Raw genomic sequence first — 143,279 nt, forward strand, 5'->3', positions numbered from 1 at the left:
AGTATGGATATTCCTTAAAGAACTAAAAGTAGAACTACCATTCAATTTAGCAATCCTGCCTCTAGGTATCTACTACCCCCCCAAAAACTAAGTCATTATATGAAAAAGGCACATGAACATGCATGTTTAGAGCAGCACAATTCACAATTACAAAGATATGTAACTAACCTAAGTGCCCATCATCCAAGGAGCAGATAAAGAAAATGTGATATATATGTACCATGAAACACTACTCCCCCATAAAAAGAAGCAAAATAATGTCCTTTGCAGGAACTTAAATGGAGTTAGAGGAAATTATTCTAAGTGAAGTAACTCAAGAATAAAAAAACAAATATTGTAGGTTTTCACTTAGAAGGGGGAGCTAAGCTATGAGGATGCAAATGCCTAAAAATAAAATAATAGACTCATATTATTCTAATATCTGGAATCTACAAGGAACTCAAATCAGCAAGAAAAAAGTCAATAATTGCATCAAAAGGTATGCAAAGTACACGAATAGACAATTATCAAAAGAAGATACTAAAGGAGTCAAAAACATATGGAAAAATGCTAAACATCACTAATCCTAACCCAAGACAGAAGGTTGGGAGGCAGATAAGAAATAAAAAACATATTGGGTACAGTGTACACTGCTCAGGTGATGGGTGCACTAAAATCTAAGAAATCAACACTAGAAAGCTTATTCATGTGATCAAAAACCACCTGTACTTCAAAAACCATTGAAATAAAAATAAAAATATTTAAATAAATACATAAAAATAAAAGGTTTGAAAATATACCAATATATGAAAAATATTTGTGGATAATTTTCCATGTATTTCAAACTTTTAATAATGAGTATACATCATTTTATAGATCATGGCCAGGGAAGCAATATATGAGTACAATTTTTCATCTTCATGTAAATGTAGAGATACATAAAAATTAGTTAATATTAGCCTAAGGAGGTTTATAAACACCTATATTCTATTGAGACGATTTAGTCTCAAGAAACTTAAATTTTATTTTGCTCTTTCTTAGTAATGAATGCATTCATTGTATGGAAATGTATCACCCGGTCTTGAAAGAAAAAGCCAATGATAAAGAAGGTTGGAATCTTGAGTTTATTCATTAGTTGTCACAGAGAATGGGGCATTAAAGCAAATTAACAATATAAAAATTTTTGTTATGGGATATTATATTCTGTTTATTTTAAAGTTGCTTAGATTTGAACATTATATTTTTTGTTTTTCTTTTATTGACGCATAATGTTTTACATATTTATGGGATACATATGAGTATTTGTTACATGCATAGAATGTGTAATGGTCAAGTCAAGGTATATAGGATATCTATAATTTTGAATATATATAATTTCCATGTGATGAGAACATTTCAAGATCTCTCCTTTAGCTACTTTAAAATATACAATATATTGTCAACACAAGTTGCCCTAGCCTTCTCCTGTACATTAAAACTTACTTCTTTTCCATGTAAGTGTATGTTTTTGCCCATTCACCAGCCTCTCTTTATTTCCCCCTCCCACTCTTCCATACTTCCCAGCCTCTGATATCTATCATTCTATTCTCTATCTCCATGAGATCAAGTTTTTAGCTCTTATGTATGAGTTGAGAACATGTGGTATTTGTCTTCCTGTGCCTGGCTTATTTCACTCAACATAGTCACCTCCAGTTGCACCCATGTTGCTGCAAATGACATAATTTCATTCTTTGTTATGGCTGAATAGTATTCCATTGTGTGCGTGTACCACATTTTCTGTATCCATTGGTTCGTTGAATAAATAGTGGTTGATTTTATGTCTTTGCTATTGTGAATAATGCTGTGATACACATGTGAGTGCATGTATCCATTTGATATACTGATTTAGTTTCCTTTGTGTAATACCCAGTAGTGGGTTTCCTGAATCATCTGGAAGTTCTATTTTTACTTTTGGGAGAAATATCTATACTGTTTTCTATAGTGGTTGTACTAACTTACATTCCCACCAAGAGCATATAAGCATTATTTTTCTTAATATTCTCAACAGCACCTATTATTTTTTGTTTTTTAATCTTAGCCATTCTAACAGGGTAAGATGATGTCTCATTGTGCTTTTGATTAGAATTTCCCAGAGCATATGAAACATTTTTTCACGGGCCTGTTTTCCATTAGCGTGTCATCATTTGAGAAACATCCATTCATGTCCTTTGACCACTTTTTAATTAGATCTTTTTTTAATTGTTGAGTTGAGTTCCTTATATATTCTAAATATTGGTTGTCAGTTGAATACTTTGCAATATATTCTCCTATGCAACATTTTGTCTCTTAACTGTTTTGATTATTTCCTTTGCTGTGCAGAAGCCTTTCAGTTTATTATAGTTTCATTTTGTCAATTTTGCTTTCAGTTGGTTGTGGTTTTGAGGTCTTAACTATAAAATCTTTACCTAGACCAATGTTCTGATTTTTTAAATGTTTTCTTCTGGTAGTTTTATACTTTTAGGTTTTATGTTTAAGTCATTCATCCATCTTGGGTTGGCTTTGTGTATGGTCAGAGATATAGTTTCATTATTTGCATATGGATATTCAATTTTTCCTAGCACCATTTATTGAAGAGGGTATTCCTTCCCCAGAGTACATTCTAGCTGCCTTTGTTGAAAACTAATTGGCTATAAAAACATAGGTGTAATACTGGGTTCTCTATTTTGTTTCATTTGTTTTGGATCACTTTGGCTATTATGGTTCTTTTTTGGTTTCATACAAATGTTAGCTTTCTGGGATTTTTTATTTCTATAAAAATAGTGTTATTTTGACAGCAATTGCATTGACTCTAGATTTCTTTGGGCGGTGTAGTCGTTTTAATGATAAGAATTCTTTCTATCCATGAGCATGAGATTTCTTTGAATTTGTTTATGACCTCTTCAATTTCTTTCATGAGTGTTCTGTAGTTTTCTTTGTAAAGATTTTTCACGTCTTTGGTTGAATTTACACCTGGGCAATTTATACAGCTATTGTAAACAGGATTGCCTTCTTGCTTCATTCTTTTGACTATTTTATTATCAATGTATAGAAACAGTACTGATTTTTGTGTGTTGATTTTGTATTCTCCAAATTTACTGAATTTGTTTATGAGTTCTTTTTTTTGTTTTTTGATGGAGTCTTTCTCTTTAGCCCAGGTTGGAGTGCAATGGCATAATCTCAGCTCATTGTAACCTCTGCCTCCTGGGCTTAAGTAATTCTCCTGCCTCAGCCTCCCGACTAGCTGGGACTATGAGACTGTGCCACCACGCCTGGCTAATTTTTGCATTTTTGGTAGATACAGGGTCTCACCATGTTGGCCAGGCTGGTCTCGAACTCCCAGCCTCAGGTGATCCACCCACCTTGGCCCCTCAAAGTGCCGAAATTAAAGGCATGAGCCACAGTACCTGGCCTTGTTTAGGAGTCTTTTGTTGCAGTCTTTTTAGGTTTTTCTATAGATAAAGTTATGTCATCTTCAAAGTGAACAATTTGACTTCCTTTTGCAAGTCAATTTGGATGTTTGTTATTTTTTTCTCTTGGAAGATTACTGATTAGGACTTTCACATTCAATAAGATTTGTGAAGTAAATACTCTTGTTTTGTTCTAGATCTTAGAGAAAAAGCTTTCAGCTTTTGTCTGTTCAGTATATTGTAAGCTTTGGGTTTGTCACGTATGACCTTTATAATTTTGCAGAATGATCTTTCTATGCCTAGTTTGTTGAGAGTTTTTAATAAAAACAGAAGTTGAATTTTATCAATTGCTTCTTCTACATTTATTGACCTAGTTATATGGGTTTTGTCCATCATTCTACTGAGGCAATGTATTTAGTGTATGGATATGTGTATGTGACCATCCTTTCATTTTTGGTACAAATTTCACTTGATTATGGTGTATTACCTTTTGATGTGCTTTTGTATTTGGTTTGCTAGCATTTTATTAAGGATTGTTGCATCTACGTTTATTACAGATATTGGCCTGTAGTTTTTGTTGTTGTTTTGGATCCTTGTCTGGTTTGGTATTGGGGCCTCTCAGAATGAATAAAGCATTCCTTTCTCTTAGTGTTTTTGAAATACTTTGAGGGGAATTGGTGTTCAATTTTTTTTTTTTTTTTTTTTTTTTTTTTACATAAATTTGGAAGAGTTCAGCAGTTAATTGATCTGATCTTGTCTCTTTTTTGTTAGGAGACATTTTATTACTGACTCAATCTCATTACTCATTGATTAGTTCAGTTTTTTATTTCTGATTCAATTTGGATAGGTTATGTATTTATAGAAATTCAATCATTTCCTCTAGATTTTTCTGTTTGCTAGCATTTATAATATTCTCTGATTATCTTTGGTATTTCTGTGATATCAGTTGTAATGCCTATTTTTTAATTATGCTGATTTGGTTCTTATCTCTTTTCTTGATCAGTCAAGCTAACACTTTAGCAATATTGGATATATTATTGAATAACATATTTATCATTTCATTGATTCTTTGTATTTCTTTCTTTACTCCCTCTTTAGTTCTTCTCCAATCTTTATTATTTCTTTCACTGTGCAAATTTTGGGTTTAGTTTATTCTTGCTTTTTCATTTCCTGAGCTGCATTGTTAGATTGTTTATTTGATATCTTTCTGCTTTCTGATGTAGATGTTTATTGCTATAGCCTATCTGTTCCCAATGCTTTTGCTGTATACTACAGATTTTGATTTAACACTTTAAAAAATGACCATTTTAACTATTAATTGACCTAGTGGTCATTCAAGATTAGGTTATTTAATTTTCATGTATTCATATAGTTTCCAAAGATTTTCTTGGTGTTGATTTTTAGTTGTATTTTATGGTGGTTTGACATATTTGCTATAATTTTTTAAATTTGTTGTCATTTGTAGCCTTTTTTTTAAATGTTGACATTTGTAGTCTGTTATGGAGAATGTGCTAACAAAAACAATGCTTATTCTGCTGTTGTTGGATAAAATGTTTTGTAAATATCCATTGAAATCATTTGGCCTAAATTCAAGTTTAAATCCAGTGTTTGTTTTTTGATTTATTGTTTCAGTAATCTTTTTCATGCTGAGGTGAAGTGTTGAAGACTCCCACAATTATTGTGTTGCAGTCAATTTCTCTCTTTAGATGTAGTATTATCTACTTTATGAATCTGGGTACTTCAGTGTTTGGTGAATATATATATTTAGAATTGTTATATTCTGTTGTTGGAATAATTAATGAGTTTCTTTTCTTTTTCTAACTTAAATTCTTGTTTGTGTGACATAAGTATAGCTACTTCTGCTTACTTTTGGTTTCTCGTTGCATTAAATATCTTTTTTCGTGCTTTTACTTTCTCGTCTATATTTGTCTTAATAGATGAAGTGCATTTCTTGTAGGCAGCATAGTCAGATCATGTTCTTTAAATTTATTCACACAGTTTATTATTTTAAGTGAATAATTTAATCCATTTACAGTCAATGTTGTTATTGATGTCTAAGGTATTGTTTCTGTTATATTGTAAATACCTTTCATATTCTTTGTTTCTCACTTTTTCTCTTATTTTGTCATTGCTCTTTGTTAGTTTTTTGTTGTGGCACTATGAGTCCTTTCTCTTCCTCATTTGCATCTTTGCTTTACCAATGGTTTTTTACTTTTATGTGTTTTCATAAATGTTATCCTTTTGGTTCCAAGTTTATAATTCATTTTATAAATAATTTTCATCTTAATTTATTTGTTGACTCCATGGTCATTAATGTTGTTTAAATTTCATGTATTTGTATAGTTTCCAGACTTTCCCTTGGTATTGATTTCTAGTTTTACTCTACTGTGGTCTGAGAAGATACTTAATCTGATTTCAGTATTTTAAAATTTGTTGAGACTTATTTTGTGGCCTAAAATATGGTCTATCTTGAACAATAATCCATGTGCTGATTAGAAGGATGTATATTCTGCAGTTGTTGAATAGAATGTTCTGTAAATATCTCTTAAGTCACTTGGAATAAAGTCCAATTTAAGTCCAATGTTTATTTATTGATGTTCTGTTAGATAATTTGTCTAATACTCTGAATGGAGTATTGAGTTTCCCAGGTATTATTGTATTGCTGCCTATCTCTCTGTTTGTGACTAAATATTGGTTTTGTAAATCTGGGTGATCCAGTGTTTTATAAATATATATTTATAATTATAGCTTCTTGATGAATTGACCCCCTTATCATTATATAATAACCCTTTTGCTTTTTTTTTTTTTTTAACTCTTTTTGACTTAAAGTCTCATTTACTTGATATAAGTGTAGCTTCTCCTTTTTCCTTTTAGTTTCCATTTGCATGGAATATCTTTTTCCACTCCCTTACAGGTAACATGAGTTTCTTATAAGCAGCATATAGCTGGAAAATGTTTTTAAATTTATTAAGCCAGTCTATTTATTTTAAATGAACATTTAATCTATCTACAATAAAGGTTTACATTGATATGTAAGGTTTTGTTCCTGTTATGTTATTGTTTTCTATTTTATGAATTCTTTGAATTTTTTGTTTTTTTGACAGTCATTGTGGTTTGGTGGAATTCTATAGTAGAATCCTTTTATTCATTATTCTTCCTCCTTCATGTAATTGCTTTACCAGTGAGTTTTACACTTTCATGTGTTTTCCTGGTTTTAAATGTTGTCCTTTTGCTTCCATGTTTAGGACTCAGTTGAGCATTTCTTGTAGGGCCAGTCTGGTGGTGACAAATTTCTTCAGAATTTACTTGTCTGGAAATACTTTATTTCTACTTTATTTATGAAATTTAGTCTTGCTGAATGTAGAATTCTTCACTGACTTTTTTTTTTTCTTTCAGCGTTTTGAAAATGCCATCCCATTCTTTTCTGGCCTTTAAGGTTTCTGCTGAGAAGCCCACTTTTAGTCTGATGGGGTCTCCTTCCTAGGTGACTAGATGCACTTTTCTTCCTGATTTTAGAATCTTTGCTTTCATATTGATTTTAGACAGTCAGATTATAATGTGCTGTGGTGAAGTCCTTTTTGCATTGCATTTGTTAGGGATCACTGTGCCTTCCATATCTGAATGTCTAAACCTCTTGCTAAATGTGGAAAGATTTTATCTATTATTTCATTAAATGGATTCTTTGGGCCTTCTCTTAACCCTTAAGAACACTGATAATTTATAAATTAGTTTGCCTTATGTAGTCCCAAATGTCTTAAAGAGTTTCACTTATTTTTAAAAATTTATTTTGCAAAATTTTGTCTGGATTATTTCAAAAGACCTATGTTCAAGTCATAGAACTTTTTTCTTTGGTATAGCCTATTTTTGAAGGTTTTTAATGTGCTTTGTATTTCCTCCTCAACACCACCCATAGGTACCCAAAGTTCGGTGGCAACAAAGGAACGAGAAGAGACAAGTTGAGAGCGAAAGGTGGGGAGCCAGGGGGCCAGTGAAAAATGTGGAGGCTGTAAAGGCTCAGAGCTTTGGTCTTCACGCTATTAATTGAGTATAATCACTCAGATCTGAGAAGCAGATGTTCAGGGGTGAAAGGGGAAAAGGGAGACAATAAGCCATACATGTAATCTATAGCAGTGGTGGTTTAAGTGAATCTCCTTTGTGCTCAAACAGCATATCTTTAGTTAGCTGGTGGGAGCAGGCTTAACTAGGAACCCGCACATCTAGCCACATTCCAATGCTTCAGAGGAGTGTCTTTCTCCTTGAGCACAATGTTTATAGATAAGAGAGCAGGTTGTACTCAGAGCATGGGAACATAATGGCGATAAGAAGGCTTTCTTCCTCAGAGGCCTCTTATGGCTTTCCATAACTTACTGTCCCATATTTTTTATTTTTTATTTTTTTTTTGAGACGGAGTCTCACGCTGTTGCCCAGGCTGGAGTGCAGTGGCGCGATCTCGGCTCACTGCAAGCTCCGCCTCCTGGGTTCACGCCATTCTCCTGCCTCAGCCTCCTGAGTAGCTAGGACTACAGGTGCCCGCCACCGCGCCCGGCTAATTTTTTGTATTTTTAGTAGAGATGGGGTTTCACTGTGGTCTCGATCTCCTGACCTTGTGATCCGCCCGCCTCGGCCTCCCAAAGTGCTGGGATTACAGGCTTGAGCCACCGCGCCCGGCTTACTGTCCCATATTTTTATGGCCAGTTTATGTAGGCACCCCACAAGCCTTTTCCCCAACATGCCCCCCTTTTTTCTTTTTTAAAACCACCATTGCTATTAAGGCTTGTTTGCCCTGCCTGGTCTTTCTCCAGAAGCGTCTTCTGCATCTGCAGACTAAAAGCAAACAGCATAAACAGATACACATTAAAGCAAAATTTGCAATAGTTGATTCTCCAATGGTCTTAATCCACTTAAAAGGATTTACATTTGAAAGTTCATCAGCAGCTCCAGTGAGAACGTCAGTCCCAGGCGAGACAGTTACATGAGCCTGAGATGTTTCAAAAACCTGCTCCTTTATTTTGGCTATATCTAATGTTAAATTTCCATTCCTTCCAGATGACATCTAACTTTTTCCCATGATGTTCAGTAGCATTATATAAATGGGGAGTTATGCAGAAATCAGGAGCATTCCAATCACATTGCATTTGCAATCGATGCTCTAAGCTCATTATACCATCCCCCATCCAAATAACAGTCTATCTAAGATCATTTCTTTGATTTGCCAGTTGTTGGTCTATTTGGGTTTGAGAATTCCACAATTTTGAGGATTTCTTTTTACCAATAATCTACATATTCTGCAGTTTGAACAGAGGAGTGTAAAGCAATTCCAGTAGTCACAGCAGTAGCTGTGACTGCAATAAGGCCCATAATAACTGCTAGAAGGGTAAAAATAAATCTTTATATTCTGGTAAAAACTCCCCTTAACATTTCTGTGATGATATGAATTGAAGGAGAGGTTTCCCAAGGTTTATTGAGAGAAACCGGTATCCAAACTCCTTCTCTGGACCTTACCAGCAACACAGATGTTTTCACACCAAACATGGAATCAATACAGGTGAAAATGTGACAGTTTTGACAAGTAATAGTTTGAGAATTAGGTTGAATATCAATATTTCCAACAATCAACATAAAAGGAGGTTTGACACAGCTTTGAATGGGTACTGTTTGGTTGGAAGAAAACCAATACACAAATTGAAGTCTCTCACCTTCTCCATTAAGATAATATTTTCCTTCCCAAACCTGAATATGAGATTGGGCCATCAATAATTTCTATAATTTGGGATGTTTAGGGCCTATTACTGGATTAATCATTTTTGGATGTAGGCTGGCCATACCAAAATTGATCCAAATTATGGGAAAACAAGCACAATTTTCAGTGTAAGTAGTGTTATCTCTTTGATAGTATAGAATCTGTTCTAGTTTTGTTTTGCATCTGTTATTCTGATTGGTACAATTAACTGTAAAGGTGCCCTTAGGGGACCAATCAATGATGCTGCCATAGGAATTATTTTGCAGTACCACAGCATGATCAGTAATGTAATCCTCTCAAATTAATATTTCTAAATTCTCTGACCATTGTTGAGATTGTTGGCACCTCTCTTTTTTTGGGCTTAAACTGTTCCAATTGAACCAAACTCTGCCTCTCTCTTCTCCTCTGACTCAGCCTCATCATCTGTCTGAAAAGGCTCCAGTGCTGCATGCACCAATGACCAAACTGACCAAATAGGCAAAGGAATTTCCTCTCCCTCTCTATGTGCTTTTTAAAAGTCCTTTCCAACTTTTTCCCAATCTTTTAATTTCAAAGTTCCCTGTTCAGGGAACCAAGGGCAAAATTGTTCCACAGCATGAAACAAATCTGTAAGATTTTCTGTATCAACTGAACCACCACACTTCAAGAGCTGCCACAGAAAGCTCAAATACATGGCATACTTACTTTCAGTTTGTCTCATTTGTGTCCCTGACTTTGTCTGAGTGCCCCACTTACCTGCAGAGCTTAAAACTTTTTCATCCTTGGAAGTCCTTGGTCTGTCAGTCCTCCATTTCACATGCTTGACCATTCCTTCACTGGTACTTCAAGCCCCATTTTGGGGGCCAGAGTGTTGGGGTCCAGCCTCAACACCATGTATGGGTACCCAAGGTTTGGTGGTGACAAAGGAATGAAAAAAGACAAGTTAAGAGTGAAAGGTGGGGAGCCAGGGGGCCATTGCCAAATGTGGAGGCTGCAAAGGCTCAGAACTCTAGTCTTCACACTATGTTGAATACAATCATTTAGATCTGAGAAGCAGATGTTCAAGGGTGAAACGGGAAAAGGGAGACAGCACGTCATACACGTAATCTGTAGCAGTGGCAGTTTAAGTGAACCTCCTTTGTGCTCAAACAGCATATCTTTAGTTAGCTGGTGGGAGCAGGCTTAACTAGGAGCCTGCATATCCAGCCACATTCCAATGCTTCAGAGGAGTGTCTTTCTCCTTGAGCACAGGGTTTAAAAGAGAGCAGGTTGTACTCAGAGCATGGGAACATAATGGCGATAAGAAGGCTTTCCTCCTCAGAGGCCTCTTGTGGCTTTCCACAACTTATTGTCCATATTTTTAAGGTCAGTTTATGCAGGCACCCCATAAGCCTTTTTCCCAACACCTCCAATAAATTTTTTTCTTTCAGAATTTCTGGTTTTTCTTTTCTTTTCAAGATATCTCTTTCCTTTCTCATTTGTAACCTGAATTGATTTTCTGAGTTTCTTTTATTGGTTTTCAGATATCTCTTGCATCTAAGCTTCTTTACAATTAATGTTTTGTATTTTTTAGGGGATGATGAATATGTTTATCATCATGATAGTGGTGATGGTTTTGTGGGTATACATGTGTCAAATCTTAACCAAATTTTATATTACAAACATGTACAATTTATTGTATGGCAATTATACATCAATCAGGATGTTAAAATAGCGCCACAAACTCTTTTCTGTTTCAGTAAGAGATGGATTTTAATTCTCTTCTCGCTGATTCTGGTTTGGCCTCAGTGCATCATTTGACCATTAGAATATAGCAGATACTGGGACTTCTGAACATAGGTCTTAAGAGGTCTTGCATCTTTGGCACAGCTGTCTGGGAACACTCTCTGAAAGCTCTGAGCTGCCACTTAAGAAGTCTGGCTACCTTGAGACTGTGATGCTAGAGAGGCCATGTGTAAATATTCCAGGTGAAGCTGCCAGATGAGCTCAGCCTTCTCCATCAAAGTGCCAGATATGTGAGTGACCAGCTCAGACCAGCCCAAATGTCATCTGAATACCACGGGGTAACCTTTGTTATGTGGCAAAAAATATATTATCACGTGGAAAAAATATATTACCCCAATTGAGCCCTGTTTGATTTCCTGACCTCTGAAATTGTGGGATATATTATAATGCAACATCTGTTATTTAAAACCATTGGACAGTTTTGGGGCGGTTTATTATGCAGCAGTAGATAACAAGAAATGAAATTGGCACATGGAAGTCAGGAGTGCTTTTCTAACAAAAACATGTGGCCTTGACATTGGTACTGGGCAGTGGGCAGAAGCTGGAAGAGCCACGAAGAGACCGATAGTGAAAGGCTGAAGGACAATGATGAAAATGTTATTAGAGCTGGAGAACATATGACACATTATGTGGTGGTAAGAAGTTTTGTGAACCTGTTGACTTTAAATCAATCTTTTGGATATTTTCTCTGATATTTTGAGGATTTATTTTTGGTTAAGATCTTTTGTTAAAGAATTATTATGTTCCTTTAGGGATGTCATATTTCCTTGCTTTCTTACATTTCTTGTGTCTGTACATTGATTTCTGTGCATCTGATATAAGTCACTTTTTATTTTTGAATTTACTTTCCTTGAGGGTGAGGATTTTTTTCCTGAAGATGTGACTCTAATGTTGGTTGGGTAGGGTTTTTTTGGCTTTGCATTCAATCGTGATATCTCTGTGTGATTTCTTTGGCTGTAAATATCATATCATTAGTGGTATCTGTGATTTCCTCAGTGTGTTACAGTGTGGTTATTGCTAGAGGCTACAGTGGAGTTGTGATGGCTACACTGAAATGCTGTGTGGGCTCATCTCTAGGTTTCAGTGGTAGCACTGGTGGACTAAGCTTATCTATCCTTTTGCCATAGGGTGACATATGCTGTCACCTGTGTTAGTGACTCCAGGCAGGCCACCAGCAGCATAGCTTACTCAGATGCCAGTTGTAATTGTAGTGTACTGGGAAGGCAAATGGACTCTCAAAACTTCTGGACAGCCAAAGTGGCATGGACAATGGAGGTAGCAGTGGTGGTGAAATGCTTTTCCAAGTCTCAAGTGCTCTTCTGAGTCCCAACTGTGTTGGCAATGGTTGCAATGGGCTGTGTAGGCCAGCCTCTAGGCTAGTTGGTGGCACTTGTAGGTAAAGGCCAGCAGAAGTGGTACTAGTAGAGTGTTTCTGCCCACCCTCAGTGCCCCCTAAAGACACAATTGGTTGTCCTAGGTGGTGGATTACGTTGAGGAACCTCCCCAGGACCCTGGATCCTCCACTTTGTATCAAGGAAGGGCTGATGCTGGGTGGAGCTGAATCGCACTCAGGTTTCCCCACTGATGAGTACCTGCACAGATATAATAGGTAGGAGTGAGACAATCTCGGGGGACTGGTGAAATGCTTGGGTAAGGGGCAACTGTCACTGCTATGAGGTCCTGCCACAGGGAGGGTGGTGGTGGTCTCAGCAGCCACAGCTTTGACTGGTGTGTGGGGAACTTTTATCCCTCTCATACCTAGTCCTACTGGGGCTTGCTCCCTCCTCCCATCTGTCACAGAAAACCTAGCTATTCTGTCAGAACAGAGAAATTTATGCTGTTCTTTAGTTCAACCCTGGGTCACAGGAGCCCCTCCCCAGCTCAAGACCAAGCCACTGTGACAACTGTCACACTGCTCAAATCCTGGGGGTAATGCCCACTTTCAGTGCTGTTGGCTGCAGTCCATGCCATGCTTGCTTCTCAGTCTTGGTTGTGTTAGCCCCCTCCCTGCTCATGCCCCAGTTCCGTGAGCAGCAGCTTGAGTTTCCTTAATGCCTAGGACCCTGGTAGCTAGGACCGTGAACACTGTTAAGATCGAGGATTAAGAATGGCATCTTGCTATAGCTGCTTAGCCTTCAGGAAGGGAGTGGAACCAATGGCATGTTCCCTCCCTTCAGTAGTTCCTTTTCTCAGTCGCCTGACTGCTCCCTGTGCTAGATTCAGTGATTGGGAGGGTCAAAGTGCTCTCCTGTGATCTAGATTGTATGATTCCCCAGTGAGAAAATGGACCACAGAAAAGCTGTTGCTTACTTTCTCCTGTATTATAGAGTCATTTCTGATTTCCAGTCAGTCTTGGGCACACAGGCTGCCTTTTTTCCCCCTTTCTAGTTTCTGAAGTTTCCTGTCACTTTTCTGTTGAACTCTTGTGTTCTCTCTTTGATAATGTTACTCAGTGTGTGATTGTCTATATGCTATTATGGTACTACATGGATGAGACTGGCTTGAAATACTCCTAGTCAGTCATCTTTAAAAAATTGTATGATTTTGAATCATGCCACCTTGCTGAGCTCATGTATTAGTTCTGGTGGGTTTTTAAAAATTCCTTCGAATTTTTTTTTTTTTTTTTTTTTTTTTTTTTTTTTTGAGATGGAGTCTCACTCTGTCACCCAGGCTGGAGTGCAGTGGTGGGATCCCAGCTCACTGCAAGCTCTGCCTCCCAGGTTCACGCCATTCTCTTGCCTCAGCTTCCTGAGTAGCTGGGACTACAGGTGCCCACCACCGTGTCTGGCTAATTTTTTGTATTTTTCGTAGAGACGGGGAGAAATTCTTATTTGCATGATAATGTCATCTGTAAAGTTTCCAATCCCCATGTGGAGGCCATTAATTTATTTTTGTTACATGCTATCTTTGGCTAAGACCTCAAGTATAATGTTGAATAGAAGTGGCAGAAACAGACATTCTTGTTTTTTCTGAAGTAATGTTCCCAAACCCAGGCTTTAACCATTACATGTGACATTAGCTGCACATTTTATAGATGTCGTATAGCAGGCCTAGAAAGTTTTCTTGTATTTCTAGACTGCTTTGGGGTTTTATTACAAATAAATGTTGGTTTTGTTAAATGTTCTTGTGTATATCAAATAATTTTTTTTTGTATTTTGTTGTATTTCTGTGTTACACTGAGTAATTTTTGGATGTTTAGCCTAATTTGTATTTTTGAGATAACTCCTTTTGGTAATGGTTAAACTACTAAATAATTAGAGAAATCAACTGTTCTGACATAAAACAAACAACTATAAAGAGTGTGGAATAGCTTTATTAGAAAGTTTGACTAGATACACAAATGAACAGCAATTATGAGCACTAAACAAGGTTTAAAGCTTGGAAAAAGTATCAATAACTTGATAAAACCTTAAGTGTTACAGGTAATATCTAACTATTATGAAATGACAGACGAAAGTATCAAAGTATACCCAATAAGCAATATCTAATCACATGCGAATTTCCTCTAAGATTATTTTAAGTAACTATTGGAGTAAATAGAAAATTTAAACTGTGATTACCTTTATAGAGCCTGAGATTTGCTAAGAAAGCATTTTGACTGGAGGCAAAGAATCAAAAATTATTTAATTAATTCTACCAGTACTGTCTTAAGTTCACAGAAAAATCATGATTTTTGGCTATACACATATATTTTTAATTAAAGAGGAGGATTATTACTCAAGAAATTTGTACAAAATATAAACATACTTTTAAGTTTTAAAAAAAATGTATATTCTACTAATATTACCATGTAGCATATGAAGGTTATGGTATTCTAACTATAGAATCTTAAGATTTTTTTATGAGATACTGTTTTGCCAGACAATATCTATGTGCAGTGTGGCTATATGATGTAGAACAAAAAAATTATATATATATACACATTATATATATACACACATTATATATATATATATATTCCCAAGTATTATTTAATGCAGAGAACTGAAAATCTTCAAAAGTTTAAAAAATCCTCAACATGTCCGATGCAACTGATAGAAAAAATATTTCCGCAGGACCAGAAATAAACTAGAAAACTAGAAGCGTTTACAGGAGTAGTAACACTGAAAAGCCGCTGCTCCCTTCAGGCCTTGGTTGATTGCAAGGACCTCAAACTAGTGTGGATTGCCCAATTTACCCCCTTGAAATAAACAAAGAAAAAGTACTGACTGAATTTATCCCAAATGTGAGAAGCAAATCATAAAATATAAAACACACAAGAAAATAAGCTACCAGTATAAATAATGTGAAAAAAATTATTTGTATAAATTTTAGTTATTTTAAATATACTTAAAATATTTAACTAAAGACAATGGGTAAAATGGAAAATTTTTAAAAATGATTTGAAAAGACTAAGAAATTGTAAACTAAACAAGCATATTTGGAAAGGAGCCAAAGAGAAATTTAAAAAATGAATAAGTTTAATACACAATATTTGGGTTAAATATTAAGTTAGAGTCACATGATAAAAAGATTAGTAAACTGAAATATTGAGCAGAATGAATATCATCAAATAGAGACAAAGTATAAAAATAAAAATATAATTATAGATATAGGAAGAATGAGAAGTAAAAATACATTTATATAATCCAATAGAATATATAAAACTATAGAATATAGAAATAGAATATATAAACATTTCCACCAGCAATAAATGACAGCTTTTGTTACTCTACATCCTCACTAGCAGTTAGTGTAGTCAGTGTTTTAGATTTTAGCTGTTCTAATATGGGTGTAGCAGTATGTCATTGTTACTTTAAATTTCAGTTTCCTAAGGACACATGATGCTGAGCATCTTTCCATATGCCTATTTGTCATGCTTTTAAGCTCTTTAGTGAGACCTCACAACTTTTACATTCATATTTGTTTGAATCCTTTGCCATTTTATAATTGGGTTGTTTTTTATTCTTGAGTTTTAAATGTTTTTAATTAATTTATTTTTTTGCATATTGTGGCTACCAGTCTCTTATCAGTTAAGTGTTTTGCAATTATTTTCTCCCATTCTGTGCCTTTTCCTTCTATTCTTTTAACAGTGTCTTTTGCAGTTCAGAAATGTTATTTTTAATATAGTTCATTTCAGCAGTTTTTGCTTTCATGGACCATGTTTTTGGTTGTTGGTGTATCAAATGAGCCAAACCCAAGGTAATTGAGATTCTGCTTTATGTTATCTTCTAAGAGTTTTGTAGTTTTCCCCTTTACATATGTCTATAATCCATTTTTAGTAATTTTTGTAAAAATTGCAAGGTCTGGGCTTAGGGGTTTTTTAAATTTTTTTAATTTTTCCTATTGCATGTGGATGTCCAGTTGTTCCAGTACCATTTGTTGAAAAATTACCTTTTCTCAATTGAATTGCATTTCCTCTATTCTCAAAGATAAGCTGACTTATTTGTGTGGGTCAATTTCCGAGCTTTCTCTTTTGTTCCATTGATCTGTCTCTCTGTTCTTTTACCAGTACCACATTGCTTGATTACTATAGCTTTATAGGAGTTCTTGAAGCTGGGTAGTGTCACTTCTATAGCATTTCTTTTTAAATATTTTCTTTGCTATTCTGAGTCTTTCGTCTTTCAATATAAATTTTAGAATCAGTTTGTCAAAATTCACAAATTAACTTGCTGGAATTTTGAGTGGGGCTGCATTGAATATGTAGATAAAGTGGAGAACATTTTAACAATGCTGAATCTTTCTATTCTTAAACGTGGATTATCTCTTCCCTTACTTAGATCTTCTTTGATGTTTTTAATCACAGTTTTTTAGATTTCTTCGTATATATCTTCTATTTATTTTATTAGATTTGTACCTAAATATTTCATTGCTATTTCACCTGAAATCCTCACAATCATTTTCTGTTGTCAGTGACTAGTCATAGGTCTTAAAATGCTACTCAATGAATATGATAAAATGTATACTGAAGTGACATTTTGATTAATTCAGTAATAAGACAAAACACAGAATAATGTTCTCATATAGATTACACTCAACTGAAAAGATTACTGTATATTTGTTTATACACTAACATCATTCTTATAAATAACACTAAAATGATACATTATGATAAAGATTTTAAAAAGATATTTAAACAAACTTTTTTTTCAAATAATGTATTAGTTTCATGCAAAGTAGCTCCTAAATTTTTATAAATGGTTTGTTTCTTTTAGCATATTCCTTTTTTCTTCAGAGGTCTCTTTTAAGCCCATAGACTTTATAATCAGTCTTTTGTTTTGGGTTTATTTAATAGTAATATTTTCCCCACATTATTTGTGATTACACAGACACATTAGGCTTACAATATTTTGAATAGTCTAAGGTGAAAGCCAATGTAATCAGGATAAACTTGATCTGTGTTATCTGTCTCCTGAGGTGCCCAAGAACTTGATTGTCATTCCCAGCAGCTTCTGGTTGACATTTCTCAGAGTGAGAACTGACGTGTACATTCAGATTCATGAGCTTTTAATGTAGCAGGTAGAATGCAGTTCTCTTGTGCATTCTGACCCACCCATAGATGAGCTGTTTTTTTTATTTTAGACTATTACTTTCATGTCTGTACCATATTATTGCAAGTTTTATGATTTGTCATAGTGGACAGATTCATCAAATAAAAATATAGGACATAAAATTAACTCTAAAATTTAAATAAACAACAAATAACTTTGGGGTGCACATGTATTCTGTTGGCAATTATCAGTTGTTAGATTCTGTAGATAAATTTTCCAAAGAAATAATGAGAATATTTATACTTTAGTTATCAATTCTAATCTATGATATCATGCTGTTTTCTTGTCCTGCCTCAGCACCAATGCCCTGAAGAGCATTGTTGAAGACTCCATCTGATGATTCAGAGCAAGTATTTTTTAGTGTGTTATTATTAGCAGAAAGAGGGACATAAAATACATGGGGTGAGCTGAATATATCTTAGGTAAGAGAGAAAAATATTCAAATTCTTATGTTATCTGATTTTTTAAATCTTTTTTGGTGTGTGGCTTATAATGTATTATATTAATAAAAGTATATAAACATGTAATTTACAAATAGTTGCCAATATTATTAATGTATGTTTAAGTATTGTATTACTGGTTTTGTCAAAAGAAAATGGGGATACATAGGGAAAAGAAAGAGAGATCAGACTGTTACTGTGCCTATGTAGAAAAGGAAGACATAAGAAACTCCATTTTGTTTACCTGGCTAGTTGATGATACTCGATTGAGGTGTCTCCATCTTCATGGAGGTGCTTTTCTTTCCATCTCCAGTGGGTTCATTGTAGAACTTTAAATGTCTAGTGAGTATCCAAACAGGAAGCTGATTTTCTCCTGGTGAAACACAAGCAAAACCTCTCCCCCATGTTATCACCTTCCCTATTTCCCATGTTTTATTTTTATTATCTTTCTACCAAATCAGTTTTCCTTCATTCCTTCATGTGGGCTGTTCCTTTTATCAGTAAGATGTTGTTCTGCAGAGGTAGAGGTCTGATTTCCATAAATGTTAAAAAATTTTAAAATATAGAGTGCTAGATTAAGTTGCATCTGGGGAGTGTTACACTCCTTACTGTCTCTTCTTCTTTCTTCTTTCTTCTTTCTTTTCTTCTTCTTCTTCTTCTTCTTTTTTTTTTTTTTGTTTAACCAATTGAGTTTTGAGGTTCTATTAGTTCTTTCAATTATGGCCTGTCCTTGGGAATTATAGGGAATTCCTGATGTATGTGTAATTTTCCACTGATTTAAGAATTTTGAACCGTCAACATATAGAGACTATTAAGTTCTTAAGTTAAGAGTATCCTGATGCTTTTCTTGATTCCATCATGACAGCAGAGCAAAATTTTGCTGAGGGTGCAGACAAATGCTGAAGAACTATCAGTTATTGGTTCTGGAAGTAACATAAATGTGTTTCTTTACTAACTTAAGCTTTTGGACAAAGATAAACAATAATTTTAACTACAAAATGTGTTTCTTCTAAACTCATAGATATCAGTAGGTTGTAGAGCAATGTTATACAGTATAGTGATAATTGACAATGAAATATAACTGGACCCACTTTTATCTCAGAAGAAGCTGAGTCATTGTGGTAGTTTTTCATTTTTTTCTGTGTTGTAAAGCGACATCATTTGAGTCACTGGATTAAATAAATTTGATAACACAATGATGCCTACATCCTGGCAAATAACATTAGTAGCTGCAAAATTGTTCAGTGAAATCATGCAAGGTGTTCTGATGTTGTGGATTTCCTGAGACAATTTGAGGAAAAGTATATTTTAAATTGGAGACCAAAGTATTTTTCAAGGCATAAGAGGGTATTCCTCTTATGTAGGATCTTAAATAGGATCTCCAAAAAAAGGATCATGATGTGATCATTTTGATGTAACTTTATGGTTTTCATAAAGTTATTGCAAGTAGTGTTTAGTGTTTATCCTCTTGAAAAGTCAATGATAGACATCAGAAATATGCTGATGTGTTGAAAATAATTTACATAAAGAATCTCTTATATGGAAACGAAACTGGGAAAGACCCAGGTCATTTTTAGGTGGTACAGCTAAGAGGGTTTTGGTAAGTACAATAATGCCCTCCAAAGGTGTTTATGTTCTACTTCTCAGATACTGGGATTATATTATAACTCATGGCAATAGGCATATAAAGTTGTACATAAGATCAAGATTGCTAATCTTCTTATGAAAAATGGGGATATTATCATGAATTAGAATGGTGAGTTCAGTGTAATAACAAGGGTCCAGAAATATGAAAGCAATGGAGAATAAAAAGTGTCAAAATGATGGCACCTTAGAAAGACAAACAGATATTTTTTCAACTGTTTGCTCTGGTAATTTTCTCCATATTATCAAAAAATTCAACCCAGTTGCATAAACTGTACATATAATTGAATAATTTTATATGTTAATAGTATCAACGTGCTAAATATAAAATGAGAGAATATAAAACAAAATCTAAAAGGGGAGGTCCAGGTACAATGAGAGTATAGATAGTGTGCATCCTATAAGGTCATCATCGTGGATGACTTGGTGAGACAAATATTAATACATATGTTTTATTAATATTATTGCATACACAATTTAATGCAGAAAATAATGTAGAGACTGAATTATCAAGAAGTCATATGAGATAGTCTGGATTTATTTAGAATAAGAGGATAATGTAAAAATGAAGATGATTTGTGATAAAGATATTGACTACCAAATAATAAACACTAATGAGATGAAGTCTTTCTTTTCCAGATATACAAAACGTTTCCTCTTTGCCATTTAGAAGAACATACTTTCCACTTATGTTATCATTAAAAGATGCCTTTTATTTCCAAGCTGGCATTGGAGTAAGCCAGCACTTACTTTCCCCCCCCACTCCACATTTTCACATTCTCTCTCAATAACAAGCCTAAGCCTCATGGCCTGATCACCTGTCACTTGGCCTTTATTCACATAGTGATGCTTCTCATAGTAATGTGTTTGTTGTGTCTGGATGTATTTGAGTCACTGCATTTTTGGAATGACTTCAAATATAAAATGTAATTCTACCTGAGCAGAGTGACAAGGGGCCTCTCCTTCTGTACCACCTGCCTCCTGAGTACTCTCCAGGCCATCACCATCAATCCTAGCACCTCCTGCTTGGCAAGAGTTAAACATAAATCCACAAATTACATTATCCATGTTTTCTTCTTTTTTTGGTTCCTCATTTTCCAGAAGTAACATAATCATGTACACAGTAGCTTTTTTCAAGTGACACAGACCAATCAACTCACAAATACTGACAAGTAAATACTGCTCATTTTCCTAGATAATCTCTATAATCAGGGGACTAATTTTTATTCTGGCATTTTCCCTGAATGCTTTCTTTGTAGAAATTATGTTGCTCTCAAGTGTGTGCATGGTGACACTCTAGTTTAAGCACCAGAGGTGATCCCAGCACCTTCACAGTCCCAGCCTCTGCTCCAGTTCCTCTCCAGAGAAAAGGGCCAACTATACATCCTGCTGCTGGTGAGTTGCTTTGTTGTCACGGGTTCAGTGGACATCATTATTTTATCCTCCTTAACCAGGTGGTGGGCTTTTAACTCAGTTATCCTGGATATCTAGAGGTTTGTAGTCCATCTTTATGCTTTCATTTGTTCTTTGGTACAAATAAATTTGTCTTTTGGTACAAATCAATTGATAAAATAATAATCAATATTCTGCAAAACATAAACTAAGAGGCATCAATTTTTAATAAGAATATAACAGAAAAATAATCCTCTGAAAAAATAGATTTTTCCTCCCTCAGTTAAATTATTGAAGTAGCATGGGATTTTCATCTGACTTAAGTAAAATGTGTAAAATTGTAATTTCATATCTAAATATTTTGAATTTGATGTTACCAAGAATTATTTGGTTTATTTAGTTTAAAGTTCACCAGGTTTTGATATTCCCAAATCAAGTCTCTTACTCTTTAATTTTTACACACAAAAAGCATTTCTTTCTTCTTGAAGTGTACTCTTAAGAAGCTGCCATTCATAACCAAATCACTTAGTGTTTTTTCTTTTGAAAATATTTTATTCCTTTTTTGACTAAGGTATTTTAGCTAAGTATCTAATTATTGGTTTAATGATAACTTTACTCACCTCTATTAGTATTCATTTCTCTGGCTGTGGCTCTACAAAGCTGTGTCCTCTCATCTTTGCAAGTTACGTATTTTTCTTTTGCTGATTTTTAGTGTTTTCCTCATTTTTGGTATTATGCAGATTAACTGTTTTTTATGTATTATTTTTCTCTTTGTTGACGCACTGAATTTCTGAATTCATGTTTTCAATTGTAGACACTTATAAATTACCAACTCTTTGACTATAGCTATTTATTTTAAAATATATTTTAAGGAAACAGTTAATTTCTCATTCTTCTACCTCTACTCTTCAAATATGTATAATTATACTTGTGTTTTCCATTATGTTTTCTCTTTTTACTGTATTGGACTATAATAATTGTGCTAATTTCTGTTCACTAATCTCATCAGCTTAGATAAAACTTTAATTTTTAACCTATATGTTAATTATTACATTAATTGTATTTTTAAATATCTATCTTCTACACAGCTGTTTTCCAAATATAACTTCTTAAGCTTATAGCTTCTTGTTCTTTCCATGTTATTTTTTTCTTTTTTTATTGTATTGAATTTCTTCTGACACTCATTCTAGTAACTTATTTCTCTGTGTGCAATGTAAGTTATAATTTGGTTCTCAGATTTGAGGTATCTGCAGTCAGTTTTTTTCATTTGCTTTATGGCAAGTCGGACAATCTGCATGGATTTGGCATCATTGTGTTCACCCATATCTAAGAGCAGCACTTGCTTCTTAGCTTGATGAGTTGTTTCTGGATTCTTTATTTTACTTATATACCTGGGAGATGTTCATATTTTCCCTTCAACTCTATTCAGCATTTTAAGAATTCTTATGACTTTCTGAGAATTTTAGCTCTCTTTATTAAATGTTTTTAATATGTATAATATTTTCCTAAAAAGCCCAAATATCAACAGTGTACACATGAGGAAAACTATATAAATCTATATAAAATAATATAATATATAATCTATATAAAATAATATATTAATATTATATTATATATATATTATATATATAAATATATATTTTGGTTGCAGACAATAGCATCTCATAAAAAATCCCAAGTTACTTCATTTAAAAGATAACTCTCCTCCAATATACTATGAGGTAACAAAAATTTGTAGTGTGTAACTTTTTAATACAAGAAAACTGATTTTACATTTTGCACAAATTTTTGAAATGAGTACTTGCCTGTTTTTCTATAGAATTAATATTGTCAAAATTGCTTATTTGAATTTAGGTTTTTGGCTTTCATCACATGCTTCCTCATTAACATTTCCCTCAATCCATAAATGCAATCTCAGTATGAATCTTCCATTTAACCCAGAAGTTAATTTTTAAAACCTTAATAAAATTTGAATGTAGCTAGATATTATTGGTTGGCTACATATTAGTGAATAATTTCTATTACTTAAGAATGCTCAGAAAATATGATATGCTGAATTTCCACTGTCATAAATTCAATAACATATTTTAGGCCTAAACATTTCCATTTCAAATCCTTGGGTCTGGTATTTAAAAATAATAGCTATCCTTTGTTTTATGGCCAAAAATGCTGCCATTTTTATTCCTAATTAGTCAGACTTTCTAACAAGTTTATTTAACATTATGTTTATTTGCTTGTTGTATACCAAAACCATTAATTTCTAGAATTTGAATGTCACTTAATATGAGCAAAAAAATGTGTCAGACACTAGGGAAGAAGGTGGATGGAGAAAGGGAAGATGTTGATCAGAAACTACCCAAATTTCATTTACAGAGGAGGAATAAGATTGAATGATCTAGTGCAAAAAATAATGAGTATGATTAATAATGTACTGTATATGTCAAAATTGCTAAAAGTAGATTTAAAAATTGATTTACACAATATTTTACATATTTATAAGGCACATGCAATATGTTTTTACATGTATAGAATTTGTAATGATCAAGTCAGGGTATCTGTGGTATCCATCACTTTGAGCATTTATCAATTCTATATGTCAGGAACATTTCAAGTTATCTCTTCTAGCAATGAAATATAAAATACCTTATAGTTAACCAAGGCCAACCTACAGTGCAACTAAACACTAGATTTTATTCCTTTCCAACTGTGGGTTTGTACTCATCTACGACCCTCTTTTCATCCCCTTTCTCACCTACACACTGTGCCAGGCCTCAGGAATATACTATTCTACTCTCTGTCTCTATAAAAATCATCTTTTTAGTTTCCACATATGAATGAGTGTGTGCAAAGTTTTTCTTTCTGTTTCTTATTTCACTTAACATAATGACCTCTGGTTCCACTCATATTCTTTATATGGCCCAACAGTATTCCACTGTACATATATATGTGTGTGTGTGTGTGTGTGTATATATACATGCACATACATATACATTTGTCCAATTATTCATTGGTGGAAACTTTGATTTTATATAAATGTTATTGTGAATAGTGCTGCAATAAACACACAAGTAGGGATAACCTTTAATATAGTGATTCCTCTTTCTTTAAAGAAATACCCAGTAGTGGGACTCCTAGATCATACATTGTATAATTTGAAGATTTGTTGATACTCCATACAAATTTTAAGATTGTTTTGTCTATTTCTGTGAAAAATGGCATTAATATTTTCATAGGGATTGCATTTAATCTGTAGCTTGCTTTGGGTAGTATGGTCATTTTGATGGTGTTAATTTTTTCAATCTATGAAGATGAGATGTCTTTCCATTCGTTTGTGTCCTTTAAAATTTCTTTCATCAGAGTTTCACAGTATTTTTGTAGATGTAATTCACCTTCTAGATTAAATGTATTCCCTAAATATTTTATTTTTTTAGCTATTGTAGATGAAATTACTTGATTTTTCACTTAATTCATTATTAGTATATGGAAATGTTATGGATTTTTATGTGTTGGTTTTATATCTAAAACTGTACTGAACTTAGAGGTTTTCTTTGTTGAGTCTTTACGTTTTTCTAGATATAAGATGGTGACATCTACCAAAAAAAAGAGACAATTTGACAATTTTCTTATGGACGAATATTATTTCTTTCTCTTACCTGATTGCTCTGGCTAGGACTTCCAGTACTATGATAAATAGTAGTGAAAATGGGTGTCCTTGTCTTGTTCCCATGCTTAGAGGAAAGGCTGTGAGCTCTTCACGATTCAGCATACTATTAGTGGTGACTTTGTTATATATGACCTTTATCATGTTGAGTTGTTTCTTCTATGATATGCCTAGTTTGCTGAGAGTTTTTATTGTGAAGACCTGTTGAATTTTATCAAATGCTTTTTCTGCACTTTTGGAAATAATTATATAATTTTTGCCCTTCATTTTGTTGATGTAAAGTAAAACATGTATTGATTTGCATATGTTGAACCATCATTGCATCCCAGAGATAGATCCCACTTCATCATACTGTATTATTTTTTGATGTGCTATTGAATTTGGTTTTCTAGTTTTTTTTGAGTATTTTTGTATCTATGTATATCAGGAATATTGGCCTATAGTTCCTTTCTATTGGGAGAACCCACTCCCGATGTTTAACATGGGTTCTTTTCTATTTCCTAAGTGTCTTGGCTGGTTTGAGAAATAAAGGGAAAAGGCACAAGAGAGAGAAATTTAAAGCTGGGTGTCTGGGGGAGACATCACATGTCGGCAGGATCCGTGATGTTCCCCGAGTCAAAAAACCAGCAAGTTTTTATTAGAGATTTTCAAAAGGGGAGGGAGGGCACAAACAGGGTGTGGGTCACAGAGATCACATACTTCACAAGGTAATAAAATATCACAAAGCAAATGGAAGCAGGGCGAGATCACAGGACCACTGCATGGGGCAAAATTAAAATTGCTAATGAAGTTTCGGGCACGCATTGTCATTGATAACATCTTTTATTTTTATTTTATTATTATTATACTTTAAGTTCTAGGGTACATGTGCTTAATGTGCAGGTTTGTTACATATGTATACTTGTGCCATGTTGGTGTGCTGCACCCATCAACTTGTCATTTACATCAGGTATAACTCCCAATGCAATCCCTCCCCCCTACCCCCTCCCCATGATAGGCCCCGGTGTGTGATGTTCCCCTTCCCGAGTCCAAGTGATCTCATTGTTCAGTTCCCACCTATGAGAACATGCGGTGTTTGGTTTTCTGTTCTTGCGATAGTTTGCTGAGAATGATGCTTTCCAGCTGCATCCATGTCCCTACAAAGGACACAAACTCATCCATTTTATGGCTGCATAGTATTCCATGGTGTATATGTGCCACATTTTCTTAATCCAGTCTGTCACTGATGGACATTTGGGTTGATTCTAAGTCTTTGCTATTGTGAATAGTGCCGCAATAAACATATGTGTGCATGTGTCTTTATAGCAGCATGATTTATAATCCTTTGGGTATATACCCAGTAATGGGATGGCTGGGTCATATGGTACTTCTAGTTCTAGATCCTTGAGGAATCGCCATACTGTTTTCCATAATGGTTGAACTAGTTTACAATCCCACCAGCAGTGTAACAGTGTTCCTATTTCTCCACATCCTCTCCAGCACCTGTTGTTTCCTGACTTTTTAATGATTGCCATTCTAACTGGTGTGAGATGGTATCTCATTGTGGTTTTGATTTGCATTTCTGATGGCCAGTGATAATGAGCATTTTTTCATGTGTCTGTAGGCTGTATGAATGTCTTCTTTTGAGAAATGTCTGTTCATATCCTTTTCCCACTTTTTGATGGGGTTGTTTTTTTCTTGTAAATTTGTTTGAGTTCTTTGTAGGTTCTGGATATCAGCCCTTTATCAGATGAGTAGATTGCAAAAATTTTCTCCCATTCTGTAGGTTGCCTGTTCACTCTGATGGTAGTTTCTTCTGCTGTGCAGAAGCTCTTTAGTTTAATTAGATCCCATTTGTCAATTTTGGCTTTTGTTGCTGTTGCTTTTGGTGTTTTAGACATGAAGTCCTTGCCCATGCCTATGTCCTGAATGGTATTACCTAGGTTATCTTTTAGGGTTTTTATGGTATTAGGTCTAACATTTAAGTCTCTAATCCATCTTGAATTAATTTTCATATAAGGAGTAAGGAAAGGATCCAGTTTCAGCTTTCTACTTATGGCTAGCCAATTTTCCCAGCGAATAAATGGTGCATTGATAACATCTTATCAGGAAACAGGGTTCAAGAGCAGACAACCTGTCTGACCAAAATTTATTAGGCAGGAATTTTCCTCCTCCTAATAAGCCTGGGAGCGCTACAGGAGACAAGGGTATATTTCATCCCTTTGGCTTCAACCGTTAAAGGTGGCACTCCTTAAAGGGGCCATCTAGAAGCCTACCTTCAGGGCACATTCTCTTTCTCGGGGATGTTCCTTGCTGAGAAAAAGAATTCAGCGATATTTCTCCCATTTGCTTTTGAAAGAGGAGAAATATGGTTCTGTTCTGTCCGGCTCACTAGCGGCCAGAAGTCTTATCTCTTTTGTTTCCTGAACATTGCTGTTATCCTGTTCTTTTTTCAAGATGCCCAGATTTCATATTTTTCAAACACACATGCTCTACAAACAATTTGTGCAGTTTACACAGTCATCACAGGGTCCTGAGGTGACATTCATCCTCCTCAGCTTACGAAGAAGATGATGGGATTAAGAGATTAAAGACAGGCATAGGAAATCACAAGGGTATTGATTAGGGAAGTGATAAGTGTCCATGAAATCTTCACAATTTATGTTTAGAGACTGCAGCAAAGACAGGCATAAGAAATTATAAAAGTATTAATTTGGGGAACTAATAAATGTCCATGAAATCTTCACAATTTATGTTCTTCTGCCGCGGCTTCAGCTGGTCCCTCCGTTCAGGGTCCCTGACTTCCTGCAACACTTTCAGTCTTCTGTTCTTGTCTGATTTTGATATCAAGGTAATGCTGACCTAATAAAATGAGTTAGAGAGAATTTCTTCCCCTTCATTGTTTTGATATGGTTTGAGAACTGGTGTTAACTTTTCTTTGACAGTTTTGTAGAATTTGACAGTGAAGTCATCCAGGCCTGGACTTTTCTTTGTTGGGAGACTTTTTATTACTGACTCAATCTCATTACACATTATTTATCTACTCAGGTTTTCTATTTTTTTGTTGATTCAATTTTGGTAGGTTTGTCCAGGAATTTATTCATTTCCTCTAGGTTTTCTAGTTTGTTAGTATAGTTGTGCACTGTTTCTGCAGTATTCCATCAGTTTTGGTGCAATTGTGTTTTGATTTTTGTTTCAACAACTCTAAAAAATGTCTTTTTAAAATTTTTATCTTGACCCAAACGTCATTCCAGAGCATGTTGTTTAATTTCCATGTATTTGTACAGTTTCAAAAGTTTCTCATGTTATTGAAATCTCATTTTCATTGTGGCCTGAAAACATATTTGATATAGTTTTGATTAAAAATTTGTTGAGACTTGTGTCCTGACATATGATCTATCTTAGAGAATGTTTCATGTGCTTTTAAGAAAAATATGCATTCTGTCATTGTTGGATGAAGGGTTCTGTAAATGTCTGTTAGATCCATTTTGTCTAATTTTCAGTTTAAATCTAATGTTACTTAATATTCTGTCAAGATGATATGTATAATGATGAAAGTGTGGTACTGAAGTTTTCAACTATTATGTATTGAAGTCTATCTCTTTAGATCTAATAATATTTCCTTTATATATTTGGATGGTCTGGTGTTGGGTGCCCATATATTTAAAATTGTTAAATTCTCTTGCTGAATTCATTCCTTTATCATTGCATACTGTCCTTCTTCTTTTACTGGTTTTGAATTAAAGTCTATCTTATGTTATATAAGTATAATTACTTCTACATGCTTTTGGTTTCTGTTCATAAGAAATTTTTTTCAAATCCTGCTTTAGGGATGTCAGATATTTTTAGTTATTCTTGTACTTTTCTGAAAATTGTAGCTGCCTGCTTAGACTTTTAAAAATATATATTTTTCCAAAAAGCACAAACATCAATTCATTACTACTTATGAAAACATTTCCCATGTATTGTTTTGTGGCACATCAGCATCTCATGAGAATTCTCAAGTGGAACACACTCCCATTCCCCAGTATATCACAAGATAAAAATAATTTATAGAGTGTATTATTATTTTATGTTTTACACAAATTGCTGAGTTAATAATACTCTGTTACAAAGAATAATACCTACAGAGGGCCAGAAATTATCATTTTTTCCATAGCATTAAGCTATATTGGTAGAATTATTTATTTGTATTAAGGTTTTTGGCTGCAATCACAATGTTTCCTCCTTAGACTTTTCCTGAATCCATAAAAATAATACATTTGAATTTCTCACTGAATCTAGAAGTTAATGAAGAAGAGCTTAATGAAATGACTATGTGGCTAAATATTATTTGTTGCTTACCTTTAATGGTTTCTATTATCATTTTCAGTGGCCAAAATGTACGACCTGCTGGGTTTCTGCCATTATGAAGTAAAAGACATTTTTTAAACCTTAAGTTTTTCCATTTAATATACTTTGATATTTGAAAGTAATGTACAGTCTCTCTTTATTGGTCAAAGAGGCTGCCTATTTATATGCTTTACTCAAGCTTTCTAATAAAGTTATATAACATTATTCATGTATATTTTTTGTTGTATGCCAAAGCAGTTGCTTTTTATGAAAATTTTAATATAAATATATAAATAAAAATGTGTGAACTTTATTCTTTCCAAGGAATCTTTGGGTTATTAAATTTAAATTCTAAGGTATTAACCTTATAAATAATACCTTAGAATTATACCTAGCATATTGTATATGCTAAGTGCTGGCAACTCTTGTTCACAAAATTGTCTTTTATTCAAACAATTATTCAAATACAGTATTATTTTGTATTTTTATTAAAATTTATTATTTGACCTTCCTCAATTTTGCTAAAAAATTGGAGGTAGGCATATTCCGCCTTTATAAATTCCAAAGTGAAATGGCAGTTTCACTAATTTCCTTTAGATACAGTAACTCATTTTTATCAAACAGTAAATACATGTTTTAAACAGTAGTTATATTCTCTGTCCTGTAACACAGAAAATTTTAAGTCATTCATTAACTGGGCTAAAGCCTTATTCTGTATTATTACTCCAGAGTTTTTTTGTTTTTCACTTGAGATGGAGTTTTACTCTTGTCACCCAGGCTGGAGTACAGTTGCATGATCTTGGCTCACTGCAACCTGCGCCTTCTGGGCTCAATTGATTCTCCTTCCTCAGCCTCCTGAGTAGCTGGAATTACAGGTGTCTATCACCATGCCTGGCTATTTTTTTTTTTTTTTTAGTAGAGACTGGGTTTCACCATGTTGGGCAGGCTGCTCTAACTCCTGACCTTAGGTGATCCACTCACCTCAGTCTCCCAAAGTGCTGGGATTACAGGCATTAGCCACTAAGCCTGGCCACTCCAGAGTTTTTCATGTCAACTGCTGAGAAAATTCATTTTTACGGGGCCAGGTGTGGTGGTTCACACCTGTAATCCCAGCACTTTGGGAGACCAAGGTGGGTGAATCACCTGAGGTTGGGAGTTGGAGATCAGCCTGACCAATATAGAGAAACCCCGTCTCTACTAAAAATACAAAATTAGCTGGGCTTGGTGGTACATGCATGTAATCCCAGCTACTCGGGAGGCTGAGGCAGGAGAATCACTTGAACCCAGGAGGTGGAGGCTGTGGTGAGCCGAGATTGTGCCACTGCACTCCAGCCTAGGCAACAAGAGCGAAATTCTGCCTCAAAAAAAAACAACCAAAAAACAAAAAACAAAATTTTTATGGAATACTACAAAATAGAAACAAATGTTTCGATAGGTACAAACTATAAAAGTTAACTAAAAATAGATTATATAGACATATATGAAGAAACAAAATTTATAATTACATGTTAAGAGAATATTAATTAAAATGTTTTGACATAAAGCTCAGTGACAAATTGCTTAAATGGTAAATTACATCAGCTTTTAATGAAGAATTAATGCAAATTATATACAAAAACTCCCAGCAATATAAGAAAAGGTAACATTTCCCAATCCATCTATTAGTTAGTATTAGCATGATTAAAAAAAATACAAAAAAATCACAAGTAAAAAAACCATGAACCAATATGTTATATGAATATAGACACATAAATTATCAAAACTACTAACAAACTGAATCCAACAACATATAAAAAGGATTATATACTATGACAAAGTAAGATATTTTCAAAAATGCAATGTTGGCAAAATATTCAAAATTTAAAGTATTGCATAATATTACTTTAATAAAGGGGAAATGATTATTTTAACAGACATAGAAAAAGACTTAAGAAATCCAATATCAATTTGGAATAAGACTCACAGCTAACTACTAATATAGACATCTCAGTCCTGCTTAAAATCATCTATTAAAACCTAGAGCTAACATACATAATAGTAAAAGAATGAGAGCATTATTTATAAGCTTGGAAACAAGACAAGAATTTCGTATTAAACCAATTTAATCAACATTGTACTAGAGGTATTATCCAAGAAAATTATACTAGAAAAATAAGCAAAATTATCCAGATTAGACAAAAAAAAAATTGTATTACACAATACATGCTCTTCTACATAAAAATGTGACAAATTCACTAAAAACTTAATAATTAACACCAGAAGTACAAGACAAACATAAGTTCTTTACACTAAAATATTTTAAATGATGAAATAAAATATTTTAAATAATGAAATAAATTGAAGAAAAATTGAATAGATTGAGAGCCAGTCAATGTTTTGGGATAACAATATTTCGTATTTAGATAAAAATAACAAAACATTTACAGATTCAATTCAAATTCCCAACTACCTTTTAAAATAGAAACCGACAAGCTCTTTATAAAATATTAATGTCCAAAGAAAATCAAATATACACAACAAAATTTGAAAAATAATTCAATGGCTTATACTAAAAATATCCATTCTTATTACAATGTTACAGTAAATAAACAGTATAGTGCTATTATGAAGATAAATCTGGCCAGGCACAGTGGTTCATGCTTGTAATCCCAGCACTTTGGGAGGCTGAGGCGGGTTAATCATCTGAGTTCAGGAGTTCAAGACCAGCCTGGCCAACATGGTGAAACCTCTTCTCTACTAAAATGACAAAAAATTAGCTGGGCATGGTGGCGAACACCTATAATCCCAGTTACTCAGGAGGCTGAGGCAGGAGAATTGTTTGAACCTGGGAGGCAGAGGTTGGAGTGAGCTGAGATCATGCCACTGCACTCCAGCCTAGGCGACACAGCAAACTCCATCTCATAAAAAAAATAAAAAATAAAAAAAAGAGATTAAGTACATGAGTAGAATAAAACTGAAGGTCCATTAATAATCATATTAATTTGGTAAGCTTATTTTGTCAAAGATGCCAAGACATTTCAATAGGAAATAGACATTTTTGGTGACTGGCAAGATGGCCGAATAGGAAAAGCTCCAGTCTGCAGTTCCCAGTAAGAGCAATGCAGAAGGCAGCTGCTTTCTGCATTTTTAACTGAGTTATCCGGCTCATCTCGTTGGGACTGGTTAGACAGTGGATACAGCCCACAGAGTGTGAGTCAAAGCAGGGTGGGGCATCACCTCACCCAGGAAGTGCAAGGGGTTGGGGAACTCCCTCCCCTAGCCAAGGGAAGCCCTGAGGAACAGTGCTGTGAGGAACGGTGCACTCCAGCCCAGATAGCACACTTTTCCCACAGTCTTCACAACCCTCAGACCAGGAGAATCCCTCCAGTGCCTATACCACCAGGGCCCTAGGTTTCAAGAACAAAACTGGGTGGCTGTTTGGGAAGACACTGAGCTAGCTGCAGGAGTATTTTTTCATCCCCCAGTGGCACCTGGAACACCAGCAAGACAGCACTGTTTATTCCCCTGGAAAGGGGGCTGAAGCCAGGAAGCTAAGTGATCTTTCTTAGCGGATCCCACCCCCACAAAGTCCAGGAAGCTAAGATCCACTGGCTTGAAATTCTCTCTGCCAGCACAGCAGTCTGAAGTCAACCTGGGATGCTCAAGCTTGGTGGGGAGAGGGGTATCTGTCATTACTGAGACTTGAGTAGGCGATTTTCTCCTCACAGTATAAGCTGCCAGTAAGTTCGAACTGGGTGGAGGCCACTACAGCTTAGCCTCTCTAGATTCCTCCTTTCTGGGCAGGGCATCTCTGAAAAAAAGGCAGCAGCCCCAGTCAGGGGCTTATAGGTCAACCTCCCATCTCCCTGGGACAGAGCACCTAGGGGACGGGAGGCTGTAGGAGCAACTTTAGCAGACTTAAACGTGCCTGTTTGCTGGCTCTGAAGAGAGTAGCTTATCTCCCAGCACAGCACTCGAGCTCTCCTTAAGGGATTCTCTGACTCCCATTCCTCCTGACTGGGAGACACCTCCCAGTAAAGGTCAACGGACACCTCACATAGGAGATCTCTGGCTGGCATCTGGCAGGTGCCCCTCTGGGAAGCAGTGAAGGAACAGGCAGCAATTTTTGCTGTTCTGCAGCCTGTGCTGGTGACACAGGCAAACAGGGCCTAAAGTGGACCTCCAGTAAACTCCCGCAGACCTGCTGCAGAGGGGCCTGTTAGAAGGAAAACAAACAGAAAGGAATAGTATCAACATCAACCAAAAGAACATCCACACAGAAACTCCATGCAAAGCTCACCAACGTCAAAGACCAAAGAAAGCTAAATCCACGAAGATGAGGAAAAACAGCGCAAAAAGGCTGCAAATTCCAAAAGCCAGAACGACTCTTCTCCTCCAAAAAAAACACAGCTCCTCACCAGCAAGGGAACAAAACTGGATGAAGAATGAGCTTGACAGACTGGCAGAAGGCTTCAGAAGGTGTGTAATAACAAACTCCTCTGAACTAAAGGAGGATGTTCTAACCCAATGCAAGGAAGCTTAGAACTTTGAAAAAAAAGGTTAGAATAATTGCTAACTAGAATAAACAGTTTAGAGACAAACATAAATGACTCCATCTTGCTCGGAGCTCCAATCACTCCGAGCTCTATCTTACGCCAAGCACCTTTTTCTCTGAGCTCCATATGCTCCAACCTAAACCTTGATAAGGACTCCACCTTGATCAGAGCTCTAACTGCTGTGAGGTCCATCTGCTCTGAGCTCCTTCTTGCTCATAGCTCCATCTGATCTGAGCTTCATGTTGCTCGGAGCTCCATGTGATCCGCCCCATCTTGCTCCAAGCACCATCTGCTCCGAGCATCATCTACTCCAAATTAAATCTTGACCGGAGCGCCACATTGCTTGGAGCTCCATCTGCTCTGAGTTCCATCTCAGTCGAAGTGCCATCACACTCAGAGCTCCATCTGCTCCAAACTGCATTTCGCTCAGAGCTCCATCTGCTCCGAGTTCCATCTCACTCAGAGCTCTATCTTGCTCAAAGTTTTATCTGCTTATGAGCTCCATCTGGCTTGTAGCTCCATCTGCTCAGAGCTCCAACTGCTCCGAGCTCCCTCATACTCCAGGCAACATCTGCTTCAACCTCTCTCTTGCTTTGAGCTCCATCTGCTCTGAGCTCCATTTCACTCGGAGCTCAAATAACTGCAAGCTCCACATGCTCCAAGCTCCATCTTGCTCAGAGCACCATCTTCTTAGAGCTCCAACTGCTCCAAGTTCCATCTTGCTCAGAGCTTTATCTACTCCAAGTGCTATATCTTGCTAAGAGGCCCAATCACTTCGAGCTCTGTCTTGCCTTTAACACCATCTTCAAGGTTCTCCATCTTGCTTGGAGCTCCATCTGCTCTGAGCTCCCTCTTGCTAAGCAGCATCTGCTCGGAGCTCTGTCTTGCTCTGAGCGACATCTGCTCCGAGCTCTATCTTGCTCAGACCTCCATCTGCTCTGAGCTCCATCTTGCTTGGAGGTCTAATCCCTTTGAGCTGCATCTTGCTCAGAGTACCATCTTCTCAGAGCACTGTCTGCTCGGAGCTCTGTCTACTCAGAGCTCCATTTGATCCAAGCTCCATCTTTCTCAGAACTCCTATCATTCCAACCTCCATCCTGCTCTGAGCACCATCTACTCCCAGCTCCATCTTGCTTCAAGCTCCAATCACTCTGAGCTCCATCTTGCCCTGAGCACCATCTGCTCAGAGATCCATCTTCTTTGGAGCTCCATTCACCTTGAGCTCCATCTTGCTCTGAGCTCCATGTTACTGTGAGCAACATCTTCTCCAAGCTTCATCTTGTTCAGAGGTCCATCTGCTCTGAGCTCCAGCTTGCTCAGAGCTCCAATCACTCTGAGCTCCATCTTGCCCTGGGCACCATCTGCTCAGAGATCCATCTTCTTTGGAGCTCCAATAACTTTGAGCTCCATTTTGCCCTGAGCACCAGCTGCATGGAGGTATACCTTGCTCTGAGGACCACCTGGTCAGAAAACCATCCTCTTTGGAGCTCCAATCACTTTGAGCTCCATTTTGCCCTGAGCGGCAGCTGCACAAAGCTCCATCTTGGTCTGAGGACCAACTGCTCAGAGGTCCATTTCACTGTGAGCAACATCTCTGAGTTCCATCTTGCTTGGAGATCCATCTGCTCTGAGTTCCAGCTTGCTAAGAGCTCCAATCACTCTGAGCTCCGTCTTGCTCTGAGCACCATCTGCTTGGAGCTCCGTTTTATTCTAAGCAACATATTTTCTGAGTTCCATCTGCTCGGAGCTCCAGCTTGCTCAGAGCTCTAATCACTCTGAGCTCCATCTTACTGTGAGCATCATCTGCTTGGAGCTCCATCTTACTCTCTAAGCAACATCTTTTCTAAGCTCCATCTGCCCTGAGCTCCAGCTTGCTTGGAGCTCCAATCACTCTCAGCTCCATCTTGCTCGGATCACCATCTGCTTGGAGCTTCATCTTACTCTCTAAGCAACATCTTTTCCAAGCTCCATCTGCTCTGAGGTTCAGCTTGCTTGGAGTTCCAATTACTCTGGGCTCCATCTTGCTCTGAGTACCAACTGCTCGGAGCTCCATCTTACTCTAAGAAATATCTTTTCTGAGCTCCATCTGCTCCAAGCTCCAGCTTGCTCTGAGCCCCAGTCACACTGAGCTCCATCTTGCTCTGAGCACCATCTGCTTGGAGCTCCATCTTTAAGCAGTATCTTTTCCGAGCTCCAGTTTGCTCAGAGCTCCAATCACTCTGAGCTCCATCTTCCTCTGATCACCATCTGCTTGGAGTTCCATCTTACTCTCTAAGCAACATCTTTTTCGAGCTCCATCTGTTCTGAGCTCCAGCTTGCTTGGAGCTCCAATCACTCTGAGCTCCATCTTGCTCTGAGCATCATCTGCTCGGAGCTCCATCTTACTCTTTAAGCAACATCTTTTCGAAGCTCCATCTTCTCGGAGCTCCAATCACTCTGAGCTCCATTTTGCTTGGATCACCATCTGCTTGGAACTCCATCTTACTCTAAGCAACATCTTTTCTGAGCTCTAGCTTGCTAGAGTTCTAATCACTCTGAGCTCCATCTTGCTCTGAGCACCATTGGCTCAGAGCTCCATCTTATTCTAAGCAACATCTTTTTTGGGCACCAGATTGTTCAGAGCTCCAATCACTCTGAGCACCATCTTGCTCTGAGCACAATTTGCTCCAAGCTCCATCTTGCTCAGACCTCCAATGGCTCAGAACAATGTTGGGAGTGCCAATCACTCTGAGCTCAAGCTTGCTCTGAGCATCATCTTCTCTGAGCTCCATCTCACACTGAAAAACACCTGCTGCAAGCTCCATCTTGCTTGGAGCTCCTTCTTGCTCCAAGCTCTATCTACTCCAAGCTCCATCTTGCCCAGAGCTCCATCTGCTCCAAGCTCCATCTTGCTGGGAGCTCCAATCACTCCAAGCACCATCTTGATGTGAGCACCATCTGCATAGACATTCATCTTACTTGGAGCTCCATCTAGTCAGAGGTTCATCTACTCTGAGCTCTGTCTTGCTGGGAGTTCCAATCACTCCAACCTCCATCTTTTTGGGAGCTCCAATCACTTCCTGCTCCATTGTGCTCTGAGCACTATCTGGTCAGAGCTCATCTTTCTTTGAACAACATGAGCTCTGAGCTCCACCTTGCTTGGAGCTGTAATCACTATGGGCTCCATTTGCTCTGAGCTCCAACTAACACCGAGCAACATCTCCTCCAAACTCCATCTTGCTTAGAGCTCCTTTTCTGCTCTACCTGCTCTGAGCTGCATCTTGCTCACAGCTCCCATCACTCAGAGCAATGTTTAGAGTGCCAATCACTCCGAGCTCCCTCTCGCTCTTCTGAACACCATTTGCTCTGAGCTCCATCTTATACCAGCAACATCTGCTCCAAGTTCTATTTTGCTTGGAGCTCCTTCTTGCTCAGAGGTCTGTCTGATCTGAACTCCATCTTGTTCTGAGCTCCAATCACTCTAAGCTCCATCTTGCTCTGAGCGCCATCTGTTTGAGGCTGCATCTGCTCCAAGCTCCATCTTGCTTAGAGCGCCCATCACTCTGACCTCCATTTTGCGCTGAGTACCATCTGCTCAGAGCTCCATCTACTCAGAATTCCATTTGCTCCAAGTTCCATCTTTCTCAGAGCTCCAATCACTCCAAACTCCATCTTTCTCTGAGCATCCTCTGCTCAGAGCTCCATTTGCTCAGAGCTCCAATCACTCTGAGCTCCATCTTGCTCTGAGCACCATCTGCTCTGAGCTCCATCTGAAATCAAGCAACATTTGCTCCAAGCTCCATCTTGCTTAGAGCTCCTTCTTGCTCAGAACTTCATCTGCTCCAAGCTCCATCTTGCTCAGAGATCCATCTGCTCCAAGCTCCATCTTGCTGAGAGCTCCAATCACTTCTAGCTTCGTTTTGCTCTGAGCACCACCTGCTCAAGCTCCATCTTACTATGAGCAACATGTTTTCTGAGCTACATCTTGCTCAGAGCTGCATCTGCCCCATTGTGCTCGAAGCTCCAATCACTGCGAGCTCAATCTTGCTCCAAGTACCAACTGCTCAGAGCTCCAATCCTTTAGAGCAATGTTTTTAAGTTCCAATCACTCCAAGCGCCATGTTGCTCTGAGCTCCCGTCTTACACCAAGTAACATCTGCTCCAAGTTTCATCTTGCTTGGAACTTATTTTTGTTCAGAGCGCTATCTGCTCTGAGCTCCATCTTCCCTAAGCTCCATCTTGCTTGGAGCTCTAATCACGCTGAGCTCCATCTTGCTCTGAGCACCATCTGCTCTGAGCTGCATCTAAAACCGAGCAACATCTGCTCCAAGCTCCATCTTGCTTAGAGCTCCTTCTTGCTCAGAGATTCATCTTGCTCAGAGTCCCAATTGCTCAGAGCAATGTTCACAGTTCCAATCACTCCAAGCTCCATCTTGCTCTGAGCTCCATCTTACACCAAGCAACATCTGCTCCAAGCTCCATCTTGCTTGGAGGTACTTCCTGCTCAAAGCTCTATCTCCTCCTAGCTCCATCTTGCTCAGAGCTCCAATCACTCCAAGCTCTATCGTGCTCTCAGCACCATCTGCACAGAGCTTCATCTTTCTTGGAATTCTAATCATTCTATGCTCCATCTTGCTGTGAGCACCATCTGCTTGGAGCTCCATCTTGGTCTGAGTACCATCTGCTTGGATCTCCATCTTACTGTGAGCAACATCTTCTGTGACCTCCATCTGTTCCGACCTCCAATCACTCTGACAGGCTCCATCTTGCTAGGAGCACCATATGCTCAGAGCTCATCTTACTTTGAGCACCATCTACTCCGAGCTTCATCCTGCTCAGAGCTCCATCTATTCTGAGCTCCATCTCGCTCTGGGCACAATCTGCTCAGAGCTCCATCTGTTCTGAGCTCCATCTTGCTCATAGTTCTAATCACTCTGAGCTCCAGTTTGCTCTGAGCACCATCTGCTCTAAGCCCCATCTGCTCGGACGGAGTTCCATTTGCTCCAAGCTCCGTCTTGCTCAGCGCTTCAAGTACTCTGACCTCCATCTTGCTCTGAGCACCATCTGCTCAAACCTACTTCTTGGAGCTCCAGTCACTGAGCTCCATCTTGCTCTGAGCACCATCTGCTTTGAGCTCAATCTTCTCTGAGCTCCATCTTGCTAAGAGCTCCAATCACTTTGAGCTCCATTTTGCTCTGAGCGCCATCTACTCGGTGTTACATCTTGTTCTAGGCACCATATGCTTGGAGCTCCATCTTACTGTGAGCAACATCTTCTCTGAGCTCCACCTTACTGAGAGCTCCATCTGCTCTGAGCTCTAGCTTGCTTGGAGTTCCAATCATTCTGAGCTCTCTCTTGCTCTGAGTACCATCTGCTTGGAACTCCGTCTTTTCCTGAGCAACATCTGCTACGAGTTCCATGTTGCTCAAAGCTCCATCTTCTCCAAGATCCATCTTGCTCAGAGCTGTATCTAAAATCAAGCAATATTTGCACCAAAGTCCCATCTTGCTTAGAGCTCCTTATTGCTCAGCCTTCCATCTGCTCTGAGGACTATCTTGTTCAGAGATCCATCTTGCTCAGAGCTCCAACTGCTCAAAGCAATGTTCGGAGTTCCAGTGAGTCCAAGCTTTATCTTGCTCTGAGCTCCATCTTACACAGAGAAACATCGGCTCCAAGCTCCACCTTGCTTGGAGCTCCTTCTTGTCTGAACTCTGTCTTCTCTGAGTTCCAATCACCCCATGCTCCATCTTGCTTTGAACTCCATCTGCTCAGAGCTCCATCTGCACCAAGCTCCATTTTGCTCGGACCTCCAATCACTCTAACCTCCATCTCGCTCTGAGCACCATCTGCTCTGAGTTCCACCTTGCTCAGAGCTCGAATCACTCCGAGCTCCATCTTGCTCTGAGCACCATCTGCTCTGAGCTCCATCTTGCTCTGAGACCATATGCTTGGAGCTCCATCTTACTCTGACAACATCTGCTCCTAGCTTCATATTGCTCAGAGCTCCATCTCTCCTCTGGAGCTCCATCTGCTCTGAGCTCAACATGCTTGGAGCTCATCTTGCTCAGAGGTCCATCTTGCTGTGAGCACCATCTGCTCCATGTGTTTACTGCAGCACTATTCACAATAGGAAAGACATGGAACCAATCTATATGTCCATCAGTGATAGACTGGAAAAAGAAAATGTGCTACATATACACCATGGAATACTATGCAGCCATAAAAAGGTATAAGATCAAGTCCTCTGCAGAGACATGGATGAAGCTGGAAGCCATGACCCTCAGCAAACTAACACAGGAACAGAAAAACAAACACTGCATATTCTCACTCATAAGTGGGAGCTGAACAATAAGAACACATTTTACTACTATTACATCCTCTGAAGATGGTCTGTTTCTCTTAACAAAGGATATCTATACTTTGTAATTTTTTTCTCTCTCTAAAGGATTGTGGCTTCTCCTGTCTGTGCCATTTTAGGGTACAGGCTGACTAACTCACCTTGAAATGACCCACTCCATGTCCACACATGGTTGGTCCCTCCTATAAACTGTTTGTTACCACCCGTGGGTCCACTTGAGGGGAGGTGACCTCACAGAGTACTGCACCAGGAAAATCACCAACTGAAAGAATTGCTGAAACAATGTGTGTGTCTGGTTATTTCAAAGAATAAATATAAGTCAGTTGAAGGTGATAAGGTCGGTAACATCTTGAGGTGATAAAATGTCAGTAACATCTTAGATGACCAAGACTAATCCTGTGGAGCCCAAGAACATATTACAATATGGATTATCCCAGCAAAAGTATCACCCATAAGACAACAGCAAAAGACACTCAGGCTCAAATGTTAAATGTCCTCTCTTGATGTGTGAAAGCACACGACCAACAGGAGGCAAAAACATCAGGGAGACAAAGGTTTTGCTGCATATCTGTGGGCTTCAGTCTCCAGTGAGATACTCAGAGCCTACATCTCCTCTGTTACCACTGCTGCTTTTATTGTACAGCACATTTCCATATATGTTTAATTCTATTTTTTGAATTCTATACTTCATTGTTCTCTCAGTCATGAATCAACATTTCACTTTCAATTTCCAAGTATTTACAATACATGAAAATAAAAGTTATTTTATTTTTTATTTTTTGAGATGGAGTCTCCCTCTGTCACCCAGGCTGGAGCGCAGTGGCACAACGTCAGCTCACTGCAAGCTAGGCCTCCCAGGTTCATGCCATTCTCCTGCCTCAGCATCCCAAGTAGCTGAGACTACAGGCACCAGCCACCATGCCTGGCTAATTTTTTGTATTTTTAGTAGAGATGGGGTTTCACCGTGTTAGCCAGGATGGTCTCGATCTGACCTCGTGATCTAGGCTTGCCTTGGCCTCCCAAAGTGCTGGGATTACAAGCGTGAGCCACCGTGCCTGGTCTGAAAAGTTATTTTTTATATTCAGACTTTCATGCATATTTTTATTTATTCTTCTTTACAACGAATTTTCTAATCTCCAGAGCACAATCAGATAGTAGCTATATTGCAGTAAAGCTCAATTTATCAACTGATTAAACAATCATTGACCTCTTCATACTGTTAAATATACTTTTCTAAAATTGTGGGGGTTTTTTATTTGTACAAATCCATTTAATATTTTATACATTTTTACAGCAATTCTAATTTGGTTAAATTTTTAAAATATACTGTGCTGTAGAATCCTGACAACGTCTTTTTACATCCATGATGATGAACACATGGCATTCTCATCAACTCTATTAATGTGCTTAATAGTATTAGTGGATTCCCTAATGCTGAACCTCACTTGCGCTCCTGCCACAAAGGATGTCTGGTCATGCTACAATATCCTAATGTGTTGATACAATGGCTTCTAATATTTGTAAATTGTACTTTTACATCCATATGTCCTATTTGTCTGTGGTATTCTGCGTGTCTCAATCCAGTTAATGATCTTATATCACCCCAAAATTTTTGGGGTAATGTTTAACTACTTTATAACTCTTACACAGTTTAAGTGACATTTGTTTACCTTTCTTTTTTCTTTTTTATTTTTTTTGAGATGGCATCTCGCTCTGTCCCCGAGACTGGAGTGCAATGGCATGATCTCGGCTCACTGCAACCTCCGCCTCTGGGATTGAAGCTATTCTCCTGCCTCAGTCTCCCGAGTAGCTGGGATTACAGGCGCACACCACCACGCCTGGCTAATTTTTGTATTTTTAGTAAAGACAGGGTTTCACCATGTGGACCAGGCTGGTCTCAAGCTCTGGACCTCAGGTGATCTGCCTGCCTCGGCCTCCCGAAGTGCCAGGATTACAGGCATGAGCCACCGTGCCTGGCCTACTGAAACTTTTTATACTGGAACTTACTTGTGTATTAGAGCGCTCTTTTGATAAATATCTCTCTGATTTCTATTATTTCATTAACGTTTACCCCTGTTGATTCTAAATTGATGAACCACCTGACTGGTACTGTGTTCGTAATATCGTTAATCACAGTAAAAGTAGGTATTCTTTTAGAAAATCAAGGTTGAAAGCTTAAACACACACACACACACACACACACATACAAAGGGAACAAAATAAAACTTAACACCGATCCTCTCCATCCATTAATGGCATAAACACAGAAAGATAACCAAACAGACTAAATGAGAGAGCCAGATAATCAGACCAAAATTATATAGAGTAAACACATTTTTTAGAAACACACCAAAGGCACCCAGGTTGAGAAACTTGGATAGTCACATGCAAAGGACTAAAGAAAGACCCTTATGTTGCACGAGACACAAACATCAACACAAAATAAACTGAACACCTAAGTCTAATCCTGAAACCAAAAAAAACTCCTAGGAAAAAACATAGGGTGACTGTCTATTTTGGGGAAACCTGAATCTGTGCACACCAGTTGCAAAAAGAAAAAATTAAGGAGAATATAACGATAAATAATACGATAGCTTCGCCATCTCTCTTATTTCCCAATGGGACACAGAAATCACTGCTAACAAAAGCAAATATAAACATGTTAGACAAAGGACAACTTTAAAATTTCTAAACAAGGAGAAAACAACCCAAAGAAAAGGCATCCTGCAGATTGGGATAAAATTACGGAAAATCATGTATCTGAAAGGAACTGTTATCTAACATATACAAGAGACTAAAGGTACTAAGTGGGCAAAAAGACAAAACAACTAAAAACTATATTTATCCAAACAATCTGCTACTGGAATAAAAATATAAAGGCTACCCAATGGACGGAATGAGGGAGTCCCATATGCCACCCAAATGTATATACAGGGAACACATTTTTCAAAATAACAAAAAAAGGCACAATGGCAAAAGGAAAGTCTGTTCAATAAACAATTTTGAGCAAACTGGATAACCACATGAAAAACAGTGAAATAGGACAAAAGTCAAGGTAAATTACACTGAAGTCCTAAACTAAACCTTGAAACCACTTACTTCTCTCAGGAAAACACAGAGTGAGAGTATACTTTAGAAGACTAATCTACACACACAAGTTGCAAAATGTAAAATACAAAAAGAAAAATTAGAAGAAAAAAACCCATAGACAATGCCATGGTTTGGCAATCTTTTTCACTGTTTTTAATTGCACACAAAAGTCACCACTAATATATAAACATGTGGGACTATGGAAAACATTGGCTCTTATGTAGTGAAAAGGAAACAATGAACCAGAAGAGAAAGCATCTCACAGATTGAAAGAAAACTAGGGAAAATCCTGTCTTTGAAAGGGGTCATTATAAAACATGTGTAAGAAACTAACAGTACTATGTGAGGGAAAAACAAAAAGAAACAAAAATACCCAAGTTAAGTCTGGGCAAATGACCTGAATAGATATGTCTGAAAAGTAGATGTGAAATTGACTCACAGGTAAAAGAAAAGCTTCTCCAAAGCTCTAATCCTCACAAGAATGTCAAGGAAAACCACACTGAGATACCACTTCCATCCACATAGAATGAATGTTACCGAAAACAAAAAAAAATAAATAAATGAATAAAAGTTTGAAAAGGAAACCACCAGTATAGACTTGCAGAAACTCTTCTCATACACTATTGGTGGGAATGTCTATTTGTACACAGACTAGGAAAAACAGCTGGAAGCTCCTCAAACAAAGTAAAAACACCATTTCATCTAGCCACCCACCACTGGCTGTACATTTACAGCCAATGAAATTCCTATGTGGAAGAGCTACCCGCCTTGCCCTGTATACTGTAGTACTCATAATAGCCAAGATAGGAAATACACCTAACTTTTCATCCATTGATGAAGGGATGAGGAAACTGCAATGTTCATCCAGAATGGAATATTCTTCAACCATAGAAATGGGTGAAATCTAGTCATTTGCAGCCATGTGGAAAAACCTGGGGGACATTATGTTAAATGAAATGAGCCAGGCAGAGAAAGGCATATACTGCATAATCTCACGCATATGGAATCTAAAACACACGCATGTGGAATCTAAAATACTTGACCTCATAGAAGTACAAAGTTCAACAGTGGTTACCAGAGTCTGGGGAGAAGAGGGGGCCTGGGCAGGGATTGGTGATGGGTACAAAGTTACACTTAGAAAACTGAGATCAATCCGGCCCTTCTCTTCTATAGCAGGGTGACTAGGGTTAATATTGTAGCGAATTTTTCAAATAGCTGGAAAGGATGCTGAATATCCTCTCCATAGTCAAGTAACACTTAGAGGACTTCATAGACGCTAAATACTGTGATTTGATCAATATGCTAGGTGTACCTATATCAAAATGGCCCCTGCACCCTCTAGTTATATACATACACTCTAGGGCGATTTCTTTAAAAAAAAAAAAAAAAGATGCCAATGATGCTAAAATTCACATGGAACCATGAAACATCCTGAATTTCTAAAACAATCCTGGAAATACAAAGCACATGGGATGCATCACTGTCCTCCATTTCAAAATATATTGAAAAGCTAGTTATCTAAACAATAGATGACTGGCATTAAGTAAGAAACCCAAACCAACAGACAGAATAAGGAAGCTCAATCACAAACCCAAATTCCTAGGTAGTGTACACATTTTGTAAAAGAACACCAAAAAACACAATGAAGAAAGGGGAATCTGTTTAATAAATTGTTTTGAAAATTGGATATTCCTATGTAAAATAATAAAATAGGACCCCTGTTGTATAAAAGCCACAACAATCAACTCAAATGAATTAGAAACTCATACACAAAACTTGAAAGCATCAAGCTCCTCCAATGAGAAGACATACGGTGTGGGTATATTTAGGTCAGCGTGGATCTGTGTTCACAGTATGCCAAAACAAAACAAAAAATACAGGGGGAAAACTCATGGGTGATGGATTAGTTTGGTTATAATTTGATTTTCTTCATCAGTCACCTACATCACAGGGAACCAAGAAAACAGACACATGTGGGACTCATCACACTCTAGAGTTTGTGCCCAAGCAGATTAAAAAAAAAATGAAAAAAAATTAAAAATTATCCTGAAGTTTACAAGAAAGGTTTCAGCAAACACACATCTGAAAAAAGATTGTCTTCAAAATGTCTAAGCAACTAACATTACTTACTAGCAAAAACACAAAAGAGAAACTAATAACCAAACAAAATGGGGCAAAATAACCTGAATAGACATTTCTGCAAAGAAGACATAACATTGAAAACAAGTTTTTAAAACTTGGATAACATCACAAATGATGAGAAAGATGTAAATCAAAACAGCACACATATCATCTCACTATAATTCAAATGGATGTTACCAAAGCGATAAAATATATTAAAAGAGACAAAAATGCTGGTGTAAATTTCCAGAAAGGAACTCATTTGATAAGAATGTTAATTAGTGTACATACTACAGAAACCAGTGGGAGGTTCCTCCAAAAATTAAACCTACAACTACCACTGCAGTGGTAGTTCTAACAATTCAACTACTAGAATTCGCTAATAATTCTACTACTAAGTACACTTTCAGTGCAAAAGAAATGAGTCCATGCAAGAGATATCTGCCATCCTATGTGGACTGCAGCACTATTCACAATTGCCAAGATAAAGGATAAACTTACCTGTCCATCCACAGATGAAGGGATAAAGTAACTGTGGTGGGTGTACACGAATAGAATATTCTTCAGCCAGAAAAACAGAATGAAATTTCATCATTTGGAGCCACACTGTTGAACCTGGAGGACATCATGGTAAATGACCTAAGCCAGGCAGAGAAAGAAAAACTTTGCCACATCTCACTCACGTAGAATCCAAAATAAAAGTCTTTATTGCATAGATCTAGAGAACACAATAGTGGCTACTAGATATTGGGGGGAAGAGGGGGCATGGGCAGGGATCAGAAATAGGTGCAAAGTTACACTTAGATGAATGAGATGTTCCTCTCTGTTCCACAGTACAGTGACTAGAGGTTAACACAACATTATACCTTTTTCACAAAATCTGGAAAAAAAGATTCCAAATGTTTTCACCACAAAGAAATTAACAACTGTTTGTGATAATACAGACTCTTGAAAATGCAAGATTCCAAATTGTTTTCACCACAAAGAAATGAACAACTGTTTGTGACAACAGAGACTCTAAATATCCTGATTTTACCATTCCTCTGTGTCTGCATTAACCAAAACGCCCCATTCTAACTTCCCCCATTGTATAACTTTACTATGTGGCCAACCTTTTGAAAAATATGTAAATACGCAAGGCTAAAATTCATATGGACCACAAAACACCCTGAATTTCCAAAGCAATCCTGAGAAATCCAAACTACATCAGTTGTGTCACACTTCCCGAATTTAAATTTCATTGAAAAGCTAAGGACCCCATTACACACAGAGCAGTGGAACAGATTAGAGAACCCCGACGTAAACCTGCACCCCAAACAGCATCTGATCTTCAACAAAATCCACACAACTAAGCTTTGGAGAAAGGACTCCCTCCTCTCAATAGATGGCGCTGGGATAAATGTCTAGCCAGTTGCAGAAGAAAAACTGGCGGGCCCCTGTGTCTCATCATGTGCAGAAATTAACTCAAGATGAATGAAATATGTAAATGCAAGACCTCAAACTATGAAAAGCCTGCAAGAGAACCTAGGAAATACCCTTCTTCACAGAGGATTTGGCAGAGCATGGATATGCCTAAGTCCCCAAAAGCAAGTGCAACTAAAACAATTATTGACAAGTAGGACCTAATATACAAAAGAGCTGCTGCACAGCAGAATAAATTACCAACAGAGTAAACAGACAGCCTACACAACGGGAGAAAATGTTCCCACATATGCACCTGATGAAGTCTAATATCGAGAATGTACCTCAAATATGTTAAGTAAATAAATCAGCAAAACAAAAACTCAATGAAGAAAAAGGGCAAGGGGCATGAAAACACGCCATCTCAAAGGTTTACAGCTACCAACGGACAGGACAACATTTCTCTACCTCAGTAATCATCAGAAAAATGCAAAGCAAAAGGTCCATGAGACAGCATTTTACATTTGTCAGAATGAAAATTATGACACAGTCCACAAGAATGAATGCCGGTGAGGCAGGGGAGGAGAGGGATGCTGGTCGGCTGTTGGTGGAAATGCAAACCAGTTCAGACACCATGGAAAGCAATGTGGGGATTTCTCAAATAATTTTCTCCACATCACTAATCCTCACAAAAATGTCCATGAAAACCACACCAAGATTCCATCTCATTCCTCTCAGAATGAATACTATCAAAAACAAACAAAACAAAATGTTTGAAGGTGATAGCCAGTATAAATTTACAGAAGGGTAACCTCTTACACGCTATTGGTGGGTTTGTAAATTAGTATATACACTATGAAAAAACAGCTAGAGGTTCCTGAAAAAATTCACAGTAGAACTACCATGTCAGCTTGCAGCCCCCACCACTGGTTCCACATTTGAAGCAGTTGAAATCTAGGTTGAAGAGAACTATCTGCCTTCCCATGGGTACTAAAGCACTTGTAGCTGTGACCAAGGTACAGAACCAACCTACCTGTCCGTACACAGCTGCAGGGATGAAGAAACTGCTGTACAGATGCACCATGAAATATGTTTCAGCCACAAAGCTTTGGGAAATCCTGCCATCTGCAGCCACATAAAGAAATCTGGAGAACATCAGGTCTAAAAAATGAGCCTGGTAGAGAAAGTCCCATGCCATGTGATCGCAGGCATGTAGACTGAAAAAAGTTTTGTCTCCTAGAAGTAGAAAGTTCAATAGGGGTTACCAGAGGCTGCCGGGGAGGTGGAGGGGGTCTGGGAAGGAATCAGTAATGGGTACAAACTTACTCTCAGAAAACAGTAATCAATTCTGGTCTTCCATTCCACAGCAGGGTGACTAGCCTTAACACTAATGTATCATATGTTTCAAAGTAGCTAGAAGGAAAGATTCTGAATATTGTTACCACTCAAAAAATATTAACTATATGAGGTATAGAGATGTTAAATAACCCGACTTTATCATTACTCAACATATACATGTATCAAAATCTTCCTTGTACCCTCTAATTATATACATTTAGTATATAGCAAATAGTGTTTTAAGAAATATAAAGAAACAATGCCAAAATTTATGCAGAAATGTGAAACACCCTGAATTTCCAAAGCTATCCTGAGAAATACAAACCATACAGGATGCATCACATTCCCTGAGTTCTAATTAAATGAAAATCCCTAGTTAACCAACCCATATGTTACTGGCATACACAGAGAAACACAGACCAATAAGCAAAATGAGGACACTCGATAATAAATTTATATAGAGTGAACAAATAACAAATGTATATAGAGTGAACACATTTTTCAAAACACCACCAAAATGACACAATGGAAAAGGTTTCAAAAACTAGATATCCATATGCAAAAGAAAAATACAAGACTTTTATGGTACTAAATACACAATAATCAACTCAAAAGGATTAATGATTATACACAAAACTTGCAACCATAAAGTTACTATAAAGACAACCTCAGGTGTGCATATACTTAGGGATGTGCATATACTCGGATGTATGCTCACTTTTTGCTCATGTATGCAAAAAGTAACAAAAATACAAGGGAAAAAAATAATTGACAATGAACTCCTTTGCTGATTTTGTTTTTCCTTGATTAGTAAACAACAGCACAGCTAACCAAGAAATTATACACATTTGGGACCACGTCAAACCAAAGAGTTTGGGCCCAGCAAAGGAAACAATGAACACAATGAAAAAGTATACTAAAAATTATAAGAAAAGTTTGGGCAGACAGAAGACAGGTGATTTCTGCATTTTCAACTGAGGTACTGGGTTCATCTCACTAGGGAGTGCGGGACAATCAGTGCTGGTCAGCTGCTGCAGCCAGAGCAGCGAGAGCTGAAGCAGGGCGAGGCATCGCCTCACCTGGGAAGCTCAAGGGGGAAGGGAATCCCTTTTCCTAGCCAGGGGAACTGAGACACACAACACCTGGAAAATCGGGTAACTCCCACCCCAATACTGCACTCTACCAAGGATCTTAGCAAACAGGCACACCAGGAGATTATATCCCACACCTGGCTGGGAGGGTCCCACGCCCACGGAGCCTCCCTCATTGCTAGCACAGCAGTCTGCAATCTCGCGGCAAGGCAGCAGCAAGGCTGGGGGAGGGTCGCCCGCCATTGCTGAGGCTTAAGTAGATAAAGCCACTGGGAAGCTCGAACTCGATGGAGCTCACAGCAGCTCAAGGAGTCCTGCTTGTCTCTGTAGACTCCACCTCTGGGGACAGGGCACAGCTAAACAACAACAACAACAACAACAGCAGCTGAAACCTCTGCAGATGCAAACGACTCTGTCTGACAGCTTTGAAGAGAGCAGTGGATCTCCCAACACGGAAGATGAGATCTGAGAACGGACAGACTGCCTGCTCAAGTGGGTTCCTGACCCCTGAGTAGCCTAACTGGGAGACATCCCCCACTAGGGACAGACCGACACCCCACACCTCACATGGTGGAGTACACCCCTGAGAGGAAGCTTCCAAAGCAAGAATCAGACACGTACACTCGCTGTTCAGCAATATTCTATCTTCTGCAGCCTCTGCTGCTGACACCCAGGCAAACAGGGTCTGGAGTGGACTTCAAGCAATCTCCAACAGACCTACAGCTGAGGGTCCTGACTGTTAGAAGGAAAACTAACAAAAAGGAAGGACACCCACACCAAAACCCCATCAGTACGTCACCATCATCAAAGATCAGAGGCAGATAAAACCACAAAGATGGGGAAAAAGCAGGGCAGAAAAGCTGGAAATTCAAAAAATAAGAGCGCATTGCCCCCTGCAAAGGAACGCAGCTCACCGCCAGCAACGGATCAAAGCTGGACGGAGAATGACTTTGATGAGATGAGAGAAGGCGGCTCCAGTCCATCAAACTTCTCAGAACTAAAGAAGGAATTACATACCCAGCGCAAAGAAACTAAAAATCTTGAAAAAAGAGTGGAAGAATTGATAACTAGAATAATTAATACAGAGAAGGCCATAAACGAATTGACAGAGATGAAAACCATGACACAAGAAATACGTGACAAATGCACAAGCTTCAGTAACCGACTCGATCAACTGGAAGAAAGAGTATCAGCGATTGAGGATCAAATGAATGAAATGAAGCAAGAAGAGAAACCTAAAGAAAAAAGAAGAAAAAGAAATGAACAAAGCCTGCAAGAAGTATGGGACTATGTAAAAAGACCAAATCTACGTCTGATTGGGGTGCCTGAAAGTGAGGGGGAAAACAGAACCAAGTTGGAAAACACTCTGCAGGATATCATCCAGGAGAACTTCCCCAATCCAGTAGGGCAAGCCAACATTCAAATTCAGGAAATACAGAGAACGCCACAAAGATACTCCTCGAGAAGAGCAACTCCAAGACACATAATTGCCAGATTCACCAAACTTGAAATGAAGAGAGAAAGGTCGGGTTACCCACAAAGGGAAGCCCATCAGACTAACAGCAGATCTCTCAGCAGAAACTCTACAAGCCAGAAGAGAGTGGGGGCCAATATTCAGCATTCTTAAAGAAAAGAATTTTAAACACAGAATTTCATATCCAGCCAAACTAAGTTTCATAAGTGAAGGAGAAATAAAATCCTTTACAGATAAGCAAATGCTTAGAGATTCTGTCACCACCAGGCCTACCTTACAAGAGACCCTGAAGGAAGCACTAAATATGGAAAGGAACAACCGGTACCAGCCATTGCAAAAACATGCCAAAATGTAAAGACCATCGAAGCTAGGAAGAAACTGCATCAACTAACGAGCAAAATAACCAGTTAATATCATAATGGCAGGATTAAGTTCACACATAACAATATTAACCTTAAATGTAAATAGACTAAATGTTCCAATGAAAAGACAAAGACTGGCAAACTGGATAAAGAGTCAAGACCCATCAGTCTGCTGTATTCAGGAGACCCATCTCACATGCAGAGACATACATAGACTCAAAATAAAGGGATGGAGGAAGATCTACCAAGCAAATGGAGAACAAAAAAAAGCAGGGGTTGCAATACTAGTCTCTGATAAAACAGACTTTAAACCATCAAAGATCAAAAGAGACAAAGAAGGCCATTACATAATGGTAAAGGGATCAATTCAACAGGAGGAGCTAAGTACCCTAAATATATATGCACCCAATACAGGAGCACCCAGATTCATAAAGCAAGTCCTTAGAGACTTACAAAGAGACTTAGACTCCCATACAATAATAATGGGAGACTTCAACACCCCACTGTCAACATTAGACAGATCAACGAGACAGAAATTAACAAGGATATCCAGGAATTGAACTCATCTCTGCAGCAAGCAGACCTAATAGACATCTACAGAACTCTCCACCCCAAATCAACAGAATATACATTCTACTCAGCACCACATCACACTTATTCCAAAATTGACCACATAATTGGAAGTAAAGCACTCCTCAGCAAATGTACAAGAACAGAAATTATAACAAACTGGCTCTCAGACTACAGTGCAATCAAACTATAACTCAGGACTAAGAAACTCAATCAAAACTGCTCAACTACATGGAAACTGAATAACCTACTCCTGAATGACTACTGGGTACATAACGAAATGAAGGCAGAAATAAAGATGTTCTTTGAAACCAACGAGAACAAAGATACAACATACCAGAATCTCTGGGACACATTTAAAGCAGTGTGTAGAGGGAAATTTAGAGCACTAAATGCCCACAAGAGAAAGCAGGAAAGATCTAAAATTGACACTCTAACATCGCAATTAAAAGAACTAGAGAAGCAAGAGCAAACACATTCAAAAGCTAGCAGAACGCAAGAAATAACTAAGATCAGAGCAGAACTGAAGGAGATAGAGACACAAAAAACCCTTCAAAAAATCAATGAATCCAGGAGTTGGTTTTTTGAAAAGATCAACAAAATTGATAGACCGCTAGCAAGACTAATAAAGAAGAAAAGAGAGAAGAATCAAATAGACGCAATAAAAAATGATAAAGGGGATATCACCACTGACCTCACAGAAATTACAAACTACCATCAGAGAATACTATAAACACCTCTATACAAATAAACTAGAAAATCTAGAAGAATTGGATAACTTCTTGGACACTTACACTCTCCCAAGAATAAACCAGGAAGAAGCTGAATTCCTGAAGTAGCAGGCTCTGAAATTGAGGCAATAATTAATAGCCTACCAACCAAAAAAAGTCCAGGACCAGATGGATTCACAGCTGAATTCTACCAGAGGTACAAGGAGGAGCTGGTACCATTCCTTCTGAAACTATTCCAATCAATAGAAAAAGAGGGAATCCTCCCTAACTCATTTTATGAGGCCAACATCATCCTGATACCAAAGCCTGGCAGAGACACAACAAAAAAAGAGAACTTTAGACCAATATCCCTGATGAACATCGATGCAAAAATCCTCAATAAAATACTGGCAAACCGGATCCAGCAGCACATCAAAAAGCTTATCCACCATGATCAAGTGGGCTTCATCCCTGGGATGCAAGGCTGGTTCAACATACGCAAATCAATAAACGTAATCCAGCATAAAAACAGAACCAAAGACAAAAACCACATGATTATCTCAATAGATGCAGAAAAGGCCTTTGACAAAATTCCACAGCCCTTCATGCTAAAAACGCTCAATAAATTCGGTATTGATGGAATGCATCTCAAAATAATAAGAGCTATTTATGACAAACCCACAGCCAATATCATAGTGAATGGGCAAAAACTGGAAAAATTCCCTTTGAAAACTGGCACAAGACAAGGATGCCCTCTCTCACCACTCCTATTCAACATAGTGTTGGAAGTTCTGCTTAGGGCAATCAGGCAAAAGAAAGAAATAAAGGGTATTCAGTTAGGAAAAGAAGAAGTCAAATTGTCCCTGTTTGCAGATGACATGATTGTATATTTAGAAAACCCCATTGTCTCAGCCCCAAATCTCCTTAAGCTGATAAGAAACTTCAGCAAAGTCTCAGGATACAAAATCAATGTGCAAAAATCACAAGCATTCTTATACACCAGTAACAGACAAACAGAGAGCCAAATCTTGAATGAACTTCCATTGACAATTGCTTCAAAGAGAATGAAATACCTAGGAATCCAACTTACAAGGGATGTAAAGGACCTCTTCAAGGAGAACTACAAACCACTGCTCAGTGAAATAAAAGAGGACACAAACAAATGGAAGAACATACCATGCTCATGGATAGGAAGAATCAATTTCGTGAAAATGGCCATACTGCCCAAAGTAATTTATAGATTCATGCCATCCCCATCAAGCTACCAATGAGTTTCTTCACAGAATTGGAAAAAACTGCTTTAAGTTCATATGGAACCAAAAAAGAGCCCGCATTGCCAAGACAATCCTAAGTCAAAAGAACAAAGCTGGAGGCATCACGCTACCTAACTTCAAACTATACTACAAGGCTACAGTAACCAAAACAGCATGGTACTGGTACCAAAACAGAGATATAGACCAATGGAACAGAACAGAATCCTCAGAAATAATACCACACATCTACAGCCATCTGATCTTTGACAAACCTCAGAAAAACAAGAAATGGGGAAAGGATTCCCTATTTAATAAATGGTGCTGAGAAAATTGGTTAGCCATAAGTAGAAAGCTGAAACTGGATCCTTTCCTTACTCCTTATATGAAAATTAACTCAAGATGGATTAGAGACTTAAATGTTAGACCTAATACCATAAAAACCCTAAAAGATAACCTAGGTAATACCATTCAGGACATAGGCATGGGCAAGGAGTTCATATCTAAAACACCAAAAGCAATGGCAACAAAAGCCAAAATTGACAAATGGGATCTAATTAAACTAAAGAGCTTCTGCACAGCAAAAGAAACTACCATCAGAGTGAACAGGCAACCTACAGAATGGGAGAAAATTTTTGCAATCTACTCATCTGACAAAGGGCTAATATCCAGAACCTACAAAGAACTCAAACAAATGTACAAGAAAAAAAGAAACAACCCCATCAAAAAGTGGGCAAAGGATATGAACAGACATTTCTCAAAAGAAGACATTCATACAGCCAACAGACACATGAAAAAATGCTCATCATCACTGGCCATCCGAGAAATGCGAATCAAAACCACAATGAGATACCATCTCACACCAGTTAGAATGGCAATCATTAAAAAGTCAGGAAACAACAAGTGCTGGAGAGGATGTGGAGAAATAGGAACACTGTTACACTGCTGGTGGGATTGTAAACTAGTTCAACCATTATGGAAAACAGTATGGCGATTCCTCAAGGATCTAGAACTAGAAGTACCATATGACCCAGCCATCCCATTACTGGGTATATACCCAAAGGATTATAAATCATGCTGCTATAAAGACACATGCACACGTATGTTTATTGCGGCACTATTCACAACAGCAAAGACTTGGAATCAACCCAAATGTCCATCAGTGACAGACTGGATTAAGAAAATGTGGCACATATACACCACGGAATACTATGCAGCCATAAAAAAGAATGAGTTTGTGTCCTTTGTAGGGACATGGATGCAGCTGGAAACCATCATTCTCAGCAAACTATCGCAAGAACAGAAAACCAAACACCGCATGTTCTCACTCATAGGTGGGAACTGAACAATGAGATCACTTGGACTCGGGAAGGGGAACATCACACACCGGGGCCTATCATGGGGAGGGGGTAGGGGGGAGGGATTGCATTGGGTTTTTTACCTGATGTAAATGACGAGTTGATGGGTGCTGATGAGTTGATGGGTGCTGACGAGTTGATGGGTGCAGCATGCCAACATGGCACAAGTATACATATGTAACAAACCTGCACGTTATGCACATGTACCCCAGAACTTACAGTATAATAATAAAAAAAAAAAAAAAGAAAAGTTTGGGCAAACATACAGTGAATAAGTGGTTATTTTTGAAAAGGTACAAGCCAGTAATACTACCAGCTAGCAGAAAAGCAAACAAACAAACAAACAAACAAACAGAAACATAACCAGTCCAAAATGGGGCAAATAACCTGAGGAGCTATTTGTGCAAAGAAGACAGGAAACTGACCCAACGTTTACAAAAACGTGGTTAACACTACTACTCATGGAAAAAAGGTAGATCAAAACCACACTCTGATCTCATCTCACTCCAACTAGAATGAATATTACAAAAAGATAAAAATATTTAAAAGATAATTCCTGGTATAAATTTCTAGAAAGTGGAACTGTTTGTGGAAATGTAAATTAGTATTAACACTACAAAAAACAGTTGGGGGTCCTGCAAATAATAGAAAAACAAGAAATAACATACCATCTAGCACTACTGAATATGCATTCAACCTACCTGTTCATTCACAGATAAAGGGATCAAGAAATTCTCATATACATATACTAGGGAATATTATTTGGCCATCAAAATAATGAAACAGTGTCATTTAGAGCAACCCAGAAGAACCTGGAAAACATTATGTTAAATGTAATGAGTTATGCCTAGAAAGACAAACACTGCAGGATACTACTCATGTGAAATCTTAAGATGTTTATCTTAAAGAAGTAGGAAGCACAATATTGGTTACCAGGGTCTGGGAGATAGAGGGGGAATGGGGAACGATTGGTTAAGGAAACAAAGTTACCTTAACTTTATAGGAATAAATCTAAGTGTTCTCCTCCTCAGCCTGGTGACTGGAGTTAACAAGATTACATTTTTTTAAAGAGCAAGAAGGTAGAATTTTGAATGTTCTCTACACACACAGAAAAAATACCTAGATGAGAGAATAGACATCCTGAAGTACCCTAATTTGATCATTACCCAATCTACATGTATGAAAATGTACCCCTAATTATGGACCTTTATGTTGTGAAAAAATGTTAAAAGAAATAAATACATATTGCTAAAAATCACAGGAAACCACAAAAGTAATGAATATCTAAAGGAATCCTGAGAAATACAATCAAAGCGAGGACCCACAATGCTTGATATCAAATTACACTGCCAGGTTGTAGTTATGCAGCAGATATATGGTACTTGCATAAAAACAAATACCTAGAACTATGGACAAAAACAAGGAGGACAAAAACATGGCCAACACAAATATGGACATAGTCAACCGACTTTGATAAAGAACATCACAATGTGGAAGAAATACCCTGGAAGAAAAACCTCATTGACAATTAAGTGCTTTGTCACTGATATATATTTTCTTATATGGGTGACCAAAATTACATGCATGAAACGCAAAAATAAACATATGGGACTACATTAACCTGAAAAGTTTCTACACAGCAAAGAAAACTACTTTCCAAATTAAAAAAAAGTATCCTATAGATTAGGCAAAAACTTCAGGCAATCAGGTAATTCATGAAGAGTTGTCATCTAATGTGTACACACACAAAAAAAACACTACAAAGTAGCAAAATAATCCAATCTAATATGTCGCAAAGAACCTGAACAATTCTGCGCAGACATAAAATCTAACAACAGATAAGGGATAAGGTCCTCAAAATTAACTATTCATTAGAAAACTGTAATTCAAAACCACACGCAGATAATCTCACACTTATTGAATACTCCTAGAAATTTTTTTCAAAATAGGAGGGGCCGGGAGCGGTGGCTCGCACCCGTAATCCTAGCACTTTGGGAGGCTAAGGCGGGAGGATCACCCGAGGTCAGGAGTTTGAGACCAGCCTGACTAATATAGTGAAACCTGTCTTTACTACAAATACAAAAATTAGCCAGGCATGGTGGTGGGCGCCTGTAGTTCCAACTACTTCAGAGGCTAAGACAGGAGAATTGCTTGAAACTGAGAGGCAGAGGTTGCAGTGAGCCGAGATGGCGCCACTGCACTCTACCTGGGAGACAGAGCGAGACTCTATCTCAAAAAAAAAAAAAAAAAAAAAAAGGAATGTGGGTGTGCTTTTCGAAAAAGGGGAACTCATACATACACTGTAGGTGGAAATGAAAACTACGATACACACTATGGAAAACAGCTAAATAGCTAGAGACTCCTCAAAGAATTGAAACTACAGCTGTAGTTGCTCTAGCAAGGTCTCTTTCTAACGGTCCTGGGGCATCAAAAATAACCCTAGACCCCAGCTCAGAGTCCCGTGGGGCTCACAGGGACCCGGGTCCCGCGCTTCACCGCCGGCTCTGGGCCAGGGCGCTCCTGTACACTGAACGCGGGTCGGACAGGGGCATAGCCTTCCTGTCTGGGATGCAGACGTTGCCGCGGCCAAGGCCCCACAACCGACCCCACGTAGACAACTCGGGCCCAGATGCCTACCAAGAAGTCAGACCCCGAAAGCAGGGAGCGGCCAGAAAGGAGCAGAGAGCTGCCAGGAAGGTGCAGGGAGGCCAGGAGGGTTCCCGGCGGGGTCCATGCCCCCGCCACTTACCTCCAAGACCTGCCTCTTCCTCCACGGTCACATAGAAACCACCACCGCTTCTCCGAACCTCGCTCTGACCACGCAACTGCTGCTGCTGCTGGAACCGCGCACGAAGCGCAGTCTCGGCTTCCAGGGGAATGCGGGCTGGCGGCGTCCCTCGCGCCAGGCTGAAGCACCACCCCTTCTTAAAGGGGCCGCGGCTCGGATTGGCCAGAAGCAGCTTGCCTTGCGGCATAGGCGGAGCCTCTGCCCACCCACAGGGTTGGACGAAAGGCCCCCAGTCTCTCATCCTCCCCGGCTCTAAGGCCCTGGAGGTCGCAGGAGCCTCCCTATGACCCCAGCCCCGAGATCGGCTCCCTAGCGCCTGGGACCTGCCCCTGCCCTCCTCTGGACCTCAGCTTCACCATCCGCAAAGGAAGCGGCCTGGCCGGAGCTCTGGGGTCCCTCAAACTCGGCGCCTCAGGATCTAGGATGGGCTCCCCTGACCCTCTGCAGAGGGGGCCCAGAGAACCACCGAAAGCTGGGAGCTGGAGGGACAGTACCGAGGGCAGCAGGGCCTCCCCGGCCTCACTGTCCGCATCCATCCTGTGGGAGCCCGGCGGCCTCGGTAGGCCCCAGACAACCGCGGCCTCACCAGGGCTGCCTGGGTCACCAGGCTCCCCAGAAGGCAGGCAGGGGCCCTGGGGTACGGTGCCACCTCAGCTTCCCTCTGCGTCAGCGCCTGCGACGGGCCCTGCGGACTCCAGACCCGCCCCTTCCCAGAGAGGGGGACCCGCATTGGTCTCTGTGACGCCCACGGGAGGGGCCGTACTGACCTCTCCCAGGGAACTGGGGGTGAGGCAGGGGGAATCCCAGCCACGTCTTGAAGCTCGCTGCGCCCCTCAACCCCAGAAAGCACGCAGGAGCAAAGGAAAGGAAGGAGAGCCCATACATTTTCAATCTTCCATTTCCTTGTTTTCTTTTTTCTTCCCCCCCTCCAAAAGGAAAGACAGTGTAGCTTCGTCGCCTGTACATCATCCATTCCCCAGGGCCGTGGTGCAGATCCAGCTCTCTGCTTGCCTTTGGCCTGCCCAGGTGAGGTATACGGCTGCCACAGCGCTGAGGTCAAGCCTGGCTGGGGCGCACAGGCCGCTGCGGGTGCTGGCTGCGTGGCTCCTGGGAGGTGGAACAAGAGGGTGCCCCAGACCCTGGCTGCAGAGCTCTTGATGTCATGCCCGGCGCCCTCCATCCACTGCCTCCGGGCAGCGCTCCAGAGCCCCATCCGGGGCAAGAAGTCTATCACTTCGTCCGTCATTCGTTGGAAAAAATCAAAAGCACATCATGATCCCTGGAACAATCACTGAAAAATACGTCAGAAATAGAGCAAAATAATAAAATAGGATTGTAAATGCCACACTGAAATAAGTTTATTTTAAAAATGGTAGTCAATGGAAAAACAGGATCAGAAGACAGGAGAGAGGAAAAACAAATAGTTATCTGACTGAAACAGAATTAGAAATTAACAACAGAAAGAAATATTGGACATCTGAAAATATGTGAAAATTTAACAACCCACCTCTAAATCATTGGATCAAAAAAGAAACCACAAGATAAATTTGAAAATATTTCAAGCTGCACTCCAGTCTGGGTAATGGACTGAGACCCTGTTTGTAAGAAAACAAAGCAAAATAATCTCAAAAAGCTATAAAATTAAATGCCAACTTTCCTCTGTCCCCAAACTCTCCGTGACTCTCTCTTGTCCTCAGAGTGAAGCACATGCTTCTCATTGTGGGCTCCAGGACCTAGGTGGCCTGACCAGTGCAGACCCTGTCACCGTCTCCTCCTCTGCCCACTCGCCCACACTATCACGCTGTCCAGTCACATAGACTCTTTATTTTTCCAAATGCCAAGCTCCTGATCACCCCTGGGCCTTTGCCTTTGCAGTTTCCCCTGCCAGGACCAGTCTTTCCCCAGACCTTCCTATTCCTGCCTCTTCCTGGCTTGGCTGCCTCTTTCTGATGCTTCAGGCCTCAGCCCAAATGTCACCTCTTTGGAGAGGACTTCCTTGAAATCCCTGCCTAACAGCCCCTATCATGGTCGACACTTTTCTTTTTGGACTTAGGTTTTGACATAAAGAAGTTTCGGCCGGGCGCGGTGGGTCACGCCTGTTATCCCAGCACTTTGGGAGGCCGAAGCGAGCAGATTACAAGGTCAGGAGATCGAGACCATCCTGGCTAACACGGTGAAATCCTGTCTCTACTAAAAATGCAAAAATTAGCCAGGCGTGGTGGCGGGTTCCTGTAGTCTCAGCTACTCAGGAGGCTGAGGCAGGAGAATGGTGTGAATCCGGGGGGCAGAACTTGCAGTGAACCGAGATCACCCCATTGCACTCCAGCCTGGGTGACAGAGCGAGACTCCGTCTCAAAAATAAAAAGAAAAAAAAGTTGTTTCGTAAAAATGACTTGGGCAGCTATCATCTATTTAAAAGGTCTGACTTTGGTGAAATAACTTGGGCTTTCCTGTCCTTTGAGTTTTGATAAAACAACTGTAAAACCATCTGCCTTTTTTTCTTTTTTCTTTTTTTCTTTTTTTTTTTTTTTTGAGACGGAGTCTCGCTCTGTCACCCAGGCTGGAGGGCAGTGGCGCAATCTTGGCTCACTGCAAGCTGCAGCTTCTGGGTTCACGCCATTCTCCTGCCTCAGCCTCCTGGTTAGCTGGGACTACAGGTCATCTGATCTGCCTTTTTTTTTTTTTAATTGAGATTAATTTATACTTTGTTATTACTATTTTTTCTTTTTTTACAGAGAGGGTCTCATTCTGTCTCCCAGGCTAAAACATAGTTATTCATAGCTCATTGCAGCCTCAAACCACCTTGGCTTTGTAACAGTAGGTCCTCAATCACCTGTCTCATCTTCTATGGATGTTGGTTTACTTCAGCTTTCTAATTATTTGGAGGTCAGCTTAGCTCAGTGGTTAGCACAAGTTGATAATAAATGCTTAAGCATGAGGGTGCAAAGAAAGGGGTAGGGAGGTGCAAGACTCTCAGCTTCAAATGCCCAGTCCCCTGCTCATCTGCTCCCACCCCTGTCTAGCCTCTGCATCTAAGCCCAACTACATGACTCCTCTCCTTAAAAGCTCTCTTGGATTTTTCCTATCCTTTCTGCTCTGCTCTATCCTCGGGTCAGTGGATCCACCCATCTTCCTTTGTGCTGGGCAGATGCCACAGCTTTCTGCTTTCTGGCTGGACAAGCCAAGGGGGGCAGGTGTGTGTGTGTATAGAAGATGCCTCCCTAAACCTTGGTCTTTTGCCTCATGTCTGGCACATTCAGCCTTTGCTGACATCTCCCCAGAAATACCAGCCTCACCAGCATCTGCCAAATGGGGTAGCAGGGGTCTGTCTGGAGCTTGGGTGGGATTCTCACATGACTACGAATACACATGCACACCCTGGGCTTCCACATCTGCATTTGTTGGTTGGCTCTTCACACCTGAGTCTAAGACAGGTCAATGGTGAGTGGCTGGATTTGCAAGCGTGTGTATTTCAGGGCAGGGTGTCAGCTGGAGCAGTCTGAGAAGAAGTTGTCAAGGGAAGCTAAAGAGGAGGCAGTCAGTAATGTCTCTCTTGACCTGTTGCACTCTCCAAATTTTACTGTCCTTTCCTAGGCCTGATCTAGAGGGCTGTCTAGTCTAGGTGAGACAAGTCTGGATAGATCTACTGCCAGCCCCATGGGGTCAGAACTAGAAGAGAAGGATGGGGACTGTGGGATTCCAGAGGAATGGCAAGGAGGGCTTGCTGGAGGAATGGGTTTTTTTTTCAGCTGAGTTATTTTTTCTCTGTAGCTCAGTGCAGTGGCACAATCACTGCTCACTGCAGCCTTGACCTTCCATGCTCAATTGATCCTCCTGCTTCAGGCTGGGACTACAGGCACATGCCACTGCACACGGCTAATTTTTGTATTTTTTTGTAGAGATGGGGTTATACCATGTTGTTCAGGCTGGTCTTGAACTCCTGGGTTCAAGTAATCCTCCTGTCTTGGCCTCTCCGAGTGCTGGAATTATAGGCATGAGCCACCTCATCTGACCTGACCTGAGTTCTGAAGTGTGAATAGGAGTTGGGCAGGTGAAGAAGGGAAAAAAGGGCCTTCTAGACAGAAATATTTATCAAAGATAGAGAGAAGTAGGCAGGAGCTGATTAGGGCAGGGTCTTTTAATGTCAGGCTGGGTGCAGGAATTTCTCACAAGGCCAGTGTGGAACCATGGAGAATATGTGAGCAAGGGAGGCCATGATTAGAGCTTGATCTCTCAGGGGCAAGAGTAGGGGACAGTTTGGTTCTTGGGTGAGGGAATCAGGAGAGTTCCAGTGTCATGGGGGGTCAGGAGAGTCAAGCCCCACAGGAGCTCATCTGTACCTGTCCCCTCGCGCCAGAGTTCGTGGAGGACCTCCTGATGTTCTGGAGGGTCAGATAAGTCCTGGGACACAGTGACTTACAGTGTGAGGTACAGACCAGCACAGAGAGGTTACCACCACATGCTCTGCTCAGATGATCACAGCGCTGACCTCATCTCCAGCCTCCTGCCATCACCTTCCCAGTTCTGATAGTCCTGCGTTCCATGGCAGCCAGGAGCTGCATATTAAAATAATAAATCAGCGCCATCCCTTCTCTCCTCAAAACCCTCTCGTAGCTCTTCTTTGCTCTTAGACTAAAACTCAGAGTCTCCCATAACTCAGAAGGCCCAGAGTGGCCCAGCCTCTGTGGCCTCTTGCCTTCCCCAACCACTCCAACCTCACTGCTGTTTCTCTCCCTCCTTGAGATCTGTGTACCTGCTGTTTCTTCTGCATGGAATTCACTTCCTGTCTTAGCTCTAGGATCTCAGTTCAGAAAGGCCTCCTCAACTTCCTGCCTCTCAGGATTCCCCTGTCACATGACCCCTGCACTAGCCATAGTGTCCCTATAACTAAATTGGGACAGATTCAGAAGGGGCTTTATTGAGCCTTCTATGCTCAAGAGACTCAGGCCAAGCCCAGCCCTGGTCCCTGCTCTCATGAGACCATGGGCGTAGGGGTCATTTTGGGGATTATCTTGGCACTGGGTCCTGTGGGATGGTGTCACCTCCAGCCTCCAGGGACCCATCCTAACCATGGGTCCCTATGTGTTTAATACATTTAAAAGGAATATATACAGCTCTTAAGAAACCAGGATAGATTTAATTGATCTGCCGACCTTAGCCCCCCAAAGCAAAGGAGGTGGAAATGGGCAGATTGAAGGCAGAGGCAGAGATGAGTGCTGACAGCTGGGTTTGGGGATGAGGAGTCTGAGGCACCTCTGGAGTCTGGAGACTCTAGTCCCACTATTTAAAGAGTACCATCCCCTCCATAGGAGCTTGAATCTCTTCTCCAGCTGTTGTCAAGGAACTTTGGCCATGTCATGGTCCCTGCCACCTCTCCACCTTCTGTCCCCACGGGCGACTTCCCAAACCTAGCACACCATTGGCGTTATCCTGTGGGCATTTAACCTGGCCTGACAGACATCAGGATCTCTTAGAATTATGAAATGTCCAGATTATAGACTCTCCCTCTTTGCCATCTCCAAACCCCTGATAAATGAGGAGCGTTAACTGACCTATCACATGTTTTCCTGTAACATGCTGTGCCTCCTATCTTGAGGTCATTACCACACACTCATCACCTTTGCTGACTTTCCTTTTTCTGCTCTCCTAGATTGTGACTTTCTTGAGGACAAGAAACTCAGGAAATGTACATTTAGTGATGCATTGATTAGACAAATATTTATTGCACATCTGCTGCATGCTAAACAATGAAGACTGCAATGTCCTAGAAGGCATCTTCTTCTACTATGAATTAATGATTAAATGGGTGGATGACTGAAAAAATGAAGCAAGGGGAAATGTTTGCTGCTGCTTAGAGGGAACAGAAGAATATCGAGACTAAATTGGAAAGTCTATGAGGTAGTAGTCAAATCAATCTTTTCCTCTAATCTATCCTTAGGACCTAGCACTGTGCCTGGCACATTTTAAACAGTCCGTAGATAATTATTGGAAGGTATATTGGTGGATGAAGTATGTCATTGAATGATTGCATTTGCCTTCAGAACTAACTGTAAAACTTTGCAGATTTCCAAGCACGTTGCTATGTATGGCCTTATTTTCTTTCCATTCTACTTTAGATGTGAGGTAAGTAGGCCAGACTGTGACCCCCATTTTACAAGTAAAGAAAATCACAGATGCTCTGTAATTTGTGCTCAAAGATACCAGTCAGGTACTGTAGAGGGATCACACAAATATAAGCTTCTGACTCAAAATTCAGTAACCCAGGCTTTTCACTAACCCGGGCTGTTTAAGTAGGTTGGAATGACTGGGGTCCATCCACTCATCCATTCACCGACCAGTCAATCTACCTTGTCATCTTAATTCGTGGTATATGGAGAGCTTCATTAACTTCTGAGCTTGCCCTTGGTCTGATTGCATAAGAGAGCCCCAAGTGGAACCCAGCACTTATATTATTCTGCTAGGTGATGGTCCATGGGCAAGCGTTGGTAGCCCCCAGCCTCTCTCTGTAATGGTGGCTTCTGCATTTTATACTGGTTTTCCCCCACTGTATCCCTTTGTACATTTGTGACCTTCTTGCCCTCCTGCCCTTATGCTGCTCCTCCATCTGAAGTACCCTCTGCCACAGCCATTTGTCAAAATCTTGCCAATTATTTGAGACTCCTCCATGAAGACTTTCTAGATCTAGCCAGAAGTAATCTCCTTTCCTCTAAGCTTCCTACTTTGCTTTTTAGCTATTTATAGCATGTCTTTTCTCAGGCCCTTAGACTAAGTTCCCAAGGACAGAGTCCCACAATGCCAGATCTCAGAAGAAGCTGGTTGACTAAATGAATCTTTAAAGTGAGTGTCTATTTGTATCTGCTATAGAGGTAATATATAGTCAATATAGAAAAAGCATAGAAAAATGAATCAGAACATGATTAAAATCATCTCTGATCCCACTATTTAGAAAGTGCCATTCTTTGTGGTCCATTATTTTTCCAGCTGTATATACATATATTCATGTCTAAACAGAATCATAAGGGTGTCCATTTTCTATATGAACTTCCCCTATCTCGCTTCATGAAAATATAAGCTCCTTGAAAGTTAACACTTTCTTTTCATGTGCATTCTCCATGATGCCTGAATTTAAGCCAGATGTTAGGTAAATTTCTGTAGAGTTGCTGTACAGGAATCCAGCCATTATTGACACCCCAAATTGCTGTCTCTTCTCTCTGTTCTCTGGAAATACTTATCTGACTTCAAATATGGGACAGCTCAGTTAAACATACAGAACATTTATGTTAAACATACAGAACATTTACCCTACCCTCTTCAGCTGCTGTGCCAGGCACCAGGCTACATAATAATTCTGACATGTCCCTGCACTAGGATCCAATAAGGTAAGTCAGCTATATAAAGAGACCATATATATATATATATTTATATATATATATTTATATATATATAAATATATATATTGTGTGTATGTATATTATATATATATAGTGTTTGTGTGTGTGTATATATATATATCTCAAGACGGTGGTAAAAGAGGATGCTATAACTATATATATAATAAATGTAACTATGGAGTGCTCTCTAAATACCAAGACCAACCTTACAGCTAATTTGTACTATCTCATTTGATTATAAAAACAACCTTGTGAGGCAGGTGCTGTTATTATCCTCATTTGGTAGATGGGGGAACTGAGGCATGAAGAAGTGAAGAGCTTGCCCAAAAACAGGTTGAACACGGGGGAGCTGGGATGCAAATTCAAGTAGTTGGTCTTCAGACCCTGTGATCTTATGCAGCATGCAATAGTCCTCCTTATGAAAGCATGGAGGACCATAACATATTGAATTAGGAAAAAATCATAGTATATGTGGTACGTTATATAAATATCTGGTCAGAATTCATACATAAGTGCAAGGAAAGGCATAGCAAGAGATCAGACTGGGGAGAAGTGCATATAACAGGCCAGGAAGGGCCTTGTGTGTCAGGCTCAATAAATTAGGTTTTATCCTGAGGGACAGTAGAAAACATTGGAGGGGTTTGAGCAAAATAATTATATAGTCAGATTGAGAAGTTAGAAATTTCATCCTGGTAGCCATTTGATGGATGGCTGGAAGGAAGGAAGCCTGAAGGTAGGGATACCTATTAAGGGGCCTACTGAATAGTCTTCATTTGCTTCTTGAGATCCCCTTTCCCACCTGCTGTCCCCAGGAAGGCTGACTTGTATGATTTGTTTCATTTAAGCATCCTTGGGTGTTTGGTTGAGGTCAACCTGTGTGAGACACCTACAAAAAATTGGTGGGTAGAAGGAGAATGAGGTTGGGAATTTACTCTCTTGAAAACTTCCATCCTGGGTTGTGCATTGGCAGTGGCTGGGTTATTCTAGTAAAGGCTATAGTTCCTATCTGGCAGCTATATGGTAGCCCTTTCCTACAGCTCTGGATTTTTTGGGTTTTATAATACTCCATCCCCCACCATCCCTTGTGCCTTCAGGCCTAGGGTGGTGACAGTTCTTTGCTGTTGTTGATCTTGGAGTACTTTGTTGCTCATTATTGGTTTGCCTTAAAACTGCCCAAGCCTTTGTGAACGCTCCTTTCATTAAACACTTCCCAATGACCTTCCTGAGTATGTCTCCTCTTCTCTGGTGAGACTCTGACTGGCACAGAACCATTTGCAATAGCCCCTGAGAGAGATATAAAGCTTTGCATTAATTAAGCATTTTAGAGATCAAAAAGGCCGTGAGTATTTGTGATTATTTCCCAGGCCCACTCAGCAAGACTTGATGTGTGACAATCACCCATGAATGCTGCAACAACTAGTGGCAAGGTTGGTTAAAGTAAACATCACTACATTTCCCAGTTCTTTTTGCCCAGGCAGTGAGCTCATCTCATGTAATGTCTGCTTTCTCCATGGCAAGAAAAAGACCATTTGCAAACTCATTGGAAACTTTCTCTGGGCTTCAGCAAATAATCTTCTGGGGGTCAGCTGGTGCCGTAGAATCAGAAGGTCGGTTAGCCACTTGGGAGATGTTACCAAGATGGCTGGTGATGAGAAGAGCTGCTTCTTTTCTTTTCTTTTTTCTTTTTTTTAGACGGAGTCTCTCTCTGTCACCCAGTCTGGAGTGCAGTGGCACAATCTCAGCTCACTGCAAGCTCTGCCTCCTGGGTTCATGCCATTCTCCTGCCTCAGCCTCCCAAGTAGCTGGGAATACAGGCACCAGCCACCATGCCCGGCTAATTTTTTTGTATTTTTAGTAGAGACAGGATTTCACTGTGTTAGCCAGGATAGTCTCGATCTCCTGACCTTGTGATCCGCCTGCTTCGGCCTCCCAAAGTGCTGAGATTACAGGCATGAGCCGCTGCACCCGGCCGAGCTGCTTATTTTCATAATGACCTTCAGGAATTAAATAAAAATACAGTGAGTGCCTGGATTAGGAGGAACAAGCCGATTAAAAGCACAACATGCCTTCGGGATTTTTCATTTCTTTTCCAGGAGGCTGAAAGGCGTCAGTGGCCACCGAGGCAGGATGGCAGTCTACCCAGAATCACTGATGAAGGCTGATCCTCTCTCGGCTTTTGTGGGGCAGTTGAGGGAATTTGAGCCTATTGAATATTTCATGAGTTGTAGTCCACGGGGGAGAACAGAAAAAGGTGAAAATGCAATCCCTGTGTTTCTTTATGATTCCAACACAAAACCAAGCTATCCAGGGTGGGAGGGAGGCAGGTGCTGGAGTCAGCTTACTGCTGGAAGGCATGGTACACCAATTCTCCCACTTTAATATCTGCTGTTTCATTTTATATTCATCATGTCAGCATAATCTGCCTTTATGGGAATCATCTTGGTTCCCGACCAAATGCGTTTAGTCCCCCTTTTGCTTTAAGATGGATTGAAATATGACTTGAAGACTTAATGAAATGTTTATATGGAAGGAGTAGGGGAAGAAAAAAGGGAAGATGCAATTGGAAAATCAATCAGCAGAGAACTTCAATAGTTGGTTTTGGTCATGCTACTGTTTTATTCACCTGTTTTTAAGGGACACAGGACTGGTTTTCTGACCAAGTGTACTCTACTAGTTCTGAATAAAATGTGCACAGTATCACCAAGCATTCAAAGCCCTTAAGCCCTTAACTCTGTCTAAACTACATTTATTTTTATTTATTTATTTATTCTGAGACAGAGTCTCACTCTGTCACCCGGGCTGGAGTGCAGTGACGCCATCTCGGCTCATAGCAACCTCTGCCTCCCGGGTTCAAGCAATTCTTCTGCCTCAGCCCCCCGAGTAGCTGGAACTACAGGTGTGTGCCACCACACCTGGCTAATTTTTGCATTTTTAGTAGAGGCAGGGTTTCACCATATTGGTCTGGCTGGTCTCGAACTCCTGACCTTGTGATCCGCCCACCTTGGCCTCCCAAAGTGCTGGGATTACAGGCATGAGCCACCGTACCCAGCCCTGAACTACATTTCTAACCTGGCATTCTGCTCCACTCCAACATACACACACAGCTTCATGCCCCTGAGATGGCCAGCTGATCTCTATGCCTTCTCCTCCTTTCCTCTGAGGGACATCAGTATGTCCATCTTCTACATTGCTCCTACCACCACCTTTTGGAAGTAGTTCTTGGCTGCAACCTAGGAGAGTCTTTTCCCACCTTTGAGTTTTCAATAGACCTTTACTTTTTCTTTTTTTTTTTAATTCTCTGATGAAATGTAACACTCTTCGAATTTTACTTTTTAGTCCCTCCAGCATTTTATTATGAATGTGTGTAAGTAAGTGTGTTACTGAGTCACTGAAATATATGTAAATACAAAAATATATATATACCAAATCACTGAAATATATATACATGTGCATTAAGCATTTTAAATATGAAAAAGGGCATGAGTATTTGAAATATATATACATACACATATATCTATATGTATTTCAGTGATTCAGTAATTATTTACTGAGCATGTATTATGTGCCAAGCACTTTCCAAAGTGTTTGAGAGATGGCAGGAAATAAGACATGCAAGGTTTCTGCTCTCCTTGAGAGAGAGACAATAAATACATGTTCAAGGAAATGTAGAGCATAAATTTCTTTCTTTCTTTCATTTTATTTTATTTTATTTTATTTTTATTTTTGAGACATGGTCTCACTCTGTTGCCCAAGCCAGAGTGCAGTGGCATGATCTCCACTCCCTGAAACCTGTACTTTCCAGGTTCAAGCAATTATTGTGCCTCCGCCTCCTGAGTCATGGCTGGGATTACAGGCACATGCCACCATGCCCAGTTAATTTTTGCATTTTTGGTAGAGATGGGCTTTCACCATGTTAGCCAGACTGGTCTCAAATGCACGGCTTTAAGTGATCTGCCTGCCTCGGCCTCCCAAAGTGCTGAGATTATAGGCGTGGGCCACCGCACCAGGCCTGAATTTCTAATCGTGATAACTGCTATCGAAAGTTTTTGTAAAAGGTATATAATAAAGATTGGATGTGCGTGAAGAGGACTACTTCAGCTAGAGTGGACAGGGTTAGTTTCTCTAAGCAGGTATCATTTGGACTGAGAGACAAACACTGAGAAGAAGCCAGCTTGCAGGTTCTTGGAGGAGAGTGCTAGGAGTGTTGGGCAGAAAATACTCATGCCCTGGGACAAGTGGGAGTCTGGCCTGTTTCAGGAATAGTTTTAAGTCCTGCAGGGATAGAGTATATGATGAAGGGGTGATGGCAGGAGATAGTCCCAATAACACACAGTCACCTGGATCTTGGTAAATGGAGAGCGTGCATGCGTGTGGACAGTAACATGAGAGAAGAGACAGTGGGCTGGGTAGAATATCCACTGCCAAATGGCTATGAGTTCCCTGAAGGCAAGGCTATGTCTCATTTAACCCCATATTCTGAGCTACTGAGCTGCCTGGAATTGAGTAGGTGTTTGATAAATATGTTGAATAAATAAACAAATGCATGAATAAACGAATAATGAGTGAATGAATGAGCACGGCCTTCTGCTTCTGCTAAAGCAGTTTTCCCTTTAACATTTCATACCCCTCCTCTCTTGTCTTCAACAACAGTTTCTTTTCTTTGTAATAAAGTAAGTCTGGAGTTACTCTCTGTAATTAAATATTTACTGTGTTTCACACACTGTTATTATCATTTAACATTTACTCTCTGCTGACTGTGCACTCATCACTGTAGCAAACAAAGAGCTCAATCTAGTTTTGGTCCATGGGCTAATTTAGTCAAGAAAAAGGAGATGTTAAGTGCAACTGGCATAGTAGAAATTGCATGGACTGGAAATCCACTCGTTCTAGCTAGGTACAAATTCACCAGTGAACTTAAACAAGTCACTAACCTTCTGCAACCTTCTGCTTTCTCATCTGAACAAGGAAAAGGGAAGCCTCTTTAATAGTGAGATTTCAGGCACTGGCTGGAGACAGTGCTAGAAGTGAGGACCTCAGATTTCCACAAGCACCCCTCTGTTCATTCCGCCTTCATCTATGCCAGGCTGTGTCAACCAGATGTAGCCTACCTTGGAGCTTTTTCTCTGGCACCACTCCAGGGACACTCAGCATATGGAGTGCCTGCTTAGCCAGCAGCACGTGGAACTACAGAATTAGACGCTGTTATTTCTAGTCTAGCTCTCAGCCCTGGGTTCCCTGAAACTCTGGTTTTGGGCTTTGATGCACTGAGAGAAAAACGAACCAGGCCATTTACCATAATGTCTTCACCTCGCCTTGGCCCAGCTGGTTGTCTGCCAGGGAAGCTACTGCCAAGGCCTTGGGTGCTGAGGCTGGGAGGGGGTCAGTGGGGCAGCAGATCACCCCAGCCTGGGATGAAGAGAAGGTGCTGAGAGGAGACCTGCTGTTCAAATTGGTCACCCAGCCAGTCCCTCCCCCTGGGCACTACAGCGGGTTTGCAGGGCCCTTTGGGGCTTGTGCTCTAAGTGCTGACAAACCTTTGTGATTGTCTGAAGGCCTGTTCAACTCTTCCAGCTGCAAGGGAAGCCCAAACATGTGTTCACTTGGCCTAATAACTTACTATGTTCTCACCACTTTGTCTTTTACTTGGAATGAGTAGGAGGCCATGGAAAAACTGTAAACGGAGGACTTAGTGATGTGAGATGACTTTTGCTTGGCAGGATTCCTCTGGCTCCTGATTGAGAATAGAATGGACAAGTGGAAGAAGAGAGTCAGGTTAAGAAGCCCTTACTGGATGAGAAGTGGGAGAGAAAGCAAACTGTCAAAGATGGCTCACAGTTTTTGTTTTTTATTCTTTTCAGAGCAGTTGAAGGATGAATTAGATTCTGTTCCTATCAGTAATGATGACGATGATAATAAATCAATACCTAACTTAAAAATTCATAGCTAACATTTTTTAGCCCTTATTAAGTGCTAAACACCTCCTAAGGATTTTTGATTGTGAACCTTAAGGAGGGAAAGTCTATTGGACATGGGTGATATAAGAATAATTCAGTAGGCCGGGCACAGTGGCCCACACCTGTAATCCCAGCACTTTGGGAGGCCAAGCCAGGTGGATCATGAGGTCAGGAGTTCGAGACCATCCTGGCTAACATGGTGAAACCCCTGTCTCTACTAAAAATACAAAAAATTAGCTGGGCGTGGTGGCAGGTGCCTGTAGTCCCAGCTACTTGGGAGGCTGAGGCAGGAGAATGGCGTGAACCTGGGAGGCGGAGCTTGCAGCAAGCCAAGATTGCACCACTGCACTCCAGCCTGGTCGACAGAGGAAGACTCTGTCAAAAAAAAAAAAAGAATAATTCAGTAGAATTGGGTGATGAGTAGGTGATTTGGTGGTATCATCTCCCCTTCTTTTCAAGATGATTCTTTTTCATTTCGTGTCACCAGATATGATGGGCCCTGCAGTGGGACATGGGGAGAGCTGATTGGATAAGAGGCTGTAACTCAGTTTGCTTATCAGTCCTCGTTATGTGTGTGTGTTTGCGTGTGTGTGTGTGTGAATGCACTTGAGGCCTTTGGGGACTGTAGGAATACTGTCCAAGGTCATAGCTGTCTCAGGAGGGAGGAGCCAAGATTCTAAGCCTCCAACACTACTAAGGCTACTTGTCTACTGATGGACACTATAAAGGCTATTTGTCTCCTATTTGTCCCCCTTGAGTGCATATGTAACAATCCTCCAAGAACTCCACCACCCTTCTCTTGTATTCATCCATAAGATGCACTGATAGGCCTTGTCTTTCTAGGATATTTGCAGGTACACACCCCTTTAGTCGAGGGGACTGTGGAACAATTGTACAATCCCTTGTGATGACACTTTTGGCACCTTATGCCATCACCCTTTTTCACTAATAAAAAGGTATGACACATTGAACAAAAATACTATTCAAATGATAATCATTTTAAAACTATTTACAGAAGGAAAACTAGCATAGAGATAAGAGTAAGAAACTTCAAGTCAGGAGATTGAATTTTATAATTTACTAGAAAGTCCTCAACCCCACTGGCTATATGAGAATGTTGGGATGGGGCAGTAGCTTTGCAAGTATTTTTTAGCCAAGGAAACCTTTGTGCCAACATTCTCTTGCTTGGGAGTACACTATATAACTTACAAAAAAATGGAGCTGCTCTCGTGGAAGCAAGAGGAACACGGTCAGGGCAAACCTCTTGCCAAGCTCCTTTCCTGTGCAAGATGACCCTGAGCTACCTCAGCTGAGCTGGTGCCTTTTTGGGCCTTTCTGGCTGTGAGGTTTGGACATGAGTACTTCCAGCTCAACTTCTAAAGAATCTACACTCTCAACTCCCACTCCTTTCATGGATTTCTTTCCTTTGTCTTCTTCTAGTTCCATAGCCTCAAAAGAATGAAAGCATATTATCCTTAGTTTTAGTCGACTATCAGAGTAGAATGAATTACCTGATCATGCATGGTGTATTAAAAAGGGGCTCAGGCAGATCTGGGTGCAAACCCTGCCTCCACTACTCTGTTACTTTAGGTGAATCTTGGTCACAGTTGACCCATCTATAAATGAAAGTGATGATCCCTGGCTCATGGACTTGATGTGAGGAAAGGCATCCTGGCAAAAAACAGGTGCCTCTGAGCTCCTGATTATGTGGGTTCTCTTCCTCCCTGCAGCACCAAGACCAGGTGTACAGCTCACCCAGTGCCTCAGGTCTTGTCTTGCAGAGATGTCTGGCATGGTGGCGGACATCTTGCTGGTGCACTGGAGACAGCAGTGGCTGGAGAATAGCACCTTGTACTTCCACGTCTCCATGAGCAGCTCCAGGCAGCTGGCCCAAGTCACCGCCCCCACTCTCCAAGAGCCCTCAGAGATTGTTGAGGAGCAGATGCACATCCTCCACATATCTGTGATTGTAAGTGAGTGGGGGATGTGATTGGGGTCAGGGATTGGGTTGGGGAGAAATGGGTGGAGAGATGGAGGGGGTGGGGGGTTGTCCACAGACAGAGGGAAAGAGCCAAGCTCAAGAGGTTAAAATGAGAAACAGAAAATCAAATGGATTCTGTGGTGTCACTTGGACTGATGCATACCCATCCATCATCTGTCAGCTGTGACAAACTTCAGAGAAGAAAATAAGGGGTCTCCAATGCCTTGGCCTTCTGGCTGACATCTCTGGGAATATATCTGTCATGAGCTTGGACTGCTTTGCTTAGGGCTAAGGTTCAGTGCTTCAGAATACAACTGGCCATTCCAAGAATGACTGAACAAATGAAACTGGAATAAAACCAGAATGGGCTGCCCTTTCCTAAGCGCCCTTGATGTGTCAGGTGTTTTAACCCTCACAACAACTGCATGATGGCCCTTGGAGCTGGGGGTATGTAGCCATTGTGGTGTTCCACAGAGGCCCCTCCATAACTCCCACTTTATAGTTGTGAATACTGTGGCAGAGGGCAAAGAAACTTACCCAACCAAGGTCACATAGCCAGTGAAAGATGAAGCTACTCTTGAGTGTTCAAATCTGAGCATATCTGGCTACCAAGCCTGAACTATGTTCCCTACACCCTGTACCTCTCCAAGTCTGTTGGAGTGATAGGCTTGGTCTTAGCTCTCCTTCCAACTTGTTACACAAGGTGCTGACCTACTTTACAGGGACAATTAAGTGAGCAAAGGAAGGCGGTGACCCGAGTGAAGGTGAAGCAGAGCTGCATTAAACACACATTTGGAGTTACTTTTTCTATCGTACACAGGAGGGTCCATCTCAGTCCAAATAGAATGGCAGATCAGGCTAAATGTGGTAACCACATTCCAGAGGCTTATCACGATAGCCAACTAACCCTTGAATATTTATTCTTTCTATCAATGTACCTTAAGATCAGAAGTTACTTTTCATAACCATTGTACTGCTTGTCTTTGGGCAATAGGAAAAGGTTTGGAAGGAAGATGGGGCTCTTAGAGTGAATCATTGATACAAGCTAGCTTTTGATACACGTTTTGGTATATCAAAGATACACTTTTTGGTGGCAATGTCTGATTTATTTGTAACATCTTGGAGAAGATTGGAATCTCTTTTTCTTTCTGTATCAGGCCAGGACAATAGGAGAAAAGGGACGGCAGATCTGTAGAGAATGAGAAGGTGACTTGTTTAGGGTTTCCTGCCCTTGTGAGGTAGGGGCTCAAGGATTAGATTTAATCCCTCCATTTGCAGTGAAAGGAAGAAAACTCACTTTCCCACCCTCATCCTGGAGGTTACTTATGTTATTTGCAGACCCCAACTTCTGCCTCTCTGTTGAATACACTTCTTATGCAGGTTGCCCTTACTGTTGTACATTACCAATGGGAGAAAGATCCAAGGCTCTGGAAAGGACAGTGACAGTTGTCCTACATTGGCTAGTTCCAAGACCCTGAGGGAATCACCAAGTCAGTAATTAGGCAATTTCCTTTTCTTTCTTTTTTTCTTTTCTTTTTTTGAGATGGAGTCTTGCTCTGTTGCCCAGGCTGGAGTGCAATGGCATGATCTCGACTCACTGCCAGCTCCATCTCCCAGGTTTAAGTGATTCTCCTGCCTAAGACTCCTGAGTAACTTACAGGTGCCCGCCACCACACCCAGCTAATTTTTGTATTTTTAGTAGAGGCAGGGATTTCACCATGTTGGTCAGGCTGGCCTCAAACTCCTGAACTCAGGTGATCCACCTGCATTGGCCTCCCAAAGTGCTGTGATTATAGGTGTGAGCCACCACGCCCGGCCAGTAATTTCTTAAACTTTTATTTTTAGCAACTCCACATACATGAGAACTCTCATAATGTCCTAGTCAATAAAAAGAAAAGTTATTGAAGTTATAGATATTGCACCCAGGGATCCAGATCAAATCTTAAGGAAGGAAGAAGCTTAGAGGAGAACTTCACCCTGCCACTCTCTCATTGGAATTCCCTTCAAACAACGTGTGAGGTGTCAGCCCCATTTGAAGAACTAGTTTATATATCAGAGCATGGCCTGAAAGTCAAGTCATCATGGCATCAATTCTGGTCTTTTTTTTTTTTTTTTTTTTTTTTTTTTTTTTTTTAATAGAGACAAGGCCTCACTATATTGCCCAGGTTGGTCGTGAATTCCTGGGCTTAAATGATCCTCTCTCCTTGGCCATCCAAAGTGCTGGGATTACAGGTGTGAGCCACTGTGCCTCACCAGTTTTGGTCTTATAGATGACTAAGTGTTTTGGGGAGGGTATTTCAGGTGATGTGCAATTGCTCTATTCCTCTTAGACATCCCAGAATCTGGTCACAACCTCCTTTTTTCCACTACTCTTTTTCTATATGCACATTAAACCTGTTCTCCGCTATTTCCCAGTCTATCAGCCCCTTTATGGTGTCAGTGCTTCCTGATCTATCACTTACAACAGGGCTTATACTGGCATTCTCAGATCTTTGTTTTTCTTCCACACCTGTCTTTTCTATCCCCATTGTTGGACCTGTGTTCATTGTCTCCACTGAGCTACTGAGTGCCATTCCATAACACTGTGCTGACTGACTCTATTACAGATTTATGAGCTCCAGTCACAGCTTGGCTCTCAATCCTATCCTGAAACCTTTTTATTCTCTTCTGGTTGACTGCCATTCATTTTTTTCTACAGCAGCCATTCCAGACTTTCATTCTCTTCAAACTTGTTACTCCACCCCACCTTATAAACTCAATAAGGAATTTACCTTTTATGTCTCAATTTATCTGTAGTCTTTACCAGTCCTCACCACATTCCCTGCTATTTCAGAGGCAGGTCTCTGGGCATATACATATATATTTTGTCTGTTCCTAGTGACTCTTTGTAAATATGTTCAGGTTTTCTCCATCCTAAGATAAAAATTCCTTTAAGCTTATCTCTTCTTCAGACTCTCTGTGCCTTTTTTTTCTTTACCATCAAACTACCACAACAGTCTTTCTTCTACTCCTTTCGTCATTGTGAGCCACTATAGCCAAGCTTTGTGTCCACCATCCCAATGAAAGGCTCTCATTTGTGATGACTTGCTTGCAGAACTCAGCAGCCTCCTTTTGTTCTCACACTGTTTCATCTTGTCACAACATTTGACATCATTTGGACCTCTTTCCTTCCCTGACTGTATGCTATCTCTGGATGAGTTTACCTACTCTGGTGATTTCATTTAGGAACTTTGTCTGTGTGTATAGTGATGAGTCTCTTATCAGAATCTGTAACTACCTATCGTATGAGCTTTTCCCCAAGGTTCAAACTTGTATTTCCAAATGACTACTCTCCTTTTCCATTTTGCAGAAATGTATCCAAATTTGCACGTAATGTATCCAAAACTGAGCTTATACAACCACTATGGAGAATGGTTCGGAGAACTAAAAATAGAGCTACTGTACAGTCCAGCACTCCTAGGTATATACCTAAAAGAAAGGAAATCAGTATATTGAAGAGATATCTGGACTCCCATGTTTATTGCAGCACTGTTCACAATAGTCAAGATTTGGAAGCAACCTAAGTGTCCATCAACAGATGAATGAACAAAGAAGACGTGGGCTGAGTACAGTGGCTCATGCCTGTAATCCTAGTACTTTGAGAGGCTGAGGTGGGCAGATCACTTGAGGTCAGGAATTCAAGACCAGCCCAGCCAACATGGAGAAACCCCATCTCTACTAAAAATACAAAACCTAGCCAGGTATGGTGGTGCATGCCTGTAGTCCCAGCTACTTGGAAGGCTGAGGCACAAGAATTGCTTCAATTTAATTTAGACAGTGTTAATTTCATATTTTACTGCTACATTCCATCAAGAAATTTCTTGTTTTGATGTTATGACAAGTCAGCAAGTAAAAAACACATTTCTTTGAAAAAATACTTCTAAGCTCAGGCTCTTAACATATAAATATAATGCACAAAATAAATATACTGCAAAAAAAAACCTACCCACCTACAAATTGCTGTATGCATCATTTCTGAAACATGTAATATTTATAAAAGCATAACTCTACATTGCTTTTATTTTCAGTTCTAAGTAAAAGAAAAACTTACTTTGTAAAGTGCTAGATCATAGGCTCAAGGGCATAAGGTGTCTGTCACAACTACTCAACTCTGCTGGGGTAGTGCAAAGACAGCCACAGGTCAAACATAAACAGATGTTTTTGTTTGTATTCGTGTTTTCAACACTTTATTTATGGACACTGAAATTTGAATATCATATAATTTTCATGTGTCACAATATTCTTTGATTTTTTTTCAACCATTTAGAAATATAAAATCATTCTTAGCTTGCAGGATACAAAAATGGGTAGTGGGCTAGATCTGTCTAATAGACCATCATTTGTCAAACCCTGACTTAGCATAGTCAGGATCTGCCCCTAAATCACTTCTAGGAAAACAAACAACAAACAACCAAATCAAGGCACTGGCAGCAAGAAGGTGGGGGATGAATGTTGGGTAGCCAACTTTTTTTTTTTTTTTGCAGCGTAATTCACAAAATACAAATAATGATGATAATAACCTCTAACATATAGCTCTTGTGTCTCAGACACTATTCTAAGTGCTTTGAAAATTTCAACTCATTTAGACCTCAAAGCAATCCTAAGATGTTGTCACTATCACTACTCTTTTATGGGAAGGGAAATGAGGCACACAGAGTAGCATACCCCAGGCTGGAATTGGGGCCCAGGCAGCAGGAGTACAGAGTTCACACCCTTAACTATGTCATGTTGCTTCTATGAGGAAGAAAATGTTGGTGAAGAACACTTAGGACTCTCAGACAAAATACAAATGCAGATAGCTCTGCTCCCTGCTCACACATCAACAGTAAGATACATAATACTTCTTACATTACACTATTTGTTTTCACTGTATAGATTGTAATAAATATTACTGTTTTTAGCTGTTTAAAAACAGCTCAGGCTTTTGCTATATATAAATGTGTCCCTAACGCAAAACTTGGCTGACATTTGAAAATTTTACAAAAACATTTTAACTTCTTTTTGAAGGATTAGTTTAGTACCCCTGTCTATATCCATTTACAAACACTAAAAAATAGGAGAAAAAGAAGCCTTAGAATTTAAAAGGAATACTATACTTACAATACAAATATTAACAAGAGTCACTAGTGAGACTTAATGTGCAACATCTTCATACACATAATAGTCACTGAACTAAGGTTACATATTCCATATGTACAATTATGGATGGATTCCACATGCATGTTGAACATCCGTAAGTTACATGTTATAGCACACTCACATACAAAGTCCTATATACTAAAAGACATTTAATGTATGTTTAATGATGTTGCCTGATAATTTGTGCTTTTTAAAAGCTTCATATATGTAGACATTTGCAGGTTTCCTTTTAAAATAGAACAATCTTGGCATCAGATCGGCGACATGATTTCTAGTATAACTGTTTCCCTCAGTACAAATTATTTGAATTTTTGTTGAACACCTCCCAAATATTTAAAATATCTATCCAAGTACCAGTGATCTGACATTGAATGAAACAGCAATTCTTAATAAAGGTTTCTATATCTACCACTGTCTTTGCAGTTATCCCTTTGAATTCTCTAGTATATGAGCTCCAATTGTGTAAAGAGATTTCTGGATACTCAAGGAGCTTCTCACTCTTGAACTTTTGGATGTCTACAGCTGGCTGCCCTGACAGAAAATGTACTGACATTCGTTTTACTTACAGGAGTTCTCTCCTGTGTGATTTCTATGTTGCAAAACAAAAGTATGACTTCTGAAAGGCTTCCCTCCTGTTTTACAATTTGCATGACTTCTGCCATTTATGTTATCTGGGATTTAGAAAAGTCTACAATATGATAAAATTTTCTCCCAAATAAATGTACAGAATTTCTCTCTATGTATTTGCTGATACACAGAAAGAGCAAAGATTGTAGCTGAAAATTTCCCTATATTGATGTGATTCATAAGGTGTACCTCTTGTGTGAATTATCTGATTGTTCTGAAGGATGAATTCAGTCAAGAGAATTTCTCAACTCATCTTGCTTCTCAGCCTTCCTCTTCTTCGTGTGTGTCTTCTGATGTGCAGTGAGTTGTGACTTCTGGATAAAGGTTTCCCCACACTCTTGGCACTCATAGGGCTTCTCCCCTGTGTGTTTTCTCTGATGTATAATAAAATGTGACTTCCGAAAAAAGGACTTCTCACATTCCTTGCATGCATAGGGCTTCTCTCCTGTGTGAGTCCTTTGATGTAATCTGAGGACGGAATTCACAGAGAAAGATTTGCCACATTCTGTGCATTCATAGGGCTTCTCCCCTGTGTGTTTTCTCTGATGTTTAGTGAGGTCTGATTTATAGTAAAAGGTTTTCCCACATTTATTACATTCAAAGGGTTTCTCCCCTGTGTGAGTTCGCTGATGTACTGTGAGGGCTGACTTCTGGTAGAAGCATTTCCTACATTCCTTACATTCATAGGGTTTCTCTCCTGTGTGAGTTCTCTGATGAGTTCTGAGGTGTGAATTCCTAGAGAAGAATTTCCCACATTCCTTACATTTATAGGGTTTCTCCCCTGTGTGTGTTCTCTGATGTACTGTGAGGTGTGACTTCTGGGAAAAGGCTTTCCCACACTCCTTACACTCATAGGGTTTCTCCCCTGTGTGTGTTTTCTGATGTACCATAAGGTATGCCTTCACATAGAAGAATTTCCCACATCCAGTACATTCAAAAGGTTTCTCCCCTGTGTGTGTTTTCTGATGTTCTATGAGATGTGGTTTCTGGTAGGAGGATTTCTCACACTGATTACATTCGTAGGGTTTCTCTTCTGCATGGGTTCTCAGATGTCTACTGAGAGATGATAGGTGGTAAAATATTTTCTCACATTCTTTACACTCGTAGGTTTTATCTCTCGTGTAAATTTTCTGATGTCTTGTGAGGTCTTCATTTTTGGAGAAAGAGTTCCCACATTTGTCACAGTCATAGGATTTGCCCTTTGAGTGAGTATGCTGATGTACTATGAGGGCAGACTTCTGACAGAAGAACTTCCCACATTCCTTACATTCATAGGCTTTCTCTGTGGTACGAGTTTTCTGATGTTTAACTTTCCTAGACAGAAAGTTCCACATTCACTAATGTGTAAGACTTTTAAGGCTTTTTCCCCCCACTAGGTGTATTTTCCAAGTACCTCTGAGGACTGATTTCTAGAGATGCTCTCATATTTATTGGTTCCATAGGGTTTCTCCACTGTGAACATTCTCTGACCTGCACTGTAGTTTAACACTTAGTAAGGTGAATCTGCATCTGCATTCTATTCACAGGGTCTCTCAATTGCCTGCTTTCTGTTTTGTGTAATAAAGACTCCCTTTATTATTTAATTCAGAAGAGTAAAAAGACTACTTCAAAGTTTCAGTCTCCTGATCCTGCACAAAGTTTCTATGAAAAGGGGTATTCCCATTTGGATTATATTCATCGGGATTTGCTGTGCAGTGTTAGTTTTCTCATAGTTAGTATTAACTAGTGTCCTCCCATTTCAGTAACTCCTTCAAGACTCTTGCTTACAAATCTTTAATCTTAAACATTAATTCTTGAACTTGCCTTGAATTTCCAGCTTGGCTTTCCCGGTATCTTGATTCTAGATCATGAATACTCCATAGGTCTTCTACAAGGGAATCAAAAATTTAATACTTTATAAACATGAACACATTAATATTGTCATAGCATTGATTCTTAGGCTTCAGGTCTATTTCTCATAATGAAAGAACCTCAAATGCAAATTTCCTCTAGCCCATTGCTTTGGAAAAATAAACTAAAACAAACACTAAAAACTGCTGTCACACAAAGAAGAAGGAATCTAGTTGTAGACCCATGTACTCTGACATTTTTACAAATATGACCTTAAGAGCCTGGAGGCAAAAGTTAACGACAAAAACAAAACAAACAAACAAACAAAAAACTGGGAGCGGAGAACACAGGACATTTGAAGTGTTGCTGAACAAGAGTGTGGGAAGTATAGAGAATGCTGTGAGCCCCTTAAAGACCATGAACAGTAAGCAGGTTAAGCAAAACTACTGGACAACAGTGTTCCCTGGAATTACATGGAAGACTAAACTGGAAGAAGGAGCTGAAGTATACTGAAGTATAGGTCTTTATTCCCTCAAACCTAGATTACTGTGCTAGGATTGCTAGTATTTAGCAGACAAACTTCTACTTTATTTCCTCTTCATCTATCTACAGCAATCTATGTGTCAATACTAAAGGGACTTTCTCAGAACATCAGTTTCCTCAGGCTTAGAGGAAGAGTCCTGTAGCTTGGGCTTTCACTCTCCATCTAGCTGGCTTTGTTTTCAGGACAGGAAGATGGAGGACCACATATATCCAAAAGGAAAGATTTTCTTAAAAGCATCAGGATAAGCCATCTATATGAGGGATGAATTCCTAGTTGTAACACCAGAGATTTTCAATCCTGAACATATCCTGACCACCAAATCCTGCACTTCTAAAGCACTTGTTACTTATGACTCAGCACTAGTCTTGAATTTCGATTTCATCTCTTGCTTTCTCCATCTCTGCTTCCAATTTACTACAGGATCTTTAAAGGTTCAGTTATTAAACATCTTTCTAGAATCTTTAGTGACCTTCATATTTATGCATCTTTAAATCCATGAAAGCAAGTGAAAGATTATCAGTAGAGGCTTGGGGTTGGAATTTCATAGCAATGGTGGGGAATACATAAGAAAAGTCACTTGACAGGGACTTATGCAACGTTAACTCAGATACACATGACATAAGATCATATGTATGGGCCGGGAATGGTGGCTCATGCCTATAATCCCAGCACTTTGGGAGGCCAAGGTGGGTGGATCACATGAGGTCAGGAGTTCGGGACCAGCCTGATCAACATGGTGAAACTCTACCTCTACTAAAAATATAAAAATTAGCTGGGCGTGGTGGCAGGCACCTATAATCCCAGCTACTCAAGAGGCTGAGGCAGAAGAATCACTTGAACTGGGGAGGTGGAGGTTGCAGTGAGCTGAGATCACAACACTGCACCCCAGCCTGGGCAACAGAGTACAACTCCATCTCAAAAAAAAAAAAAAAAGAATAAATCTTATGTTTGGAAAACATTTAAGAGCAGAGTAAAATGGAGATTAACAGGTGTCTTGGGACCACAAGGAGAAATAAGTTGCATAGGCAGGAGAGGGCCAGACTAGTTCTTGACAGAAAATTCATTTAAATGAATATTACTAATACCTCCTTACTCTTGTAAGATTTTTATTTTGTCTAAATGACTTAATACTAAATGACTTAATACTGAGTCAGTATTAGTCATACCATGCAGGCTTCTGGCAATGTACATATGCTGCATTACACAGCTACTGTGGGAATTTAAATTAACAATTTTTGTTTTGGCCTAACAAGGAAGGAAGTAGAATAAGCAGAACTATCTTATAAGAAGGTAAAAATACAGGATCAGAATATAAACAGGGCAAAGATGCTGGAGAGGTCAATTTTAGGAGTCCTCATCATAAAAACCAGTGCATTGGCCTTAAGAATGGATGAGCTCTTACAGGACTTACTAAAAAGCACAGAGCAGAAAGTAGAGAGTGTCTGTCTGTTGTTAATTATTTTATATATGTTTTATTTCTTTTTTTCATGAACATGAGTCTCACTATGATCCACCCACTTTGGCCTCCCAAAGTGCTGGGATTATAGCCGTGAGCCACCATGCCCGGCCAGTCTCTTGTTAATTAATATTCTTTCTTTCAACAACTATCTAGTGAGCAACTACTATGTACTAGGCATTGTTCCTGATACTGGCAACACATCTGTGCACAAGTTAGGAAATACATGACAAACATTTAAGGAGGCAGGATGAGATTGTTGTAGTGTTATCTAAATAAGGTGCAGTAGATTTTAGGGGGGATAAGGAGTGCTTTGTGGGAAGGATAAACACTGCATAGCAGGAAGTAGCAACTCTGAAATGAAAGAATTGATGAGCGGCATAACGATTTCTAATCTGAGCTCAGAGTTTAAAGAAAAAATGGGAAGTTAAAATTGGTGCCAAAATAACTGAGGTATTTTGTTGTTAATAAAAGGAGGGAGATGCCATTTAAAAACGTTATAAGGGCCGGGCGCGGTGGCTCAAGCCTGTAATCCCAGCACTTTGGGAGGCCGAGGCGGGCGGATCACAAGGTCAGGAGATCGAGACCACAGTGAAACCCCGTCTCTACTAAAAAAATACAAAAAATTAGCCGGGCGCGGTGGCGGGCGCCTGTAGTCCTAGCTACTCAGGAGACTGAGGCAGGAGAATGCCGTGAACCCAGAAGGCGGAGCTTGCAGTGAGCCGAGATCGCGCCACTGCACTCCAGCCTGGGCAACAGCGTGAGACTCCGTCTCAAAAAAAAAAAAAAAAAAAAGTTATAAGTCAGATTTACAAACACTTTATAGTTGCATACTCTAATGGCAGGGAGTAACTGGTGATTCTAGAGAAAAAGACAAAAAAACTCTTACAAGGGTAAGGAGGGATTAGAGTTTGTATATAGGAAAGAGAAGTAAATCTATTTAAAACATGTCTAGCAAAGGAGAGAATTTAAGTGGAGAGAACAAAAATTGGAGGTATGACTTAGGTTTTTTAAACATGTGCAAATCAAGTGTCCTTAATCGTTGCCAAAACTATAAGGCATTTATAAAGAGACTGCCAAGGCCGGGCATGGTGGCTCACGCCTGTAATCCCAACACTTTGGGAGGCCGAGGAGGGTGAATCACCTGAGGTCTGGAGTTCGAGATGAGCCTGACCAACATGAAGAAATCCCGTCTCTACTAAAATTACCAAATGAGCCAGGCATGGTGGTGTATGTCTGTAATCCCAGCTACTCAGGAGGCTGAGGCAGGAGAATCGCTTGAACCTGGGAGGTGGAGGTTGCGGTGAGCTGAGATGGCAACATTGGACTCCAGCCTGGACAACAAGAGTGAAACTCTGTTTCAAAAAAAAAAAAAAAAAAAGTGAGAGATTGCCGAAAAATATATTTCAGAAGGCAAGAGGCACCAACCACTCACCAGTAACATGGGATATAATTTCTTCTAACTCACAGGGCAAGACCCGATGTGGAAATTCTACTTCTAATATCCACGGCTCTTTTCCTTGCTTCAACTTGAAGACCGCATTTGGTTTATTCACATGGTAACCTATGAATGAAAATATGAAGGAAATGATACAAATTGCTTGGAATTTAGGGACTGTGAAAGATGAGGAAGTGGAGTTTCAGGAAAATGATGAAGGTTGCAGTTAGGCTTGGCAAATTTAGATTCTTTCAGTGGGGAGACAGGGACACAAATATTTTTTCTAGTACCCAAAATGGATTTATTAACTTCAACCTCTGAATCATAGCTAATGTCAATCATTCAACCCTATAGGGACCTCTTACATTGCAGCAACCAAGAAGGGAGATGCAAACTAGCGGGATTTACACCTGCAGAAGTTTTCCTCACCCACTGAGACCAGGTGACTATAGTTTTCCAGCATCACATCCTTATACAGAGTCCTCTGAGCAAAGGTCAGTAACTTCCATTCCTCCTTGGTGAATTCCACAATAACATCCTTTAATGTCACGGGTCACTGGAATAACAAACTTCAGTTCAATCTAAAGTAACCAGAATAGATAGCATACCATTGAAAAGACATGTGAGCTAGCTCTTAGTGTACTAACTGCAAAGTTCACTCTGGAGAGTTAGAATATGTGCCATGCTGTACCCTGCTTTATTCATAGAAGGAATATTTGTTCAGTACATATTTACTGAATTCCCACTCCATGCCTGGAACTCTACTGAAGATACAAAGAAGAAAAAAAAAAACGAGTGTCACATGCTGCATAATGACATTTCAGTTAATGACAGAATCCATATATGATGAAGATCCTGTAAGAAAATGCAGTATTTTTATTGTCTGTTTTCTATGTTTAGATACATAAATTCTTACCATTGTGTCACAAATTGCCTACAGTGTTCAGTACAGTAACATACTATATAGGTTTGTAACCTAGGAGCAAAGGGCGACACCACATAGCCTGGGTGTGCAGTCAGCTATACTATCTAGGCTTGTGTAGGGACATTCTATGATGTTTGCATGATGAAGTCACCTAATGATACCTTTCTCAGAACATATCCCCGTCACTAAGTGACACATGACTCTATTCCTGTGATCAAGGAGCTTATATTTTGCCAGGGAGACAAAGGTGAAAATGCTAAAACACAGTATGTGAAGCAGGTGCCATGATAGAAACATGTACACAATATGAGACAAATGCTAAAACACAGTATGTGAAGCAGGTGCCATGATAGAAACATGTACACAATATGAGACTATCACAAATGGGGGTAATTATTTGCATTTCATATTGTCATGTTAGATTTTATTAGGTGGTCAAACTGACTAACTTTAGGAATAAAGAAAACACAATTGGCAAAGGCATGGATGCATAGAAATGGCAAGTTTAGGAAACCACATGTAACTTGGTAGGTATGATATCTACAGTGGGTATATACCTATAGTAGGTATATACCTTGGTAGGTACATACCTATGGTAGGGCATAGGACCAAGATTAGTTAGAAGGTTACAGTGTAAAGTCAAGGGTCAGGACAAGAAGAAATTCTGAATCTGTCTTTTGGATCAGTAAAGTATATTTTGCATACACACTTAACAAATAAATCTCTGCTTATTAATATATTACATACATTTGCATGCATTAATGTTTATTAAGAATTAAGGGGGTGGATGTGGTGGCTCAGGCCTGTAACACCAGCTACTTGAGAGGGTGATATGGGAGAATCTCATGAACCTGGGAAGTCAAGGCTGCAGTAAGACACAGCGAAACTCTACCTTAAAAAAAAAAAAAAAAAATTAGGCTGGGTGCAGTGGCCCACGCCTGTAATTCCACCACTTTTAGAGGTTGAAGCAGGTGGATAACCTGAAGGCAGGAGTTTGAGACCAGCCTGGCCAACATGGCAAAACCTCATATCTACTAAAAATTACAAAAATTCATCAGGCGTGGTGGCACGCACCTGTAGTCCCATCTACTCAGGAAATTGAGCCAAGAGAATGGCTTGAACCTGGGAGGCAGAGGTTGCAGTGAGCCAAGATCGTACCACTGAACTCCAGCTTGGGTGACAGAGCGAGACTCCATCTCAATAATAATAATAACAATAATAATAAACTTAACAAGTTTCTTTTGTTCATATAAGAGAAAACATAAATAGATATTCTGCTATTTCATATTATGTGAAATGTCATATATCTCTGGGATGCTCACCATTCACTGTGTAGATGAAAATACAGACACTAGGAGCCACTGAAGAGATGTGTCAAGTAAGCACTGGAGTTACAGGGGTAAATGAGTGGCTTAGGAGAAAACTTTAATGTAGAAGTAGCAAATGGCACATTAGAAAAATCAGAAAAACATTTATATGAAAGCAATAGCAGTGGGGGAAAGAAGTATAATGTGACTTTGTAATTAATTGGAAATTAGTTAATAACCACCGGGAGAAAGTGTTTGGGTGAGGGAGAAAGGACAAGATGGAGGAAGGTGAACAAGAAGGGACAATCCATGTTGCTTCCGGGTTCTTCCTCACCAACTTTCCCATGCACGGGAAAATGCAGCCCATGCCCGGGAAGATGCAGATCAACTGAGCATGCACCAGGTGACGTCAATCCAAAGAGATCGAAACTTACCCGGCCACGCCTATGGAGATGCCCCTATCACGCCTTTATCCCGCCCACTGCCCTCCCCCTTCCAGTACCAATGCATAAAAGTCTACCGCTGGCAGGAGCCGGCGTGACTTCTTCGGCCCCCGCATTCATGGATGGGAGAACCTCACCGGAGAGTGCAGGCGCGACTTCCCTGACCTTTCCTGCGGACCAGTGAACCTCGCCCAAGAGTGCGTGCATATTTGCAAATACAAGGGCTGCCACTTTCTTTGCTCGTTTTGGCCTTTATTGATATTTAGTCTTTGCGTCTATTAATAATAGTAATAGAGAAACAAAACAGGTGGTGCCGAAAACCTGGGAGGAGACACTTCCTCAGCATCCCCTAGGGGTCTGAGGAACCTCCTCCCCAGCGAACCAGCTCCCAACCCAACCAGCCACCAACACCGAGCAAGTGTTCCAGCTTTCCACTGGTGCCGCTCTGAGAATTTCTTCTTCCGTGAGTACTTCCCTTTGTTAACCATCTCTATCCATTTCCGTGTCCTTGGCCTAGAGTCATACGTATGCCCAAGGATGTAGTCACCCTGTGGTGCAGTGAGGTCTTCAACCCGGAGACGTCCATCTTGAAGCTCCTCAATTCTCCATTAGTGGCTCGCTCCGGAGCCCCCGGTCTCCTGCAGCAGCAAGGGACGCTTTGCCACCGTGCGAGATCGGTTCCTATTTCTGTTGGTTAAACAATGGGAGCCTCACAATCAAAAGTCCCCAGAAACACCCCCTTAGGGTGTCTTCTCCAAAATTTAGAAGCCTTACATCTGGCTCAGGATTTAAAACGAAAGCAGCTAATTTTCCTCTCCACTGAGGCATGGCCACAGTATAAATTAGACAACCAATCTCAGTGGCCACCAGAGGGCACACTTGACTATAACATTCTATTAGATCGCTCTAATTTCTGCCAAAGGCTTGGAAAGTGGTCAGAGATTATCTATGTCCAAGGCTTTTGGGACTTGCACTCTCGCCCAGACCTGTGCGCCCAGTGTTCAATGGCCCAGGTCTTGTTAGCTAAAACCCAGCCCTCGGCCCCCACACCACAAGCAGAGGAAGATTCTACTTCCATCTCAGACAGGGCCGACAGTGGGTCACCTCCCTCCCAACCTACCAACCCCCCTCCCTATGCTCCTCCTACCACCCCTCGCTCAGCCACTCCTCTTACCTCTCCCATTTCCATCCACACTCGCTCCAAGACCGCGGTAGCAGCCCCCACTAATCAGCCCTCTACCAGTCAGCCTGCCCCAGCCCCCTCTACCGGTCAGCCTGCCCCAACCCCCTCTACCGGTCAGCCTGCCCCAACCCCCTCTACCAGTCAGCCTGCCCCAACCCCCTCTACCGGTCAGCTGGTCTCAACCTACCCAACTGGTCAGTCTGTTTCAACTTCCCCTGTTAGTTTGTTGGCCCCCCTCCGAGAGGTCGCCAGAGCTGAAGGACTAGTTAGAGTCCATGTCCCTTTTTCCTTGGCAGTCCTTTCCAAGATTGAAAAATGGCTTGGCGATTTCTCTGCTAACCCCATCTTATATTCCAAGGAGTTTAGATACCTATGTCAGGCATATGATCTAACCTGGCATGACTTACAGGTCATTTTGTCCTCCTCCCTTAACCAAGAGGAAAGAGAGCGTATTCTTGCAGCCGCCAGGCAACATGCAGATCAATGGCATTTAACTGATGCCACCGTCCCGTTAGGAGAGATGGCTGTCCCGTCCATAGAACCAGATTGGGACTACCAACCACAGCAGCCCGGCCGCCGTAGGAGAGACATTATGGTTCAATGTCTCTTGGCCGGTATGCAGGCAGCCTCTAACAAAGTGGTCAATTTTGATAAACTAAAGGAAATCATCCAGCACCCAGATGAGAACCCGGCTTCCTTCCTAAATCGCCTTACAGAGGCACTAGCCCAATTTACCCAGCTGGACCCTACCTCCCTAGCCGGAGCAGCTGTCCTAGCCTCCTATTTTATCTCCCAGTCAGCCTCAGATATTCGAAAAAAGCTAAAAAAGGTTGAAGATGGGCCTCAAACCCCCATACAGGACTTAGTAAAATTGGCCTTTAAAGTTTTTAACTCCAGAGAAGAAGCAGCTGAGGCCGCAGAGCTAGACAAGGAGAAAAGAAGGGCTGTGCTTCAGGCGCAAGCTCTAGTGGCTGCCCTCCAACCAGCGTTGCCCACTCTGCTGGCAGGGAAGACACAGGGCAAGTCTCCTAAGGATGCTTGCTTCAAATGCAGAGACCCCAAGCATTGGGCCGATAAGTGCCCTCAGGCAAAGGGGAGTCTACCGTCCAATCCTTGTTTCAAGTGTGGCACAACTGGGCATTGGGCCAGGAAGTGCCCAAATCCTCACTCGCCTACCGCGCCATGTCCAGTATGCCATCAGGAAGGGCATTGGAAGCCTGATTGCCCCGCTGTCAGGACAGGCACCGCGCCTCAACGTGGTGCTTCTCCTCAAAGGTTGGAAGGCTCCTTCCAACTCCTACACCTTGATGACGACTGACGGTGCCCACACTCGGAGACCCCGGTCACCCTCGCCGAGCCCAGGGTAACGCTACAGGTAGCGGGTAAGGAAACTTCTTTTCTCATCGATACGGGAGCTACCTACTCTGTTTTGTCGTCCTATAGTGGACCTAGCCAACCCTCCACTATTTCAGTGGTGGGGGTGGACGGTAAGCCATCTAACCCTCGCCAGACCCCAATGTTAAACTGTTGCCTGGACTATGCATATTTTGCCCACTCTTTCCTCATCATGCCCTCCTGTCCCACCCCCCTCTTAGGATGAGACATCTTAACCAAGCTCAAGGCTTCCATTAACCTGCCCTCTCATCCCCTCCCCAGCTCCAATGTTACCCTAATAATGCCTTTGTGTACCCATAATCAGGGCCCCAATACACCTTCCCCAGTGTTCCCAGTGCCAGTTGACCCTCAGGTGTGGGATACATCTACCCCAGTTGTTGCTCGCCATCACTTACCAGTCCTTATCCACCTGAAGGACTCTACCCACTTTCTGTCTCGCCCTCAGTTCTCTCTCCCACTGCGTCACTGGCAAGGAATCAAACCCATCATCGACAGTCTACTCCAACAGCAGATTTTAATCCCTACCCATTCTCCATGCAACACCCCCATCCTCCCTGTGAAGAAACCCTCAGGAGCTTACAGACTAGTTCAAGACTTACGTATCATTAATGAGGCAGTAATCCCAACACACCCAGTAGTCCCTAACCCCTATACCTTTCTTTCATGCATACCGCCTAAGACTTCCCACTTCACCGTCCTTGATCTAAAATATGCATTCTTTTCTATTCCTTTACATCCTGATTGCTACTTTATCTTTGCCTTCACTTGGGAAGATCCCAAAACCCATGTCTCTACTCAACTCATTTGGACGGTTCTTCCCCAAGGTTTCCAAGACAGCCCCCACTTCTTTGGGCAGGCATTGGCCAAAGACCTAGCCCAGTGCCCATTCTGCTCCAGCACCATTATCCAGTATGTTGATGATTTACTTCTATGTAGCCCCTCACATGACGTTTCCTAACAGGATACTGCCACCCTACTTGACTTCTTAGGTAGGCTGGGCTATAGGATTACCAAACAAAAGGCCCAACTTTGCCTTCCCAAGGTTATATACCTAGGCATAGAACTTACCTCGGTGTCCAAATCACTGACTACAGACAGATTAAGTCTCATTCAGAGTCTCACCCCCCCATCTAATGGAGAAGAAATCCTATCTTTCTTAGGTCTTGTAGGATTCTTCCAACATTGGATCCCAAATTTCGGGGCCTTGGCCAAACCCCTCTACCAAGCTGCCAAGGAATCCCCAACAGGACCCCTATCAGACCCAAAATTAATAGCTAAACACTTCACATTCCTTAAATCATGTCTTCTGTCCACCCCTACTCTCTCCTTACCCAACCCCCTGTACCCATTCTACCTCTTCACTGATGAACGTCACAAGATAGCTACAGGTCTCCTGGCCCAGCCAATAGGCACAACCTTCAGACCGGTCACTTATCTCTCCAAACAACTAGACACCACAGTACAGGGATGGCAGCCCTGCCTACGTGCTCTTGCTGCAGCGGCAGAACTAACCAAAGAAGCTTTAAAACTTACCTTAGGAGGCCCCCTTATGGTCCATTCCACACATCGTCTTCAAGACTTAATTTCCCACAAATGCATCAGTCATCTCACTCCTTCCTGCATACAGTTATTCCATGTCCTATTTTTAGAAAATCCTGACATTAAAATAGCCACCTGTTCTTCTCTCAATCCTGCTACTCTCCTGCCTACCCCAAATACCTCACACACCCCAGAACACCCATGCCCAGAGATTATCCAGTTAGTTCTCCCAACCCATCTCCACTTATGGGATCAACCCCTCCCATACCCACAACTGACATTCTTTGTGGACGGGAGTTCATTCATTGACCCCCATGGAAACTGACACGTGGGATATGCAGTAGTCACTAACACACAGGTAATAGAAGCCAAGCCTCTACCATTAGGCACAACCTCACAAAAAGCAGAACTCACTGCCTTAACCTGGGTACTCCATCTCTCTGAGGAAAAACAGTTAATATATATACTGATTCTGAGTATGCATACATGATAGCACACACACACTCCATCCTCTGGCAAGAACGTGGGTTTTTAACCACCAAAGGAACCCCTATCATAAACGGGAAACATATCCAACGGTTGCTAGAAGCTCTAACCTCCCCTAAAGAGGTAGCTATAGTTCATTGCAGAGGACATCAAAAACCTACCAACCCCATTGCCCAAGGCAACAACTTGGCCGATGCCACTGCAAAATCCATAGCACTATCTACAGAAAACCCTCAATCCCTATGTTTCTTAACTCCTCAATACACCCCTTCTTATTCCTCAGAAGAAAAAAACAAGCTTTTACAGAACCCACATGCAACTATTACCCCCGACCAATGGATCTATATCCATAACCGTGTCATCCTCCCTGAAGCTCAAACACAACACATCTTAAGAGATATTCACAACTCTTTACACATCGGACACCAGGCTCTATACAACTTTTTAAACCCCATCATTGAGTGTCCATCCCTTCTTTCTCACCTCAAGAAAATTAGCCAACAGTGTTTAATCTGCCTAAAGGCAAATGCTCAGGGGGAAATACGCAACACCCATCCAAGTCATCAGCTTAGAGGTCATCAACCTGGAGAGGATAGGCAGATTGATTTCACCCACATGCCTAGGCACAAAAAGCTTTGTTACCTACTCACCCTGGTAGATACCTTTTCAGGATGGATAGAAGCCTACCCCACCACAGGAGAAAGTGCATCCATTGTAGCCTCTATTCTCATAGAACAAATCATTCCTCATTTTGGGCTTCCCTGGTCAATCCAATCTGATAACGGCCCGGCTTTTATTTCCAAGTGATCCAGCTAGTGGCAGATTCTCTCAACATTACTTGGAAGCTACAAATTTGGGGTCTTGGCCAAACCCCTCTACCAAGCTGCCAAGGAATCCCCAACACGACCCCTATCAGACCCAAAATTAATAGCTACACACTTCACACACCTTAAATCATGTCTCCTGTCCGCCCAGTCATCTGGAAAGGTTGAACGGGCCAATGGACTCATCAAGCAACAACTAACCAAACTTTCCATAGAGACATGTCAATCATGGGTAACCTTGCTTCCCCTTGCCCTTACCCGGCTACGAGCTACACCTAGAGGCCCCACAGGCCTCAGTCCTTTTGAATTAGTATACGGGCGCCCCCTCTCACTACAAGAACTCACTACCCTCCCCACGCCATTAGCACCCTACCTTCCATACTTTTCTCTCTTAAGACAATTTACTTAGAGAACACGCTGAGAGGTCACTTTCCCACCCTACACAAGGAAATTCAGAAGCCCCCTCAGCCCTTTCACCAGGCGACCAGGTTTTACTCAAGGACCTGCACGCAAAACGCCTTACCCCTAAGTGGAAAGGTCCATACACACTAATTCTTACCACTTCCACAGCAGCCAAACTCTTAGGCCACAGTTCTTGGGTCCACCTTACTCAACTGAAAAGAGCCCCACCCCCTCAGGCTCAGTGGCAGTCCACTGAACTGTCACCCACCCGTCTGAGAATAACCAGGCTAAATACAAACTAAATGAGCTACGCTCTTCTGAAATTCTCCCGCTTTCTCACTATTCTCCATCTCAACTTAACTGAATTTCCCCTCATAGACCCTCTAGAAACCTTCCTTCCTGACCCTTCCCCCAACCAGTGGGTTTCCCAACTTTTTACTCTCATAGAAGACCTAGCTTGGCAAGGTGCCCTTTATGATTTCAGCAATGTTGAACTTACCCTCTACACCTTTGTTACCACTATTATGGTTCACTCTAATTATTCCTGCTAGCCTTACTAATCCTAAATTTGTATGGAGATTTTCTATAACTGAAACCTGGTCTATGGACAACCAGGCTCACTCACAAACGCAAGGTACTGCAGATTGCTCCCCTCAGGGCTGTCAAGCTGCCCTCCTCCTTAACTTTCACCTGAGTTCTGTTGGCAACTACGACCGCCCAGTCATATGTTTCTTGTACAACCAAACTGAATATAAGTGTAAAAATGACTGGCAAGAGACCAACCTGGGGTGTCCATACAACTATTGCAACATGCATGAGATAGGTTTAATGTGTGCAAATGGCATTTGCACCCCCAATGATTGACCTTTTGTAAGAAATAGAACATCAGGAGGATACATTCTTAATATTAAGGATCCCTGGGACCCCCGGTGGGCTCAGGGAGTTAAAGGTGGACTATATGCAACATCTTGGTCCTCATATCCCACCGCAACCCTCCAAATAAAGAGACTATACGTGCAACAAGTACACCTCCCTAAGAGTAAACAAGTACATCTTCCTAAGAATGTACAGACCCTACAAAATTTAACCTCAGCATAGAATCTCATGAACAAAAAATACAGAAGCTGTTAAGCCCCCAAGCCCCCCTAACAATGAGGACCCATTCTCATGGCTAACACTTATTCGCTAGGGACTTAACCCAGGCTGCTGGAGTAAGAAACCTCTCCAACTGCTTTTTTTGCACTGCACTTGGAAAAGCTCCCTTAGTGGCAGTCCCTCTACCAGCCGCATTCAATATCACCACTAACTCTACCAGCTCCTCTCAAGCAATATCCTTGCCTCAAGTCCCATTATACCGTAATCCACAGTCAAACCCTTCCTTTCTGCTACTCTACTCCAAACTCTTCATGGTGTAATTGCACCCAAGCTCCCAGCAGGACCCAGATGGCCCCCATTGGAGGCTACTTTTGGTGTAACCAAACTCTATATAAAACTCTTAACCACACCTGCATCACCCAATCCCTTTGTGTTCCAGTATCTTTAGTGCCTAGCTTAACCCTATATAGGGAAGGAGAATTGTCCAAACTAGCTTCCCAGCTCAGCCCCAGCAATAACATCCAAAAGTGGGCCGTTTTTCTTCCCTTAATTATCAGAGTTTCCCTAGCATCGTCCCTAGTAGCCTCACGACTTGGAACAGGGGCCCTCACCCACTCGATTCAATCCACACAGACCCTCTCCACTCAGGTCCAGGCAGCCATAGAGGCTTCAGCTGAAAGCTTAGCCTCTTTACAACGTCAAATCACCTCAGTGGCCCAGGTAGCAGCACAAAATAGATGAGCATTAGATCTTCTTACTGCTGAAAAATGAGGAACATGCCTTTTCCTAGGAGAGGAGTGTTGCTACTATGTAAATGAATCAGGCCTGGTTGACACCAACGTCCAAACATTAAACAAAATCAAAAAGGAGCTTCAACAATTTAACACCCCCTTAACCCCCAGACCACCAGTATGGCTGCTGCCTGTAGTACAGCAGATGCTTCCATTCCTAATTCCCATACTAATCCTCTGTCTTATGTTATGTCTTGCTCCCATTCTAATAAAATTTCTCCAAGCCAGGGTCCAAGAGATCACCAGAGTCACCTTCAACCAAATGCTCCTGCATCCCTACACCCAACTGCCAACCTCAGGCCCTAACTACGCCCCCTAACAGCAGGAAGCAGCCAGACAGAAAATGGTGCCCTAAATTCTTATAATCAATAAGAGGTTGGACTGTTTGGGTGAGGGAGAAAGGACAAGATGGAGGAAGGTGAACAAGAAGGCACAATCCATGTTGCTTCCAGGTTCTTCCTCACCAACTTTCCTGCGGGTGGGAAAATGCAGCCCACGCCTGGGAAGATGCAGATCAACCAAGCATGCGCCAGGTGACGTCAATCCAAAGAGGTCGAAACTTACCTGGCCATGCCTATGGAGACACCCCTATCATGCCCTTATCCCACCCACTGCCCTCCCCTTTCCAGTACCAATGCATAAAAGTCTGCCGCCAGCAGGAGTCGGCGTGACTTCTTTGGCCCCCGCATTCGTGGACTGGAGAACCTCACCCCAGAGTGCAGGTGTGACTTCCCTGGCCCTTTCCCGCAGACCAGTGAACCTCGCCCAAGAGTGTGTGCATATTTGCAAATTCAAGGGCTGCCACTTTCTTTGCTCGTTTTGGCCTTTATTGCTATTTAGTCTTTGTGTCTATTAATAATAGTAATAGAGAAACAAAACAGAAAGAGGGAGGGCAGCTCCCATAGTGTCTGTATGCCTTGCTTGTGGGTACAGTCATAGTGCCAATTATTTTCATTCATTCACTTTTATTGGTAGAACTGTTTAAGGCTATGAAATTTCTTCTGATCATTGCTTTATTTATATTCCATGAAATCTGAAAGGCAGTATTTTTACTTGCAGAACATCTTGGCTGGATATAAATTCTTGGTTTTTTTTTTTCTTTTTCTTTTTTCTTTTGAGATGGAGTCTGGCTCTGTCTCCCAGGCTGGATGGCGCAATCTCGGCTCACTGCAACCTCCGCCTCCCAGGTTCAAACGATTCTCCTACATCAGCCTCCCAAGTACCTGGGATTACAGGCGCCTGCCACCACACCCTGCTAATTTTTGTATTTTTAGTAGAGACAGGGTTTCAGCATGTTGGCCAGGCTGGTCTTGAACTCCTGACCTCAGGTAATCTGCCCGCCTTGGCCTCCCAAAGTGCTGGGATTACCGGTCTGAGCCACCATGCCCAGTCGGTTTGGTTTTTTGTTTGTTTGTTTGTTTTGACATGGAGTCTCACTCTGTTGCCCAGGCTGGAGTGCAGTGGCAGGATCTCAGCTCACTGCAAGCTCCACCTCCCAGGTTCACACCATTCTCCTGCCTCAGCCTCCCAAGTAGCTGGGACTACAGGCACCCACCACCACACCCAGCTAATTTTTTACAAACTAACATTATTGTGCGGCAACAAGGAAGTCTGTAAATGAAACAGGAAATACAAGGAAAAGGATGAGTTGGGCAGGAGTTAATCAGTTGAATTTCGTTTATTCTGTGCTTAAAGTGACTGTGGAACATAAAGCTGGAATTGTCCATTTTGGCAGATACACATATGAGTAAGTTTCCACAAACAGAATTTTCAAATATATAAAAAATAGAGTTCTAGGAGAACCCAAAAAAGAAGCTGTGGGGGCCGGGCACGGTGGCTCACGCCTGTAATCCCAGCACTTTCGTCTCTACTAAAAAAAAAGAAAAAAAAAATTAGCTGGGCATGGTGGCAGGCGCCTGTAGTCCCAGCCACTCAGGAGGCTGAGGCAGCAGAATGGCGTGAACCTGGGAGGCAGAGCTTGTAGTTAGCCAAGATCGAACCACTGCACTCCTGCCTGGATGACCGAGTGAGATTCTGTCTCAAAAAAAAAAAAAAAAAAAAAAAAGAAGAAGAAGAAGAAGCAGCTGTAGGAACAGCAGTATCTGAGATAATGGCAGGAGACTAGGCCCAGACTATGGAGCCTGAGAGAACTTCTCTAAACATAAGAGACCAGGAGGAGTATCTAGGAAACCAAAGAAAGGGAGATTTACAAATAAGGGACAGTAGTAGTTCAAAATCCAAATGTAAAGAGTCCAAATTAGCATAACCACACACCAGCACAGCAAAGGAGTGAAAGCTGTAATTAGTAAGCAGGCCTTTTGAGAAATTTTGGAAATATCTAGAATTCCTAAGACCAGATAAGAGAATCCAGCTCTTGGACACACATCCTAACAAAGAGCTCATGTCAACTTCTATGCTCAGAGTCAAAGGGCTGGGGTTTGTCAAGGACAGAAGAATGACTGATAGGAAAATTATTAAAGATTCCCCACTTAAAAAACAACAACAAAAACCAAAGAGCATCCAGTATAAAGCAAGAGCTGATGAAGAGACCCCACCACATAATGGTACCAGGGTCAATTGGGCAACATGATTACTTCACCAAGGTCCCTAAATATGGGCACAATACAGACAAAAAGAGAAACACAAAATTGTGTGATATACACAGGTAGACATTTTATTCTGTTGAAATACATCTGTATTTATTTAAAGCAACACTTCTATTTCTGTGAAAACATACAAGTACTAGTTTCTTTGATGACAGCAATTCTATTTCAGCAATTAAGAGATTACCTAAGAGAATAAGGGCAAAACTGACATATGACTTTTCATATGTAGAACCCAATGTTAAAGACAAAGAAAAAACACCCACAAAGGAAAAAGGTTTTGAACCTAGAATTCCATGCCCTGCCTAATTTTTCATTCAAGGATAATAAAAAAAGATGTTTTCATAAATACAAAGATGTTAAAAGCATACAAATGAAGCACTAATTTTGCAAGGCATTCTAGAATATACTTAATAGAAACTACAAAAAAAAACCACATGGCAAATCAGATATAAAAGCTAACAGGGCCGGTTGCGGTGGCTCACGCCTGTAATCCCAACACTTTCGGCGGCCGAGGCGGGCGGATCACCTGAGGTTGGGAGATCGAGACCAGCCTGACCAACATGGAAAAACCCCGTCTCTATTAAATATACAAAATTAGCCAGGCGTGGTGGCTCTTGCCTGTAATCCCAGCTACTCGGGAGGCTGAGGCAGGAGAATTGCTTGAACCCAGGACATGGAGGTTCTGGTGAGCCGAGATCATGGCATTACACTCCAGCCTGGGCAACAAAGATTGAAACTCCATGTCAAAAAAAAAAAAAAAAAAAAAAAAATCTCATATAGCCATAACAGTAAACTATAAAATTTAAAACAGACTGCTTACAGAAGAAGGGAAAAGGAAAAGACTATTTTGTATACTAAACCCTCCTTCAAAATACTTATAAATATGTTAACAAAGTGCTCACATCTTTTCATGAAATATTCACTGAAAGACCATTTTCTGGGCCAGAAAAATATCTTAAACTAAAAGAATTGAAATCTACCAAATATATTCTCTGAACACAGTAGACTTAAACTAGAAATCAGTAACAGAAACTTATCTGCAATGTCATCAAATCCTTGAAAATAATAGGTGAGCACTTTGTTTAATATTATTGGAAAATAACATTTGAAGTTGGTTCTCTGAACAAAACTAACAAAGCTGATAAACCTGTATCCAGAATGACCAAGATAAAAAATACATGTTAACAATATCAGAAATGAAAAGGCAAATAGTTACTATAGGCCATACAAACAGTAAAAGGATAATAAGAGAATACTAAGAACCAGTCTATGTGCATAAAGTTGACAACTTAGATTACATGGATTAATTCCTTGAAAGAAGATAACTACCAAAACTCACTCAGGAAAAAATACCTAAGATAAATAATCCTAGTATCAATTATATTAAATGAACCGAATCTGTAGTTAAAAACCTTTCAACATGAGTGACTTCACGAGAAATGGTGACTTCAGGAGCTCTAAGAATTGGTCCCTCCACTAAGGCAATCATTAAAACTGACAAAAACTGATAGAATCAACTTTTTGGGACTCTAGAATCTTTTTTTTTTTTTTTAAACCATCAACCAGTGGAGCACTTTCTTTTTCTTTTCTTTTCTTTTTTTTTTGAGACAGAGTCTTGCTCTGTCACCCAGGCTGGAGTGCAACTCCATGATCTCAGCTCACTGCAACTACAACCTCTGCCTCCCGGGTTCAAGCAGTTCTTCCACCCAGCCTCCCAAGTAGCTGGGATTACAGGTGCCCATCACCACGCCCAGCTAATTTTCATATGTTTAGTAGAGACAGGGTTTCACCATCTTGGCCAGGCTGGTCTAGAACTCCTGACCTCAGGTGATCCACTCACCTCAACCTCCCAAAGTGCTGGGATTATAGGTATGAGCCACTGCACTCAGCCTCAGTGGAGTACTTAATAAAGAAAGAGGTTGCTAAATTTTGGGGAGAAAGTGTGTGGCACGTTTTTCTTACTGGCCTACTGATATAGTTTGGGTGTGTGTCCCCTCCAAATTTCATGTTGAAATATAATCCCCAGTGTGGGAGTTGGGGACTGGTGGGAGGCATTTGGGTCATGGGGTTGTATCTCTTATGGATGGTTTAGCACCATTCTCTTGATGATGAGTGAGTTCTCATTCGGTTTACATGAGATCTGGTTATTTAAGAGTCTGGCACCAGGTGTGGTGGCTCACGCTTGTAATCTCAGCACTTTGGGAGGCCGAGATGGGTGGATAACCTGAGGTCAGGAGTTTGAGACCAGCCTGGCCAACATGGCGAAACCCTGTCTCTACTGAAAATACAAAAATTAGTAGGGTGTGGTGGTCCATGCCTGTAGTTCCTACTACTCGGGAAGCTGAGGGAGGAGAATCACTTGAACCTGGGAGGCAGAGGTTGCTGTGAGCCAAGATCATGGCACTGCACTCCAGCCTGGGTAATAGAGCGAGACTCACCTCAAAAAAATAAATAAATAAACAAATAAATAAAGAGTCTAGGACCTACCTCTTATCTCTCTCTCTCTTGCTCCCACTGTCACTATGTGATGTACTGGCTCCTGCTTCACTTTCTGCCATGAGTAAAAGCTCCCTGAGGCCTCACCAGAAGCTGAGCAGATGCCAGTGCCATGCTTCCTGTACAGCCTGCATAACCATGAGCCAATTAAACCTCTTTTCTTTATAAATTACCCAGCCTCAGGTATTTATTTGTAGCAATGCAAAAAACAACTAACATAAAATTGGTACTGAGGAGTAAAGCATTGCTATAAAGATACCTGAAGATGCAGAAGAAGCTTTGGAACTGAGTAACAAGCAGAGGTTGGAAGAATTCAGAGGGCTCAGAAGAAGATGCTAAGATGAGGGAAAGTTTGAAACTTCTAAGAGACTGGTTAAATGGTTGTGACCAAAATATTGATAGGGATATGGACAGTGAAGGCTAAGCTGATGAGGTCTCAGAAGAAAATGAGAATTTATTGGAAACTGGAGTATAGGTCACCCATGTTTTGTCCTGGCACAGAGCTTGGCTGCATGTCCTAGGGATCTGTGGAAGACTGAACTTAAGAATGATGACCGAGGGTATCTGGCAGAAGAAATTTCTAAGCAGCAAAGCATTCAAGATGTGACCTGACCACTCCTAACAGCCTATGATCAAATACAGGAGCAAAGAAATGACTTAAAGTTGGAACCGATATTTAAAAGGGAATAAAAGCATAAAGTCTGGAAAGTTTGCAGCCTGGGCCTATGGTACAGAAAGATTCCAAGCCCAAGCAGCTGTGGAGCAACTACTTGCTAGAATGATTAGCATGACTGAAATGGAGCCAAGTAACACTCCAAGACAATGGGGAAAAAGCCTTAAAGGTATTTCAGAGATCATCAGGACAGCACCTTCCATCACAGGCCCAGAGGCCTAGGAGGAATTAATGGTTTCAGTGGCCATGCCTAGAGCAGTGCTGCCCTGTGCAGCCTTGTGACACTGCTCCCCACATCTCAGCTGCTCTGGTTCCAGCTTCAGCTCAAAGGGGCCCAGGTACAGCTTGAGCCGCAGTTCAGTAGGGCACAATCTGTAATCCTTGGTGGTTTCCATCTAGTGTTAAGTCTGCAGATGCTTATAATGCAAGCATGAAGGAGGCTTGGCAGCTTCCCCCTAGATTTCAGAGGATGTACTAGAAAGCCTGGGTGTCCGGGCAGAAGTCTGCCACAGAGATGGAGCCCCTACAGAGAAACTACTAGGGCAATGTTGAGGGGAAATGGGTTGGAGCCTCCACAAAGAGCCCCCACCAGGGTACTGCCTAATGGAGCTGTGGGAAGGGGGCCTGCATACTTTGGAATGCTAGAGCCACCAGCCACTTGCAACCTCGGCATGGAAAAGCTGAAAGCGGTCAACTCCAACCACTAAGATTAATCCATGAATCCATTAAGATTAAAGCAGATTTCTTACCAGAAACTATGAAAGCCGAAATGCAGTGTGATGACATATTAAAGTGCTGAAAGAAAAGAATTCTATTTCAACAACTCTTTTCCATTAAGACTATCCATCAATAATGCAGAAGAAAGTAAGGCATCCCAAGATAAACAAAAGCTAAAGGACTCTGTTTCTAGTAGACCTGCCTTATAAGAAATGCTACAAGGAGTCATTCAGTCTGAAATGAAAGGACACTGGACAATAATTCAGGGCCATATGAAGCTATAAAGAACACAGGTGAATGCAACTATATAGGTAAATATAAAAGCCAATATTGTTATATTTTTTAAATTATATCTCCTCTTTTTGCTTCCTATAGGATTTAAAAGACAAATGCATAAAATAGTAACTATAAATATATGTTAGTGGCCACACAACATACAAAAATGTAATTTGTGACAGTAACAGCATAAAGGGGGGAGAAACAGAGCCATATATCAGCAATTTTTATATACTACTGAAGCTAAGTTGGTACCAATTCAAAGTAGATTGTTAAAAATTAGAAAGGTTAATTGTAATGCTAAGAGTAATCACTAAAAACACCTTTAAATATCCACAAAAAGAAATGAGGAGGAAAGCAAAATGATATATTAGAAAAAACGTAAAAAGAAAGCACTATTGGAGGGTATTAGTGTGTTATCACATTGTTATAAAGAACTACCTGAGGCTGGGTGAGGTGGCTCATTCCTGTAATCCCAGCACTTTGGGAGGCTGAGGCAAGCACATCACTTGAGGCCAGGAGTTCAACATGGCCAACATGGTGAAACCCCATCTCTACTAAAAATACAAAAATTAGCCAGGTGTGGTGGCATGCACTTGTAATCCCAGCTACTTGGGAGGCTAAGCCAGGAGACTCGCTTGAACCCAGGGGGCAGAGTTGCAGTGAGCCAAGACTGCACCACTGCACTCCAGCCTGAGTGACAGAGCAGGACTCCATCTCAATTTAAAAAAAAAAAAAAAGAAGAACTACCTGAGACGGGGTAATTTACAAAGAAAAGAGGTTTAATTGGCTCACAGTTCCACAGGCTGTATAGGAAGCATAACTGTGGAGGCCTCCGGAAACTTACAATCATAGCAGAAGGTGAAGGAGTAGGCACATCTTCACACAGCACAGCAGGAGAGAATGGGCAAAGGGGGAAGTGCTACACACTTTTAACCAGATCTTGTCAGAACTCACTCACTATCACAAAAACAGCAAGGGGGAAGTCTGCCATCATGATCCAATCACCTGCCACCAGGCCCCTCCTCCAACACTGAGAGTTACAATTTGATATGAGATTTGGTTGGGGACACAGAGCCAAACCATATCACAGAGGAATTAAAGGAAAAGATATAAAGTATGTCAAAGAAAAATGCCAAGTTGCAGAAGTAAGTCTTTATCAAACGTCACTTTAAATAGATTAGACTCAACAGTTAAAGGCAGATATTGACTGAACGGATATTAAAAACATGATTCGAATACATGCCTTCTAAAATTAAATTTAGATGCAAAGACACAAGTAGGCTGAAAAGAAAGGATGGAAAAAGGCATTTCACAAAAATAGCAGTAACCAAAAGAGAGCTGGCTGGCTATACTAAGATGAGACCTAAATAAATGAGATGGCATCCTGTATTCATGGACTGGGAGACTTAATATGGTTCAAATGACAATACTACCCAAAGAAATCTACATATTCAAACCAGTCCCTATCTTTTGCACAGAAATGGAAAAGATTACCCTCCAATTCATACAGAATTGCAAGGTGTTCCCAGTAGCCAAAACAACATTGGAAAAGAAGAATAAAGTCAGAGGACTCACACTTCACAATTTCAAAACTTACTGCAAAGCTACAGTTATCAAAACAGTGAGGTACTGGCATTAGGACACACATACAGTCTAATGGGATAGAACTGAGTTCAGAAATAAACCCACATATCTACCACCACATGATTTTCTTCATCTTTGTCTTTCTTTTTTTTTTCTGAAACAGGGTCTCACTGGCTGGAGTGCAATGGTACAGTCACGGCTTACTGCAGCCTGGACCTCCCCAGGCTCAGGTGATTCCCCTGCCTCAGCCTCCCAAGTATCTGGGACTAAAAGTGTACACCACCCAGCTGGCTAATTTTTGTATTTTGTAGAGACAGGGTCTTGCCGTGTTGCCCAGGATGGTTTCAAATTCCTGGGCTCAAGAGATCTGCACACCTTGGTCACCTAAAGTGTTAGAATTACAGGCATGAGCCACTATATCCAGCCCCAACTGATTTTCAACAAGGCTGCCAAGACCATTCAGTGGGAAAAGAATAGTCTCTTCACCAAATAATACTGGGAAAACTGAATACCCACATGCATGAGTTAAATGGGACCTCTACCTCACATCATATGCAAAAATAAATTCAAAACGGATCAATGACCTAAATATATGAGTTAAATACGGAGAACTCTTAGAAGAAAACACAGCCTACCTTGAATTTGGCAAGGGATTCTTCTATATGACACCAAAAGCACAAACAAAAGAAAAATAAATTGTACTTCATCATAATTTGAAATGTTTGTGCATTATAGAACACTGTCACAATAGAGAAACGACAACCCACAATGTGGAAAATATTTGCAAATCATCTGAGACAGAGTCTCCCTCTGTTGCCCAGGCTGGAGTGCAGCAGTGCCATCTCAGCTCACCACAGCCTCCGCCTCCCGGATTCAAGCAATTCTGCTTCAGCCTTCCAAGTAGCTGGGACTACAGGCATGCGCCACCATGCCTAACTAATTTTTGTATTTTTAATAGACATGGGGTTTCACCATGTTGGCCAGGCTGGTCTCAAACTCCTGACCTCATGAGCCACCTGCCTCAGCCTCCCAAATTGTTGGGATTACAGGGGTGAGCCACTGCACACGACCGATCTTTTTTTTTTTTTTTTTTTTTTTAAAGAAGAGTCTTGCTCTGTCACCCAGGCTGGAGTGCAGTGGTGCCATCTCGACTCACTGCAACTTCCACCTCCTAGGTTCAAGTGATTCTCCTGCCTCAGCCTCCCATGTAGCTAGGACTACAGGCACATACCACCAAGCCCAGCTAATTTTTGTATTTTTAGTAGAGACAGGGTTTCACCATGTTGACCAGGCTGGTCTGAACTCCTGACCTTGAGTGATCCGCCCACCCTGGCCTCCCAAAATGCGGAGATTACAGGCGTGAGCCACTGTGCCTGGCCATAAAACATTCTTATAATTCAACAACAAAAGGATAAACAGTCCAGTTAGGAAATGGGCAAAGAACCTGAGTGAACATTTCTCCAAATCACACAACTCACCCTTGAACAACACAGGCTTGGATACAGATTATTTTCAACCAAACATAGATTGAAAATATAGTATTTGCAAGATTGGAAACCCACCCATATGGAGGGCCAAGTTTTTGCATACATGGGTTCTGAAGGGCTGACTGCAGGACTTGAGTATGTGTGGATTTTAGTACATGCAGGGGTCCTGGAACCAATCACCTGCATATACCAAATAATGACAGTATATACAAATGGCTAAAAAGCACACTAGAAAAAAAATAGAACGAAAAAGCAAACTAGATGTTCAACATCATTCAACTCTAAAGAAATGCAATGCAAAACCGCAACAATAACACTTCACCCCCCCACCCCAATTATAATGGGCATAATTTTAAAAATGGAGAACAGGTGTTGGGGGTATATGGAGAAACTGAAACCCTTGTACATCGCTATGGGAATGTAAAATGGTGCAGCTGCTGTGGAAGTTTGGCAGTTTCTCAAAAATTTAAACATAGAATTGCCATACATCCCAGCAACTCCATTTTTAGGTATATACCCAAAATAATTAAAACTAGGTATCAAATACTTATAGATAAATTTGCATAACAGCAGTATTCATAATAACCAAAAAGTGGAAACCAACCAAATGTCTGTCAATGGATGAATGGATAAACAAATTGTGGAGTATATACACAATGGCATTTTAGCCATAAAAAGGAACGATGTACTGATACATGCTTCAAGGTGGATGAACCTGTAAAATATGCTAAGTGAAAGAAGGCAGGCACAAAAGGTCACATAATGTATGATCTCACTTACATGAAATATCTAGAATAGGTAGATCCATAGAGACAGAAAACATGTTAGTGGTTGCCAGGGGATAGTGGGAGAAAGAACGGGGAATGACTGCTTAATGGGTACAGGGTTTTCTTTTGGGATGGTGAAAATGTTTTGAAACTAGGTAGAAGTGGTGTTACACAACACTGTGAATGTACTATATATTAATACCTCACAATTGTATAATTTTAAATGATGAATAGTATGTGAATTTCACTTCAATTAAAACAAGTATACAAAACCTTTGAACAAAGACAACTTCAGGCCTAAATAGTTTCATTGGTGAATTCAATCAAACAATAAGGCAGAAACAATACCAATTATATGTAATTTCTTCCATAAAACCAAGAAAAAATAACCATTCTCAACTCATTTTATAAGGCTCACATGACCCTGAGACCCAAATCTAACAAAAACATTATCAGAAATGACAACTACAGTGGCTGCTGGCACCAGTTTGTATCAGCTCAGAAGAGCTGATGGTTAAGTTTTCAGGAACTGGCTAGCATGTTGTAGCTTGAAATTTGCCATGGTGGGAGTATTTATACCACAGAAATTGGTAAACAGTATAAACCAAATTTCTTTCCCAATCCCTAAAATCTGATTATTAAACATTTACTAGTATATTGATCACTGATCAATATTCCTCATGGTGATGGATGCAAAAATCCTCAACAAAATGTTAGCAAATCCAATTCAACAATATATAAAAATATACACATTATGACCAACTTATCCTGGCAATGCAAGGTTGATTCTATATTTGAATATCAATCAATGTAGTTCACTATGCTAACAAACTAAAAAAGAAAAACAACATGATTATCTCAAAAAAAGCAGAAGAACATTTGACAAAATTCAAGATCCATTCATGACAAAATCTCTGAACAAACTAGGAAAAGAAGGGAACTTCCTTCATCTGTTAAAAGACATTTATATAAAATCTATAGCTTATACCATTCTTATTATTGAATGGCTAAATTCTTTCCCCACTAAGTTAAGGTTTCATTATGTATATTCCTTTGATTATGTAAAGGATTATTTTTAAACGAGCAAAAAAAAAAAAATCAAAATTCAATGTTTTCTACAGCCTACAGGGGCCGTACATATTCTAGCTTCCTCTACCTTTTTGATGTTACCTCTTAACATTCTTTCCCTAAGTCATATCTCTCTAGCTTCAATATCCTACATACTGTTTCTGGAACATGCTTTGGGGTGTCTGTATTGCTGTTTTTCCTACCCACAATGCTGCTCCCTCAGATTTCTACTTGGCGCTCTCTCTCATTTAATTCCAGACTTTTCTCAAATATTATATTTTAGGGTAGTATTATCCTAATCAACCTATAACTTATTCCTCACTTCTCTGTATCACTTTGTCCTCCTAAATTGCTTGAGTTTGTCTCTGAACATATACCTCAGAAATATTACTCAAATGTTGACACATTGTTATAAAAGATATTTTATATATATATATACATACATATATATATATACACATACATATATATATATATATGTTTTTTGTTTTTTGTTTTTTTTGAGACAAAGTCTGGCTCTGTCACCCAGGCTGGAGTGCAGTGGCGCGATCTCGGCTCACTGCAACCTCCGCCTCCCGGGTTCACACCATTCTCCTGCCTCAGTCTCCCGATTAGCTGGGACTACAGGCGTCCGCCACCACGCCTGGCTAATTTTTTGTATTTTTAGTAGAGACGGGGTTTCACCGTGTTAGCCAGGGTGGTCTCGATCTCCTGACCTTGTGATCCTCACGCCTCGGCCTCCCAAAGTGCTGGGATTACAGGCGTGAGCCACCGTGTCTGGCTAAAATATACTTTTAAAATCACATTTGTGGCCTGGCACGGTAGCTCACGCCTGTAATCTCAGCATTTTGGGAGGCTGAGGTGGGAGAATCATTTGAGGTCAGGAATTTGAAACCAGCCTAGCTGACATGGGGAAACCTTTCTCTACTAAAAATACAAAAATTAGCTGGGCATGGTGGCAGGTGCCTGTAATCCCAGCTACTCAGGAGGCTGAGGCAGGAGAATCACTTGAACCTGGGAGACAGAGGCTGCAGTGAGCCGAGATTATGCCACTGCACTCCAGCTTGGGCAACAGAGTGAGACTCCATCTCAAAAAAAAAAAAAAAAAAAACATTTGTTTGTATCAATGTCATTGTCTATTTTATGCCAAACAGGCAGTAACCTATTTAGCATTGCTTTCATGCCATCAGTGCAAGTATCAACAGTGTAAAAGGTAATCTACATCTTAGCACTCTGAGTCTCAACCTCATAGACCCCTTGAGAGGGTCTTGGAGCTCCCAGGGATCTGCAGACCACATTTTGAGAATTGCTGTTTTATTCAAATAGTATTTTGCCTGAAGGTGATTTTTAACTATTTCTACGTTTCTAATTTAGTATATGGGTCCCATTCATAAAACTCACTATTAACACACACACACACGCACAGTGAAACAAAGTAAGGGCTAAATAAATGACTCACCTGGAGCTTGTTCATTTTCTGCTGTTCTTGGGAAAGGCTGAAAACTACAAAGCCAGAGCAGAAATCATAAGGGACCTTATCTGGCAGTTCCAGGAATCAACAGTGAGAAATTTCCATACAACATTTTAGCAAAACCTTTGAGAAAACGTCCCTTTGACCCATTAGAAAGAATAGTAAGGAGCATGATGAAGTAGCACCCACCTGTCCACTTCTGACTCTGATATTAATCTTGATGAGCCTGGGACATTTTTGAGTGAATCTACACATTTCTTTCCTATTGGCTGTTTTGAAAATTATGTTTCCATTTTCTGAATAACACAAAAGAATCAAAACTTAAATATCCAATAACGACAGATTAAATAACATGTATGATATATCCAATGTATGGAACCCTTTGCTGACACTATAAATGATGTTGAAGAGATATATTTATTGGCACATAAAAGGTAATTAAGTTACATATTATAACCATTTTTTTCTATTATAAACCCAAGGTTAGAAAGTCTCTTCAAAGTTGTCAAAAATAGGACATTTCTTCTCCCTAAATTGCAATTTCTCAAAAACCACTTCTCCAAGAACCTTCTTTTGATGTACATATGATATAACGAACTTAAAGACTCAGTTCTACCCTAAGCTCTGCTATTAGTAAACTTAGTGATTGTCTTAGTTTCAACGCTTTTGTCTTTAAAATGAGTAGGAATTAGATAATCTTGAACAACCCTTCAGGTACCATTCTGATTCTATAAGTCTTCACCCAGGATCACCAACACAGACAGTACCAGCAATGCACTGTCCCCTCAAAACTTGGGCTAGGCCTAAGGTAAAATTTAATTAGGCCCTGATGAACTCTGACTTGAGAATCTAATCTGCTGACAGTGACACAAATCTAGCTTCTAAAAGCACTTCATGTATGTAACAAAAGACAACTACATGTCATAATCCTAAAGTCCTTTTCATAAGCAGCAGAAACCATAAAGGGCATCCAAATTGGAAAGGAAAAAGTCAAATTATCTTTGTTTACAGATGACATGACCCTATATTTAGCAAAACATAAAGACTCCACCAAAAAAACTGGTAGAACTGATACATGAATTCAGTAAAGTTGCAGGATACAAAATCAACATTAAAAATCAGTAGCAGGCCAGGTGCGGTGGCTCACGTCTGTAATCCCAGAATTTTGGCAGGCCAAGGTGGGTGGATCACCTGAGGTCGGGAGTTCGAGACCAGACTGACCAACAAGGAGAAAACCCGTCTCTACTAAAAGTACAAAATTAGTCAGGCATGGTGGCACATACCTGTAATCCCAGCTACTCGGGAGGTTGAGGCAGGAGAATCGCTTGAACCCAGGAGATGGAGGTTGCAGTGAGCCAAGATCATGCCATTTTACTCCAGCCTAGGCAACAAGAGAGAAACTCTGTCTCAACAAAAAGAAAGAAAGAAAAAAAGAAGAAAAAAAAAAGTAGCATTTCCATACACCAACAGTGAATAATTTGAAAAAGAAATCAAGAAAGCAATCTCATTTACAATAGCTACCAAAAAACTCCCAACGCCTGGGAATAAATTCAACCAAAAAAGTAAAAGATGCTACAATTAAACATATAAAACAGGCTGGGCACTGTGGCTCACACCTGTAATCCCAACACTTTGGGAGGCGGAGGCGACTGGATCACCTGAGGTCAGGAGTTCAAAATCAGACTGGCCAACATGGCAAAACCCTGTTTCCACTAAAAATACACACACACACACACACAATTAGGTGTGGTGGCACACTCCTGTAATCCTAGGTACTCAGGAGGCTGAGATGGGAGAATCGCTTGAACCTGGGAGGCAGAGATTGCAGTGAGCCAAGATTGCACCAAACTGAGACCTTGTCTCAAAAAAAAAGAGTAAAAACACTGGTGAATGACATTAAAATGGAAAGATATCCCATGCTCATGGACTGGCAGAATTAATATTGTTAAAATGTCCACAGTACTAAAAGCAATCTACAGATTCAATGCAATCCATATCCAAATACCAATGACATTCTTCACAGAAATAGGAAAAAAATCCTAAAATTTATATGGAACCACCAAAGACCCCGAATAGCCAAAGCAATTATGTGCAAAAAAAAAAAAGCTGGAGGTGTTGCACTACCAGACTTCAAAATATACTATAAAGCTATAGTAAACAAAACAGTAGGTTACGGGCATAAAAAGAGACACATAGACCAATGGAAAAGAGAATTGAGAAATAAATACATGCATTTATAGCCAATTTCATTTTTGACAAAGGCACCAAGAACATACATTGGAGAAATGACAGTTTCTTCAATAAATGGTGCTGAGAAAACCGGATATTCGTATGCAGAAGAATGAAACTAGACCCTGTCTCTCATCATATGCAAAAATCAAATGACAGTGGATTAAAGATTTAAATGTATGAGCTGAAACTATGAAACTACTAGAAGAAAACATTTGGAAATGCTTCAGAACATTCGTCTGGGCAAAAATTTTTTGGTAAGACCTTAACGGCATAAGCAATAAAGGCAAAAATAGATGAATGGGATTACATCAAACTAAAAAGCTTCGGCACAGGAAAGTAAGCAATCACAGTGAAAAGACACCTAAAGAATAGGAGAAAATATTTGCAAACCACCCATCTCACAAGGAATTAATAACCAGAATATATAAGGAACTCAATAGCCAGAAAACAAAAAATTTGATTTAAAAAAATTGAGCAAATGATCTGAACAGACATTTCACAATAGAAGACACATAAATGGCCAATAGGTATATGATAAAATGTTCAATATCACTAATCATCAGACAAATGCAAATCAAAACCACAATGGGATATCATTTTACCCCTTAAAATAGCTATTATAAAAAAGGCAAAAACAAACAAACAAACAAACAAACAAAAAAGCAATGCTGGGGGATATGGAGAAAGGAGAACCCTCATACACTCTTGGTGGCAATGTAAACTAGTACAGTCACTGTGGAACAGTATGGAGGTTCCTCAAAAAATAAAAAACACAATTACCATATGATCCAGCAATCTCACTGCTATGTATATATTCAAAAGAAAGGAAATCAGTATATTAAAGAGACCTCTGCACTCCCATTTTTATCATAGCACTATTCACAATAGTCAAGATACAGAATCAACCTAAGTACCCATCAATGCATGAATAGGTAATGAACATTGTGGTATATATACACAATGGAGTATTATTCAGCCATAAAAAGAATGAAATTTTGTCATTGAAACAACAAAGATGGAACTGGAGGACATTATGTTACATGAAATAAGCCAGGCACAGAAAGACAAATATCATGCTCTCACTCATACATGGGAGCTAAAATAGTTGATCTCATGAAGGTAGGAAGTAGAATGATGGTTACCAGAGGCTGCGAAGGGAAGCAGGGAGCGAGGCATGAAGAGAGGTTAATGGGTACAAAAATAGGTAGAAGGAATAAGTCTTAGTGTTCAATAGCACAGTATGGTGACAAGTGTTAACAATAATTTATTGTGTGTTTCAGAGTAGCTAGAAGATTTGGAATATTCACAAAACAAAGAAATGAGGTGGTGGATACTGTATTTGATCACACATTGTATGCATATATCAAAATATCACATGTACCCCACAAATATGTACATTATGTACCAAAAAAAAAAAAAAAAAAGAATAAAATAAGCAGCAAAAACCACTTCCAGCTAGCATAGTGCTTAGAAAATACCTAAGCTCAGTTATCAGCCAATGAGAAGTATTATCATATCACCACCATAAAATTGTGGAACTGATGAACTGCAGTTTTCATGTTTAAAAAAAATTCTTTGACCCATTTCCTCTCTTCAGAAACTAGCGTCTGGGATGGATGGGATTCCCAGCTTCTGTAAAATGCAAAATTGAGGGCTCAAATTGTGGTTTCAATTTACAGGTTTCACAGTCCTCTAAGAAGAAACTAAGGTTTAAGGATGCAGGAAGGCCTTAAATAATTAACCTTTTGATTCAAGGGCTCTGAAGATTCCCCCAAGCATTTTTGGAAACAGAACACTACGTGGTTAAGACTGGGTTCAGTACACTCCACAGCTACCTTCTGGTGGTGCTCAAGGGACAAATGCTGTGCTAAATACAAGGCAAGACTGGATTTTAGTGTGGGAAGGCGCATGAATTCGGAGAAAAAAGTGAGGATTTACATCCCACCTGCTAATACCGTGGGTAAACGAATTTCTCTCTCTGAATCTTTAGTAGTCACATTTAAATGGAGGTGGTTAAGTCGAAAGAATGGTTACGATGATTAAATGAGCCAATAATGAAAACAGCATGTCTTGTAACAGAAGCAGCTCACCTTTATTTAGTTCTGTATCATACTTTACATCTACTACCCTATTCAGTACCCAAAGGCCCCCATCATTTGCCAGATGGGCATCCAGCCGCCCTGGGACCACCTGCATACGCAGGACCGGAGCCCACGTCGCGGCGGCTTTTGAGCGTGGCGTCTGCAGCGGCCAACGCGCCTGACGTGGCGGCTCCGGTTCACGTCATACATGCGGCTGCTCTGGGCGCCCACTGCCCCGCCACTGCAAGCCTCCTTTGGCCGCCCCTCAAGCAGGTAGCGCAAACGCCATTCCCGGAAGGGGCGCCAGCGCAGAGGCCAACCTCCCAGCCAGGCGGCTCCCACACGGGGCCCTCCGCGGAGGCCGCTCCGGGGCCTGGAGGCGGCTTCCAGGCTCTAGATCCCGCCTCCCACGTCCTGCCCGCCCGCAAGGGCCTTGGACACAGCTGTAGGGGATCGGCCTCTGCTCCCGGCCTGCGCCGAGCCCAGGCCCCGCCCTTTGCGGCCTAGCCGCGACCCGGGGGCACCAGAGTCCTCTCCCCACCATAGGGTGTAAGACAAAAACGCCAACGCCAGAAAGGAGATGGCATTGCACATGCGCAGAACATCCTCTCCCCACCCTAGCGCGAAAAACGCCGCCAGAAAGGAGATAGCATTGCACATGCGCAGAACGTTCCCCGAGGCCTACTCCAAAACTACGCTTCCCAGAAGGCCCGGCTGCGACTCCATCTTGGATGACGTCGTGAGGCGCGCCCTCCTCCAGCGGCCTGAGTGATTGCTGTCGGGTTTCCTGTAGCGGGCGCTGGCCTTGCTCAGTGATGGCTGGAGCGCTGCACTGCTCACGTCGGGGCTTGAAGACAGAAGGCCCCCGTGAGGTGCTCCAGGGATCACTGATGGGCAGTTTTGTTAAAGTGATTGAACTCGGTGGGTGCAGGAGTACGTGGAGTAATGAAGGATAATGTCCTGTAACCGCTTCCTGTTAGGAATGGTAGCTTTGACAATTGTGCAAACGATACGCGAATCGTAATAAACTACAAAGTATGTATAAGCTAAAACAGAAAACGAGTATACCACTTCCCAAAAGCAAAAGCGCTTAATGTTAGGTGTACATCCTTCTCATGAATTTACACAAGTTTTAATCTAATCGTATAGAATATCATGACTATCATTTCACTAAGAAATACATATAGTCGTCCCTCCTTATCCCGGGGGTCCATATCTATGGATTCAACTAAGCTCGGATTGAAAATACTTAAAAATGATCTGAGCGGGGATGGCTTGTGCCTGTGATCTCAGCCACTTGGGAGGATCACTGGAGGCCCGGAGTTGGAGACCAGCCTGTGCAACATAGTGAGACCTTCTCTAAAAAAAAGAAATGGTTTAAAATATTATATCTTACTGAGCAGGTACAAACTTTTCCCCTCGTCATACTCTAAACAATACAGTAAAAGTATTTACATAGTATTTACATTGTGTTAGGTTTACAATTAATCTAGGCATAATTTAAAGTATAGGGGAGGAGGTGTGTAGGTTATGCAAATACCAGGTTATTTTCTACCAAAGACTTGAACATCCCTGGATTTGAGTAATCCAGGGAGGTCCTGGAACTAATTCCCCCTCGGATACAGAAAGAGGACTTGGCTGTATATGTAAAACAAATTATTTCCTGGTCAATAACTTTATTATATTAAAATATGTAGAATCATCTAGAAAAAATATGTATGTATAGTCATGTGTATAAACACACACATATATATATACAAAAAATATGCACACATAATACATACACACACACACACACACACACACACACACACACCACTTTTCTGGATGAGAGGTGTTGAAGAAATAATTTAAAATAAAGCCTCTTGCCAATCCAGAAAATTCTCTCCACAGATGGAGAAAAGGACAAAACAGTTACATTATTGAATAAACATTAAACCAGACTGCTATGTGCGTCACACGCAACCCACTAATGAGTTTACGAAGACAGGAAGAACTATCTTTTTTTATATTAGCCATTCTGGTATAACGCATTCCATTTTCTCATGGTAAAAGATAACGTGTCCTCAAGACGACTGTACAACACCATTTGCTATGCATAATTCATCCGAAATTCAAGTGATAATTAGGGTAGCCATCAGTGTTAGTTAATTGCCGTTATGCAAATGAAAAGTAAAGTTTCTGGTGTCTCTATGACACGCAGGTAGTTAATAACAGGTAGGCAGGAGCCTGGGAGTTTACCACAGAGGCAGGGAGATGGGGTGCGATCTTCCTTGATGCTTACATTTCAAAGACATGACCCAAGGCCATTAAGAAAGACCTTCCTGGGCTGTTAAACTAGCAAGAAGCTTATTTACTTTTTAAAAAGTTTTGCTAAATCTCACAGAGACAGAGAAAGGATTTAAAATTACAAGTTGGCGGGTGCCTGTAGTCCCAGCTACTCGGGAGGCTGAGGCAGGAGAATGGCCTAAACCCAGGAGGCGGAGCTTGCAGTGAGCTGAGATCCGGCCACTGCACTCCAGCCTGGGCGACAGAGGGAGACTCGTCTCCAAACAAACAAAAAAAAAATTACAAGTTTTCTTAAGGAAATGCTGTAAGAAAAGAGAGGAGGAAAGGTCTTTTTCCCTTTTTGCAAAGAAGAAAAATTCAGTTGTTTTTTGTTTTGTTTTTTTCTTTGAGACAGTGTCTCCCTTTGTCGCCCAGGCTAGGATGCAGTGGCATGGTCTCTTCTCACTGCAACACCGCCTCCCAGGTTCAAGCAATTCTCTGCCTCAGCCTCCTGAGTAGCTGGGATTACAGGCGCCCACCACCACACCCAGCTAATTTTTTTGTATTTTTAGTAAAGACGGGATTTCACCTTCTTGGCCAGGCTGGTCTTGAGCTCCTGACTTCGTGATCTACCCGCCTCAGCCTCCCAAAGTGCTGGGATTACAGGCATGAGCGCCCAGCCCAAATTTTTATGTTTAATATTTACCCTTACAGAAAACTATAAAATTTAACACAATTTCAATCAAATTTAAATAAATCTTAATGGGGAGCTTAGTTTTGTTTTACTTGATAAAATAATTTTTAACTTCCTCAGGAAACAACCTCAGGGAATAGCAAGGAACTGAGGACTAAACTCTGATTTTTTTATCTTACCCAAATTTCTATCTAAGGGGTCTGAGGAGTTATGCCCTACAAACCATAGATTCACATCAGATGGGTTTTATTTAACCCTACATAATGTGACTTACTTTCCAACCTGACTCTAGCATAACATTACGAGACAAGGAAGAAAATAAAATATTTTACCCCCAAAACATGTTTCTTTGTCATATTTTGAAATGGCCCTGCAAGCCGTCCTTTGTGGTGTTGTGACCAAGCGAGTTATAGAAAAACGCCACACTTTGAGACAAATCAGAGTCCTTTATTAGCTACTGAGAGGCAGCTAATGCCCAAAATTCTCTCGTCTCCGAGGAACGGGTTAGTTTTTTTTTTTTTTTTTTTTTTTTTTTTTAATACCGTGGTGTAAATAGGGGAGGGGGGATTTTAGCTGAAGCAATTTTTACAGAAGCAGAACTGGCAAAAAGTTAAAAAAGTAATTGGTTACAAATGCAGTTACAAAACAATAAACAGTTCCAGGTGCAGGGGCTTAAACTATCACAAAGAGATAAATGCAGGGGTTTTGGGTGCCATCCACTGAGCGCGTCCCCAGGAGCTGCTGGTGCAGCTTTCGTCAATATCTTATCAGTAGGTGCATTCCTGGACGTGCTTTGAGTCAGGTTTACACTAGTTATGCCTTAAGGGAGGGAGGTGAAAGGGGGCTGCAGGTGAAGAAACTAAAATGGAGTCTGTCTGGCTCTCTCTGATAGGAAAGAGTCACTCAGGTTAAAACAAGGTAGGGTATCACAGTGGGGAAAATTCACATCTCTAAATAATCTCTGTTAACATAGCTAGACCTTTTCCTTCCAGGCCCTTCCAATTCTGAATAGATTGACTGAGTGTGTAGCACCTTTTAAAGGGTCTGAATAGGAAACATTTGTCATCTCTTGTTTCTAAGGACAGTCACTATGAGACTTCGAAAGAACCTTGGTCTCCACAATCTTTTATCTTAACCTGAACACTTCCTTTCTATTGATCCCAGATCCTTAGACAAAAACTCAACCAATTGTCAACCAGAAAATGGTTAAATTTACCTATAGCCTGGAAGCACACCCACCCCCTCCACTTTGTCCCGCCTTTCTGGAACAAACCAACGTATTCCTTAAAAGTATTTGATTGATGTATCATGCCTTCCTACAATGTGTAAAACCAAGCTGCACCCCCAACCACCTTGGGCGCATGTTCTCAGGATCTCCTGAGGGCTGTGTCAAGGGCCGTGTCCACTCACATTTGGCTCAGGATAAATCTCTTTAAATATTTCACAGAGTTGACATTTTTTATGGACAGAACTTTTTTTGAAAATGCAAATTTAAAAAGTATTTAAGGCTGGGTATGGTAGCTCACGCCTGTAATCCCAGCACTTTGGGAGGCCGAGGTGGGCGGATCACGAGGTCAAGAGATCGAGAACATCCTGGTCAACATGGTGAGACCCCGTCTCTACTAAAAATACAAAAATAAGCTGGGCGTGGTGGTGCATGCCTGCAGTCCCAGCTACTCGGGAGGCTGATGCAGGTAATCACTTGAACCTGGCAGGCAGAGGTTACAGCAGGCCGAGATAGTACCACTGCACTCCAGCCTGATGACAAAGCAAGTCTCTGTCTCAAAAAATAAATAAATAAAATAAAAAGTAATTTAAGCTTGGTGCTAGTTTCGAAAAAGCACAGAAAGATCCAAATATACATGAGAATTTAGTATATGTTAAAATTTTCATTGAAAACAAAATAGTGTGGAGATATATGTGTGTGTGTGTGTATATATATGTATACACTTCTTCTTTTCTTTTCTTTCTAATTTGGTCTTGAGGTCTTTCTCACCTGAGGGTGGCTATAAACTATCCCTGTGGGGCTCCTGGGATTTGGTGTCATGGATATTTGGTGTGCCATATGTTAAAAGTTTCATTTCAAATTTACTAAAAGTCCACCCTTAATTTTTAAAAGTCAGTGAGTTCCAAGAGAGGTAGCAATTTGAGGTCACTGGTGAAGGCTTCACACAAGGTGAATTTTTACGTTTGGTTTCTCCACAGCATAAGGAATAAAACTGTTCTTTTGAAATGAAGAAGAGAACCACCTAGGAGACTATCACCCTGACCTGAGGACTTCACTAGGGATTCAGGAAAGAAGACACAGAAAGAAAGCAATCCTTAAGGTATTATATCTGAATAATTTATTTTTTACTTAAAAATTTTTTTATTGAAGTATAAAAAAATACAAAAGTATGCAATGGCATGTGTATCACTGTATAATTAATAAGTGAATGATGAAGAGAGGTGAACACAACCATGTAAACACCAAAGAATTCAAAGACAGTATTATCAGTGCCTGAAGTCTCCCTGAAGGACCCATTCTCTATTATGACTCTCCTTCTCAGAAGTAGTGCCCCATCCTGATCTCTAATTTTTTTTTTTTTTTTAGATGGAGTTTCTCTCTTGTTGCCCAGGCTAGAGTGCAATGGCATGATCTCAGCTCACCGCAACTTCTGCGTCCTTGGCTCAAGTGATTCTCCTGCTTCAGCCTCCTGAGTAGCTGGGATTACAGGCACGTGCCACCATACCTGGCTAAGTTTTTGTGTTTTTAATAGAGACAGGGTTTCACCATGTTGGCCAGGCTGGTCTGGAACTCCTGACCTCAGATGATCCACCCACCTCGACCTCCGAAAATGCTGATTACAGGTGTAAGCCACCACAACTGGCCCCCATCCTCACTTCTAACAATAAAGACCAGTTTTGCAATTTATTATTGCAATTTCTTTTATTCATTTATTTTGAGGTAATCTTATTTTTAATTTTTTTGAGAGAAAGTCTCATTCTATTGCCCAGGCTGGAGTGCAGTGGTGCAATCTCGGCTCACTGCAACCTCCATCTTCCAGGTTTAAGATGCCTCAGCCTCCCAAGTATCTGGGATTACAGGTATGTGCCACCATACCTGGCTAATGTTTTCTATTTTTAGCTGAGTTGGGGTTTCACCATGTTGGCCAGGCTGGTCTCGAAATCCTTACTTCAGGTGATCCATTCTCCTCCACCTCCCAAAGTAGTGGGATTACAGGCATGAGCCACTGCACCTGGCCTGAAGTAATCTTTAACTTATAAAATAAATTGCAAAAGTAGGATAAAGAATTCTCATATAGGCCAGGCGTGGTTGCTCACGTCTGTAATCCCAGCACTTTGGGAGGCAGAGACAGGTGGATCATAAGGTCAGGAGTTTGAGACCAGCCTGATCAACATAGTGAAATCTTGTCCCTACTAAAAATACAAAAATTAGCTGGGTGTGGTGGTGCACACCTGTAATCTCAGCTACTCAGGAGGCTGAAGCAGGAGAATTGCTCGAACCCGGGAGGTGGAGGTTGCAGTGAGCTGAGATCATGCCATTTTATTCCAGCCTGGGTAACAGACTGAAACTCCACCTCAAAAAAAAAAAAGAAAAAAGAATTATCATATATTCTTCACCAAGATATTTCCATCATTAATATTTTGGCACGTTTGCTTCATAATTTGTGCTACTTGTGTATATCATGTATTTATTTTTCTTAATCATTTGAGAGTCAGTTGTAGGAATCATTCCACTTTACTCCTAAGTTCTTAACTGTGTATTTCCTATCAGCAAGGATAAAATTCTTAGGTAACCATGGTATAGTGCTCAAAATCAGAAAAATTTAACAAAGATATAATATATAATCTATAATGTACAGTCCATGTTCAAATTTCAATGATTGTCTCAAATAAGTCTTTTTTTTTTTTTTTTCTTGAGATGGAGTCTTACTCTGCCACCCAGGCTAGAGTGCTATAGTGCGATGTCGGCTCACTACAATCTCCCCCTCCTGGGTTCAAGTGATTGTCCTGCCTCAATCACTTGATTGAGTGCTGAGACTACAGGCATGCACCACCACACCTGGGTAATTTTTAAATTTTTTTTCAGTAGAGACGGGGTTTCACCATGTTAGCCAGGATGGTCTCAATATTCTGACCTCATGATCCACCCATCTCAGCCTCCCAAAGTGCCGAGATTACAGGTGTGAGCCACCCTGCCCAGCCTTCAATGAAAGCTTTTATAGATAATTCTTCTTCTGATTCAAGATCCAATTCAAAAACTGTTTCTGGGCTGGGTGTGGTGGCTCATGCCTATAATTCAAGCACTTTGGGAGGTTGAGGCTGGTGGATCACTTGAGGTCAGGAGTTTGAGACCAGCCTGGCCAACGTGGTGAAACCCCATCTCTACAAAAATACAAAAACTATCCGGACGTGGTGGCCCGCGTCTGTAGTCCCAGCTACTCTGGAGCCTGAGGCTGGAGAATTGCTTAAACCCAGGAGGCAGAAGTTTCAATGAGCCGAGATCACTCCACTGCACACCAGCCTGGGCAATAGAGGGAGACTGTGTCTAAACCAACAAACCAAAACAAAAACCGTCTCTGGCCAAAGTAGAGTAACAGGGACTGGATTTACCCTCCTGCCTAAAACAACTAGGAAACCAGATAAAATATATGAAACAATGGTTTCAAGTCACTGGATATCAGGCAATGAGCACAGTGACCCATGAAACATGAAATAAGTAAACTCTACATTTGCCACAGCTTACTGCCTTAAAGGAGTTTCTAGGCTGTGGCACAAGGAGGGGGATCCCAGGTTGAGTATCGTAGACCTTGAATTGAGGAGACACAGCTGAGAGTCCAGAGAGACCAAGGCAGCTAGAGTTTGTAGGACAAATTACCAAGGAAGAGAGCTGCACAGAGACACAACTCTGGTGATCTTCAGAAGGTCCCCTTGATAACTCAGCAGAGTGCTCTCTGGAACATGCTTATGAGGAAACCACCTGAGGCTGCGGAATCATCCAAAAAGACTGAAAGAGAATAGAGCCCAGTGATGCTGGGAAAAGTGCCTGCTGTCACCAGCCAGGGTGAAAAAATCATGATTCATGAGCACTGGGTAGAGTACTCAGAATGGTCTCACCTCCGCAACAAAGAATAATTAGCCCTAGAATAAACACTACAAATGTTAAAAGCAAGACCCAACACTATCAATTAACTGCACCCCAGAAGAAGCCTCAAGAATATTTAGAGAAATATAAAAACATTTTATGGGGCTAAAAGCATCATAAAATCATAATATCTGCTAATCTCATTCAAAGATTAGCAGACTTGGCAGTAGCAGTGGCTCATGCCTGTAATCCCAGCACTTTGGGAGGCCGAGGCAGGCAGATCACCTGAGGTCAGGAGGTCGAGACCAGCCTGGCCAGCATGGTGAAACCCTGTCTCTACTAAAAATACAAAAATTAGCTGGGCATGGTGGTGGGCACCTGTAGTCCCAGCTGGTCTGGAGGCTGAGGCAGGAGAACTGCATGAACCAGGGAGATGGAGGTTGCAGTGAGTTGAGATCACACCATTGCACTCCAGCCTGGGCAACAGAGTGAGACTACATCTCAAAAAAAAAAAAAAAAAAAAAAAAAAAAAAAAAGGATTTGCGAAGAAACAGGAAAATAACTCACTATGAGGAGAAAAATCAACTATGCAAAACTGACCCAGAACTGATACACATGTCAGACTTAGCAGATAAGGACATTAAACAAGTTTCCATAACTGTGTTCTGGATGTTCAGAGACAAGCAGAGACATGGAATATATTTTTTCTTTTGTTTTTGAGACAGAGTCTTGCTCTGTCACCCAGGCTGTAGTGCAGCGGCACAATCTCGGCTCACCACAACCTCTGCCTCCCGGGTTCAAGTGGTTCTTCTGCCTCAGCCTCCCAAGTACCTGGGATTATAGGCCCATGCCACCATGCCCCACTAATTTTTGTATTTTTAGTAGAGGTGGAGTTTCACCTTGTTGGCCAGGCTGGTCTTGAACTCCTGACCTAGTGATCTGCCCACCTTGGCCTCCCAAAGTGCTGGGATTACAGGCATGAGCAACTGTGCCTGGCCAATGTAACCACTCTTATTCCTGATATTAGTCATTTGTTTGTTCCCTCATTTCCTAATCGCTCTGGCTGGAGACTTGTCAATTTTATTTCTCTTCTCAAAGGACCAGCTTTTCAGTTCATTTATTTTCTCTATTTTTTTTTCTATTTCATTGATTTCCACTCTGATGCTTATTATTTCCTTTCTCCTGCTTACTTTTAGCTATTTTTGCTCTTAAATGTTTCTGGTTTCTTAAGGTGGGAAGCTGACATCATTCACTAGAGACTTCTTTTTTGAATGTTTAGTGCTATAAATTTTCTTCCAAGTTCAGTTTAATGGCATCCCACAAATTGTGATGTGTTTTATTTTCATTCAGTTCAAATTGCCTTCTAATTTCCCACCTTTAATTTTTAATTTGACCCATGGGTCAAATTAAGCCTCTTGCTTAATTTTAATATATGTAGAATCTGTAGAATCTGTCCTTTTTTTTTTTTTTTTTTTTTTCTTTGAGGCAGAGTCTGGCTCTGTCGCCCAGGCTGGAGTGCAATGGCATGATGATGATCTTGGCTCACTGCAACCTCTGTCTCCTGGGTTCAAGCAATTCTCCTGCCTCACCCTCTTGAGTAGCTGGGATTACAGGTGCAAGCCACCACCCCCGGCTACTTTTTGTATTTTTAGTAGAGATGGGGTTTCACCATGTTTGCATGCAAAATTATCCTTTGGAGTGGCTATTGCATTTGTAGGCTCTGTGTTACTTTTCACAGTACTCTACTGCTAGTGCTTAACCCAGATGGGCCAGTCACAGGACCTCACCCTCCTAGTCTCACATTGAAGATTTCATTGATGAGTATTTGATTAAGTTGAACCACTGATAGCTTATCCTAAGATTTTCATAACTGGAGGTGTTTATGTTCCAATTACTTGGTGACTGGAATGCATTTTCAGTAAGAGAAAAAAATGTGTGGAAATGTAGGAAAGCAAAGAGAAGCATGATGGTGAACAGGCTCAAGCAGTGTTTGAGCTGCTGATTCTACAGCTCAAAGACCCACACCATACCTCTGCTGTGGCTTCTCTATGAAGACAATAAATACCAATTATCTGGCTGGGCATGTGTGACTCATACCTCTAATCCCAGTGCTTTGGGAGGATTATTTGAAGCCAGGAGCTGGAGACCAACCTGGGCAACATAATGAGACCCCGTCTCAGAAAAAAAATAAAAGAAAATTAGGTGTGTGGGGTGATGTGCATCTGTCAATCCAGCTGTTTGTGAGATTGAGGTGGTAGGTTGTTTGAGTGCACGCATTCAAGGTTACAGTGAGCTGTGATCGTACCACTGCACTCCAGCCTGGGTGACAGAACAGGACCCTGTCTCTAAATACTTAATGCATACATACACATCACTATTTTCTATGTATCATCATCTGTTTTGAGTTCTGCTGCAATCAATTATTCATTTATACTGTGCTAAACATATTTCAATCACTATGACTTATTTTATTTTATTTCATTTTTGAGACAGAGTTTGATCTTGTTGTCCAGGCTGGAGTGCAATGGCACGATCTCAGCTCACTGCAACCTCCGCCTCCCAGGTTCAAGCGATTCTCCTGCCTCAGCCTCCCGAGTAGCTGGGATTACAGGCATGCGCCACCACGCCCAGCTAATTTTGTATTTTTAGTAGAGATGGGGTTTCACCATGTTGGGCAGGCCGGTCTCAAACTCTCGACCTCAGGTGATCCACCCGCCTTGGCCACCCAAAGTGCTGGGATTACAGGTGTGAGCCACTGCAACCAGCCAACTTTTAATATTTTTTAATATATTGTAGAATGTATTAGAATTATTAGAATCTTTTTGACACCCCACCTCTACATGTTCAGGGATGGAATTTTTAAGATTTGGATTCAACTTTTGTTCTACTGGATAGAACAAGCTTGCTAGAGCCATTCCATGAAGACCAGGAGACAGATCCAGTGCCTAGGGGCTTGAGCTGCAATTGCCCTTCCCCATTTCCTCTCTCCCACTGTTCACGCCCCACCCCACACTGTCTTCTGAAGAGGGCTCTCTGGGCCATGGTCATGAGTGCCATCTTTCCCTGCCTGGGTCTCCTTCCTCCTCCTTACCAAGTCGCTGTCTTTTTTTTTTTTTTTTTTTTTTTTTTTTGAGACAAGTGTCTCGCTCTGTCACTCAGGCAGGAGTGCAGTGGTGCAATCTTGGCTCACTTCTGCCTTTGCCTCTGGGCCTCAAGCGATCCACCCACCTCAGCCTCCTGAGTAGCTGAGACTACAGGCATGTACCATCATGCCTAATTTTTTTTTTTTTTTTTTTTTTGAGACAGGGTCTCACTCTGTCACCCAGGCTGGAGTGCACTGATGTGATCTCAGCTCACTGCAAGATTCCCCTCCTAGGTTCAAGTGATTCTCCCAGCTCAGCCTCCCGAGTAGCTACAGGCATGTGCCATCATTATGCCTCGCTAATTTTTGTATTATTTAATAGAGACGGGGTTTTACCATGTTGACAAGTCTGGTCTTGAACTCCTGACCTCAAGTGATCCTCCTGCCTCAGCCTCCCAGAGTACTGGGATTACAGGCATGAGCCACCGTGCCTGGCCAGTTTATTTTTATTTTTATTTTTATTTATTTATTTTTTTTAATATTTAGTGGAGACCGGGTCTCACTATGTTGCCTAGGCTGGTCTTGAAGTCGTGGACTCAAGTGATCTTCCTTCCTCAGCCTCCCAAAGCGCTGGGATTACAGGCATGAGCCACTGTACCTAGCCAAGTCTCTGTCTTTCATTCAGCAAACGGAAGTCTCATTTGGACTCCCAGGAGGAGTAAGACTTTCTGTCTACTCTCCCAAAATTGTCTAACCCACCCTATTTGTTGTTGTTGTTATTGTTGTCCTGTTTTTTGTTTCAGGATTTTAGCAGTCTGAGGCCATGGGTTTTAGTCTCTGTCTCTAGTGATAAGTGGAAAAGAAGGATGAGGAATGGGCTTTGCTGGTCCATCCAGAAACAGAAACTAAGAACCCATGACTGTATTCTCTCCCTTGGACACCCATGCTAAAGCATCTTCAGTGTGCTTTGGCAGGGTGGCAGGGTGGCAGGGTGGCTGCGGCTGCCATAACAAAGCATTGCAGCTTGGGCAGCAAAGACAATGAAAATCTACGGTCTTACTGTGTGGAGGCTGGAAGGTCAAGATCATGGAGCAGGCTGATTTTTCCTGAGGCCTCTCCTTGGTTTGTAGATAGCCATCTTTTCCCCGTGTCTGTCTCATGGTCATCCCAGTGTGTGTGTCTGTGTTCTAATCTCTTCTTTTTATAAAGACACCAGTCATATTGGATTATGCTCCCCTTTTAACTTAATTACATCTTCCAAGATCTTGTCTCAAAATGTGAGATTCTGAGGTACTGGGCATTAGAACTTCAACATGGGAATTTTGAAGGGGACACAGTTCAGCCCATCACAGGAGGAGGGGATCTGTGCACAGAGGTTATCACACTGCTGTGTTTGGGAAACTTTGGCTTGATGATTTGATCCTTGCCAAACCCCTCTTGCTTGCCTGATTCACTGGCTGACTGAATTCTAACCAACCACCTGCCCAGCTCTCACCAACGAAGCCTTAAAATCTAGACTACATACAGACTTCCCCGAGCACCTGCATAATTAAGCGGCTAAATGACTACTGTCGACCCTTTCTCTGGTCTTAGGATCAGAATGGCCAGCAGGAGGCCATATGCACCTAACCCAGATGGAATGGAATGGCCTGGGGTGACCAACTGGCTCTCTTTATCAAGCTCAGGCTCCTCAAGTCCCCACTTTGAAGAACAGTGACAGATTCCATATGCAGATAAGCAGAAAACTGACATTTTTGTCTCCAGCAGTTGTTGAGCTGGTGCCTGCTAAGGAGATGCAGGAAGTTAATGAACTTCACTGAATGAGCAAAATTGTGTCACTGCTTGAGTAAGTTCACGTTTCTGAAGAGACAGCTCATAGCACACATCAGATTCTTAACCTGTGCCCCCTTTCCCCAAACAAGTCACTTTCCAAAGGAGATTCAAATTCTGACCTATCCACAAACCTCACTTCCATGATTTTGAAAGTAAGAGGATAGATCTGCTCTCAGAGCTCCATCTGGAGTCCTGTGCTCTACACACCCTTGGGTGTCATCAGGGCCATGACTGTGTGGTGGCTTCCAGAGAGAAGTCCAAGGGAATTGCCTGCTTGCCTGGGGACTGCCTTATCACAGAGTGACAGACCCTTCTCTTCCAGCACAGAGGGGCACTGGACTAAGGTATAAGTCCCAGGGTTCTGAAGGGAGCAAATCACAGAAAGATAACTTGTATTTGGCAAGTTCCAATGCCACACCCACTCCAGAACTTCCCTGGGAACTTGGAAGTGCTAAGTGAGCCCAGCTGGAAAAGACAGAATGATGGGTAAAGTATATTTAAAAAGCTAGAGTTTAATGCTTGACACTGTTCCCTTAAGTTCTTCTGGTTGTTTTTTTCCCTCTGCTTATCATCTCTGGAGCTTCCTCTTGGTGCAGCTCCCTCCCCTGCAGACTCAGTCCTGCAAATGCCAGCTCCATTTCCTTTATTTTTATTGTTATTTTATACTTTGAGACAGTCTTGCTCTGTCGCCCAGGGTGGAGTGTAATGGCACAATCTTGGCTTACTGCAACCTCTGCCTCCCAGGCTCAAGTAATTATCCTATTCAGCCTCCTGAGTAGCTGGGATTACAGGCACATGCCGCTACTGCCTGTTAAGTTTTATATTTTTAGTAGAGATAGATAGGGTTTCGCCATGTTGGCCAGGCTGGTCTTGAGTGCCTGACCTCAAGCCATCCACACCTATCCCAAAATGTTGGGATTACAGGTGTGAGCCATCGCACCTGGCCCCAGCTTCATTTCCTTTAACCAGGAAGAGCGCTGGGCTCTGCCTGGGGTTCTCCTCCCTATGCCACTGCTTAGAATGTCTCAGGCTGTAAGCTGGGGCAGTCAGGGACTCACCTCACTTGATCCCTGTCTCTGTCCTTCGACTGCCTGATGTGGTCTGGTGCGCCACCATTTCCTATATTTTGTCTGCTGTTAGTTCTTTCAGATGGGAGGATAAATTTGGTTCCTGTTACTCCATCTTGGCTAAAAGCATAGGTTCCATAGCTATTTATATATTCCAGAAAATAAGAGAAGCAAAGGCATGATCATTGTATGTTACTATATCATACCACTGTCCACACTGAACCTGTTGCTCCCACCACTGACATGTTCAGGAGTTACTCTTTGTGGCTGTTCTGAGGCTGCCATAGTCCCCTAGTCTTTTCAGCCCCTCTTCTGAGGCTGCAAGTCCTCTGGGGCTCTACCACTGTGTTTGTGGGAGCAAGGCAGATTGCAGCAGCCAGCAAGCCCCTTTTGCTCAGGGGGAATAGGTATGAAGGAGACCCTGGTAAGAGGGGCTGCTTCTCCTGGAAGTAAAGGGCCTCTCCTAGAATGAGGCTTGCAGTTCTTTTATTCAAGGGAGTTGTGAACCTCCATAATTGCATGATTGCATAAGCCAATTCCTTATACTAAATCTCTCCTCTCTCTCTCTATATATATATATATACACACACACAATATATATACATACATATATACACACATGTATATGTGCAAATGTACAAACACACATAATATATACATAAATATATACACACACGTATATACACACACATATATGTGCAAATGTACAAACACACACACACACACACTTAGTTTCTCTGGAGAACCCTGATATAATACTTAAAGCACGTTTAATGAGGAATTACAATATTCCAGGTAGGTCTTGGGCTAGGAGCTCCTGCATTTTATTTTCAGAACCCTGGGTGGTAGAGTAGATTGACCCAGTTTGAAGATGGCAAGAGTGAAAACCAGGGAGGAGAAGTTCCCATGCCATAGAGAAAGAGCCGTGTTAGGTTGTCCCCTCTCCTGCTGTCCTGCATGTGAGTGTATGTATCAGGTTTGTGTTGTCTATCTTTTAAAATTATTAATTTACACTGTCACAAGTAATAATAAAATGCATTACCTTTTCATGTAAGTATAAAAGCTCTTTAGACCAGCGTTCCCAGTGTTGCCTCTTCCACAAAGGTAATGACTGCTGTCAGTTTCGTGAAGCTCTTTTGAACCTTTCCCTTGTATTTTATACATTATACATGAGTCTATAGAAAACATATATTCTCCATATTTTGTAAGAATTTAAATTGTCATACTTTAAGGGAATTCTAAATCATGTTTATAAATAAAGTCTCCTGTTATGCTCAAAAGTCGAAATAGTTCAATTCCCTCAAAATTTTTGAAAGAGTCATAGGAATTACAGAATTTCAGTGTCAGCAGTGCCTTGTGACCCATGTTTATGTGAAAGCTATGTGGTGGTGCCCTTAACTTCGTTTATGTCAAGGGCCTACAAATAAAACATAGAATTGTCTTATGTGGTTTGGAATCTTTTTTGGGTGAGTTAATGAAGCATTGTTTTTTTAACATTTAATATCATTCTAATTTTTTTTTTTTTTTTTTTTGAGACGAAGTTTCGCTTTTGTTGCCTAGGCTGGAGTACAATGGTGTGATCTTGACTCACCACAACCTCTGTCTCCCGGGTTCAAGTGATTCTCCTGCCTCAGCCTCCAGAGTAGCTGGGATTATAGGCATGCACCACCACGCCTGGCTAATTTTGTATTTTTAGTAGAGATGGGGTTTCTCCATGTTGATCAGGCTGGTCTCAAACTCCCGACCTCAGGTGATCCGCCTGCCTCAGCCTCCCAAAGTGCTGGGATTACAGGTGTGAGCCACCATGCCCAGCCTAATTTTTATTTTTTTGAAGCAGAGTTTTGCTGTGTCGCCCAGGTTAGAGTGCAGTGGTGCGATCTCTGCTCACTGCAGCCTCTGCCTCCCAGGTTCAAGCAATTCTCCCACCTCAGCTTCCTAAGTAGCTGGGATTAGAGGCACCTGCCACCACACCTGGTTAATTTTTGTATTTTTTAGTAGAGATGGGGTTTCACCGTGTTGTCCAGGCTTCTCTTGAACACCTGACCCCAAGTGGTCTGCCCACCTCAGCCTCCCACAGTGCTGAGATTACAGGTGTGAGCCACCACACCTGGCCTAATTTTTAACTTTTATAATGATGACTGTATGAAGGATAACAGATTAAGGAATTTCCTCCTTCCTGTTTGCAGTATGCGCTTGTTAATCTCACCCCAGCAATAGCCCTTTACTTTATCCATTAGTTCTAGTCTCCAGCTTCTTCTTTTAAAGAAGTATTTGGGCTGGGCACGGTGGCTTATGCCTGTAATCCCAGCACTTTGGGAGGCCAAGGTGCACAGATCACGAGGTCAGGAGATTGAGGCCATGCTGGTCAAATGGTGAAACCTCATCTCTACTAAAAATACAAAAATTAGCTGAGTGTGGCAGTGTGTGCCTGTAATCCCTGCTACTCCGGAGGCTGAGGCATGAGAATCACTTGAACCTGGGAGATGATGTTGTGGGACAATCAGAGATGGGAAAGACTGAATAGAGTTCAAGTAAGCCTTTATTAAGGTGATCACCTGGCTTAGTAGGACTAGCATCAACAAAAGTCTGAGCCCTAGACAAATAAAGCAGCCACCTTTTAAGGAATCAGTGGCCAGGAGCTACATGATATAGGAAGTATACTTACAGAAGTGAGAACAAAGGCAGTTGATCAGTGTTTTACATTTATCTATACTACATGTTCCACATCCTTGGGAAACTATGTTTCTGTAACATATGCTTATCAACCTTGTAACTTTGTAGCTGTGTTAGGGAGATGAAGCGGGAACTCACAGGAACTCACTGAGCCTCAAGGAATGTGAAACTGGTGAGTACAGACAAGGCTCACTGAGCACAGAAGGAAAAACAGGCAGTTAGTATTCTTCTCTAACTTAGACTATGGGGCAGGGAGGGGGGCTACACTACACTTAGCTTTTGAAGGAAAAAGTAAAAATTTCTTGATCTTTGATTATACTTGTAAAATTCATGAATTCCTTCTTCATCCCCTATCGGGGGAAACCAGCCCCCGATAATTCAACATGGGTTCTTTTCTATTTTCCCTAAGTGTCGGCCAGTCTGAGAAATAAAGGGAAAGAGTACAAAAGAGAGAAATTTTAAAGCTGAGTGTCCAAGGGAGACATCATATGTCACCAGGTTCCGTGATGCCCCTCAAGCTGCAAAACCAGCAAGTTTTTATTAGTGATTTTCAAATCCCTGGGTGGGAGGGAGTGTACGAATAGGGTGTGGGTCACAGAAATCAAATGCTTCACAAGGCAATAAAATATCACAAGGCAAATGGGTGCAGAGCAAGATCACAGGACTGGGGCAAAATTAAAATTGCCAATGAAGTTTCAGGCATGCATTGTCATTGATAACATCTTATCAGGAGACAGGGTTTAAGAGCAGACAACCGGTCTGACTAAAATTTACTAGGCAGGAATTTCCTCATCCTAATAGGCCTGGGAGTGCTACAGGAGACCGGGGCTTATTTCATCCCTTATCTGCAACCGTATAAGATAGACATTCTCAGAGTGGCCATTTGAGAGACCTCCCCCTAGGAATGCATTCTCTTTCTCAGGGCTGTTCCTTGCTGAGAAAAAGAATTCAGCAATATTTCTCCTGTTTGCTTTTGTAAGAAGAGAAATATGGCTCTGTTCCACCCGGCTCTCAGGTAGTCAGACCTGATGGTTATCTCCCTTGTTCTCTGAACATCGCTGTTATCCTGTTCTTTTTTTAAGGTACCCAGATTTCATATTGTTTAAACACACATACTTTATGAACAATTTGTGCAGTTAACACAATCATTACAGGGTCCTGAGGCGATATACATCCTCAGCTTACAAAGATGACAGAATTAAGAGATTAAAGACAGGCATAGGAAATCATAAGAGTATTGATTGGGGAAGTGATAAATATCCATGAAATCTTCACAATTCATGTTCAGAGATTGCTTTAAAGATGGGTGTAGGAAATTATAAAAGTATTAATTTGGGGAACTAATAAATGTCCATGAAATCTTCATAATTTATGTTCTTCTGCCACGGCTTCAGCCAGTCCCTCCATTCGGGGTCCCTGACTTCCTGCAACAATTCCCCACCTTTGGTGCTCACCATAAATGTAGATTAATAAAAATCACCACAATCATTTATCTCTTCCTCTGTAGGCTCATATTCTTCTGGGGGAATGGTTGGTATTTTTGTAATGCCATTATTTTGGTGGTAGTTGTTTGGTCCACTATTGCTTCAATAGTAGACTGCATGCTTCTGATGAGGAGAGGTAAAAGACAAGGCAGTATTAGACATCATCCTACTATAGTTATAAAACCAATTATCAATGTTTTAGAGCCTCCAAACCATGAGAACCATCCTCTAAAAAGTGAGTTTGGGCTCTACCCGGACCAAATCTGGACTGGGACATGGACTAACTTCCACATTCTAACAGTAATTTCCATAACAGCTCTTCCATTATCATTGATTTGTAAGCAACAGTTGGTCAAATTAAACCTGCCACAAACTCCTCCTTCTGAGGCTAGGAGGTAGTCTAATGCTAGCCTATTTTGGTATATAACATCTCTCATTTGAGTGGTCTGTATGGCTAAGAGATCCAAGTCTCAGGCTGTTTCATTGACTATGATTTCTTGTACTGCTTGCAATCTTATAATTTGGTTTAACACGTAAATAGGGGTGTGGTAGCCCCATGATCCATCTTGGGCCCATGTAGCTGGCCCATAGTATTCAATAATTCTTTCAGGAGGCCATTCTTTATCTTCCAGCTACCTATCTCAATGTCTTTCTTTATATTTGTGCTTATCTTTTCCACAGTACTTATCTGAGTAAAGACATTACTTTTGGTCTTTTTTCTTTCTTCATTGCAGACTGGGTAACTAAAATCTTCCCCTTGTTTCAGTGGGAGCAAGAAGAAGGATAGCCTTATTGTCCCTAATACACAGGCTCCAGTACACTTCTTGGGCAATAGTTAATAGGCTTTTGTCCCACAGATCCAATATAGTCCTGCCGGTGCTTTCCAAACATTTGGAGTGTCTAGTTGATACCACAACTGATTTAGCACTGGAAACTGAGAGAGGGTTAAAATATGGTACAGAGAAATTGTCTATAAAGCTTCTCCACTCTGTCTTGTTCTTAGACTCTTCAAAATGTTGCTGACCTAAAGAAGTCATATCTCCTACTTGAATTTGAAAGTCTTTTCCCCATTGTGCTATGCAGTATCTTCCAATGATAGGGGTTTTTAATAGCCAGACACCTGGGCTTGAATTGAACCTTGTAACAGATTCTGGTATGGTAAAGTTATCTTGTGGCATTAGTTCTCTAGCCTCCTGGGGCTATTGGTCACCTATACTGATACCTCCACATTCATAACATGAGGTGACTCCAAGATTAGTAACAATACTTTCAGCTAGCTGAGTGAATAGGTTCTTGGCTGACATCGGTGGAATCTGAACTTTTGGCTCCTTGGGGTTAAAATGTTTATTGAAGGATTTGAAAAATCTGAACTGTGACATTGGACTGACTTGAGTTTAGCTTGCTGTGTCTTTTTAATAATGATTAACGGAACACCTAGATTTGCTCCTTCTCGAGCAAAGCTTAGCTCTCCTTAGTATTCTTTAGTCCAAAAAGGCATGTTTGGATTTAATATGGTCATATTAAGGGGGTTGCATATTTTAGTCACACAACCAATCTTTGCTTCTTGGTTGGTTAGCAGAGCTACTCTCCCTGCATAAAGGCATTGGCTGAACTCATATGTAGTCCATTGAATGTTACAATCAGGACATTCTTCTTCTAGTTTTCCTGTTATGGTCTTAGCAGCCTTGCTGCTGACTCTTTCTTTTCCTAAGTTCTTGCAGACTACGCCTAGATTGTTTGGGTTGCTGAGGTGTGCAGCCTGACAGGCATCAAAATACATAGAAACAGATCGTTTATGTAAATAAGGGAATACCTGTGTTTTGCTTATGAGTTACCCAGTTCTAATGTCTTTAGGATTGGCATATGAGGGTAATAAAAGTTTCCCTATTTGAATTTCAAACTAGAAGTCATAGGGTAGGAGGCCTGGATTATAACATACTTGAGGTTATCTATTTCCTGGGTTACAGATGGAGAAGCTGGTTTGATTATAAACACATGTCCCCAGGGGAGTTCCTGTACACTCATAATAAGTTTGATATAACAGGGTTTTAGTTGTAGCTTTACTAGACCAACCTTCTAACATACAATGATGACAGTTATCTTGGTTTCCTCCTGTGCCTGTTAACATTATTGTCATTAGTGCAATTAAGTTTATACTATGCACGGGCATCCTCCCTGGCAACAAGTTTGATAGCAATTGCAAAGATAGCATGACAGCAAGACAATCAGTATAAGCAATAGTATAACTACACTTGCAAATTCAATCTACATTTACTTATCTAGTGCTGGCTTCCTCAGGTTTTGGCCGTGCATAGACTAGTCAGCTTCCGGTTGTGTGACTAGAGCAGGGCTTGACTTTTCCTTAAGCTTCAGCCATGCATAGACTAGTCACCTTCCAGTTGTGTGACAAGAGCAGGGTTTGACATTTCCTTAAGCTTCAACTGTACATCGACCGACCAGCCTCCAGTGTGGTAGGAGCAGGGCAGTTGTCTTTTCCTGCTGTGCCTTGGTTCCTCTGCAAGATCAGTTGAGTTGGATGATCTGGATCTTGCTGCCTCATCCACTGGTCTTGAACTAAGGCTGCAGGTTTCAGTCGGCTGTGACGGATCCAAGGTGTAATACCTGCAACTTTAACAGCAGTACGGGTAGACATGGTCACAATATGGGGGCCATCCCATAAGTGCCTGAGGGTTGTAGGATTCCAGCGTTTAACCCATACAGGGTCCCCAGGTTGAAAGGGATGTATTGCATCTGTAAGGCTAGCAGGTTTTCTTTTTTTTTTTTTTTTTTTTTTGAGACGGAGTCTCGCTCTGTGGCCCAGGCTGGAGTGCAGTGGCCAGATCTCAGCTCACTGCAAGCTCCGCCTCCCGGGTTCACGCCATTCTCCTGCCTCAGCCTCCCCAGTAGCTGGGACTACAGGCGCCCGCCACCTCGCCCGGCTAGTTTTTTGTATTTTTTAGTAGAGACGGGGTTTCACCGTGTCAGCCAGGATGGTCTCGATCTCCTGACCTCGTGATCCGCCCGCCTCGGCCTCCCAAAGTGCTGGGATTACAGGCTTGAGCCACCGCGCCCAGCCAGGTTTTCTTTCTCTTACCCACCCTTGTACTTCTTGCATTACCTCATTACCTAATGCCTGCATTTGTCTTCTTAGGGTCAGTTCTCCAATTTGCTTTAAATTTCCTTTTACTTGAGATACAAGTAGGATGGTGGGCTGTACACTATCTCAGAGGGTGAATACCCAGGTACTTTTGTAGTGGTACACCTGACTCAGAGAAGGACCATGGGCAATACCTGGTCCCACCTTAAATGAGCCTCTTGGCAAAACTTCTTCAACAGTTGTTTCAGTGTCTGGTTCATCCTTTTAAACTTTCCAGATCTTTGTAGGTGATAGGCTGTATGCATTTAATTTTTAACATCTGAGTTAGTTGCTGTACTACTTCTGCCACAAAAGCTGGTCCATTGTCTGAACCTAAGTTTAGAGGAAGTCCAAATCTAGGAATAATGTCTTTTAATAATATCCTGGTTACTTCTCATGTCTTTTCTGTCCTGATGGTGAATGCCTCGACTCACCCTGAAAAGTGCAGACAAACACCGATATGTACCGATAGTCTCCAGCCTGAGGCAGTTCAGTAAAGTCTACAAGTAGGTTTTCACTTGGCACCGCTCCTGTTTCCTGAATTCCTGGAGGCCAAGTAGGCCCTTGCCATGAGTTATTCTGGGTGCAAGTAACACGCTGCTCACAGACGGCTTGAGTGATGGCAGTTAGGCATGGCACATAGAAATACTGCCCTATGAGAATCTCTAAAGCTGTGTTCCCCATGTGTGTTCCTTGGTGAAACTGCTCTATAAGTCAGGAAGCAGTGGCTTCTGGAATGGCAAGCCTCCCGTCTGAAAACTTCCACCAGCCTCCTTTCTGATATCTCCTGTTTTCCTGCACAAACCCCACCTTCTTGTTGGATGAGTAGTTAGGAGTGCCTGCAAGGGGAAGCTGTAATAACGGCATGGCATAAGTCTCTTCTGTCTTTGTTTTTTCTGTCATTGAAGGCTATTTTGCTTCATTGTCTGCTTTTCTGTTTCCTGTAGCTTTAACACTTCCTCCTGTTTGATGTCCTTTACAGTGGATGACTGCTACTTCCTTTGGAGCCCATACAGCCTCTAGGAGCTGCTCTATTTCCTTTTTGTTCTTTATTTCTTTTCCTTCAGTAGTTAACAGTCCTCTTTCATTGTAAATGGTTCTATGAGCATGCAAGGTGGCAAAAGCATATCTTGAGTCAGTATATTCACTGACTTTCCCTTCACTAGAAATAGTGCTCTTGTGAGAGCTATTAGTTCTGCCTTCTGTGCTGAGGTTCCTACCCGTAGCGGGCGGGCTTCGGCCACTGAGCTTAATGTGATGACAGCATATTCGGCCTTTCTGATACCCTCAGATATGAAGCCGCTTCCATCAGTAAAATAGTCAACATCTGGGTTTTTTAAGGGTTGATCCTTTAAGTCTTTCTGGCTTGAAAAGACCTCAATCACTGTTTCTACACAGCAGTGGTACCCTGGGGCACACAACAGGGGCCTTCCATGTTCTGCACATTCTACTGGTAACAGTGTGGCCAGATTTAGGGTATTCACAGTCTCTAAGGTGATGTATGGATTCTCACATAGGAGTCCTTGGTATCTTAGCATCCTAGGGTTAGAGAGTCAACGATGTCCTCTCTGTTCCATCAAGTTGACAACTGTGTGGGTACCCAAATTATCAGCTTCTGCCCAAATGTGAGCTTGTTAGCATCTTCAGCTAACAAGGCAGTGGCAACCAGCACCTTGAAACAGGGTGGCCATCCCATAGCCACCAAGTCTAGTTGCTTGGACAAGTATGCTACAGGCTGATACTATGACCCTAGCATTGGCACTTAGACTCCTGTAGCCACTTTTCTTTCATGAACATACAGGTAAAAGGGCTTTGTCATGCCTGGCAGTCCTAGTGCTGGATTAAAGTTTTCTTGATTTCCTTGAAAGCCATGTCTTGTTCTTTTCCCCAAAGGAGGGGCTCATTTTCCCCTTCTTTGGTTGCCTCATATAAAGGCTTTGCTAGCAGTGAGTAGTCATGAATCCATATGAGGCAAAAACCAACTGCCCCTAGGAATTCCCACATTTGCTGCCTTGTGTCTGGTTAAGGAATGCTACAGACAGCCTCTTTTCACTCCTGCCCAAGCTCATGCTGCCCTTGGGAGATGTAAAAGCCAAGATACCGATCTCCTTGGCCACAGATCTGTGCCTTTTCCTTAGACACTTTATAGCCAGTTTCCCACAGCACTTGAAGGAGACTCTCTGTTCCTTGGATACATTATTTTCTTGTTGGTGTGGCTAACAGCAGATCCTCTATGTATTGCAGTAAGACATAGCATTTGCTTGGTGGTGTGAAAGCCTTTAAGTCTGAGGCTAGTGCTTCTCCAAAGATAGTTGGGGGGTTTTTAAATCCTTGGGGAAGTCTCATCCAGGTATACTGAGATGGGCCCCACTCAAAGGCAAAAATGTCTCGACTTACGGGGGCTAACCGGATGCAGAAGAACGCATCTTTAATGTCCAAGCATATGAACCAAGCAGCACTAGCAGGTATTCCAAGCATAGTGTATGGGTTAGGCACAATAGCATGCAGTGTAGCGGCTACTTTGGTGACTGTCCTTAAATCTTGTACAGGCTGGTAGTTGCCAGAAGATTTTAACACTGGCAATAGGGGAGTATTCCACGAGGAGACACATCCAAATTCAAGGAACCATTTTAAGTGTTTTGCAAGTCCTTGGCTAGCCTCTATGGGAATGGGATACTGATGGATCTGCACTGGGTAGGTTCCTTGTAGTACCTCTACTATGACAGGTACTTGATTTACTGCTAACCCTGGGGGATAGTCCTCCGCCCAGATTCCTGGTAACTTAAGGAGTAAGTCCTTGAACAGTTTTTCTTTCTCAGCTGTGCTGTACTCCTTTCCACACTCCTGGCAACTACTTTCATAAAATATCTGCTCTTCTGCCTTGAGTATTGTAAGAGTTAGTACTATCGCCTTCTTTTGCCGTAGGCTCAACGTCATATATCTGCTTGCTGTGAAGGAGATTTGAGCCTGCAGCTTTTGCAACAAGTCTCTCCTCACAAGGGCACTGGGCAGTTTGGCAAGTATGAGAACTTGTGTTGGACTTCTCAGTTTACAATTATACATCTCTTTGATTTGAAAAAAGGTGTTTTTTTTTTTGTGATACCTGTGGCCCCAATAATATTAGCATAGTGTTTTGACAATAGCCCAATTGTTTGAATCACAACTGAGTGTTCAGCACCTGTGTCTACCATAAAGTCTATTTTTCCGCCCCCTACTACCATCCCTACTACCATTGAGACCATGGACTCCTCAGGGCCTAATGAGATGAAGCCCGGTCAGTTTCAGTCTTCAAGGTAGTCACTGGCTCTGCCAGCCCAATTAGATCCACATCGGATACTACTATGCCTTGCTCAGCGGTGCAAGCAGACCTTGTCCAGACATTCTGTCCCTGGTTGTTGCCTTTGTCCTTTCCTTTCTCTGGATATTCATCTTTCCAATGCCCTCTTTGCATGCATCTAGCACATTGATTTCTCTCTAGTCTAGGCCAACCTTCCTGACCTGTCCTGGTCTCCTGACCTGGCCTAGCCCTAGCTTGTCCTTTACCATGACCACATCCACGACATTGTCCATGTCCTCTTGCAAATCCAGCCTCTTTCAACCAGGGCTGCGGCCAAGAACTCTGCCTTTTCCTTTGCTCTATGCTTGGCTTCCCACTTTGCTTCTTCATCTCGATTTACAAACACTTTGGTTGCCACCTGGATAAGCTGGGAAATGTTCATACCTTCAAACCCCTCCAGCTTCTGCAACTTTCGCTTAATGTCATTTTGTGCCTGACTCACGAATTCTGCATTAACCATGCACTGATTCCCTGCCGCTTCTGGGTCAAAAGGTGTGTAGAGCCAGTAAGCCTCACAAAACTTCTCATAGAATGCACTGGGACTTTCATCTGGTTTCTGATGGACCTTTGAAACCTTTCCAATGTTTGTTGCCTTTTTCCCTCCAGCCTTTATTCCCTGTATCAGAGCCTCTTGGTATCTCAGCAAGTTCGGCAGCCCTTGTGCCTCATTTGGGTCCTAGCCTGGGTCAGTTTCTATTGGCAAAGCCTGCTGAACATACTGTCTGACATCTCCTGTGCCTACTGGAGCATTGCTTTCTAGCCACTGATGAGCTGCTTGTATTACTCCGTGGAGTTCTTCTGTATTGAACAGTGACAGAAGGAGCTGCTTGCAGTCAGCCCAGGTTGGGTTGTGAGTTAAGAAGATGGACTGCATCAGGTCAATAAGAGCCTGGGGTTTTTCTGTATAGGAGGGGGTATGCTGTTTCCAGTTGAAAATATCTATAGTAGAGAAGGGCTGATAAACATAAAGCCGTTCTCCTCCTTGAACCTCATTTTGTGCATCTAAATAGATCTGTCCCCTAGTTTCTTTGACGGGTATCTGCATAGCTCAGGCGTGTCCTGACCGGAGATGGCCAATCTCATCCTGGAGTTCCTCCTTTGATTTATCAGGCAGTGGCCCTGGCTCTTCCCTATGTGGTGAACTTTGCGGGGTACTCTCCTCCAAGTCTGACCCTCCGGAGGGAGTTGCCGCTCTTTCTCCTGGGCCTACACTTTGCAGGTCTTTTCTGTGGTTCCTTGTTTTGTACTAGCCACTAGAGTCTTACAATAATTTTCAAAACAGGCCTGTAGGCATTTCGGACAGGTCTGAATCATGCTCAGCTAGGAGTCTATGTATGGGAACTGATCAGGGTGCCCAGGCTGTTCTCTGACCCCAGTGAGAACACTCGGCCCATTATTTTCCTATCTATGGTTCCCTCAGCCAGCCACCCTATGTTAAAGGAGGGGCAGTCAATTTCACAAAGTGTTCTTAGCCTCTGCAGTGTTAACTTCATTCCATAATTACCATCAAAGCTTTTCTTAAAGTTCTTCAATATACATTCTAATGAAGTTGGCTTTGACATTTTTCCTCCTATTTCTTCCCTCATGGCACACTTTCACTCTCACTTTCACTCTCAGATTCACCAGATGGGGTCCTATTATGGGAGATTTGGATGCTGCTTGGCCAGGTCACAGCCAACTACTGCTGTAAAGCTATGAAGTGAATCTTGTTGGTCTTATGCAGTTACCTAGGTCTGGCTCATCCCACACTCACCTCAGAGGATACAGTCTGCACTCAGAAATATGCACCTCTCCACATCACTCCCCACGTTGGCTTCTCCTGAGACCGTCTCTTTCACACACTTTCACATACCTCACCTGCCCCAGGACTCCTCATCGGATGAAATGAGCCTCTCTCATGTCCTGGGTGAGCCTAGTTAGGCTTCCACATTCACACACATGCACACAGCACTCCTGCCCCAGGACTCCTCATCAGATGAAACGAGCCTTTCTCATGTCTCGGGTAGGTTCACATGCACCCACACACTCCCAGTTTCTGTCTCCAGATCCAGTAAACCACTTTCACTTGTTAGTGGGGACACGAGGTTCATCCAAATTTGCAGGCCACTCCTGCCACCCCAAGCCACTCTGGGTTGGATAACTGGTCTTTCCCGGGAAGGGGATCAAGCTCCCCTTCTGTCCTTATGGAATGGGCTTTTCCAGCACCCAACCTTACCATGGTTCAGTATTCTGCCTGCGCGCTGCTCTGTGACTGTCCTGCAACTCCTGAGTCAGTTCCATTTGAGCTGTCAGGGCGAGGCTCCAATACACAGGAGAGCTGTTCTCCTTCTGGGCTAAGTCTTCCTCAGTAGCACCAAGGGTCCAAAATCTCCCACATCCTGTGGCTTTAGCCCACAGGCAAAGGAGACAGAAATGTGCCATCTCCAATCCCAGACAGGCCCCCAGAAAATGTTACGGGACAATCAGAGATGGGAGAGACCGAATAGAATTCAGGAAAGCCTTTATTGAGGTGATCACCTGGCTCAGTAGGACTAGCATCCAGGAAAGTCTAAGCCCTGGAAAAAGAATGCAGCCACCTTTTAAGCAGTCAGTGGCCGGGAGCTATGTGATGCGGGAAGTATACTTACAGAAGGGAGAACAAAGGCAGTTGATCAGTGTTTTACATTTATCTATACTACATGTTCCACATCCTTGGGAAACTACGTTTCTGTAACATATGCTTACCAACCTTGTAACTTTGCAGCTGCCCTAGAGAGGTGAAACAGGAACTCACTGAGCCTCAAGGAATGTGAAACTGTTGAGTACAGATAAGGCTCACGGAGCACAGAAGGAAAAACCGGCAGTTAATATTATTCTCTAACATAGACTATGGGCGGGGGGTGCTACACTACACTTAGCTTTTGAAGGAAAAAGTAAAAATTTCTTGGTGGTCTTTGATTATACTTGTAAAATTCATGAATTCCTTCTTCAGTGGAGGTTGCAGTGAGTCGAGATCATGCCACTGCTCTCCAGCCTGGTGACAGAGCTAGACTCTGTCAAAAAAAAAAAAAAAAAAAAAAAGATTTGTAAAATTGGGATACAATTTACATACAAAATTTACTCCCTTAAAAGCGTGTAATTCAATAATAATTATAGCCACAAAGTTGCACAACCATCACCACTATCTACTTCCAGAACATTTTGATCACCCTCTATGTTCTTTTAGCTCTCCCAGAACTCTCCACATTGATCCCACTGTGGCTGCCAGCACCAGCTGGACAGTAAGGACTCTCAGAGGTGAACACAACGTGCCTCAACATGCCTTTCTGAAAGTTCAGTTAGCAACTGGACAGTGCCCTTCTGGAGGTCTGAATGCCAGTTCTGCAAAGTTCTTCTCTGAATACCTGAGGTACCAGCATGATCCTGGCACTGCCCCTGCTTCCGCTGTCTGTCTAATTCTAGCTCTCTGGGGCTGCTCTTGTGAGTTTCTAGGTTCTGAGGACCTTAATCTTTTCCATTGTTTCCCAGCCCTAGACAGGTAGCTGCTACCTGATGTTGTCATACTGTGTTAGTTCAGTGTTCATTTTTACCATTAAAATACCTGCTTTAACTAATCTTCATCAAATTCTCTCAGTTGTAATACTTGAATCATCTCTCTTTTACCATTTGAACCCTGATAGATGTAAATATACTTGCACATACATCAATACAAATTTATTTTAGTATTATAAAGTCATATAAGTGGAATTACAATATTATAAGTCCTTTAAAGTGTAATTAAAATGCCAAGAATGTACATTGTGTAAAGGGTCCCTTGTTCAATAAATTGTGCTGGGAAAACTGGATATCCATATGCAGAAGAACAAAACTTGATCCCTACCTGTCACCATATACAAAAATCAACTCAAAATGGATTAAAGACTTAAACATAAGACCAAAACTGTAAAAATATTAGAAGAAAACCTAGAGAAAACTCTTCATGGCATTGGTCTAGGCAAAAATTTTATGACTAAGACTTAAAAAGCACAGACAGGGCCAGGCATGGTGACTCACCCCCAGCACTTTGGGAGGCCAAGGTGGGTGGATCACAAGGACAGGAGATTGAGGCCAACATGGTGAAACCCCATCTCTACTCAAAATACACACACACACACACACACACACACACACACACACACACACACTAGCTGGGCGTGGTGGTGCACAACTGTAGTCCCAGCTACTCGGGAGGCTGAGGCAGGAGAATTGCTTGAACCTGGGAGGTGGAGATTGCAGTGAGCCAAGTTCATGCCAATGTACTGCAGCCAGGCAACACAGCAATATTCCATCAAAAAAAAGAGAAAGCACAGACAGGCCAGGCACAGTGGCGTACACCTGTAATCCTAGCACTTTGGGAGGGTGAGGTGGGCAGATTCTTGAGCACAGGAGTTTGAGACCAGCCTGAGCAATGTGGTGAAACCTCATTTCTACTAAAAATACAAAATTTAGCCAGGCATGGTGGTGGGTGCCTATAATCCCAGCTGCTCAGGAGGCTGAGGCAGGAGGATCACTTGAGCCCAGGAGGTAGAGGCTGCAGTGAGCTATAATCACACCACTGCACTCCAGCCTGTGCAACAGGGTGAGACCCTGTCTCTAAATAAATAAATAAATAAATGCACAGACAACAACCACAAAAAGAGAGAAGTGGGACTGTATTAAACTAGAAAGCTGCACAGCAAAGGAAACAATTATGAGAGTGAAGAAACAACCTGCAGAATGGTAGAGAATACTTGCAAACTATCCAAAAGGGACTAATATCCTGAATATACAAATAACTCAAACAATTCGACAGCAAAAACAAAAACAAAAACAAGTAATCTGATTAAAATGTGGGCAAAGGATCTGAATAGATATTTCTTAAAAGAAGACATACAAATGGCTAACAAATGTATGAAAAATGTTCAACATCGCTAATCATCAGAAAAATGCCAATCAAAATCACAATGCGGTATCATTCACACTAGTTGGAATGTCTACTATAAAAAATACAAAAAATAAGTGCTGGTAAGGATGCATAGAAAAGGGAACTCTTAGACACTGTTGGTGGGAATGTAAATTGGTGCAACCAGTATAGAAAACAGTGTGGCAGTTTCTCAAAAAATAAAATAGAACTGCCACACAATCCAACAATCACACTGCTGGGCACATATCCAGAGGAAAGGAAATCCATATTTCAAAGGGATACCTGCACTCTTGTGTTTATAGCAACACTATTCACAATAGCCAAGATATAATATCAACCTAAACATCCACAAACAGCTGAATGGAAAAAGCAAATCTGGTATATAAACATACTGGAATATTATTCTGCTATAAAAATGAAATCCTCTCATTTGAAACAACATGGATGCATTAAGTGAAATAAGTCGGACACAGAAAGATAATTACTGCACATTTTCACTTATATTTGGGAGCTAAAAAAATTGGGGCTCATAGAGGAAGTGAGTAGAATTACGGGCATTAGAGGGTGTTGGGGTAATGGGGAGGGGAGGGTGGGGAAAGGTTGGTATATGAATACAAAATTACAGCTAGAGAAAAGAAATGAGCTCTGGTGTTCCACAGCCCTGTCAGATAAATATGATTGACTGTAATTTATTGTATATTTTCAAAAAGCTGGAAGAGAGGATTTTGAATGTTTACAACACACACACACACACACAAATGTCTGAGGTGAGGAATATGCTAATTAGCCTGATTTGATCATTACACATTTTATACACGTCAAAATATCATTCTATATCCCCCAAATAGGCACAATTATTAGGTGTCAACTAAATATAAAATCGGAAAAGGTACAAAAAAAGAAGAAGAAATGAGAGGAAAAAATGAGCCTCCAGATTTAATCAAATTCATAATAAAAATGAATAGCTGTGGCCGGGTGTGGTGGCTCATGCCTGTAATCCCAGCACTTCGGGAGGTCGAGGCTGGTGGCTCACCTGAGGTCAGAAGTTCGAGACCAGTCTGAACAACATGGAGAAACCCCATCTTTAGTTAAAACACAAAAAATTAGCCAGGTGTGGTAGTGCATACCTGTAATCCCAAGTACTCTGGAGGCGGAGGCAGGAGCCTCACTTGAACCTGGGAGGCAGAGGTTGCAGTGAGCCAAGATCATGCCATTACACTCCAGCCTGGGCAACAAGAGCAAAACTCTGTCTCAAAAAAAAAAAAAAAAAAAGAAAAAAAAAAGTATAGCTGTGATGGTTAATTTTGTTTGTAAGCTTGACTTGGTCACACGGTGTCCAGATTAAACATCACTTATGGGTGCGTCTATGAGGGTGTTTACAGATTAGATTAGCTTTTGAATCACTGGACTCAGTAAAGCAGATTGCCGTCCTCATGTGTATGGACATCATTCAATCCACTGAGGGCCTGGATAGAACACAGGCAGAGGAAGGAGGAATTAACCCATATTTTCTGCCTCATTGTTGAGTTGGGACATTTCATCTCATCCTCTTCTGTCCTTGGACTGGGATTTACAACATTGGCTTCCCTGGTTCTCAGGCCTTTGGACTCATACCAGAATTACACCACCAGCATTTCTGGATCTCCAGCTTGCAAATGACAGATTGTGAGACTTCTTAGCCTCCACAGTCATGTGAACCAATTTCTCATAATCAATGTCTCTTTCTCTCTTACTCCCTCCTATTGGTTCTGTTTCTCTGGAGAATCCTGACTAATACACTGGGAATAAGCATTTCCCCAAGCCCATACCATAGGTGTATATTAGTGTTTTTTTCAGTCTTTTCAAATCTTAAACTTAAAAATATTTTATTTATTTACAATTTCCCCAATTGGAAACAACTTGTATATCTCTGGACAGGGGAATGGATAAGGAAACTGGTAAATCCATACCAAGAAATAGGAGTCAGCAATGTCAGAGGTGATACATTCCTCTTCAAAAAACATTAGTTCCCTGTTCTTTGTTGCTTAAGACCTACTTCCTTGTACTTCCTTGTCTCCTAGCTACCTGTTCTGTAAACAACCTTCCCGCCTTTCCCGTGCCCAGACAAGTCCAGATATGCCTTCCCACCTAGTAA

At 41.0% G+C, this 143,279-nt stretch overlaps 2 protein-coding genes and 3 long non-coding RNA genes across 24 annotated transcripts; 2 read left to right on the forward strand and 3 right to left on the reverse strand.

Moving 5' to 3' along the window:
• Positions 1-14,203: 14,203 nt before the first annotated feature.
• LOC105499832 (uncharacterized) lies at positions 14,204-58,557 on the reverse strand. Of its 20 annotated transcripts, none has more exons than XR_011608045.1 (4): positions 57,273-58,557; positions 45,471-45,608; positions 39,899-43,780; positions 14,204-33,081 (listed from the first exon to the last, which is right to left on the reverse strand). XR_011608045.1 is itself a non-coding variant. In XM_071070130.1 (4 exons), the coding sequence occupies exons 1-3, from the start codon at positions 57,550-57,552 to the stop codon at positions 39,941-39,943; spliced, it is 486 nt and encodes a 161-aa protein (XP_070926231.1). In that variant the 3' UTR covers positions 14,204-33,081; positions 39,899-39,940. The 20 variants fall into 20 exon arrangements, 4 of the variants coding, with proteins under 4 accessions (XP_070926231.1, XP_070926232.1, XP_070926230.1 ...); XR_011608046.1 differs by adding an exon at positions 47,404-47,495 and having other exon boundaries at positions 14,204-43,780; XR_011608048.1 differs by adding an exon at positions 47,404-47,606 and having other exon boundaries at positions 14,204-43,780; positions 45,471-45,584.
• Positions 57,740-58,975, forward strand: LOC139356341 (uncharacterized). Its single transcript, XR_011608058.1, has 2 exons — positions 57,740-57,870; positions 58,247-58,975. It is a non-coding gene; the product is annotated as an uncharacterized lncRNA (long non-coding RNA).
• Positions 58,976-76,536: 17,561 nt separating this feature from the next.
• On the reverse strand, positions 76,537-79,890 carry LOC105499833 (zinc finger protein 25-like). Its single transcript, XM_011772641.3, has one exon. The coding sequence runs from the start codon at positions 79,774-79,776 to the stop codon at positions 78,670-78,672; it is 1,107 nt and encodes a 368-aa protein (XP_011770943.2). The 5' UTR covers positions 79,777-79,890; the 3' UTR covers positions 76,537-78,669.
• A 3,862-nt stretch (positions 79,891-83,752) lies between these two features.
• On the reverse strand, positions 83,753-112,188 carry LOC112423326 (uncharacterized). Its single transcript, XR_011608057.1, has 5 exons — positions 111,571-112,188; positions 108,532-108,629; positions 107,438-107,544; positions 107,237-107,280; positions 83,753-83,836 (listed from the first exon to the last, which is right to left on the reverse strand). It is a non-coding gene; the product is annotated as an uncharacterized lncRNA (long non-coding RNA).
• Positions 88,810-117,394, forward strand: LOC139356342 (uncharacterized). Its single transcript, XR_011608059.1, has 3 exons — positions 88,810-88,950; positions 116,729-116,850; positions 117,117-117,394. It is a non-coding gene; the product is annotated as an uncharacterized lncRNA (long non-coding RNA).
• Positions 117,395-143,279: the final 25,885 nt, after the last annotated feature.

This window comes from Macaca nemestrina, chromosome 9 (genome assembly GCF_043159975.1).
Source record: "Macaca nemestrina isolate mMacNem1 chromosome 9, mMacNem.hap1, whole genome shotgun sequence".
NCBI lineage: Eukaryota > Metazoa > Chordata > Mammalia > Primates > Cercopithecidae > Macaca > Macaca nemestrina.

What these genes read in the sequence shown, in the direction of transcription:
- LOC105499833 (XM_011772641.3), bottom strand. Translation starts at nt 79,776, where the DNA reads ATGTGGAACTTTCTGTCTAGGAAAGTTAAACATCAGAAAACTCGTACC.
- LOC105499832 (XM_071070128.1), bottom strand. Translation starts at nt 57,552, where the DNA reads ATGAGAGACTGGGGGCCTTTCGTCCAACCCTGTGGGTGGGCAGAGGCT. An exon ending in GGAAGAGGCAGGTCTTGGAG is followed by an intron (nt 45,585 to 57,272) that starts GTAAGTGGCGGG and finishes GATGTCCTCCAG; the next exon opens with GTTCAACAGTGTGGCTCCAA. An exon ending in CTTCATCTGTGGATGGACAG is followed by an intron (nt 43,781 to 45,470) that starts GTAAGTTTATCC and finishes AATGTCCCCCAG; the next exon opens with GTTTTTCCACATGGCTGCAA.